Source organism: Cupressus sempervirens, chromosome 10 (genome assembly GCF_028749045.1).
Source record: "Cupressus sempervirens isolate cs-2001-9-10 chromosome 10, ASM2874904v1, whole genome shotgun sequence".
NCBI classification, from domain to species: Eukaryota; Viridiplantae; Streptophyta; class Pinopsida; order Cupressales; family Cupressaceae; genus Cupressus; species Cupressus sempervirens.
Window position 1 is genome coordinate 954350334 of NC_143127.1, and position 144179 is coordinate 954494512.

Genomic DNA, 144179 nt, shown 5'->3' on the forward strand with positions numbered 1-144179 from the left:
GATCTCTGAGATGGAGAAGTTCTTTGACTATGAAAACACTCTTGATAATAGGAAGGTGAAAATCATAGTTACTAGGTTGAAAGGACACATCTCATTGTGGTCAGAGAATTTATAAACTAATAGACAAAGGAGAGGAAAGGGGAAGATCAAAACTTCTATGAAAATGGTAAACAAGGTAAAAAAAACAAATTCCTTCCTGTTGATTATCAAGTTAGCTTGTTGAGAAAGATGTAAAATTTGAGACAAAGAGACATGACTGTGAAGGAGTATACTGAGGAATTTTATAGATTGGACATCAAATTTGGACATGTGGATGATGATGTTGAGAAAATTGCAAGGTACATAAATGGATTGAGATCTGAAATTCAAGATGAAATAAGTTTTATGAAATTGTAACGTGTAGAGGAAGCATACCAATATGCCTTGAAAGATGAGGAGATCTTGACAAAGAAGCATGAGGTGGTAGATTCTAGAGAGGAAGAGGTAGATCTTATGGAGAAAGTGGTAGATCTAAAAATAATGCCCAAGATAAGGGTAAATCTGAATAAAAGAATGATGAAAAAGGAAAGAATGAGTGGAAAGGTGGTGATTATTACTAAGGAGGTACTAGTTCTTACCAAGGAAGAGGTAATTCTTATTCTAGAGGTAGATTTCATGGTAATTGTTTCAAATGTGGTAAAGAGGGACATAGATCTTTTGAATGTAGATCTTTTGAAAATGGGAAAGGTAACAAAAATGTTTTGATTCAAGGAGACACTAAGGGTTCACCAAGTGAGCCTATGGTTGGGGAAAATCTGATGGTGAGAAGAACCTTATGTAACAAGGGAAGTAATGACAAACCTGTCCTTAGGAGGAGTCTTTTCAAAACTAGATGTAAGATGGCTCGAAAATGTTGCAAGGTAATCATTAATAGTGGAAGTTCTACAAATTTGGCATCAAAAGAGTTGGTTACAAAGTTGCAGTTGCAGAGGTTGAAGCATCCTAAACCCTATCATGCTTCATGGATCAAGGATGAGCATAAGATATTGGTAAGTAAACAATGTATTGTGAAGTTCAAGATTGGACATTACTTTGATGAAGTTCTATGTGATATTATGACTATGGATTATTGTCATATTCTATTGGGTAGACCTTGACAATATGATAGATATGTTGTACATGATGAAATATTGAATTAATATACTCTTTGGGTAAGTGGGAAAAAATATATATTGTTTTCTTTGCTTGAAAGTCTAGATGAGGTTAATTGTACTACTATGAAAATTTGCATGGTCAATGGGAAACACTTTGAAAAAGAAATGAAAAGGAACCAAGTTTGTTTTGCTATAATTCCTAGAGGACTAAGTTTTGGTAATAATGACTGAATGACAATAGAAACTAGTAATGACGGAGTGACAGCAGAAGCTAGTAATGACTGAGTGACAGAAGAAACTAGTAGAGGTCAAATACAAGCAAAAATTAAAACTTTTTGAATGTTTATAAAGATATTGTTGCAGAGGATATGATTGGTTTACCTCTAGTAAGAAGTATAAGTCATTGTATGATCTGATTCTTGGAGCTAGTTTTCTAAATAAACCACCATATAGATTGACACCTACAAATAATGAAGAGCTTAACAGACAAGTGCATGAATTAGTGTAGAAAGGTTTGATTAGAGAAAGTTTGAGTCTATGTATTTTACCCATTGTATTAGCACCTAAAAAGAATGGAGAATGGAGAATGTATACTAATTCTAGAGCTATTAACAAGATCAAAATGAAATATAGGTTTCCTATGCCAAGGATGGATGACATAATGGATTGTTTGAATGGAACAAAGTATTTTACCAAGATTGATTTAAAGAGTGGCTATCATCATATGAGAATCAGAGAAGGTGATGAATGGAAGACTATTTTTAAGAAAAAAGATGGTTTCCATGAATGGTTGGTTATGCCTTTTGGTTTGACTAATGTACCTAGTACTTTCATGAGGTTGATGAATAAAGTTCTGAAAAGATTCTTGGGTAGGTTTTTTATTATTATTTGGATGAAATTTTGATATTCAGTAAGACTAAGGAATAACATCTTGAGCATGTTAGACAAGTATTGCAGAGATTGAAAGTAGAGAATTTGATGATTAATCTGAAGAAGTGTTCTTTTATGCAAGAGGAGATTGTGTATTTGGGATTTGTGATTTTAGCCGATGGTTTGATTATGGATCCTGAGAAGGTAAAAGCAATTTTAGAATGGCCTACACCTAAGAATGTGGCTAAGGTAAGATCATTTCATGGTTTGGATAGTTTTTATAGAAAGTCTATAAGGAATTTCAATTATGATTGTAATGCTATAACTGAGACAATGAGAGGAGATAAAAAGGAATTCAAATGGACACATGGAGCTAATAAGAGTTTTTAAACTTTGAAACAAAAGGTTGTTGAATTACCTATATTGGCTTTGCCTGATTTCAATAAGATATTTCAAGTTGAATGTCATGCAAGTGGTAGTGCAATAGGAGTTGTATTGAGTCAAGAAGGTAAACCTATTGCTTTGAAAATTTGAATGACAGTAAAAGAAAATATTATGTGCATGACCAAGATTTTTATGTTTTTGTTCAAGCTTTGAAGAATTGGAGCCATTATTTGATTCCTAAAGATTTTTTATTGTATATTGATCATAAAGCTTTACAGTACTTGGGAAGTCAACATAAATTGAATCAGAGACTTATGAAGTGGGTTGAGTACTTACAGAGTTTCACATTTTTTATCAAACACAAGAGTGGAGTTACTAATAGAGTTGTTGATGCATTGAGTAGAAGATGTTCTTTATTGACTAAGATGAAGGTTGAAGTTCTTGGTTTTGATGAAATGAAAGAGTTGTATGATACTAACCCTAATTTTTTTGAGGCATGGAGAGAGTGTAGAGCACCAAATCTAACAAATAACATATGTAAGTATGATGAGTGTTTTATTCAAGAAGGTATGTTGTTCAAAGAAATTTAGGCTTGTATCCATAGAAGTTCCATGAGAGTTAATTTGATTAAGGAAAAGCATAGTGGTGGATTGGCTAGACATTTTGGAATTGATAAGACATTGATTTTTCTGAAGGAGAAGTATTATTGGCCACAAATGTATAAGGATGTTCAGAAATTTGTAAGGAGTTGTGGAGTTTGTCAAGTTGAAAAGGGAGTAAGTTAGAATATTGGTTTGTATACACCTATTTCTATTCCTGAGAAACCTTGGAGTGATATCAGTATGGATTTTGTTCTTAGATTACCTAAAATAGTGAAGGGGTATGATTCTATATTTGTTGTTGTGGGTAGATTTTCTAAGATGGCTAATTTCATACCATGTAAGAAGAGATCAAATGTTGAGCATGTTGCTGAATTTTTCTTCAAAGAGATTGTGAGATCATGGATTACCAAGAAGCATTATTTCTGAAGAGATAGTAATTTTGTTGGTTATTTTTGGAAGACTTTGTGGAAGAAGATGGTTACTGAATTGAGGTTTAGTTTAACATTCCATCCATAAATAGATGGACAAATAGAGGTTGTGAATAGAAGCTTGGGTAATTTGTTGGGATGTTTAGTTGCAGATAAGTCAAGTAATTGGGAAATAGTATTGGCACAAGCTAAGTTTGCATATAATAATTTTGTGAATAGGAGTACAAGAAAAAAACCTTTTGAGATTGTTATAGGAATGCAACCTAGAGGAGTATCACAATTGAGGGATGTTGTTCGTAAAGAAAAGAGAAGTGTTGCAGGGGAAGAATTTGTTGATCTCATGGAATCTTTACATAAGGAAGTAAAATTGTGAATGGAATAAAGTAATTAGAAGTATAAAGAGAATGTTGATAAGTCTAAAAGATATCATGTTTTTGAAGTTGGTGATGAGGTGATGGTTCATTTGAAGAAAGGAAGATTTCCTATTGGAACATACAGTAAGCAGAAGATTAAGAAATTTGGACCTTGTAAGATCTTGAGGAAGTTTGATAGTGGTAATGCTTATGAAGTTGAGTTACCTAATGACATGGATATATCTCCTATATTCAATATTGTTGATTTGTATAAGTGTCATGAGTTAGATGATGAAGTTTTTGTATTAGATGATTATCCTAAGAAGTAGATTGAAGAAATTGAACAGGTATTGGATCAAAGAGTTGGTAAAATCAAAAGAGGAAAAGATTACTATGAGTATTTGGTGAAGTGGAAGAATAGACCAGTTGAAAATGCTACATAGATTTCTTAATATAAGTTGGATTTAGCTCAGGTTGTGACACTTGCATGATTCGGGAGAATCATTTCTTTCAACCCTAATTGTCTGATGTAGGAGCATCTTGGGTTTCCTTAAAATCTTGCACTTTTTGTTTATTCTACCAGTTGTTGTTGACTTCTAGTTATCCAGAGTATGTCAAGTTATCATGTGTGTGCCAAATGAGGTTATTTTTTGTTGATGCTCAGTTCCTTCTTTAGCTTATTTATCTGTGTTTTGGTTCTTAGTGGGAGCTATCTTTCATATTTAATTTGGTTTGTAAATTTAATGATAGGATCTTGTCTAAGGATGAGTTTTGACCATTTTGAGGTTAGCCTTTCTTTGATGTAGTGTTCTAGAATCTTATGTAAGTCATTTTGGCAAGTATAAATAGAGTACTTAGGCTTAGGTTAAAGAGACTTAAAGGGTTTTAAAGGTGGAATGCATATGTGTCTAGAAATACAAATTTAAAGTTGGATCATGGATCTGGAAGTTGTATTTTGTATCTAGTCATAACCTAGAAGGCCTTGTATGTTGATTACTTGAAGAATCAATAAAGTATTTTGTTCCCTCTCTCCTTGGTGTTGTTCTATGTTGTTTTCTTCCATTTTTTTTACTCTTATAAGGTGGTTTGGATAGTTGGGTGTGTCCTTGGCCATAGTTATTTTATTCCTCCCTCCATCAAAACCCTTGTAACTGGGACTACTACATGTGACTCTAAGTCCATTTCAAGTTTTTTTGTTCATTTAGTTTTAGTATAGTGTATGGAATGAATGTGATATTGTTGGGAATTGAATGAATGTAAAAGAACTTGGTTTTGTTTCCTTTGTTCAATAGATTGTATGTCTTACTTTCTTCAGCATAAGCATCTCTTTTGTTCTTTCTATTGTATGTCATAGTGTGTGTACTTAGTGTGGTTTGATGCATAAGGAAGATGGAAATTTGTGGATGGAGTAGCTAAGGGATAGACAATCTGGGTATTGTCAAAACATCAGCTAATTAAATAATTTGGGAATTGCCTATTTTGCCATCTCTTCCTTTATTCCTGATGTCATAGTTAGTTATGCATGTTTCCATTCATTGTATCTAAGTCATAATTGATTGCATGTTGTGAGTTAGTCCCCCTTTCAATTTCCTAGGTTGTTGAAGGTGTTGAAAAACTTAGTTTTTGCCTCTTCTACTCTCTGGTTAAGAGCATACCCCTAAAACTTGAAAAACAAAATTTATTACATATCTTGCATTCAAAAGGGAGTTGTACCTTTCAATTCATGGGTCTTTGATAGATAACTATACTGACCCAATTTGTTGTTAACTTCTTTGTCCTCCAAGGGTCGTTGGGTAGGTTAAGGGTCAAGGTATAAACCAAAAGATAAGGAGACAAACTATTAACCAACATATACCAATGTTTATCCCAAGATGAATGTGGATTTAGGTTCCAATTTTGTCGGCAATTATGAAATGGTTTATGTTTCACAGTAACATTTTAAGGTCAATATAAATAGATGATTTACATATCACACAAGTATATAATCAAAGGAGGAAGTTAGGAAAATTGGCTTGGATGATGTTTTAGGTTCATTGAATCTATAATTGAGGTGTGATAGCAAGGTTTTTGTGTAAGGGTTTTAGGTCTGGGGTAGTTTGATCCAGGCAGAGTTGAAGTGAAATTAGTGAATCTAGGGTATTAGATCTTTTTATTTTAATTTCATATAACTATAATCAAGCATAGTTTAATGTTATATTTGTCAACTCAAATCACAAAATTATAATTGTGAGTTATAGTGACTTCCTTAGGGTAGATGCCCAAGGCTGAAGTGAGTAGTGAACTCAAGGAATTGTGCTTGAGTGCAAGTGCATTCCACATAGTGGAATACTCTATACTTCTAAAAAGTTATTAATATTATTATAGATATTAGTCCTACTACATTTTTTACCATATTTTTCTTTCCATGGTGAAAATCAATGTGTTATGGTTTCTCTTATGGTTACATTATGCTCATGCATATTGATTCTTATGCAAGAGCATCTTGGGTGTAAGGGAAATCTTGCATCACCCAAAAACATTTATGTTTTTGTCTTTTCAATAAGGATTGTTTTACTACAGAGTTGATATTTTTGGAAACTTACTATTTTAGTAAGTTGGTCATACGAGCTCATAATGTTTTGATTTCATAGGTGGAGGTTCATTCTAGATATATCATCTCGTCAATTGATTTCCATTGCCACATCATATGTATTGGTCAAGTTATTGAAGATTTTTGGTATAAATTTTTTATATAAAAACTTTGAACTCAATTTTGAACACCTTAGAGGGTCTAAAACAAGGTCAAACTCCAAAAAAGAAATGTTTGTGCGGTCAGACACTATAGATTAGGAGTTTTCAATTTTGAAAAGAAGCTATAATAGACAATCGGGTCTAGGGTCAAAATTTTATAGCCTCCGAAAGTTGAGTACCTAAAAAATGTAATTTGTAATTATTTTGAGTCAACTCTAATGTAGTAAATATGATAATGTTAGGGTTGGTCAGTCTCAAGGATTAGGACTAAATGTCTTGAACCATTCTAGCTGGTGTAAAATTATCTATATAAGGAAGGCTCGTACGGTTGTCTAGGAAAGTTCTGGGTAATTTTTCATAGCACCATCTTACAAAATATTGTAAGGAAAACACTCATGTAGCTTCATGTGTTGCATTTCTAAAATTTGTAATTCCATACTTTTGGAGATAATAAGAAGCCTATTTTATGTTCTTGAAAATTTATGTTGTTTCCATATTTCTATTATGTGTTTATGGTTTCAAGGGGAGAACCCTTCATCAAGTGGTATTAGAGAAGGAGTTCCTGAGTGTGTAAACAAATCACTGACTATGAGGCAATCTGCACTAGGACTATGGCTTAGGATTTAAGTGATAAGCAACAAAATTCCTATATGAAGAGAATGTGGCCAAAGAGTTAGAGGTGTGACACCTGAGCTTAGAACCCTATAGAAACAAGTGTGAGCATTGTAAGATGGGATTCACAGAGGAATGAATCTTGTAGTAAGAGATGAAAGTGAGGATGAATTCAAAGAATGAAATATTGATTAGGAAGAAGAAGGAAAAGTTATGAACTAAGAGGAAGAAAATATTTTCAAAGCTATTTTCAATATTAGGAAAAGACCTAAGATTGATTTCATCGCATTTTCAATAAATCTTAACTCAGAGGAATTGATCAATTGGATCAATGAATTAGGAAAATATTTGAGTATGAAGATATTGAAGATCTTGATAGGGTCATATTTGTGAAGGCTAGATTGAAGGGTCGTGCAAAAATATGAAGGCAGAAGATGTCAAAAATTTAATAGGGTAAGTGAGATACTAAGAGGGGGGGTGACTCATGATTTATAAAACTTTTCACACTTCAAACAATAAACATATTTTTTATCTTCATATAAACTATCATTTGAACATTAACCCCATATGAATGTAATCATTCACATCAACATAAAATCAGATCTAGCATGAATGAAAAACTCATAAACACATAAAACATAAAACATTAACACAATGATTTGGTAACACAAAAACCTTCCAAGGTGAATGTAAAATCACAATGGGGATAAGTAGGGAGATGGCCAAGCTAAGCAAAATCAGCTCTACTTAAGCTTACAAACAGCCTTGCTTAGAGTTACAAATGCAAGCAACATACACAAACCATGTACATAAGGTGAGATTCCATAATTTTACTTGGGTTTTATTAATAAGCCACACATTTGAACATAAGGCTCAGCATTTGGTAGCCACACTAATGTAATAATTAAAAGAAGTCTTTCAAAATGCCTGCTTGTGAGGCCATCCAAGTTTCAACCATATACAATGAAATTAAAAAATTAGAATCCAATTTTGCATCTATCCTGCTTCTCAAAATATCTTAGCTTCTTCTTTACTCCTTGTCTCTATTCCTAACTCTAACCAAGCTTCTTATATAGCTAGCTAAGCCACAAGTTAGCTAGTGAAGCATTTAATTATATTATAGGTCCAGCCTAGAAAGAGTAAACCAAAACTAACTCTAAATGAAACATAAGATGATGCACACTCAAAGGTTCATCCACACATGTCTTAGGAGTTAGATACTAACTTCTCAACACATCGCATTAACATATGAAACCACACCAAATGAAACAACATGCCTCACTAGAAGGAAATACACCAAAATAGAGACTACAAAGAACGGTTCACAACTCAAGAAATACAAATGACCAAGGATTACGCTCTTAGGAGAAAGATCAAGGATAGGTCCCCATCAACATGTTAAGAGTACATAACACAACACCAATAATAGAAATGACTACTTCACAAACAATGGACTAGTACAGAAAATAAGATATATTTTTGGTTGATTTAAGATTTCTTAAAGACCCAATATGCTTCTGCATCAGACACCTAGAGTTAATAAAGAATAATGTCTACATCAGGCACTACTCATATTCTGACTTGAATCATAAATATCCAATTCAGCTTGTGTAATCCATGAACTATCTCCAACTGGTTTGTTTTTCCATTGAACTACATATTCCATGTAATCCTTTCCTCTAGTAGTCTTGTTATTCTGCTATTCATAATCTTTTCAATGCCTTCTTTATGCTTTATAGGACAATTCATCTTACTATTATTCTCATCTTATGATTCATAGTAGTCAAAGATATATGTAATGTTAAATACAGGCAATATATCCATATCCTTTGGTAATTTCACTTCATAGGCATTTCTACTGTCAAATTTCTTTAAAATCTTACAAAGTCCAAACTTCTTCATTTTCAGCTTACTATAAGTACCAACAAGAAATCTATTCTTGTTCAAATGAATCATAACCTCATCACCAATTTCAAAATATTTGTGTCTCTTCCTTTTATTAGCTCTCTATTTATACTTTTGATTATTGTCTTCCAAATTGCTTTTAACTTCCTCATGTAAAGGCTTGATGAAAACTGCAAAGTCCTCAGCTTTAGCACTCTTTCTTGGCTCAGTAGGTGATTCTCTCAACTTTGTGGCTCCCTTAGGATGAAATCTAGTAACAATCTCAAATGGTATTTTCTTAGTACTATTCAGAGAATTATTGTATGCAAACTCTACTTGTGCCAACACTAAATCCCAATTACTAGGCTTATCTCCAACCAAACGTCTTAGTAAGTTACCCAAACTTTTTTTCACTACTTCAATTTTTCCATCTATTTGGGGGTGAAATGTAGAACTAAACTTCAACTTTGTGCTCATCTTCTTCCAAATTGTTCTCCATAAATAACTGGTAAACTTAGTGTCTCTATCTGAAACAATAGTCTTAAGCAAACCATGTAATCTGACAACTTCCTTAAAAAATAACTCAACTACATGCAATGTATCATAGGTCTTCTTACAAGTTATGAAATTTGTCATCTTCAAAAAAATTTCCACCACAACCAAAATAGAATCATTACCCCTGTAAGTTTTAGGAAATCCTAGAATAAAATCCATGTACACATCTTCCCAAGGTCTATCAGGTATAGGTAAAGGCGAATACAATCACACATTATGACTAGTTCCTTTTTCTACTTGAAAAATTCTACAACTTCTAACCATTTGCTGCACATCCCTATAAATATGTGGCCAAAAGTATTTCTCAAAAATTGATTTAACAGTTTTATCAATTATGATATTGCTATCAGGATTTAACTGTGTTATTCTTGAGTCAAACTCATTGACCCATGTTTCATGAGTAGTGATTCAACATGAATCCATCTCTCATGAGAATAAATGGAACACTTACCACTCATTAGATCAAAATTCCATCAAAATATACAATCACAAACTTACCCAATAAACTTTTCAAAACATCATTCATTAGCCTCATGAAAGTAATAGATGCATTAGTCAGACCAAAGGGCATAACCAACCATTCATACAAACCTTCATTAGTCTTTAAAATAGTCTTCCATTCATCTCCTTCTTTGATTATCATCTGATGATATCCACTTTTCAAATAAATATTTGTAAAATATTTTGGTCTAGTGAAACTATCTATTATGTCATCCATCCTAGGAAAAGGAAATATGTATTTCACTATTATCTTATTTATAGCTCTAGAATCAATGCACAATCTCCATTCCCCATTCTTCTTAGGTACCAATACTATAGGTACAGCACATGGACTCAAACTTTCTCTAATCAATCCTTTCTCCAACAACTCCTACACTTGTCTATTCATCTCAATCTTCTCATTGGGTGTTAACCTATGAGGTGCTTTATTAGGAAAACTAGCTCTAGGTATCAAATCCATACAATGACTTATACTTCTCATAGTAGGAAAACCATCAAGTACATTATCAGAAATGGTGTCATGAAATTTTGTCAGCAAAGGTTCAATCTCAGGTGCATGTTCTAATTCATCTTATTTCTCAGTTTTCCTTGGAATCAAAGCATAGTAAACATTATGTTCTTTCATCTCTCTTGCAAACCTATTACCCTCAACTAAACATACTTTGATTTTAGTATAGTGATTTTCACTCAACTTCTCCACCAAAGACAACAATATTTGTATCTTTATATCCACCCAAATAGTATATTGATTCAATCTACCATCATGCAAAGCTTGTCTATCATACTGCCAATTTCTACCCAAAAGAATATGACAACAATCCATATGCATAATATCATGCAAGAATTCATCATGATAATTCCCAATTTTAAATTTGACAAGGCATTGTTCACTTACAAGTAATTTATGCTCCTTCTGGATCTAAGCAACATGGTATGGCTTAGGATGTCTCAACCTCTGCAACTACAATTTTTTAACCAGCACTTCAGATGCCAAATTATCATAACTCCCACTATCAATGAATACCTTGCAACATTTTTCAGCGATCTTACATCTAGTCTTGAATAAACTTCTTCTCAGAATGGGTTCTTCATTAGTTTCTTTATTCCATAAGACTCTTCTTACCATTAATTTTCCACCCTTATCAAGTTCATTATATGTTTCATCAACTTCTTCACAAGCCAAAGTGTTTAGGTTATTACCTCCATTTTTCTTTCCAAAGTTAGTAAATTCAAAAGCTCTATGAGCTTCTTCTCCACATTTAATTTAACAAGTACCCTTAAACCAAGATCTTTCTTCCCTTTTTCCATTATTGTTATTCCTAGTGTAACCAGTATAGTTTCCTCTAAAGTAGTTATCTCTTTTACCAGCAAGTTCATCCTTCGATCCTTTATCTTGCACCAAATTGTCAAATCTACAACTTTCTCCATAATTTCTACCTCTACTTCTTTGAAATCTACTACCTCTTCTTCTTTTTCTTTGATCATGTTTCTTTTTCAATATTTCTTCAGCCTTTAAATCAAATTGATATGCTTCCTCCACACTATCCATCTTAACATAGTTGATATCATCTTAAATTGATACTCTCGGGCCATTTAGGTATCTAGCCACCTTTTCCATTTCATCGTCTACATGTCTAGATCTGATATCTAGTTTGTAAAATTCCTCAGTATATTCCTTCACACTCATGTCTTTTTGCCTCAAATTTTGCATCTTCCTCGGCAAACTAACTTGGTAGTCTGTAGGGAGAAATTTCTTCTTCATCTTTCCAAGCATTTTCATCCATGTTTTCACCTTTTCCTTTCCTATCTTCTCTATATCAGCTTGTAAATGATCCTATCAAAGAGATGCATGACCTTTCAACTTTGCAACTATTATCTAAACCTTCTTTTATTATCAAGAGTACCTTCATACTCAAAATAATTTTCTATTTCAGAGATCCAATCTAATACCACATTAGTCTCTAGTTTTCCATCATAGCAAGCAACTTCAACAATGGGTCTAACATTTTCTCTAGACAAAACTCTCATGAGCCTTTCTTCATCTTGTTCAATTTTAGGTCTAGGATTAGGGTTAGGTACTACTTCTTCTTCATCACAGACATCTTCAAGATGTACTCCTCTTCTCTGGGTTGTCTCCATAGCTTCAATTCTAGTTGCAATCTACCTCAACATATCCATTATAGTATTGTCAACATTTCCTCTACCAAAAACCATCTTGACAATAGTTTTTGCAAGATCATAACCTTCTACAAGTTATAGTTCAGATCTCAGATCTTCCACCTTATAACCAAATCCAATAAGGTTCCCCACAATCCAATCCACAAGAATGAACTTGCTATAATACCACCAAATACAGGGAGATTGTCAAGTTAAGCAGAATCAGCTATACTTAAGCTTACAAATAGTTCTGCTCAGAGTTACACATGGAAGCAACACACTCAAACCATGTGCATAGGGTGAGATTCTAGACTTTTACTTAGGTGTAATTAATAAGCCACACATTTGAACATAAGGATCGGCATTTGGCAACCACACTGATGTAATAATTAAAAGAAGTCTTTTAATATGTCTGGCTATGAGGCCATCCAGGTTTTGACCATATATAATAAAATTAAAAAAATAGAATCCAAGTTTGCATCTAGACTTCTTCTCAAAATATCTTATCATTTTTCTTACTCCTTGTCTCTATTCCTAACTCTAACCAAGCTTCTTATATAGCCAGCTAAGCCACAAGTCAACTAGTCGAGCATTTAATTACATTATAGGTCTAACCTAGAAAGAGTAAACCAAAATCAATGTTGAATGAAACATAAGATGATGCTCCTTAACTTCACAATACATTACGTTAACATATGAAATCGCACCAAATGAAATAACACGCCTTGCTAGAAGGAAATATGCCAAAACAAAGATCGCAAAGAATAGTTCACAACTCAAGAAATACAAATGACCAAGGCTTGCACTCTTAGGAGAAGGATCAAGGATAGGTCCTCATTATCATGTCATAGACACATAATGTAGAACAAGATTTAGTGTGCAAAGAACATTAGCAATAAGAGAAACATTCACAAACTAAAACTATATTCACATATGAGATTAGACAAAGAAAACAAACAAGAGATGCAAACCTCAAAGGATGAAGCACTTCATTGCTTTCTTGATTTTGTAGATGTGTCCTTTGATGTGGATGTATGCTCAAGATGTTCAAAGTTGCTTCAATGGTGGAGATGGATAATAGCAAATTGGTAGCTTTGTGAGCTCTCAATTTGGCATTATAAGGTTAAGATTGATGACTTTGGTTCTCAAAATAGCATGGTAACTTTAGCTTAAAGATTGTTGATTGAAATGGCTTGGGATGGGATTCAATTTATAGGCTAAGGGCTTGAGGGATGGAGGGCTTAGATGGAAGGATGGGGAGATGGTTAAGGAGGGCTAAGATGCACTCAAAGGAGAGCACATGGATTGTGCTTGTTTAGCACCAATGGGAAGGTGACACTTGTCACAAGGAGGATGAGTGTGAGAGGGTAGGGTAGGGTAAAGGGTTGGTTAAAGGCATGATGAGTGGGATTGAGTATGTAAGAGAGATGTAAGAGGAATGAGTGTGGAAGAGGGAAGAGTGTGGAAGATGGATGTAAGAGTCATGAGTGGGCTTGTAAGAGTCTTTTATGGTTTGTAAGAGCACTCATGACTTGGTGGTTGGGATTTTTGAGGGGAGACTTTGGTTTGGATTAGAAAAGTCTTAAACTTGTTTAAGGAATGTGACAAAATTAGGGGATGGATTAGGCTTGGGTTTAGGATTAGATTAGAGATGTTAGAGATGTGCAAGTGGATGGCATTAATGAGGGTGGGTGAGTTAGTGGCTAAGCTAGGTTAGTATGGGTGGATGGGGTGGATTAGGCTAAATGGAGGATTAGAGATAGGTTAGGGGTTTTTGAATTTGAGGATTTCATTTATCAAATAGATTTATTTAATAAATGGAGATTTTTGGAATTAGATAGGAGAAAAGGATTTAATTGATAAATAATAGATTATTTGATTTATCAATTAGGACTATAGATGATTAATTAAATTAATCAACTAGGGATGGAAAAGGATTAATTAAATAAGAATTTAATTAATGATGCCTTTAGAAATGGCTAAATTAGATTACCAAAGTAGTGTAATCAAATTTACGTGTCTACACATAACACAACACCAATAGCAGCAATGGATACTTCATGAACAATAGACTAGTACAGAAAATAAGATATATTTTTGGTTGATGCAAGATTTCTCAAAGACCCAAGATGCTCTTACATCAGGCGATGACACACATAAAATATTCACTTCTACAAAAATAGATTTGTGCCTATTAAGGTAACAATGATTGATCACTTCTGATGATCTACCATGTTCGGTACATGATCATACCGAAGGATCATGTACCTTAATATATCTTTATTGATCTTCTTTATCTCTACACAAAATTGTTCATTTCATTGCTTGGTCTCTTCTAACTTTAACACTCTTATTCACCTCCAAAACATTGCATACAAACTAACTCTTCATCCATGCATACTCACACATGCAAACTAGGTGATAGACCCTCCTTAAAGAGTTGTTTGGGTGAACCTTCTAGATCTCAATCGACAATTTAGATTCATTTCTTTTTCCACTTAGTCCTTGCAATTTTTTGATCGGTGGAATGCCTCACATATGGATTAATAATCTTCTATTTCACATGTAATCGTCTCCTTGATTATCTCCTTGATATGTAAAACATGTTTCCATCTTGATAAAAATGGTTTACCTTAAATTTTGTGTGATTCAAAATAAATATATGAAACTATATTACTCGACACTTGCACCATACTAATGCTCAACATAAACTATTTCACCACGTTATCCCTCAGCCTTAACTATGCTTGGCATATACTAAATTTCTTAACCTCTATATCATTCAACTTCAATTATTATCCCTAAAAAACTCAGCAATTAAGGGGGTACTTGACGACCTCTAGCTTGCTATGCAGTAACTACTGCTTGACACATAACTTGAAATATATACAAGTCTTCAATACTTAGCTAGACCTATATAGGATGGCTTGATTGCAATGATGACTGAACAACCTTTCCTTGTGAATGACTAAGTTTTTGACACTAATAGACAACATGACCTAGGAATCAACAATCTCCCCCTTTAACATTAGTGGCAAAAAAATGTTTTCATGATCAATAACAGTGCATTACAAAATTGAACTAAAATTACTCCCTCTTAGAATATAATCCATGCCTTAACTCAATAAACTCTATACATGTTCTTACTCTACACTTGGTATATATACATATTAAAAACTTCAAATTTCTAAAACTTCCCTTGATCATCATCATTATCTATCCCCCTTGTTTTTGTCACTCATGGTTTCTGGGGTCTAGGGGTCAAACCAAACGTATCCAAAAATTGTTTGTGAATTTGAAAAATGTTACCTAATGTGTTATCTAATTTAGTTTGTATGAATTCAATGGGATGAATCTTGATCTCCAACTTTACTGCTAGATCCATCATGCTATCAACAAATGATAGATTTGGATCTACTTGGACTAACTCTTTTGCATTCTTCAAATGTATATGCATAACCTCAAGATGAGGTATTATCATGGCTTGTATAGAGATTAGTTTTTCTCTTATTCTGATGTACTCTATAGTCAACTCTATAAGCCTTTCAAGCTGAAAATTAAGCTTGGATAAGTGGATGATGCTCGAACTGGCATCTATAGTTAGTGCATTTTCACTATACTGTAAATCAACTTCTAACATATCCATCCTCTCTTTTGTGTCTTTTGTGTATGTGGAGTTATCACACAACTTCCTAAACATGATATGTACATTATTAGAAACTTGTTATAAATTAGTCACAAGTTTTGATAGCTCTACCTGTTTGATAACAATTTATATCTCCATTGCTCTCTTCTCAAATTTATTTTTTGATCATTGCATTAATCTTTCATTTGCATATGTATCTAGGTGATTTATTCTCTCTAAAATCTTAATCAATTTCTCAGCAATGGGAGCATTCTCATTTAAATTATCAATAGCAAAAGAATCAAGAAATATATCATTTATGTCATATAGCACCTATTTTTGTGCTTTCTTATAATGTTGTTCTCTTCTCATCTCGGCTTTTTTTTCCTTCCTAGCAAACAATTCACTTAGAATATTCATTTTCTTCTCTATCAAGTTGGATTTGTCCCAATTTGGTATTACAATATCCTCCTCAAGTGTAACTAACTTATCTTGGAATGTAATGTTGTGATGTGGACCCTAATCATACTTGAAGATTTATTTAGCACAATTTGCCCCCAGATTATTTCTATGAGGATTTGAGGGCAGCACCCCGAAGCCAAAAATGACCCTACTATTGTAAAAGGTATCGGTTGTTATTTTCCTATTGGACAACTTATTCTAGCCCTAATTTTGTAAGCGGAAAAAAGTTGTATAAAATGGCTTAGGGTTTGGGATTTCATAATGTATGATGACATTGTAGCTTCTTGTGGTGGTATTGAGTTGTAAGGGATGGAAAATTGTAATCATGGGATAATAATAATATTGAACTTGCTATTGGTGAATGTAGCCCTAGGATTGGGTGAACCACGTTAAATCTTTGTGTCTTTTGTTCTCTTCTATGTGATCTCTTATTTTCTGATATTGGTTATAATTTGCATGTAACTGTATATGAGCAATGTTAGTATGCTAATAGAAACCAAATTTAAATAAAGCTTCTACAAACTAAACAAAATTCATAAACTTCAAGATAGACTAAGATGAGCTCTCAATTGAGAATATGAGCCATTAATGGGATCTCTCAATGAGAAGCTCTCTTGTTGAGTAGCTTTGTCTAAATAGATAGGATGTATGCTCAAGCTTATGCTTCAAAAAGGACTTCAAATGGAGTTGGAATTTGGGTGTGAGTGTATGGTTTTGATATAAAATGGCTTCTCAAAATGGCATTATGACTTTACTTCATGGATTGTGTTATTTTGCAAAGGGGAAGGATCCAATTTATAGGCAAGAGGCTTGAGGGATTGAGGGCTAAGATGCAAGGATGGGAAAAAGCTTATGGAGGGCTCAGATTGCATGAGAGGAGAGCACATGGATTGTGCTTCCTTACAACCAATCAAGGAGTGACACATGTCACATGGTGAGAGGATGGAGGAAAGGGGAAGGATGAGTCAACAAAGGAGGCTCAAGGGATAAAATCTTCATAAAGACCCTCATAATGACTTGTAAGAGCTATAAAGGGCTTGTAAGAGTCATTTATGACCTAGTGGACTTCATAAAGTTTTATGGTTGAGATATTTTGAGGGTGATGAGAGCAATTTCGACTTGGACTTGATTAGGAAGGTTTTAAGCTTGCTTAGGCTTGTGCAAATGATTAGAGGATGGATTAGGATGGTTTAGGATTAGCTTAGGGATAGGCAAGTGGATGGCATTTAATGAGGGTGGGTGAAGGAGGAGATATTTGTTAACTTTGGCTTGGGTTAGGAAGTTTTAACTCATGTTTAGGGAATGTGACAAGGTTAGGAGGGGATTAGGATTAGTTTTAAAAACATCTTCTAGAAGAGTCTAGACTTTGGATGAGGATAAAGACTTTCTAGAATAGTCTAGAATTTCCTAGGATGAGGATGAAGACTTTCTAGAAGAGTCTAGAACTTCTTAGGGTGAGGATAAATTAGATTTTTAGGAAATAAATAAAGTTTTATTTATTTCAAGGGTTTGGGTTGAGGAGATATTTATTAAAACTTTTTTAATAAACATGAGGATTAATATTTAATCTTAATTAAATATTTTGAGTTGGGATTAGGGGTAGGAAATGATGGGATTGACCTTTAATCAAAATTAAAGAAGGATTAGAAGATTTTGGAAGAGGTTATTGGTCATAAGGAAATTGGCCAAGTTTTGGGCAAAAAATAAATTTTTTATTTATTTTGGGTTTTTTGGTCAATTTATTAATTAAATAATTAATAAATAAGGAAATAATGTTTAAATAAGATTTAAACATTTTTGGGAAGGATTCCTTAATTAAATATTTTTAATTAAGATAAAGGGATTTAATGGCATAAAATTAATTAATTAATTAATAAATGATGATGTCATCAGGACTTTTTCAGAAAATAAAAATACTTTATTTTCTAAAGGTTTTTAGGTGTCTACATTTTGCCCCTCTTTGATGTGATGCCACAAGTGGCATGGCATCAAAGATAAGAAAATAAGATGCCCAAGGCTAGAGCAAAAGAGGAGAGAAATGGACTGTGAGATGCCCCCTCAAGAAGGTAGCGGGGAGAGAAAGTGAGGCTCGATGGCTTCTTGAAAAGTACAAGAATCTCGGATGAGCAAGGAAACTCAGATTGGCAAAGAGAAGGGGCTGAATTAGCTCAAACTCTCACTATGGGAGAATGATAAAGGGAGAATTAGAGGCACAAGAGGAAGCAAGCTTAAGATCTTAGGGATGGTGGAGGATGAAGGAGCAGAGCGCTATAAAAAGGAATTCAGGATAGGGAGATGGATGAGGGGATTATAAAGCTGATGCAATAGGATTTCAAAGAGTCAGATTGGTGGAAGATGGGTTTCGGAGATCCCTAGGACTAGGACTGTGGATCTCGAAAGATGAGGCTTGGTGGATTGATTTGGATTGGTGGATCCCTAAGACTAGGATTGTGGATCCCTAAAGCTAAGAGTGATGAGTGATTCAAAGAGATACTGATGCATAAGCTAGGGTGGGAGAGACGGATGCTAGATATGGATGGGGGATAATGGAGATGAAGGAAAACCATTGAAGCTTTTTGAGCGGGGGGATACTTCAAAGAGAAGTACCACCATGTAGTTGAGCACTAGATTTGCTATAGGACTATTGGTTAATTGCCAAGGTTACCAAGAACATCAAGGCCTGTTCACCAACTGTCCAGAGGACTGACAAACTAACTCAAAACAAACACACAAGGATTGCCCTAGCATCACACATGAATCCTAGAGGAAGCAGCGTGGAAACGACACTAGAGAACCCACAAGCAGAAAAGAAAAAAAAAATGAAAGACTTGATCAAGACCTTACGCTCTAATTGCCCCATTCGCAGCATACCATGATATGGAAGATCGCGGCAACCTTGAGGAGGGAACAAGGAGATTGCTTGGAAAAGATACTTCAAGACCCAAAAGGGAAGATCCCAAATCAAAAGAAAGTGAAAATTCAAAATAGAGTTGTTTGCCAACGAGATGGGTAGGACAAGGTACTAACGGACCAAGATCAGACATGAGGAAAGCTATATCCTGCAAGGACCTATCGGAGAGCACCGAAGCTGGTGGATTTGGATGAGTGATGCGTCTGGCAAGCTGAACTAAGAAAGATAACACTTTGGTGACAGGAAATCAAGCTAAAGGATGCATTGGAATAGCGAACCAAGATGTGTGATGGGTGCAAGATGCTGATCAAGGATGAACTGACACGAACGCTGGATAGATACAATGGTACTAAGCTAAAGAGAATGTACAAGCTGACAGACCAAGATATTTACAAGTGAGCTAATCAAGATATGGTACAAACTAACGGACCAAGATAGTTACAAGCAGGCAAAAGCTCAGGATGATAGGATAGCGGGATGGTTCAATGTTGTGCAAGATGCGAAAGCTAAGGGTGGGGTGATAGAAAAAGATATGGATTTGGCAGGATGCATCCAATGATGATGAGAGATTTTGTGACCAAGGATAGCTAGAGGAGCAGGATGAGATGGCTGGATAGGATGGTAGATAGCTAGGATTATGATGGATATAAAGAGATGACATTGGGTTTGCATGAGGATAACCTAGAGCTGGATACCAATGACAAGGGAGGATGGACAAGACAAGATCTCCAAGGAATATAGTGCCCCCAATCAGAAGATAACATGCAAAAGGAGGTCTTATGAAGGATGTGATAGGATTGAAGCTAGGATGGAAAAAGCTGAAGGGGCTAGGGAGATGGATGATAGCTAGGATGATTGGCTAAAGTTGCAGGAGATTAGTGGACAGTGTGAGATGGAAGATGGAGGGTGGAGGATAGATGGATAGATTGGAAGATGGAGTTGGATGTCAAGAGATGACCAAAATCATGAGGGTGATAGGCTAAGCTGGGGATGGCAGGATTACGCATGACGCTTGTTTGCCAAGTTTTCATCATGGTACTTGTCCAAGGCGCTTGAATTGCCAAGTTTTCACCAGTGGATGCTTTATTTTTCTTTACTTTTTTTTTTTGAATTTTTGACTTTGGACTTAGCTGGAATGATTTTGGCTTTCTTCAACTATTTTGGCTTTTTTTTGGGATTTTTCACTAGCTGTTGGAATGTTCAATTTTTTTGCTAGTTGTTGGTACACCGGATGTGTGATTTATGCAATAGATTGGATTAGATGGGATTGATGGTAAGAGATGGAGGGATGAAAAGGTTGGAAAGGAGCATGAGATGGGGATGCTTGCAAGAGCAACATTGGCACATGTTGGGACGGGTGTGAAAAGAGAATATGGGGGATAGATGGTAGATGCGGGCGTGATGGAGGATTTGTGGAAGCGTGCTTGGGGATATAGGCACCCAAGATGGAGTTAGGAGATGGGGGACATGAGTCACTAGATGAGGGATTAGCAATGGTGGATGACATTATGCATTGGGTTTCAACTTTTTTCTTGGGGATCCACATGGTTTTGGATTTTCTTTTCATAGGCTTTTGCATTGTTTTGCATTCTTTGATTGGATTTTTCCTTTTTGGAGTATGTCTTTTAGAATAGACATATGATTTCCTAGGATGTGGATTTTTAGCTTTATGCATTTTGAAGTTGGCATTTACATTGTTGTGGTAAGCTTTGGGAAGATGGTTAGGAGAAGCTTTGTGAGATGGAGAGGATATGAAAGAGCATGTAGGGGGATGATGATGGATGATGTGCCCTGATATGTGCCTTTGTTGATCTTGCATAGAAATGGATGGAATAGGATTTTTATGATGGCTGATAGGAGGATGGAGGATGGTAGATTTTGGGACATAGGGACCCAAAATGGATTTAGCGGATGAAGGGGGGATATGGTAGGTTGTTTTGGGTTGCAAAGATGGTGGAGGGGGGATGACATAAGATTTCTTGAAGGAGTGATGGGAGGCTGGCATGGTGGGCTTGGATATAGGCTTGGTTTGGGGGTGTGGTGTACCAACACCTTTAGATGGTGAGCCTTTGGATACATATCCAAGACCATGAAATCCTAGATTTTTTTGTGCAATAATAGGCTCTTTGATTCCTTGCTCTTGTGGTCCTAAACCTTGACCTTGATAATGCCATTGATTGAGCATTTGAACAAGCTGAGGAAACTTTTTGCTTGCAGAAAATGGTAGAAGTGATTTATTAGGTGTATTGCAATGGAGAGATACTGTTCTTAATTCTTCTGTTGAGAGAGGGCCACCATGGATGAATGTAAGTGAACCAAGAGGGTAGATTATAGATGGTGGAATAGCTTGGATAGGTGGTAAGATGGAAGCATGGAGTGGGGGAGATGGAAGGATAGGATCTTGATGTAGCTGGTGGGATGACAAGATATCTTGTAGTGGAGGAGATATGGCTTGAGGTTTTGGAGATGGAGGAGATGGTGACTGCACTATGGATGGAAGACATGGTATGATAATATCTTCATTTATACTTTGGGGGATGTCAACATGCTTTTGGGCAGGATCTTGATAGGATTGGTTTGGAGTGGATGGTGCGATAGGAGGTGAAGGGATGGATTCTTCAAAGGCAGCGGATGGATAGATGGGAGATTCAGTAGTGGAGATGGGTGAGTAGAAGATGGATGCATAAGGGTCATTATGAGAGATTTGGGAAATGCTTGGAGGTGATGTGAATATGATTTGGAGGGATTTTATAGGTGGTGGGATTTTGATGCTTACGGGAAGTGGAAGGATTTTAAGCAATTTGATGGATGGTATGGGGATGATAGCTATGGGAGATGGAGGTGATATTATAGATGGGGAAGCTTCATCACTGACTACTTCACATGGTTGGATTAGATGACATGGCTTATCGACTGTTGGAGGAAACTTTTCTTGTATTTCCTCTAGGAGATTCCTTGGAGACTCGTGTGTCGAAGGTGGAGGTGGATTGACAGGAATAGCTAGTGTGATGGGGGTGGAAGATTGGAAGCTTGGTTGATGGGGTGATGGAGGGGAAGCTGGAATATCAGATGGCATGACTAGATAGTTTGGAATAACTCTTGGATTTTGGGGGATGCTTGGGGGAATGTTTCTAAGGCTTTCAATATACCCGTCATAGTCAACAAGATTTTCATCATCATTGGAATAGGAGGTGGCGGGAGCAAGGACAATGCGACCAAACACATCATGATAGGATTGGTACTTCATGCTTTGATGATGAGTTTGATGGGGATGGGGTCTTGCATATGGATGAACACGGAAGCTCATGGTTGGATTTGGATTAAGCACAGATTTTGGATTGGCTGATGAAAGATTTCCTAGAGAGAGTCAAAGTTGTATGACAGACCTAAGGAGGATTGGCTGGACATTTTTGGCTTTCCTGTGGATGGAAGACTTCAATGGCATGTTGTCAAAAGGTGAGATTTTTTCTTTCCTATGCGCTAGATTTGGTGGTGGCTGTGTCAACTTAAGGATAGACTAGTGATCCTATGGCATGACACGAGACTGACCACTTGTGGATCCCAACCTTTAGCTCAAGGTGATGAGGGATACAAGTGACAAAGCTGGATTACCCTAGACAATGCTCTGTCAAAGGGATAACCTTGGTGAGATTGGTTGATTGGTAGGATAGATTGAATAGCAAAATCTAACAAAGTGACAACAACTCTTTTAAAGGCTTGGGTGATTTTGGATTGGGTTGCTAGCTGGCTAGGGGGATGATTTGGATGGACTTTGGATTTGGGATTTTTCTAAGGCAAAGAACTAGATAGATTCGGTTGCATCGGGGGAGCTTGGATGATTTTCTGATAAGGTAGTGACTACGCTAAGTATGCCTTGAGTTGGGAGATTTTTGCTTTTTTGGGATTTCGACCAAAATTGGCAAACATTCATTCAAAAGCTATGAACAAACAAGTAGACAAAAGTTTTGAGCAAGCACGTCAAACACACCAACATCTTAAGAAGCTTTCTACAAGGATGAAATTTGGTTTAGCTAGGGAATCCTCGATATACGCAAGGTACGTGAGGCCCAAATCCGTAGATGAAACCAAAAAGATGTCACACAGCCAAGAGGAGCGGTAACCCACTTCTCCTCTTTCACTTCTCAAGGGTATAAAGTTCCTTGAGGCTTAGCCCGAGTGACAAAATTTTGATCCCAAGAGAGGTGTCTTTGGATTCACCTCCCGATCTTTATACTCCGTCGAAACGCTGGAGTTGAGGTCGTCCCAAGGGGTGATGAAATCCCCAAGCAGGCCTCCTAAAAAGTGTAAAACAAGACCACATACATGATCTTGGGCTTTAAAACACACGCGTTCATTCCAATTGATGATTTAAATTTTGTAAGCTATGATTGAAGACACTTGTGATTATGGCATACAATGTTCATTCCAATTTGACAATGTCATTAGCATAATGAAAGTCGAGAGATCGTCAACATAAGAAATGCGAGTGCCATTGAAAATGCGTCAAAACCATGCGATGTTCATTGATTGTTAGGCATTCAAGATTGAGTGTGAGTTTCTTTTAAGCCCAAAACAAAGATATGTGAAACTTGATTTGTCAAGCGTGCGCCCGGAGGCCCTCCACGTCAAGATTTGTCCAATTTTTATGCCCAAAAGAAGTGTGAGCGAGATTAATGCGCATTCAAGGAATTTTATAACTTAGAAAAACTAATAAAAAAACAAGTAAGTGAAATTTGATCTTTGTGGAGCACTTAACACCCTTTTAGGTGGACCCATCCCCATAGATGGTGCTGAGATTGCAACCAATGGCTAAATTGATGGGTGATTAAAGAGGGTGAGTCCAACTACCAACTCACTTAAAGCATCTTTATTTGGTTTTTATAATTTAGGAAATTTCTAGAATGTAGATTCTTTTTATGCCCCAAAAGATGATTATTTGATCTATGGCATTCAAGATTGGATTTGGTTTTTTAATCATGCATTCATAAAAATAAAAATAAAAACTTGATTTTAATCCATGGCACTCAAGAGTGATTTTAGCAATATGCATTCAAAGACAAGTGATTTAAACATTCAAGTTTTTTTCTTTGAGCATTCAAGATTGAGATTTTGTGTGTTGTTTTAAGAACTTTGAAGTGCTTTGTTTTAACCTTAGATCATTCAAGATTGTTTTGGACTCAAAAGTGAAAATGACTCTTTGGACTTTGGTTTTCATTCAAGATTTTGTGTTCTAGTTTGCATATTTTAAGCCCAAAAAATGATATTCCTAGATTGTTTTGATGCATGAAAAACTTAAGAAACATTCAAGATTTTACAACAAGACATTTGTTTGGAACAAATAACAAATCTTTTAGGACAATTTTTTGGCAACCATTTAGGACTCTTAGTTTTCATGAGATTGTTTAAAAGAACTTTAGTGTGCACTTAGTGTTGATTTTGAATCTTTTGAAATGGAAACTTGAAGTTCTTTTTAAATTTCCAAAAATGAAGTGTTCCTAAGTTTGCATGAATGCATCTAAAACCTTGATGTTGCAAGGATGCAAATGATTAGATTGGTTTAGTTTCACTTGTTAAAAGATTTTTTCTTTTTTGCAAATTTTTAATTTTTCAATGGATTTAAGTATGATTTGGGGGTTCATTTTAAGCACTAAAAAGAAGTGTGTATGATTTTGCTTCCTTAAAAAAAAAATGGCCAAGATCTCCCACAAGAAGAAGAAGAAGAAATAGATGGAATAAGAAGAATATAGACAAGAAGAGGAAGAAGAATTCCAAGTTCTTTGTCCACCTATACGCTTGAAAAATCTGCAAATACTATGAGATAGATTATGAGTTCCTTTGTCTTCTTCATGCTCATGTGGACCTACAAAACCAATTTATACAATCCTACCAATCACAAAAACAAGAAAAATTAGCCAAAATCAGCAAATGACATACAAAACTTGACTAAAAAAGCTAATGAAGATGACCCATGCGGGGTCCCACCAGGCGTGCCAAAATGTATATGAGCAATGTTAGTATGCTAATAGAAACCAAATTTAAATAAAGCTTCTACAAACTAAACAAAATTCATAAACTTCAAGATAGACTAAGATGAGCTCTCAATTGAGAATATGAGCCATTAATGGGCTCTCTCAATGAGAAGCTCTCTTGTTGAGTAGCTTTGTCTAAATAGATAGGATGTATGCTCAAGCTTATGCTTCAAAAAGGACTTCAAATGGAGTTGGAATTTGGGTGTGAGTGAATGGTTTTGATATAAAATGGCTTCTCAAAATGGCATTATGACTTTACTTCATGGATTGTGTTATTTTGCAAAGGGGAAGGATCCAATTTATAGGCAAGAGGCTTGAGGGATTGAGGGCTAAGATGCAAGGATGGGAAAAAGCTTATGGAGGGCTCAGATTGCATGAGAGGAGAGCACATGGATTGTGCTTCTTTACAACCAATCAAGGAGTGACACATGTCACATGGTGAGAGGATGGAGGAAAGGGGAAGGATGAGTCAACAAAGGAGGCTCAAGGGATAAAATCTTCATAAAGACCTCATAATGACTTGTAAGAGCCATAAAAGGGCTTGTAAGAGTCATTTATGACCTAGTGGACTTCATAAAGTTTTATGGTTGAGATATTTTGAGGGTGATGAGAGCAATTTCGACTTGGACTTGATTAGGAAGGTTTTAAGCTTGCTTAGGCTTGTGCAAATGATTAGAGGATGGATTAGGATGGTTTAGGATTAGCTTAGGGATAGGCAAGTGGATGGCATTTAATGAGGGTGGGTGAAGGAGGAGATATTTGTTAACTTTGGCTTGGGTTAGGAAGTTTTAACTCATGTTTAGGGAATGTGACAAGGTTAGGAGGGGATTAGGATTAGTTTTAAAAACATCTTCTAGAAGAGTCTAGACTTTGGATGAGGATAAAGACTTTCTAGAATAGTCTAGAATTTCCTAGGATGAGGATGAAGACTTTCTAGAAGAGTCTAGAACTTCTTAGGGTGAGGATAAATTAGATTTTTAGGAAATAAATAAAGTTTTATTTATTTCAAGGGTTTGGGTTGAGGAGATATTTATTAAAACTTTTTTAATAAACATGAGGATTAATATTTAATCTTAATTAAATATTTTGAGTTGGGATTAGGGGTAGGAAATGATGGGATTGACCTTTAATCAAAATTAAAGAAGGATTAGAAGATTTTGGAAGAGGTTATTGGTCATAAGGAAATTGGCCAAGTTTTGGGCAAAAAATAAATTTTTTATTTATTTTGGGTTTTTTGGTCAATTTATTAATTAAATAATTAATAAATAAGGAAATAATGTTTAAATAAGATTTAAACATTTTTGGGAGGGATTCCTTAATTAAATATTTTTAATTAAGATAAAGGGATTTAATGGCATAAAATTAATTAATTAATTAATTAAATAATTAATTAATAAATGATGATGTCATCAGGACTTTTTCAGAAAATAAAAATACTTTATTTTCTAAAGGTTTTTAGGTGTCTACAGTAACTGTTATTTTTGTTTGTGGTTAATCCTAACATGTAATTAGAGATTGGACTCTTTTCTTCTTGACCTTACTAAGAGTGTTGGAGCTCGGCATGGGTAACTACAAGCTTTGCATTTGTAGCTCCAGACTCGATCTTTGAGTCTCAACTCTAGTTTCTTCAGCCTTCCTAAAATCCTCACTCAATTTCTTCTATTTTATGGGTTTGAATTCAATTACAAAACTTTATTTTGCTACCTCCTTTATTCACTCAATTTGAGGTCCCGAGGCTTGTGGCCTTTCCTCACTAGTAGTAGATTTCTCTACTTGATCATTTTCACCTTCAACTTTATGCTCTCCTCCTACATTTCTTGTATCATTGCCCTCTCTATCTTTGTCTACCTTTGTAGTCTCTTTTGTACTAACTGGCCCACTCTATTGCTTGGAAACACTACTCTAAACATCACCCTAGTTGTCAACTTGACTTGGTATAGCAACAAGGGTAGTTACAAGTTCAACCAACTGTGTGACTACCCATGTCTCAGTCTTAGGATAATATTTTATCTGCACTAATATAGGATTTGAGTCCAACAACTATGTGGGGACTGGAAACTCTACAGTCTCAGTCTTAACTTGGCTTGATATTTGTTGTGCTGGCTTGGCCATTACCTTAATAGGATTGGTGTCTGATTCATCATTAATTATTACACTCTCTGTCCTACTCTCACTCAACTATACTAGGTCATTGAAAGTATCACCTAGGTTTTCTTGTTCATCAACGTCTTTTGTAATGTCAAGTTCTACTTGATCAGCCTCTTTCTCTTCATCTTCCTTATCATCTTCATCATTAGGCATTGAGTCATTTATCTTCTTCCACATAACCTTGTTTCCTTCCACAACATTTTCAATACCAAATAAGTTCTCCTCTTTGGTACAAATTTGTCGGTATACTCCCTCAAAGCTAAACTAATCTGTATTATGATTCAAGCATTATTTGAGCCAATGTGGCCTCCTTTATCTATCTTTTAGTGCTTATATCATGCTTCCACTTGCTATCAATCTTATTATACAATTCTTCATACTCCTCAAAGCTAAACTAATATGTATTGTGAATTGAAGCATTATTTGAGCCAATATGGCCTCCCTTATCTATCTTTTAGTGGTTATATCATGCTTCCACTTGCTATCAATCTTATTATACAATTCTTCAAGAATTAGCTTTCCTAATTCTATAGGTGTGTATTTGAAATTTATCATCATATCTATCACAACCTCTTCTACTTTCACTTTGTCTTCTCTACTCAATGATTCAAACTTAATGAAACGAAATCCTGATAAAGCTACAATGTTTCTAAGGTTATCACATACCTCATCAATGTTCTGAGGTTTCTTGTGTAATAAAACTTTAAAATGATTCAAAACATCAAACTCGGTCCTTTTTTCTTCTTCTTTATCATCATCTTTCTTTACCAAGATCCTTCTTCTTGCTTGCTTGATTTGTTTTCTCAGCTCTACCTCTTCAAATGTTGCCTTTCTCTTTTTTGGACTTGGCACTAGTGAAGGCTTGGTTATTTTCACTACTCCTTTCTTCAATGGCTCGGCAGCAACAATCTCTTTACCTTTACTTGTCTTGGGCATGGCAATGACTAATTCCTTACCTTTTCCTTCTTGTTCTTCATCATCGTCACCTTCATCTTCATCTTCACTACTAACGTCTTCACCTTTTCCTTTTGTTATCTATAGTGGAGCTTCACCAAATCTACCTTCCAAACTTTTTATCATCTTCTTTCTTTTCCTATCCATCTTAGGAACCTTAGTCTGCATCATCATCTTAATTTTAGTTGTCTCATAGGTACCAAAAGGTTCATCATTTTTGTCTATCTCCTTAGCCAATAATGCAATTATGAAAATTGAAACTTCACCAATGTTTACCTTATAATGAAGAGGTCTTAACCATGCAACTTGAGGAATTACAGCTTGAGCATGTGTATAGTTAGTATCCACTAAGATGCATATGTCATCATAGTATTAATCAATGACCGAGTTAGGGATTTTGAACCTATTCTTCATCTTTTGCTTAAAATTTTCAAAATACTGATCCATAATTGTCTCAAAATTATCACCTATCTGACTAAAAAATCATTGGTCTTCTCGGTAACTAGCTTCTTGTGATGTGAATATCAGGATTTAACTGTGTGATTTTGAGTCAAACTCAATGACCCATGTTTCATGAGTAGTGATTCAACATGAATCCATCTCTCATGAGAATAAATGGAACACTTAGCACTCATTGGATCTAGGTGATGCTCACAGGGGTGAAGCACCGGGACTTCCCGGGAGGTCACCCATCCCAGTACTACTCCAGCCTGAGCGCGCTTAACTACAGAGTTTCCTCCACAGTTAAACCCAAAGCTTGCAACCCCATTTGCAAGCTTTGGGTTTAACTGTGGAGGAAACTCTGTAGTTAAGCGCGCTCAGGCTGGAGTAGTACTGGGATGGGTGACCTCCCGGGAAGTCCCGGTGCTTCACCCCTGTGAGCATCACCTAGATCCAATGAGTGCTAAGTGTTCCATTTATTCTCATGAGAGATGGATTCATGTTGAATCACTACTCATGAAACATGGGTCATTGAGTTTGACTCAAAATCACACAGTTAAATCCTGATATTCACATCACAATTTGACTAGCTGTGGAAATCATCTCCTACTTATCAACTAGCTTCTTCTTATCCCATACCACATCTCCTATTATAGGGAATAAATTTTGTACATAAAAAATATACAACAATGAGAGAATTGAACTTACATGAGCTATTCTTTTCCTTCCATATTTCTCCTAAGTTCTCTGCCAACTGAATCATTTATAGCTTGGCCAAATCATAACTATGATCTTTCTTAACTAGTTTATAACATATGTATATAGCAACACATGGCACATTGTTAAGTCAGCTCAACTAATAGAACTTATATGTAATGACCCTAACAACAAACTCAATCCCTAGGTCTTCAATGGTGTTTATTAACATGCCTCTGTCGTTCCATTTCACTTTATTATTATTCTCAATCACATCTCTATCTTGATAGTGAACGATCTTTACCCTATCCAGAACAAGGTAACCTTTGAAATGATGAATGATGGTCTTTGTGATCTTGACTGGTTCATTCTCTAACTAGAGTTTCATGTTATGAATGCAACTTAACAAATTATTGATCCATTCTACCTTAAAAACCTTTATGAAATTTAGGTAAAGGGTTGACCATTTCTTGACTACTACTTTGTGTTCATCTTGCAACCTATCATTATCGCATAGTTTATCATATGCACTCTTAACTCAAAGTCTCCAATCTCTCTAATTTTACACATGTAACACGATCTGACATTGTGAACCATAATCACCCTTGGTGGAATCTTCCATTTGACGTATAATCAACTCCTTGATTACCTCCTCTATCTATAAATCATGCTTCCATCTTGATAAAAATGGTTTACCTTAAAGTTTGTGCAATTCCAAACAAATATGTAAAATTGTGCTACTTGGCACTTGCACCATACTAATGCTCGGAATAAACTATTTCACCATGTTGTCCCTGAGCCTTAACTATCCTTGGCATCTACTAAATTGCATAGCCTCTATATCACTCAGCTTCAACTAGTGTCCCTAAAAAACTTGGCAATCATTGGGGTACTTGATAACCTCTGGCTTGCTCAGCAATAACTGCAACTCTACACATAACTTGAAATATATACAAGCCTTCAATACTTAGCTCAACCTATATAGGATGGCTCGGTCACAGTGATGACCAAACAACCCTACCTTGTGAATGACTAAGTGTTTGACACTAATAGACAACATGACTTAGGGATCAATAGGAGATTCAATTGGAGTGAAATAGAAGAGGAGAAGAGAAAATCATAGGATGGGATCAAATGGTGGATAAATTGAAGCAAAAATTATTTCTAATTAATTATGAGCTTGATTTGTTGAAGAAAATGTAAGGGTTAAAGCAAGAATGAAGATTTGTTGAGGTTGAGTATTCAAGAGGAGTTGAGTCTAGTCAGAATGAATACTATTGAAAAGGCATACTAGTTTTCCCTAAGAGTAGAGGAAAAATTGAACAAGTTTGAGAGTGGAAAAAGCGAAAGAGGTCGTGGTGAATGATCCAACAAATAGTCTTATGGAAACCAAAATAAAGATCAAAAAAAGAAGGATGAGGCTAGTAGAAGGTGGAATCAGAGAGGAAATAATTTCAATTGTTTTCATGATCAGAATAATAGAGATCAGAGGAGAAGATGAAAAGGTCAAGCACCAGGAAGAGGAGTTTATCATGGAACATATTTTCACTACAAAGAAGGTCATAGGGCTTATGAATGTCCTCAATTCCAAGGATTGGCAGATAAAAGTGTTGAAGTGCAAGCAAGAGTTGCATATGTGGATGAAGATGTCAAATTTTCACATCCTAAAGATGTTGAAAGAAGAGAATTCCTAGTTAACAAAAGAGTCATGATGAGTGGTGGGAATGAATCCAAGCAAAGGAGGGTCTTGTTTTACAACAAGTACAAGTTTGGGGAAAAATGTTGTAATGTGCTTATTGATAGTAAAATCACTGACAATTTAGTGTCGAAGGAGATGGTCACAAAGTTAAAGCTCAAGGGGTAGAAACGCCCATGCCCATACCAAATTTCCTAGTTGCAAGATGACCACAAGGTCATTGTCAATGAGTAGTACCTAGTGATGTTCAAGATTGGGAGCTGCCATGATGAGGTACTATTTGATTTCATATCCATAGATTCATGTCATGTGTTGCTAGATAAGCCATGGCACTTTGACAGGCATGTTGTGCATGATAGTCGTGTCAATACATATTCCCTAACAAAGGATGGAGTGATACATAAGCTAAAGTCATTGAAGGACATAGAAGGAAAGGTATGTAGTAATGCCAAAATAAATTTTGTTCATGGAATAAAGTTCCTAGAGGGTATGAGGCATGAACATGTGTGGTTTTCTATCATTCCAAAAGATGGTAAAGAAGAAGTAGAAGATGTACCTATAGAAGTTGTAGATTTGTTGGATGAATTTTAGGATATTGTCTCTGATAATATGTCTAATGGATTACCATTAGTAAGGAAGATCAATCATTAGATAGACTTGATTCTAGGGGCCAATTTGCTAAATAAGGTAGCACACAGAATGACATCAGTAGAAAGTGAAATGTTGAATAGACAAGTACAAGAGTTGTTGCAAAAGAGGTTGATTCAAGAGAGTCTGAGGCCATGTATTGTATAAGCGGTATTAGCACCAAAGAAGAATAGAGAATGGATGATGTGTACAAATTCTATGGTTGTTAACAAGATCACAATAAAGTATGGATTTTCCTTGCCAAGGATGGATGATATTATGTATTGTTTAAGCAAAGCTGTGTATTTTACAAAGATAGATATGAAAAGTTGATATCACCATATTTGAATCAGTGAAGGAGATGAATAGAAAGCTACCTTCAAGAAAACTAAGGATTGTATGAGCAGTTAGTCATTCCTTTTGGGCTAACCAATGCACCAAGTACTTTCATGCAACTCATGAATGAGATACTGAAAATAATTCTGAGTAAGTTTGTCATTGTTTACCCAGATGATAGTTTGATCTTTAGGAAGATATTAGAGGAGCATATTATGCATATTCATACGGTGTTTGAGAAGTTGAGGGAAGAGAAATTGTTTATTAATTTGAAGAAACGCAATTTTCTAAAGGAGTTAGCGTATATGGGATTTGTAGTTTTAGCAGAAGATCTAAAAATGGACCCAAAGAAGGTGAAGGCTATCCTTAAATGGCCTACTCCAAGGAGTGCTACTTGTACACTCAATTTGTGACACAATCTAAACCCTTCTATCCAAGTGATTCCATGAGTTTAGAATGCTTCGATTCTAGCTTAGAGCTCCCTATCCACGGAGTGCAAGAGAGTATGTTTCAAGCATAAGAAGGCTCTCAACTGAGCCTTAGAGATACTCTTCTTGCTAGTAAACCATGCAATAGGAGGCTCTTTGAGACAAGAGCAAGAAAGAAAATGTCTAAAAAGAGTGCCTCAAGAATGAAATGTAAATGTGGATTAAACTAGTATGAATATGCAAAATGTAGCTATGTTAAGAATGAGAGTGTTACAAACCAGCCTATTTATGCTATGTCAGATAGATTATTGCAAAATAGAAAATAAACTAACATGAAACATAATTCTAAGCTAAAATTCTATGGTATGAGAGAATGTAGACAAGAAATAGAAGTTCTCCATGAAGCTCTTCAAAGATTCGAACGAGAAACCTACAGTATAATATTACTCAAGAGTGTGGATCCTTTGACAAGGGGAGAGCTCTTTCTTTTAAAGTCATATGGACAGTAGAGATCAAGGTCAAGATGATGGAAGATCAAGGGTGGAGTCTAAAAATAGGAGTGATCCATGTGCACACACAAGTCAACCAATAAAATAGAAGTTGACTTCCCATATAAGACAAAAGTCACAAAGCCTTTTCTTTTAATTTGTAAAATAGAAAAAGGACTTTATGTGTGCACTTTAAGTGGGTTAGAAGAATGGGGGATTTTATTTAATTAAAAGGGGACATGTTCTTTTAATCAAATAATGGACTTAGGATAGCATAGTCAAACTATAGGTTATAATCAAATTAATTGATTATTAACAATTTGGCCTAGATAAATGATTAATTAAATTAGCCAAAAATGTTGAGAAGGGGGCTAATAGTCTAGATGACCTTTTTTAGGTGATTATATTTGCCCCTCTTTGACTAATAATTGATCGATCTAGGAACACATTATATCAAACAAAATAGAAGCCAAGTAGGTAGCAATAGATAGAGATATTTGATTCCGAAGAACAAAATGCAGAAAGAGAGCAATACTAAATGTACAGCCTGATAGGGATAGTACTGAACACTCGAATAGAGATGATGTCAAAATTAGAGAAGAATTCTAACACTTGGCAAAGTAGATAAATTGAGAGAAAATGAAAAGATCAAACATATGCTCTTGAGAAATAGATAGTTGTAGCAAGCAATGATAGAGTATTTCTGTCCCCTCAGGATTGAAATCGAAATGAGGTAAGGGAGATGCAAAAATCAGCTAGATATGAGTAAAGCAAAATATATCAGAGTCTAAGATGATAGATAGATAATTAGAACCAAAAAGTAACCATAAGAAACTGATAGAATGCCCTAGTTTGACCAGAGTTGACCATGAAGGATAAGGCATTGAAATTAGGTCAAATCGAGTAGAAAGGTGATTTAGACATGAAAATGTGAATTAAAGGAGATATGAAGTGTAGAAATGATGAATACATGAAGAAATTAAGATGCCCCAGCAATGATTTGAAGATTAGACCTCAAAAGGTCAGCGAACTACATAAAAGAAGGTATTATTTTAAAATGTAATTTTGACTATCAAGATGAACTCAGATTTTAATTTTGATCCTAAAAATGGATCTAGGATGTCAAAATTGGCCAAGGTGCAATTTTTGTGGAATTTTGAGTTTGAAAAATGGGTCAAAATTAGATCAGAAGGCTATAGAAGGGGTCTAAGTGTCATTTTCAAATTATTTTATCTAGTGTCATTTTCAAATCATTTTATCTTTTGTGATTTTTGAGAGCTTGTGAGTAATCGAGAGAGCATCATGGCTTTGGTGAACATTCTGACTCACCAACATTAATTTGAGCGCAGCCAATTACACAACTAGGCAGCCGACTATGAGGCGTTGGTAAGTTTTCAACTTTTTGCCACTTTTTTGAGCATTTATGAGATTTTTTCACACATTTTAGGAGTTATATATGGAATATCGTGCAATATTTTAAAAAGTATCGCATGGGTACTTTAAAAAATATTGCGCAATACTTCGAATGAAAATAAGTATCACACAACTTGTCTATAGTATATCATATGAACCATACCCAAATGTCGCACGAACCAGTGTGAAATTTTTCCCATGAAAATTGTATCGCATGGGTATAGTAAAGAATGTTGTATGGCATTTGATAGGCATATTGTGTCACCTACATATAGGAAAAAGTGTCGTACGGTCTTTTTTTGGTTTTTTTTTTGTTGGAATTTGCATGTTTGTTGATGTTTATTGATGTTTTCCTATTAATGTGTTCATGGATCTCTCTCATTTATGATGTTTAGCCCTCATGTGTATGATATAGACTTATGTTTTTGAAACATGTAATACTTGGATAGATCAAATGTGATTTTTAGTTTAACCCCTTGTGATGATAGGATAGCAAAGCGACGAAGCAAAAGATCAAGAAAATGAAAAGACATGATCAAGAAGAAAGAAATAAAAAGCTATGAAAGCGGTTAGCCGATATGTCCACAAAATGATGAAGAGAGAGCTCTCCCTATATGAAAAATGCAAGAATGAACTTGTAATGCAAAATAATATGCAAAATGGTTTACCAGCAAGAAAAGCATAACATTTAGACTCTTATTTCATCATTGAGCGTTTATTAGGGACATCATGAGATCATACAACCATCACTAGTGTAACTATGAGGATATGAATATGATCAATATCAGATAGGAATTTGAAAATCCAATCTAAGCATCAAAGACACGTAACTCATGATCGCTACACAATTAGATTCCCTAAGTTTAATATAGCAAGATTACACCTGTACCAAGGCATAAGCATCGGGATAACCCTCGAGTGTGGTCTTGTGAAAACAATCAAGGATGATACATTTGTGAGTCAAAGTGTCAAATAGGACAAGTATGAATGCTTTTAAACATTGTAGATGAACAAAGTATACCCACAAGCAGAAAGCAAGAAGAAAAAAATGCCCCATGCCCCCAGTCTTCTAGTCCATGACATCCTCGAAAGAATATTAGGGAGGGAACACATGGCAAAGAAATCATCATAGACAACACACAAAAGTAGATAATGTTCATCATAGCTTAGTCATTTAAATGTTTTAGTGCATGTGTGTAAGTCACCTAGCCATTTCTTCAAGACTTGATTCTAATAGTGAGAAATTTTGCAACATCGAAAACTGTAGGTAAACTATCTGAAAAGTGTTGAGAAACACTTGATGTCAAGGGGGGTAGTGTTGAGAAACATTGTTTTGTGAGTTGCCAAGGAAACTATAATGCACAAGGAGACCTCAATAGGCTAAGCAATTGTGCCCCCGAGACAAGGACAAGGAACAATGCCAAGCTAGGAAAAGCAAGATAGAATAGTAAAGCGGGTGGGAAATGAACGTGCAGCAAGATTGATAGACATAGGTGCAAGGAACCTTTCTGTTGTTTTTGGCAAGACATCAAAGTATTCAAGTATAAGCTTTGACTAAGATGCTCATTTTTTTCAAAATATTTTATATTCTTTAGGAATTTTTCAGCATCATATATGGTTTTTACGACTTTTTTAGGACTTTTAGAAATCACTAATTCTCTAGCAAGATTACATTTTTTGTCCCAGTGTCTAGCGAGGTGTAGGATATGATGGAGCAGAAAGTTGGTGGATAAGAAAAGATGGATAGGCAAGGAATATGAAGCAAGTGAAAGCAATCCTCAAGGACAGACTCCTCAAGAGTACCCAAGCTAGGGAAAGATAGCCATAAGAAGCGGGTTTTTTGATAAGCAGTGGAAGTAATGAGCAAGATAGCGTATAGAATAAGTAGTTGAAGCCAATAAGTGAGATAACATATAGGATAAGCAGTAGAGGCCAATAAGAAATATAGCATGAAAATGTGTAGTTCAAATGAGTAGGCATGCCAAGAGACCTCAAAAGCATATTTTCCTTTATTGTGATCAAGACAAAGGGGTCAACTAGATAGTATAACGATGAGATAACAATAGGGATAAAGTTAGATATGAATGATATGAGTGAATGAGAAGGATGAGGTGAGAGTGATAGATAAGATAGCCAATGTGCTTGGATAGCTGAACAATGTCAAGATCAAATAGGAAGAGGGAATGGATGGATTATGAAATAATTACACGACGCTTGTTTGTCAGGTTTTCATCATGGTACTTATCCAAGGTGCCACAAGAAGTAGTTTTCACCATAGGATGAATTTTATTTCTCTTTACTTTTTTCTACCAAGGTGCCACAAGAAGTGGTTTTCACCAAGGCATATTTTCTTTCTTTTTTCTTTTGTTTCTTTTTTGAATTTTTGAATTTTTGAATTTTTGAATTTGTTTAGAAAGTTCTTAATTTTTTTCAAGTTAGATAGTGCTCTTATAGGAAGGATAAGTCATGATAAGCAAAGACCATAGAAATGTATGCTCAAAGATGTTGATAGGGTAATGGAAGGGAGATTGTAGGAAGAAGAGAGGTAGATGGAGGACAAGGTTGTAGATTTTGAATAGATAGACGAAGGATGGATAATAGGAAAGTTTAGGCTTCAAAAGATTGTAAAGGGTAGGTGTGAAAGTGGGAAAGGTCATCATAGACACACACATCAAAGGGTAGTGGAATGATTGAGAAGTTATGGATGAAATAGCTTGAGGTTGAGATGTATGAAGTAGTAGAGTAATTTTGGAGGAAGATAGAATTGAAGGCTTCAAAAGATCATTATGAATATGTTTAGAAGAAGATGAAGTGGAAGCTTTTGGAAGCTTGAATGTCAAGTTTGAAGTAATTTCAATGTTCAATTCCTTTTAAGAAAGACTTGGGAATCCATATAGATTTAGAGTCTTCATTGGATGTTTTAGAGCGCATTTCTTTAGTAATGGATTTAAGAACCCCTAATTTCTTTGGTTTAGCTCTTTGAGTAGTGGACCTTTGTGGTCTCTTTTGCACATTTTCTTTCTTAGTATTCACATGTCAATTAGAGGAGACAGTGAACTTTTGAAGATGGATTCATGCATTTGTGTTTAAGTTAACCATCCAAATTGCTTCCAAAAGACTTGGGACTTATGGATGAATAAGGCCAATATGAATAGTTTAGATGGAAGGGTGAATGTGAAGAGTTCAAGTATGTGTGTCTTCATTGACCTTGAGGTGTAAGAGGAGAGGTGGGAAATGGTAAGATAGGAGAAATGGGCAATGAGCTAGAAATGGGAAATGGAGATGAAGGAACATAACATCCTAATATGGAAGGAAGTTCTGAAGGCATTAGCTTAGATGGATAAGGAACAAGGATAGATTCAGGAGATGCAAAAGGATAGTGAGTAGGGATATCGGCATCTTTAGAGTGAGAAATATGACCAAGGCCATCAATAGACTCATGAGTAGCTTTAATAGGAGCAATGTCTTTGATACGATCATTTGAAGCTTGAGCACAATTTTGAAGTGGATATGGAGAAGTAGAACATGAGGGGACGCTTTGATCTTGACAAGTAGCTTTGGATAGCATAGGAAAAGAACTTTTCTCATAATTTTCAGTAAGCTCAAGGGAAATGGTGGAGGTGGTGTCTTCATCATATTTAGGAGGTGGATAAGATATAGGATATGGAGAGGAAAAATCTTGAAAGAGATGAAAGGGTGCTTGATCTTGATCTTTCTTGGCATTTATAGCTTTTTATTTTTTAGAGTCCTCTTGACATGGAGACACTTCTAAGGACAAGGAATAAAATATGAATTGCATGATAGGACCTTGAAGAGGTAATGAAGGACTAGTTGGAGTAGGAATAGTAGGCATAGAATTTGTATGAAGGTTGAAGATTTTAGTTGTAGTAGCCTAAAAAAGGTTTGCAGCCAAGTGAAGGTTAGCTTGAGTTTCTTTTAGAGGTAGCCCTTGAGGATATGAATAGTCAATGTAGAAAGCATTAGGCTCTTTTTTTTATGGAAACGTGTTGGAAAGCTTTGAAGTGTTGGGAGATGCATTAGTGTTGGAAGAAATAGGGGTGTCAAGGACACCATCGCTAGACATAGGTTCATCAACATGATCTTGCTCAAGAGAAGTATCCTCATCACATGATTCATTAGAGGTATCAACAATCCCATCATCAATAAGATCTTGGATTTTATGTTTCAACTCTATGTAATCTGAAGTACTATGCTCATTATTTTGATGATAAGCACAATAGATATCCAAGAATGGGTTTCCATATGAGCTAGAATCAGGTAACGTGATGAACTTGGTACCAAGAAGTGTTTGCAAAATGACATCATAAGAATCTCCAAAAGGAGTAATAGTTCTCTTAAAAGTATGTCTAGAGTCCTTTTTTTGTTTCTCAAGAAAATAACAAGCTTTCATATCTTCATCATATTGGTCAAAGATAGGCTTGTCATGAAATTTTGGCGTATGCTCTAAGGATGTATCATTTTCTAGCTCTCTAAAAAGGCCTTTAGATCTACTAGGCAAAGACAATTGATGCCTTGAAGTAAAGCATGTAGACCTAGAAGAAGAGGATGACCTTAAAGAGGGTGACTTTTGTACATATAGAGAACTAGAAAGAGAATCATCTGATGATGTTGTTTGTTCCTTGACCATTTTCTCAAATCTAGCATATTTTTTTATCATGTCCTTAGTGAGACCAGTGTAAGAAAGGTTAGGGGTCTCTTCAATTTTATTTTATTGAGTGCATAGGGTTTGTAATTCCCTAAAGAGCTCAAGAAACTCGAGATTATCTAGAATTGATTGAAATTTGATAGCACAAGATTTAGATCCCATAGTTGTAGATGAAAAAGCATGACAAAGACTAGAAGATAACTTGATGTTCAAATTATAAGAGGTAGAGTGTTCACTTGTCAAATAGAGGGTAGCAATGAGAAAATAATTTTCCAAACAACGTGTCCAAGAAACGTACTACATGAATGACTCAAGTCAATTGCTAGGCAAGAAGCCCAAATAGCCAAATAGATAGAGCAAGCAAGAACAAGTGAACAAACTTCCCAACACAAGAATGTAGTCAAGAAATCAAGGCGACCATTTCAACAAAAAAATAACTAGCAAGGGGACATAGACCATGAAGATAGAAAGACCAAGAGAACTAAGACCAAAGAGCCACTTTAAGCATGTTCAAAAACTAGAGATGTGGAAAATCAAAGTCAAATGATGAATCTCCCCTTAGTAAGAAACACAAGCAAATTTTTGCACTTAATATTTTGACTTGGTTGACAAAGTTTGACAATAGTTGATAGCATAACAAGTTTGATGTTAAAAAGCAATTTCTTTCCAAGCAAGATAGTGACACATGGAGTAGTCTTCAAACAATCAAGCAAGGGACAAAGCAACCTTGCATGATACAAGCATATGTGAGGTCTCAAAAGAAATCCCTAGAACTATCGTGATGTGTATGTTCAAAATATTTTCAAAGGTCTAGCACATTCGAAGATGCATCAAGAACATTCTACCTAAAGGACACAGTTCATTACTCAACAACTTGGCCCACGCTAAGTGCTCCTTCACCTACACCAAGTGGTTTCCCACAAGAGATATTGGCTTTGTCATAGAAATTCCATAACCATAACCAAGGGAACACAGATAGTGAGTGTAAAATCTTGGGGTGATCCAGGTAATCCACTAGGATTGACCCTTGCACCAAGAAGTTGAGTGGAAAAATAAGGTAGCTACTAACCTAGGATGTTTAGAAAAGATTTCCACTCATAGCACTCCTCTTGCTCCTGATACAGGAAACCTCACCTTGCGATAAGTAATCGATCTCGTGACCACAAGAGTACCTTAAGCATTCCTCCCTAGTCATCTCCTCATGGTTGCAATCCCACAAGCAATCACACTAGGTAAGACAAGTGCTACATCTACCGAGGTTTTGTGTCCTCGATAGCCTTTAGATTATAGTGGGTCAGAATAGTCAGGTTTTCTTGTCCTCACTTGTGTCGTTCCTCTTGATTGCTCAAGAGTAGGCCCGCTAAAGGATTATAACTACCAGATATTGGATCCACCTTTAAAAGTACAGATTTATGATTCACCGCGCAGGTGAAGAGCATACTCTCCTATCTTGATCATTTTCGCCAAACACGTCAAGAAGTTCCAATTACCCCTTACTTTTAAAGTCCAAAGGTGAGTCAAGATTTATAATTCACCACAAAGGTGAAGAGCATACTCTCCTCTCACTAAAGAATCTCAATCACAAGTTTAATGTGCCTAGGAAATGAAAGCAACTAGTAGAATGTCACACATGGAATAAAAGAAATACAAGCAAGTTTGGCTTTTATGCTTTGGGCAGCCCTTGCAAACAAGTGTTAATAGCCTTTGTGCATTTGAAGCTTCGACATGTGTTCTTTTTAGCAATGAAATAAAAAATTTCTTACAAAACAACCAAGGTTAGGGCATAATAACCAAGTAAGAACTGCAACACAAAGTGGTTAGTTTCCTCAAAGATCCAAGTTGTCTTCCAACCAAGTGTGTGCAAAGAAAGCGCAAGCTAATCACAAAATTATCTCTTTATTACTCTTTGTTTTTTACCTAGTCAACAAAATTGGACTTGTTTGCTATTATTTAAGCTCCAAAAATAGAAATGAAAAGAACACACCTATGCTAAAAATCAAACAGCTTTCTAAAAATGCAAGAAATTCATAAATGTCTCTTAATTTGTGGCCTAGAGACCCATTTTTCCAAAATGGACTAGTTCTTGCAAATTGAGTTACTAAGCTCTCATATGACCTCAAAATTCAAAACACAAAGACTAGAAATGACTTTTTATGAAAAATAATAAAAAAATCATAACGCACAAATCAAGTCAAAATGATCTAAAATTTGGACTAAGACATCTCAAACACATTGTCAACCTGCAAAAAAAAAATTAAACCAAACTCCAAGCAGTTCAAGGGATATGATCAGATCTTCAAAAACCTAGGGTTTTGGCCTTCAAACCAATCTGCGCAAGGGTTAGCCTTAAAACCAAAGTGAGAACTCTACAAAACCACTTGATTAGATCCAATATGCTACTGTAAAAAACCAGAAATGAGAAATGAAAGCAAATGGAGCTAGAAACGTGATTCAAGCCCTATGTTGGACGCCAAAAACGTACACTCAATTTGTGTCACACTCTAAACCCTTCTATCCAACCGATTCCATGAGTTTGAAATGCTTGGATTCTGACTTAGAGCTCCCTATCCATAGAGTGCAAGAGAGTATGTTTCAAGCATAAGAAGGCTCTCAGCTAAGCCTTAGAGATACTCTTCTTGCTAGTAAACCATGCAACGGGAGGTTCTTTGAGACAAGAGCAAGAATGCAAGTGTCTACAAAGAATGCCTCAAGAATGCAATGCAAATGTGGATTAAACTAGTATGAATATGCAAAATGCACCTATGTTAATAAGAATGAGAGTGTTACAAACCAGTCTATTTATGCTATGTCAGATAGATTATTGCAAAATAGAAGCTAAATTAACATGCAACATGATTCTAAGCTAAAATGCTATGGTATGAGAGAATGTAGAAAAGAAATAGAAATTCTCCACAAAGCTCTTTAAAGATTCGAATGAGAAACCTGCAACATAACAATACTCAAGAGTGTGGATCCTTTGACAAGGGGAGAGCTCTTTCTTTTAAATTTGTACAAACAATAGAGATCAAGGTCAAGATGATGGAAGATCAAGGGTGGAGTTTGAAAATAGGAGTGATCCATGACCACACACAAGCTAACCAATAAAATAGAAGTTGACTTCTCATATAAGACAAAAGTCACAAAGCCTTTTCTTTTAATTTGTAAAATAGAAAAAGGACTTTATGTGTACATTTTAAGTGGGTTAGAAGAATGGGGACTTTTATTTAATTAAAAGGGGCCATGTTCTTTTAATCAAATAATGGACTTAGGATAGCACAGTCAAACTATAGGTTATAATCAAATTAATTGATTATTAACAATTTGGAATAGGTAAATGATTAATTAAATTAGTCAAAAATGTTGAGAAGGGGGCTAATAGTCTAGACGACCATTTGTAGGTGATTACACTACTGAGGTAAGATATTTTCATGGATTGGCTAGCTTTTATAGAAATTTTTTCAAGAGTTTTAGCATAAAACAATGTGAGGGGATAGGAAAGAGTTTAAGTGGACTATAGGAGGAGATAAAATATTTGAATTGTTAAAACAAAAAGTACAACTTGTTTTAGCACTTTAGATTTTAATAAGATGTTTCAAGTAGATGGTAATCCTAGTGGTACTACAATAGGATTTGTTTAGAGTCAAGAAGGTAGGTTTGTTGCTTATTAAAGTGAGAAGTTAAATGATGCCAAGAGGATATATTATGTTTATGATCAAGAATATTATGCTATAGTTCAGGCATTGAAGAAGTAGAGACATTATCTTCTTCCTAAGGAGTTTGTTTTGTATATTGGTCATCAAACTTTGCAATGATTGAATAGTCAAGGAAAGTTGAATTAGAAGCATTTGTAATAGGTTGAACTTTTGCAGGTACATCTTTTTTTCAAACATAGGAGCGGGAAGTCTAACAGGGTTGCAAATGCTCTTAGTAGGAGATGGATTTTGCTGACAGAGTTGTACATTGAGGTTGTTGGGTTCAAGGAACTCAAGAATTTGTACCCAAATGATCCTAATTTTGGTGAAGCATAGAAAGCTTGTATAGAACTTGTTACTCTAGATAGAACCAAGTGGTTGGATTTCATCATCCATGCAGGCGTGCTTTCGATGGACCATTTTCAAACTTTTAAAGTCAACCTCATAAAGAGTTTCCCCAAATGTTTATGGTTTTTCCCTAACCATATTTCTATGAAGTTTCAATGTTCTATGGTATTTAAGCAAAGGTTCCATGGATTTAGGTTTTGACTGTTAGAAAATTCAGTTTCGCTGAAAACACATGTTTTGTGAAGATTTGTTGTCTATGAAGATTGCATAAAGGCTGAGAAACATAACAAATGAAATTCCAGAATGCAGATCTAAAATTGGAAGGAAAGCATGTGAAGAGATAAATAGAAGAACAAAACTATGCCAAGAAAAGAGAGAAATATTTACTAAAATGGAGAAGTCATTTTCATATTTTCCATTGGATAAGAAAATGTTTCATTTTCCACCAAAGGGAAAAGCATAGCAGAAAACTCATTTTTCGCTACATCTTTCGCAGTCATTTTCATATTTTCCATTGGAAAAGCAAATGTTTCATTTTTCACCAAAGGGAAAAGCATAGCGGAAAACTCATTTTTTGCTACGTCTTTCACAATCATTTTCAAATTTTCCATTGGAGAAGCAAATGTTCCATTTTTCACCAAAGGGAAAAACATAGCGAAAAATGAGTTTTTCACTATGCCTTTCGCAATCAAAGTTCAATTTTCCACATGAGGAGAGAAAAGGCAAATCTCAAAATCCAAAATGAAGATATATGGGGTCTAGTATCAAGATCACTTCAGAAAAGTAATTTATGAATCAATCTACATCAAAATTGTGCCCACTACATGGAAGCAGAAAATTGAAGATTGGGTGCGCTTTCCGCACTCAAGAATGGAATTTCCACCAAGTATCAAATCAACAATAGAGAGATGGAAAAGAGCTCTTGATTGATTAAACAAAGAATGATAATCTCATAATGATTTATCTCTTAAATATTTGGACATCAACATGACATTAAATATGAAGTGGAAAATTCATTGTATGCTGCGCCTTTCGTAGTCAGGTTGGAGTTTTCCACAAAAGGGAGAAGACAAAAATCATATTTCTGTCAAGAATGAATTTGAGTGTTGTGTAACCAGTGACACAATAACAAAGAAGAAGTATTACTTTTAATTATATTCGAAGTGTAGTTGTTACTAGAATGTGCAAATTTCACCTACAACAAAGAAGCAGAAAACTAAGAACTTGGTACGCTTTTGGACCTCCATTCGGGATTTTTCGGCACAAGCATTCCAGAGAATCACTCCCAAAATTCATCAGAGAATCAACATGGAAGATAACATATTGGTAAATTGAAGACATCTAGGTTACAAAGCATGTGAAAAAAGAGTGGTTGGAAACTTTATTTTATCAATTCTGATTTTGTAATAGTCATATAAACTAGCATTTAGTAGTTCATATCTTTTGACTCGGCGATTATTTTTTCGATCGCTTCAGTTAGAATGCAGAAAATTAGGTTTGGAAAAGCATATCCAAAAATGAGCTCGATCCAACGGTGGAAGAAAAAGATATGCCCCCCGAAACATGACCCATTTTTACTAGCAGCAGTATTTATTTTTTTATCTACCCAACAAAGGAAAGATTTTGATTTAACATATTTAAATGTCAATTATTAAAATATAATTTAAATATGTTAAGATATATCATTATTAACTTTAAAGTTAATAATAATATTAGTTTTCAAAAGGAAAAAGATGAGAAGTCAAAGAGACAAGAATCAGTTACAAACCTGAAAAGTCACTAGAAGAAACCAAACAGTTGTTGGAGAATGTATTTATTGTAAAACCTTCTCATTTGCAAAGGGTTCTTTTCTGTGAAAGACAGAGAGCTAGAGTAGGGGGAAGGAACTTAGTTTAGTTTTCTGCATTTTCATTATGCATGTTAAGAGTTCGAGTTTTTGTAATAGGTTTAACATAAGCTGTAAGCAAATAAAATATGAGCATTCTTATTTGTGATGTTTGAGGCAGCAAGGGTTGTATTCTGAATCAGAGCATTTAGTTATTTCTCCTTTGATTATAATCAATCAGAGTATTGTTGTATTCGGTTTTGGCCATCCTCTTGCATCTTGTGTTAAATAATGAATGGGTTGTAAATCAGAGTATTTGCAAACATTCTTATTACAAGAATTGGGATTACTTAACTTTCTCTTTTATTTCATTTTTTATTGCATTTACTCAAGTAGCATTCTCATTACATTACCAATTGCAAGGAGTCATAGGAAGTGTGAATTCCTGGGGTTGGCTAGGTTTAGAATTGAATTCACTGCCTGAGTTAGTTTTGTCTAGAGTTGGCTTGGTTTTCCTCTTTCGTTCTCAGGTTAAGAACGTACCCAGTTAGTTTAGGAATAAAACAAGATTCATTGAATATCATTGATAAGGGAGTTGTACCTTTTAATTCAAAGGAAATCTATCAACCTGATGATAGATTATCCAATTATTGGTATCAAATTGTTTCTCATAGATTGGGGCATTTAAGAGTTAAATTGAAAAGAATAATTTTTTTACCAACAATCCATAAGGGTATGTTATTTAGAGGAAGTTAGTTGTGTGTTCTAAGGAATTCTATAAGGGAAAATCTTGTCAAGAAGAAGCATAGTGAAGGATTGGCTAGACATTTTAGTTGAGATAAAACCATTGCTCTGGTTAGTGAGAATTATTACTAGCCACAGTCGCAACAAGATGTCAAGAAGTTTGTACAGAGTTACAGAGTATGTCAGATGGCAAAAGGAGAAAAGTACATAACAAGGTTATATCAGCAATTACATATACCAAAGAAGTCGTGGGAGGGTATCAGTATAGAATGACTCAATGAGGGCATAATTCAGTTTTTGTACTGGTTGATAATTTTCAAATATGGCAAATTGTATTCCCTACAAGAAGACTGATGATGATGTTCATGTGGCAAAATTGTTTTTAAGAGAAGTGGTGAGACTACATGGTCTACCAAAGAGCATAGCTTCAAATCAAGATGATAAGCTTGTTGGGTACTTTTGGCACATATTGTGGAAGAAGTTAAAGACAATTTGATGTTCCACTCCACATCATCCATAGACTGATGGAAAAACATAGGTGGTGAACGGGAGTTAGGGGAATTTACTGAGGTGTTTGGTTGGAGATAAACCGACAGGATGGGATTTGATTTTATCACAGGCAGAATTTGCATATAATAATTATGTCAACTAGAGCATTGGTAAGTAACAATTCCAAATTATGAGAGTAATCCTAGAAATGCTTATGAATTGAGGAAGTTGACAAAGGGGAGATTAGTAGTGTTGAAGTTGAGGATTTTGCAAGACACTTGAAGAACATCCATGAGGAGGTGAGGAAGTACATTATGAAGATGAATACACAATAGAAGCCTAAGGCATATGAAAAAAGGAACCATAAAGAATTTCAAGATGGGTATGAAATCATGGCTCATCTGAGGAAAGAGTGATTTTCAATAGGTATTTATAAAAAGTTGAAAATAAAGAAGTTTAGACCATGTAAGATATTGAAGAAACATAATTCAGGAAATGCCTATGAAGTAGAGTTGCCCAGTAAATTGAATATTTCACCAGTATTTAACATTTCAAATCTAACAAAGTATCATGAAAGAGGTGTTGAAGATGAGGTCATAGAAGTGTAGTGGAATATTCGGGCACCTACTTCAGATACAATGGAGATGGACAGTCATGTTAGCAGAAGCACGAGGAATAGGACATATGAAGAATATTTGATCAAATGGAAGGGGCGACGTGCAAAAGATTCATTATGGCTAACAAGGGAGGAGATTAACCATCTTGGTTTCCCTCTGAACAACTAAGACGTGATAGAGTCACTTCTCAAATTATCTTGGGATCCTAATGCAAGAGCATCCTAGGTATAAGGGCAATCTTGCATCACCCAAAAATATATCTATTTTTGTCTTTTCAATAATGATTGTTTCAATGCAAAGTTGTAATTTGTGGAAACTTACTATTTTTAGTAAGTTGGTCATCCAAGCTCAAAATATTTTGCTTTCATGGGTGGAGGTTCATTTTAGATATATCAGTCTATCAATTGAGTTTCATTGCCGCATCATTTGTATTAGTGAATTTATTGAAGATTTTTGATATAAATTTAGGGTATAAAAATTTTGAACTCAATTTTGAAGGTCTTAGAAGCTCTAAAATGGGGTCAAACCTTACTTAACAAATTCTTGTGTGATTTAACGTTGTAGATCATGGGCTAACATTTTTGAAAAGTGGTTATAATAGCCAATCACATCTACGGTTAAAAAGGTATGGCCTCTAGAAGTTAATAGGCTACTTGAAAATATAATTTGTAATTGTTTCGAGTCAACTCTAAAGGAATAAATTTGATAATTTTAGAATTGGTCGATCTCAAGGGTTAAGGCTAAATGTCTAAAACCTTCCCGAACAGTGGAAAATTGCCTATATAAGGAAAGCATGTAGGGTTGTCTAAGGCAATTCTAAGTGGTTGTTCGTAGCTCTGTCTTGCAAAGTATCGTAAAGAAAATGTTCATGTTACTTCCCATTTATTTCTGAAATATGTAATTCCATACTTCTAAGGATAATAAGCTCGTTTTTTGTTCTTGTAAATTTTTGTTGTTTCTCTATTTCTACTATGTATTTTTGGTATTAAGGGGAGCACCCTTGATCAGTTTCTTAGATCATGTTTATATGAACTGGTTGAAGATTTTTGAAATTGTTAGAACACTTATTGCCCCACACCCCTACCCCAAGTTTTAAGGTATTAAGAGACTTTTTTCAATGGCTAGAACACCATAGCAAAATAGTGTAGTACAAATAATGAATTGAATAATTTTAGAAATAAGGACTATGATGGAGGAAATATGTTTACCAGAAGTTTACTACAGGCGGGTAGTACACGTGTACACACCTAACAAAGTTTTGTACCAAAATAAGTATAACAAGACATCATATGAATAAAGGCCTGGGAGAGAGGTTATGGTTAAGTATTTCAAAATCTTTGGAAGCAAATGTTACACTAAAAAAGAAGATGAAGACAATCTTGGCAAATTTGACAACAAAGTTGATGAAGGTATATTTCAAGGATCCTTCCCAGTGTTGCAACAAGATAGTTGAAAGTGCTATATGTGAAGGTCGATGACGATTTCTAGAAGAAAACTAAGAAGCATTGCAAGTATGAATTACATAAAAATGATAAAGAAAAGGAAGACAATGAGGGAAAGAAAGAGCAGGCTCTAGCATCTAGAACTAAGACCGTACAAATAAATCAATCTGAAAATCAGAATTAAGACAGTACAAATAAATCAATCTGAAAATCAGATCATAGGTGATAAGAACATGGATGTTGTTACTATAAGTAGAACAACACAAGAGCAGGCTTTATTTTGATTATTTTCAAAGATTGAACCTAAATTTGTAGAAGCAGCATGTAATGATCAAATTTGGGTTATAAAGAAATGATGAAAAAACCCGATCAAATTGACAAGAATCAAACTTGTAAACTTATGTCAAAAACAACAGATAAGAATGTAAATGGTAAAAAATGGGTGTATCGAGACAAATTGGATGAGAACAGTATGATAATAAGGAAAAAGGCGATATGAGTATGCAAGGGTTACACTCAGATTGGAGGAATTGAATTTCAACAGATTTATACGCATTCCTCAAATGGAGATAATTTGGATATTTCTAGATTTTGCAGCATATGAAGATTTCAAATAATATCAGATGGATTTGAAGTGGGCATTCTTGACTGGAGAACTAAAAGGAGAGGTTTATATAGAGCAACTGGAAGGGATTTGGATCAGAGATGAAACCAAATGTAGTATTTAGATTGAGGCATTTTATGGCTTGAAGGAAGCACTCATAGCCTTGTATGGCAAATTGGATAGATATTTGATTGGACAAAAATTTTATTAAAGTTACATGGACAACCTATACTATAAAATTTACTCAGATCACAAATCCTGATCGTTGTTGTGTATGTTGATGATATTATCTTTAGGAGTAAGGTTGACTTGTGAAAGATATTTGCGGCGGAAACGCAGAAAGAATTTGAGAATCTTTATTTATGATGTGATAGGTTTCAAAATATGACTTTCTACACTTCTATCTGAAAGAAACTCCTTGAGATAAACACAATTTCCAAGTTATGCCAAATGCAATTCTAACATAGGCTGACACTTTTAGAAGTCCGTAACATTGTTTTAAAAACTATTAAAAACAGCTAGGCCTAGTTTCTGTCATGGACATATATCTCATCTCATCTCACTGATATATATCACCATCCATGATAACATGGTTAATTACATGCCTTGAATTGTTTATTTATGGTATGATAGGTTCAAAATGTCAGCCGCATAGCCCTTATTACGTTATAACTAGGATATTGGTCTCCTTAAAAGAATACAGCCAAAAAGATACAATTCCATAAACTGCAATATATCTTAACAGTTCCCAGTAACAATTCAATTTATGCAGACAGGCAATCTCTGTGATATAGCAAAACAATTGCCAACCCCAAAAAAACAATATGCCAGAAATACAATAGTATTCCCACTTGGGATTGAAAACTGAGATGCAATCATTAGACAATTCTTTCATGTCACAAGATTCACCTCTTAATATGTTAAGTTGCTCGATTCTTCTCAATTTCTCTATTGATTAAAAAAAATTCAAAATACTTATTTCCTCGGTTGTAGTTCAAATGAAACATTACTCTTATTTAACAAGATGACACAATTTATTCCATTAAATACAAATTGTCTTAAAACTCCGAAGCCTGCAATACCAGAGTTCCTCCCTTATTTTAAAACTTGATGTTCAGCATAAAAACATTGCAAGCACTACAATCATGGTGAACATTTCTCAAGTGTTCCATAGCTATTTAAGACAGTTGTTTTCCATGCTATAATCTGTAAAAACTGAGAATATGAACAGACATTCATCTGCACAGTAAAACCGAACAGATACCCATCTGCACAGTAAATTGATCATTGATCCAAAAAGTGAAGACCTATTTACATGGCCGTACAATTAAGTTGAATAACAACCCAGAATTTTGTAATCTTAAGACATAATGGTAAACCTGAAAAAACGTTCTAGAAATTCCAGAAGAGGAACCTGAAACTTGAATAATTTTTGTTCCAACAAGAGCTCACATTTTGATGCATGGTCTAAGGTTAACTAAATATTTTTCTTATAGATTTGAAATCTAAAATCAGTGTATATCATAACAAACAATTCTATTCCCTATGCTTTGCCATCACGCCATTCAATGGCTCTTGATAGCCCATGCTGTGTATTCTTTAACAAAACTAATAACATACACAGTAGCTCGACGCATATGAACTACAGTAAAATGTAAAGTCATTAAAAACCCAGTAAATTATTACACCAGATAAATGCAACAGTCGAAAACACCGTAGTCAGCAAAGATGACTCAATTTTGACAAACGTGCAACTGTAGAATGTTCTGTACCTTGTACAGGTCCAGCAAAGTTTTATAATATATGATCATGGTCAATCATTGAGCGTAATGCACAATTACATAAAAATGTTAACATTTAGTAGGACAAATCTCAAGAAATGTCCTACGAAAAGACTCAGAAGACTACCATATCTGAATTTACAATAGTTACATTATGATCAAAACAGCAATGCTGAATCAGCATTGCCATTGTCGGATTGTGAACTTAATACAAAACTTTGGTTATAAATCGAACAAAATACAAAACTAATTAGCATGTACACAGGCTATTTCCAATATGTGCATTGCAAATTACCAAGTAGGGTCAGACAGCCAAAAAGAGACATAAATGAGACTGTTAGCCTTTATTTAGGGCAAATATACTTTAACCAGATGTCCATGGACCAATACATGTCTCCTAGATTTCATCTGGTAGTTATCTTCAACACCATCTCCTGCAAGATTCCTCCAACTCTTTCTGGACAAGACTTCGAATATATGTTTTCTCCTCAGTAAAATCCTTGTCAAAGTGCCTTCCTGCAAATCAAAATGATATTCCAAAGTTCAAAATCCTTTAAATTTCCCAAGGCAAATGGCATCCATAAAAATAAAAAACATGACTTAATTGAAATTTACCCAATCGCTTGACTATGTCAGAGAGTGTTGCCTGCACATAAAACAATTCGATCAATATTCTTCAATGGGCATAAAAATGGTCTGCATACCCAGGCCATAGTTTTAATAGATTCAAAAGTTTGCTTTCTTCAAAACTTACGGTGTTAATATCCACTTCATTGAGAAGTTGCCTGATTATAAAACAGAGTTCTTCTTCAGTGGGATGAGGAACAATTGTGTTCATCCCAAACTTAGATTTTCCTTCTGCAGGAAACATGAGAGAGAGAGAGAGAGATTGGTCTCAAAGCTGGGAAAATGTATCACAGTTATGAAAAAACATGAACTCAGCAGTATAACTTTATCATATCAAACTCAACACGGATGCTTCAAATGGCTCATAATATGTGAGGATATTACCACCTTCCTTAGGAAGAAAAAAATTTATCTACCTGCCATTCTATCTGTCTGAGTCTTGTTTTCCTTCCTTCCATAGGTAACCTCATGTTTGTCAGACATATGCTGATCATTCCTGGAAGTGTCCTTCGCATCAAGAAAATTACCACCGGAGTTTTCCAACTTAGACTCAGAGAGTTTCCCACCACGCTTCCTCTTAGCAGTCATTTCAGCATCTTCCAACTTTCCCCGCACCTGACTACTCACACCTATGTCTTTCTTAGTGGTGCCTTTTGAATTCCTCTTCAAAGCTTTCCTAGGCGTGGCCTTATTCTGTGTTTCATCTTTATGTTTTATCAAACTCGCATCATTCTGTTTTCTCTTGGATTTCTTATCAGCAGATTTCAGGGAAATACTTGGATCTGTTCTATTTAGTTGTTTGCCTCGTTTATCATTTTCTCTCTTCACATTCTCATCTGCCTTTGCCTTGGATCCCTTTTTAGCAAACCTGTTCGATTTTTTTCTCTTCAATCCATGATCCTCATCATGTTTGTCTTTCAAACTCCCTTTTTTGGTGCTTAACCTCTCGAGCCCCTTGCCATATCCACCCTCATTGAGCTTACTTTCTTTACAAGCCTCATTGTCACCAGCATCAACTTCCTGTTTTGCATCATCCCCTTGAAATTAAAAATTGTCTCCAAAAGCATACTGTAAAATCATTAAATGCATGAATACACAAGCAAGAGATATTTCATCCATATAACTGAGTTAACAGCTGAGATACACTTCTTGCTCTTCCAAATTCAAATTATGTGCAGAACAATACTGAAATGCGCTTCATTAATCATGCTATCATAACTGAAAGAAATATGGTTAGACTATTGATTTGTCAGATTAATTGTTTCGACTCCATTTGTTATTGAAGATCTCATGTAGTCCTGCTGTATATTTCATTGGTGTGCAGCATGAAGCTACTCAGAGGGTTTGTGTTTGAAATTGCCTCCTATTGCCTTTGAGATCTTTCATTAGGGAAAGTGTTGATACTTGAATGATGTATTGAGTTTTTAAGGCTCCTGGGATAATTTGAGAAATTAGAAAATCGGTTCACTAAACTAAGGGGAGTGGACTTATATATTACATCGACTTTAATTGATTACTTATAGTTTTTAATATATATACATGAGTTTCCTGATGAGGGGGACAGGGGGAGGGATTTCACAGACGGGGGGACCAAGGGTCAAATTTTGGGGTCAGCAAGAAGAGGGCAGGGGTACGACAGCCAAACAATGCTCGAGGGGGTGGAGCTGATATACAAATTCAAGCGAAATGAAATTTTCAACGTAAAATCTGCAGTACAACATGTTTGCAAGTGCCCACTGAATGGCAAACTAATTTTCAGATGTTAAAGGTTGCATTTAGCATGTAATGTCATGTTTCATATAGCGAGCAACCTAAGGGCATCCCCCGTAGAGGTGGCAGAGGTGGTGGTTCTGTGAGGACATTTCCCCCACATCCCAAAGTCTCAGAAGTGTCACCCTACGAAGGACATGTGCCTTTTTTTGGGAGGACAGGTTGCCCTGGAATTAAATTTTTACAGGGTAGCCATAGTAGGAAAACTCCGTAAACTGTTTCTTAAGATTTCTAGCATGCCATTTAATTATCCATGGAACTTTTAATCTGAGCTTTAAATGCTCTAGGACTTTTGTCATGAACTTTGCCCAAGCTGGCATGTAGTTAATCCTTGTAACTACCTAATGTGGAGTTATTATTGGGAAACTAGTCTTGCAATGTGGATTTTTACGGAGCACAGATATGGCACTTTACTCAACATGTATTGATTAATCATTAATAGGGCTTAGAGTGATTTCATATATCATTAAGAGGATTTTGTCCATCCACGACAATGATTGAAGACAGACTGTTGTCTCTTTAATGAATAAAATTATGTTGAACCTTTTGAAAGTCTTGATCTAGGATGTTTGGTCCACATGTTTGGGCCCCCAGACCAGCCACTGTACAAACTGGTCCGTGTTTCTGGTCCGGTCAAGACAGGATCCAGTCCACAAGGGGCTGGTTCAAACCAGTCCGTGACCCGTTCGGACCCTGGCGGACCAGGTGGAAAATGTACAAACCCTGATTGAACCAGCAGCGAGCTTATCCCTCGGATGGTCAAAGTCATTGACCAAGCTGTCTTTTGTTACAAATTTAATTTATTTGACATCCACAATCCTAAAAAGTGGATTCTAAAGGCTTGTATTTGCTTCTAACTCTCATTTGTGGGGCACAAATAGGTTATTTTCTCTTGGGCTGGAGCAAATAGGTGGTTGAGCAAGAGTATGGTCGTGCAAGGAGTTAGAAGGTTGATTTGTGAATCTTCTTTAAGAGTTTGTTGTTGATGTTTAATAGCTTCTGTTAGATAACCGTATATATATAATTATATAAGAGATATAATTTATATATATTTATGTTCATTCTATTGAGATAAAAGTTTATTGTTATATAAGATTACATATATATATATGATTATCGAAATAGACATGTCCCTTCATGGGACATGTCTATTCATGACCTATACTCAATATAAAAATGACAGGATGTTGCATTTGAAAAACACATACCAAATACATGGCAGTGCTTAGCACATTTGCAGCGATCCCAGAAAATCAACATGGTATCAGAGCCAGGCTGCTGTAAATGTAAGAGAGAATAGAAAAGATGGAATGGAAAAGCACTTAGAAAGATAGAAAATGTCCAATGCTGCATAATCACCTTTGAATTGTAGAGGAAAGGCACGCTGCCAACATGCGTAGGTGGTTAAAAACAATGCATTGGAATTGAAGAGAATATTTGAACAATGAAAGCCTCTCCACAAAATAATATATTCTTCAAGAATTGAAAATTGTGGTTAGAAGGTGTCAAATGTTTGAAATGGAGCCATGGCAGAAATAAAAATGTACCAGGGTCCCATCTTAAAACTATTTAATGTGCCCGCTTTAAGGGCAAGAACCATGTTTAGCCCATATGCGTCAACCAGAGGAGGCCAGTTTGTTGTTGATTCACAGGGTATATGGGGGTCAGTATAAGGAGAAGTTGAGCACTGTTTTAACGCTGAGATTTCCACACTTGCTTGAAATTCTTTTTCTACAGTGGCCAATCACGCCAAAGATGGGAGATTGTCTCTTGAGAGATCTCATGTTTTCAACACTAAGGAGCCTATGATATGAGGCAACGACCAAGAAATGGGTGGGAGTAAATGCCATAATGCGCTGTTTTTAAACACAGATGGTGACTGGATGATAAATGTCATTTCATGGGTTGCATGACTTACCCTAAGGACGTGTGTCATCCCTCAAAGACTTCAATATAGCAACATGGGCTTCAAGATATTGATGAAGTAATCCCACACCAAAATCGGTAAAGCCCAAATAAATTAAGGGTGATAAAGAACTATAACGTGGGCCAGTTTGAGATTTGACCACAAGTCATTTTGGAGCTCGGCATGGGTAGCTGCAGAGGAGCTCACTGTAAGAAGCAGAAAACTGAAAAGTTGTTGCTTTAATATCTAAAATGCGATAAATTGTTGAATCTCTTGGGCATCACCAACTCTATTGTATTTGTATATTGAATCTCCAATCTTTATTACAATCAGTCCATGCAGGATTGTTGGTTTGTGGATGTTGTCCAGTGAACTGGGTAGTTAGACGGTTATGGGTACGGGCGCAGCTGTGTCTCTTCATTGGCACTATGTCAGATGTTATAAATATGGCATACGCTTATGTAATTGGCATCATGTTGGTACTGAATATTATTACTTTGTACGGAAGCATTTGATGAATGAATAATACTTTGTTAAGTTATATGTTTATTTCCTATTCACCTATGGGCTGAACATTTGGCGTTGTTGCCAGTTCAAATCCAAAGTGGCAGCGAATGGAAAGCCGAGGATAAATGGGAATACCTGTACCAGATAACTAGGAAACTAATGATGAGGACGAGACAAAACTCCTAGAAGGCGAGCACGAGGCAACCCAGAACTTCCACATCCTGTACCACGTAAGCCTCGAAACCTTCATACGAAGAGAAGCCATGGAAAACGAGGTTACATAGGATACTGTGTGGGATGCCATGCATGCAAGCCCAATAACGATTAGGTTCCTAGACCAACTCCCCTATTTGATTGCACAAGCATACTTGTCGCAGAAGAAACGCAAGGAAGAAGTGGAACAAGAGGAACGTCGTCAACAAACCTCCAAAATTTCTATGAGGGGAGAGACGCACAGCGTCGCAAAACTGAACCATGAGCTTTTGAGCCATGGTACCAAGAGCACTCAAAAATCTGTAACTGTCACGAGTCGACCACATGATGTATACAAATTGAATAAATAAAAGAGTTATGTTTCGAAGCCGAACGAAGGCAGCGACTAAAACAACTTGCCAAAGAACAGACTATAGGGCAGTCGGAAGAATCACCAAGTGTGGTAGAAGGCAACCGCGCAAGTGGTGCAGGAACTACCTAAGGTTGCCACAGTTCACCTAAACGACAGGTACGGAGCAACAAGGAGTTGCTCGAGGAAACACAACACAAATTAATTGTGCTCGAGGAGACAAGGGAACAGTTTCTACAATCATCCAATACACCATTACGAGAGGGAACTCGTGAAGTAAGAAAGGAGGCAAGGCCAACAAAGGACACCGAGGCACAAGGAAGTATCAGAGGGACACTGCACGGTGGTCAGAGTATCTTGCCAAGACCAATTCCTAACAGTTCCAAGACACAATCGAGTGGTACGCACACAACTACTCATCAAAGGACGAAAAACAAAATGTCTCCAAAACAAAAACTCCCGAAGTTCACAAGCGACAGGAAGGAAGAACCCATACGGCATTGTCATACATGTGAAACCATATGGACTGCCACCTCGGTCATAGACACAAAAGAGTGGTTGCAACAGTTTCCAACCACTCTACAGGGAGTGGTAGTGGATTGGTTTCCTGATATGGACAAGGTGAAGATCAACACGTGGGACAATCTCAAAAAAGAATTTCACGCAAAATTTCAACTGTTGGGGGATGACAATGAGGTCGTCGCCGAGATCTACAATTGCAAACAAGGGGAAAAGGAAACCATACAAGCCTACAATCGAAGGCTCAAGGATCTTCTTAGCAGGATGGGTACTCAACCCACAGAGGAATTAAAGAAACAGTGGTTGGTAGAAGGACTCCGCGAGGAACTGAGAAGGAAGATGAAGATAGTCCCGTCCACATCGTACACATACGCCTACAATCATGCCATGAACTTGGAAGGTGAGGGCAAGACGACAAAGAAAAAGAAAAAGAAGAGTAAATCCTCATCCTCCTCTGAGAGCGATGAGTCCTCTAAAGAGGAAAGCAGTGCCAACAGTGACGAAGAACCCAACAAGAAGGTACAGGCCCTCAAAGGACATGGAGCAGATGATGGAGTTCAAGTTCGTGAAGGGAACCACTAGCCGTACAAAGGAGGGAGAAATATGGTGTACCAATTATAAAGAGAAATGACACACAAGGGGAGCATGTCCTAAGAAGGCAATGTGCGATATTTGTCAGGTTTTGGGTCATTCTATGAAGGAGTGCCCCTATAACATGAGGACACGAAGCCAACACAAATATTCTTCACGCAGGAACAACCATCCACCTCTGGCACTAATAATGAGACACAAGGGAACAACAACATTGCCACATCCAACAGCTACAGAAACAACCGCCGAGGGGGACGGGGTGGAAATGACAACAAGAATCAAATGCAGTATGACTCCAACAGAAGGGCCATAGTCCAATGTCGTGCAAGTAGCCAATGGGGCCACTTTGCCAGAGATTGCCCAAAGGGTGACACTCATCAGAAATTGTGTCAATGGTGTGGTCTAGGAGACCACGACGACACCAACTACCCAAAACAAGTGAACCTCCTTAACATTGAGGAGAAGGTTCTCGTCCTCACCCGCAACCAGGCCAAGCAAGCAACATATCCAGATCCTCGCACGGAGAAGCAAAGACTGTGGGAGGCACAAGAAGGAATAAAAAGGGCAATGAAGGGTAGAAAAGATATCAATGGAACTACTTCTAGATGAACGGAGGTGGAGAACAACTTATTGAACCAAATGTTGCAAATGGAGGTGCTCATCAAACTTCAAGACCTCTTACAAACAATGCCACAATTAAGGACGGCATTTTTAAACACTTGTACAAACCCACCAACGGTACCAGAGACGAATGAATAGCCAACTTTACCAGGAGGGTCAGCCATAGACCCCATGTTGCTGACAGTGAATAAAGGCCATCACCTAGTGGTGGTCAAGATGCGAATCCTCAGAACCATCCTGCTGGACACCATTGTGGATGGTGGGTCTGGGGTGAACGTCCTTCCCGAGTTGACATGGAAGAAACTCAGCAAGCCTACCCTGTTGCCAACCACATTCAACCTGCTCGACACCGACCAACAGGGAATAAAGCTACTGGGGACCCTGGTGGCTCAACACAACCATCGAGACACAATCATTTGTGCTCGATCTCATTGTGATTCCCTTGAAGAAAAAGGGATACGACGCCATTCTTGGAAGAGGATGGCTGGGGGCAGCCAAGGTGAATTACAATTGGAAAAAGAACATTCTATGGAAAGCGGAGGGCGGAAGTTCGCCATTGACCTCCAAACACAGAAAGTAAGTGAAGAAATGGTGTCGTCATCAGAGTCTGAGTCAGACAGGGAACATAGGATGGATGAGGCAAGAGTGTGCATGGAATCGAACGACGAAGGCATTTTGGAATTGGAGGAATGTACAGGAGATGAGACTAGTTCAATGAATGGACTTTTCCATTGGCAAATGGAAGACTATGACTTCTTCCATTCTTGCATGCTTGGCATCAAGGAACCTAAAGGTGAGGAGGTATTCCCACCAGTGTTTGTGGAATACAAAGAAGGCAACCCAAAGATCAACGAGAGTCTCACCCATTGCTTTGAAGGGAAAGCCATTAAATACGAAGAGCCGTCAGTGGAGGCCACCAATCTTGGCAATATGGAAAACCCGAGTAACATACTTGTCGTAGACAATTGGAAACCCGTACTGAAGGCTGCAGAATTTAAAATCTTCATGGAGTATAAAGATGTATTTGCCTAGACTTATAAGGATTTAAAAGGGGTCCAACCAAAGATGTGCGTTCATCGCATACCTTTGGTGCTCGAAGCCATACCTGTGCGAAAGTGACCGTACAGAATGAATAAGAACTATGCGGCACGTGTAAGTGGGGAAATACAACAAATGTTGGAAGCCGACATAATATTCAAAGTCCAAACAAAGTGAGTGGGTGTCATTAATCGTGATCTATTAAGGACAAGAACCAAATCCGGATATGTGTGGACTTCTGGTGCCTGAATGCTATCACGATAAAAGATCCCTTCCCCATCCCGTTCACGGACACAATTCTCGAAGTTAAGTGGCAGGACACAAGATGTACTCCTTAATAGATGGACTCTATGGTTATAACCAGATCTCCATTGCTGAAGAAGATAAATTGAAAACTACATTTGTCAATAGGCAACTTTCAAATTTCAAAAATTTATTTCACACATCTTTGACAAAATGTCAATAGGCAACTTTTGAGCATTTTTGGATGATTGGTCCATCTTCAGTGGACAAGACAACCACTTGGCGACACTCTAGGCATGTATGGAAAGGTGTCGACAAGCATGGTTGGCACTAAACCCCAAAAAGTGTCAGTTCATGGATCCTCAAGGCAAATTACTTGGGCACATTATGTGCAAGATAGGATTGAAGACCGACTCGGACAAAGTGCGGGTGATTGTGGAAATGGAAGCCCCAACAGAGGTAACTGGAGTGAAATCTTTTCTTGAGCACATTGGATACTATAGGTGGTTCATAAAGAACTATGCCCAAATTGCTCTTCCCCTCGACAAGTTGACACGAAAGGGAGAACCATAAGTCTGGCGCTTCGAGCAGGAGACTTCCTTCAAAGAGTTGAAGAATAGATTATTGGGGGCGCCTATCTTGGCATATCCAAACTGGGACAAGGAATTCCATATCCATGTGGACGCTTCTAACTTCGCCATAGGTGCAACGTTGGCACAAACTGGCGACCATGGCCTTGATCACCCAGTATATTTCGCAAGTCAGCTACTTTCAAAAGTCGAGAAAAATTACAGCACCACTGAATGGAAGGCCCTCAGGATGGTGTATGATGTACAAAAGTTTTGACATTACCTCTTGGCTACACCATTCACCTTTTACGTGGATCACCAGGCACTGATGTACCTAGTGAACAAACTGATCATCCAAGGAAGGATTAGTAGATGGTTGTTACTCCTATAGGAGTACACCTTCACCATTATTGTGCGACCGAGAAAAGTCATGTCATTGCCAACCAGCTCTCCCGAATCAAGTCAGGAGAGCCGTCGAAAGGGGTCAATGATCATTTCTAAATATACACTTGTTCAGGATCACCATCCTTCCAGAATGGTATAAGTCTATTGGGGAATATCTATCCACGTCCCAATTTTCGAGGGAGATGCTGCCAGGTGAACGGCGGAAGCTATTGTTAAGGAGTCGGACCTTTCAACTAATAAATAGCCTCCTATATAAGATGGGCCAAGACCAAGTACTAAGGCGATGCGTAATGGAAGAGGAAGTGCAGTGTTTTGAGGGAGACACATGAAGGTCCGACAAGCGGCCACATGGGACCCAACACAACTACACGGAAGGTCCTGCTTGCCGGATAATGCTGGCCCACACTTTACAATGACGCACAGGAATGGGTGTTAAGCTATGATACATGCCAAAGAGCCGACAATCCACTTAAGCAGGACTTTGTGCCATTAAACCCTTCCCACGCTCAGGAATTGTTTTAAAGTTGGGGACTGGACTTCGTGGGTCCGTTGAAGGTGAGTAGCGCCCGACTTTGCCGATATGTGGTAGTGGCCACTGAATATTTAACAAAGTGGGTAGAGACACGAGCACTACCAAACAACTCTGCAATAAGCACTGCGAAGTTTTTATATGAGCAGATCATCACACGGTATGGCATACCCGTCCAGTTGACAAGCGACAAAGGAGGTCATTTTGTAAATCATGTGATTACATTACTGACAACTGAATTCAAGATTTTTCATTCATTGTTAAGTCCATATTATCCAAGAGCCAATGGCCAAGCAGAAGAGACAAATAAAATCCTCATGGCTATCATATATAAATCATGCGAAGTAGAACAGGCAAACTGGGAGGAAGAGTTGCCTTTGGCGCTATGGGCCTACCGCACAATGTTCAAAGTCACAACTAGACAGATGCCATTCCAATTAATATTTGGACAAGAGGCCATGGTCCCAAGCCTCTAAATTGCAATTGAAAATAGACTCGGAGATATGAAATGTCTACGAGAGCGCCTATATCGACTAAACAAATTGCATGAACAAAGATTAACAGCACAATGGGCAACGAAGGTGGCCCAAACTCGTCACAAGGCATGGCACGATAAATATTTGATAAGGATGAGGTTCCAACCAACTAGTGCTTCAATACAATGGCTGCAATGAGATAAAATTGGGGAAATTCAAGGTCAAATGGCTTGGACCATATAAAATCAGAGAAGTTGATGATAATGGTTCTATAAAATTATGGACCCTGGACAAGCGAGAAATTCCTAATGCCATTAATCGATCGAAGCTGAAGATCTATCATGAATGGGAAGAAGGTGAGGTAAGGGGTAATACTTGTTGAATGTTGTCGGTAAAATGTATAGTGTAGCCGACGGGTAGAATAGTATCCGAACGGGCACATGACGCTTGAGTCACCCCTTTGGAAAGGTATATGTACACGTCCGAGATGGACTTTGGAATCATCGTGACCATTGTAGTCATTGTATTCGAATTGTAATCATTGAGTGCATATATGAATAAAGTATCTGTTCTGCGTTGAATCGTGTTATACTACATATGTTAAGTTTCTTACCTTGTACGATAAACATTAGACTAAGTTGAATTAATAATATAATATTTTTAAAATCCGAAAAGTACCCTGTGGACACAAGTGTCTAGCGGACACGAGTGTTCCGCAAACACATTGCGCCCCACTAATATATCGTGTCCGGCGTAGAAAAGGCAAAGAGGGAGCATTCCATGGAGAAGAGAAAAGAAGGGGAGCATCTCACGGGGAAGAAAGGAAAAACAAGCACATCTCGTGGAGAGCAGAGGAAAAGAACTCCACCAGCAAAGACTAGCTGCGGGAAAGAAGAAAGAAATAAAAAAGAAAAGCAATTGCCATCTGCGGAAACATACCACAGATGGAAGAGAAAACAAGTACCGCAAGGGGTGTGAAGATAGATGTACTAAAGGGATTGAAGCAAGATGTGCCACGGAGAAGTAAAAGACCCCTAACCATTTTTGTTGCAATAAAGACAAAACAAGAGACCATTAATCAATTGGAGCATGCAGTCCACAAGGAAAATGAGAGTGGAAGGATCAATTGAAGGAGAATAGTGCCAAGATGAACAAGAATGCGAGAGTATTGGCCTCAGGAGTCCGGGTTGCAGGGCCAGGAGCATCAAGTAGCAAGAAGTAGGTGTGTCCTAAAGTGCAACCATCTACACAGAAGGCCGACATTTCTCATCTCATAGTACAATTTGAAGGGCTGAAAGGCAATGAGTGCCGCAAATGGTGGCAAAAAACGGTTGACACAAACCTCATCAAACAAATACTGATCTATGCGCAAGTACATTGGACGATTCAACTTCCAATGTTTTCCATACTACTATCTTAGTCGATATTAAGAGCTATGATTTATACATACAAGAGACACAGGAGAACAAGTTCATTTGCATACAAGAAGCATCATCTCACAGTCTCGTTCAAAGCTCGCTACTTCACTAGGGTTCTTGGCATTCCTGGCCAAGGAGACCACAAAGTGGTAACTACGAACAACAAACTTTCGCAAGAACGAAAGGAGCAGTGGGTGAAGTTGGTGGGACGTGACCTCACGCCAAAAGAGTTCGAGTCCATCATAAAGGGTACTAAGAGTCAAGGGCTGCGACGGGACTTCATTCGGAAAGGCCATTGGCAGTGTATCATGGACGTGATAAAGAGAAGGTTAACCGAGGCAAGTAGGGCTTCAAATATCGCCCTACCATAGATTACCTTCATGAATGGTATGGTATATGATTGGGCAACCGTCCTCACTAATAGAATGGAGGAATTCATGACACTACAGCATCGCACATTCTATATGCTGCACCATGTTGTCAAGTTTGAAGTCCCACCGAAAGGAAGATTGGGGGTAGGAGAACCCCCTGTATTCTACTGGAGGCATTTGGACACGAGTGGCACAATGGTCGGCCAGAAGAAGGTAATGAAGGGCTTAGATGCCTATGGTGACACTGATAGCGGACAGGAGGATACCACGGAGAGTGGTGGGACCGATTCAGAGGGAGATACTAATTCGACGGAGGTTAGGAACGATTAAGTAGATGCAAGGTCCCCACCTAAGACACTTTTCACTCCTCAATTGCCGCCTTCTGCACACTTGATAACCACCACCCTATACCGCTTATTCCTCCATTCGGCCAGAGGCATGCACCCGTTGTTATGACTCCACCCACGGCCATGGCAGAGAGAACAGATGCATCGACTCAGATGGAGGTTGTCAAGGAGCCATCCCTGAAGGAACTCTAGTCGTAGATGTCCCAGTGGATTCAGTTGCCCCAGATCTAGTAACCGAAGTTCCAACAGCAGGGCTCATAGAGATGCACCAAGCACCAAAGCACGAGCCTCAACTTTGACTAGACCTAATTGGCACATAGGTTGTCACTATAGCTTCATCCCTATTGACCAAACCCGTAAGTGTGGCCCAACCAGCACAGCTAGAGGACAGGGGTGTTGAAGTGATGGATCGAGTCAGTGCCTTATTAAGACAACAGTTCTGACCCACCCCTGCAGATGTCGACCCCTCCATCCAGTCCCTGAGGCAGGGAGAAGTATTGACAAGAGTATCTGCCATTCTAGAGCCACAGGAATCGAGAGTACCATAGTCTGAGGATGCGCCCAGAGATTAGGGGGCTACACATGAGGTGGACGTGGCTGTCACAAAAGGGGCAGAGAGGGAGACAGATGGATACGAAGCAGGATGTCAATACTAAGGACGAGCTGAATTATGGGTCGGATGAGGAGAGAACCATGGCATACATTAGGGCCATGGAGGATATGAGAAAGGTTGAATTATTGGACAGCATGCTTTGACCTATAGAAGGGAGTTGCAGTTAATCCGAACCTATATCCAGAAGCGTTGCCTTGAGTGTTTTCGCTCTTGCTTTGAGGCAAGAAGGTGGCCAGCTATAGAGATGCCACAAATGTTTGCTGATTGGGCTATAGAACCAAAGTTGCGACCATGCAACACTGCTATGGAGAAGCTTACACATGAGATAATAGCAGCGTATAAAGACGTCCACTATGCTCATCAGTGTGCAGAGGCAGATAGAGAAGCAGAGAAGGTTGCAATTGGGAGGTCCAGCGCAGTCGAGGCAAAGACTTGGGAGGAGCTAGCTACCCAATTGGCTAGCCACCAGGCAGCATGGGCAGCAGAGCTAGTAGCGCTCTTACAAGAGAAAGGGCTGAAAAAGGGCTACAAGAGGCTTAAACATAGGCTATGGAGGCAGCACTTCTACTGAAGGAGGCAATGGAGGTCAACATGAGGACACAAAAGGATTTGTGCATTCAAATAGATCAGGTCTACGAGCTGCGACGGTTGCTAGACACTCTAGGGACGCAACCTCCCCCTTAGTCTCTATTTTGATGTATTTTCTACATTATCTCCTATTTTGTAAATGGGTAAGTCATCAGGAGACGAATTTTCTTTTTTGGGGGGGATGATGTTGTTCGGCAAAATGGGTATTAGATGGTTATGGGTACGGGCACGGCTATGTCACTTCATTGGCATCATGTTGAATGTTATAAATATGGCATACGCTTGTGTAATTGGCATCATGTTGGTATTGAATATTATTACTTTGTACAAAAGCATTTGATGAATGAATAATACTTTACTTTGTTAAGTTATATGTTTATTTCCTTTTCACCTACAGGCTGAACAATGGATGGGGAGCCAATGTTGAGTGAATCTTGCTCGCAAAAGATGAAAAACAACAAAGAAATTGAAGGAAATAAATTATTTAAATCACCAAACAGAAGTCAATCACCGAACACGACAAAGGCTGCAATTTCGTTGGAGATTTTACTCGCTGGTGTCAATTAGGTGGTCTATGGACTTTCGTTGCTCCTGTCGAACCCCACTGATTTTTGTTCTCCCAAGAACTTATTAGGTTGGCCCTAGAATGGGTAAGTAAATAGAATCAATAGCTAAGCAGGCAAGTTTGAAAAAGAGGTAGGCGAATTGCCTCCCCTAATTCATCCTTCCTTGCTTTTTTTTTGGCCCCTACCTCGAGGGCCAATGCCATTCTCTAGGGTAGGGGCTTACCAGGTACATAGGTCCAGAAAGTCTGGAAAGGAGATATATCGAAACAAGATTTAGTGATAATAATAATGGATTGAAATGCGAAATTGGTGGCAAAATGGTTAACTTGTGCACAGCAGCACTCACATCTTCTTCTACCTACACATTTGGAGAGACACCCAATGAAAGTATAATTGGACAAACACCACATTCAGGCGATAGATTTGAAATCTAGGGTAGGAAAACGAAGCTCTCATTGATGCTGAAAGAAGGGACAATCATTATCCATAGTCAAAGGAGATTATCAAACACTGGGAACATTTGAATGATAATAATCACGTGCACATATATTGTGAATTGATACTAATTGGAAACGACAGTGAGTTCAACAATGGCCTCTCAACTATCATGTGCGATGTATAGTTTGGACTGAAAATTGCATGTCTTCATTTATTCGGTTGCAGGTTATATATGTTAACAAGTACTTGTCAAATTAGTCAGAGTTCCTATGCACACAGGGATGACAGAGAATTGGTTGTACATTATGATATTTTATTCATTCATCCTTCCCTTGCATTCAACAATGTAAATTTTCATCAGATTAACTACCCCTGGATTGCATAATAGGTAAAGGGGACAACATTACTTAACTGAATGTTACTGTTAATTAGAAAGGTGTGATTATATTTGAGAGGAGATATAATTTATTTATAAAGAGGATGACTTTGGCATTTGAGAAGTTACAACCATCATATGAAAAGTAAAAGTGACGAGGAGAATATATATTAAAAGATATCAGATATAAAATAACATGTGAAGATATGGAAATATAAAATATATGAGGATTTTTGTGAAGATATTCATATTTATTATTAAAAAATGGGGGGGAGGGTTTGTTGAAATAAAGTCAGTAGTTGAAGATATATGAGTAGAGGAAAAGAAGTCATCTAGAGGACATTATCCTTTGACTATATGAGATAAGTATTTATTTTCCTTGAGTATACAATTATCTGTTCATTATAGTCTCTCTATTACTTATATTTCTATACGAGCTATTTGTCTCTTTTCCTTCGAGAATGTTCTTGCAGAAAAAAAGAGGGAGATTGAGATTCAAAGAGAGACTGACAACTCATTAGAGGCAACCTTGGACAAAGAGAGGGAGCAGTAAATAAAAATAAAAATGCTTCAATCAAACTTTTGATGATCTTGGTTCAGAAGGAGTAGATTTTGTTGAGATGGATTCTCCACTAGTCAAAAACTATAACAACTAAAGCACTATGATTCATGGAATAAATTCTCATATATGTAGGCTGGAAGGCCTTATGCTATCAGGATTCCTATTGAACTAGGGAAGCATGACATGACTTGCTACCAAGAGGTTAGAAGGATGATAATAGATTCTGAGGGACTCTAACAATTCATCAAAGAGAACCTTACTAAGAGGTCAAAAAAGTTGATATCAAGCTAAGAGGGAGCTTTGGCACTTTATTAGTAACATTGACAAGAAGGTCAAAAGTATTCATGTTGACTTCATGTGAACTTTTGATGTAGGTGTATGAGCCTATCTCCTGTGTACATCATGAGGAAGTGACGACTTATGAATGATTATCACTTGTATTTGGAGAAGTTATTGAAAGGTGACAACCTTACAATAACTTGTATCGTGATATACATTTTGTGTAAATGTTGAAATAAATCATGAAAAGGCTTTATCTTATAAATCAACAACTAGGTGTTAGATGTCATTAATTTGAATATCTACAAATTGTTTGTATAGATATATTTTAGGTACTTGGTGAATTTCTTGCCTTGATATTTTGATAGGCCGTTACCACATTGAGGTATTGGTGAATATCATTTAGTTGATGTGATAGGCCAATACTCCAAGTACTTGGTGAATATCATTTGATTGATGTTCTAATAGGCCAATACTCATGTTATCTAATACGATATCAAAAGTGTATTTGGCGAATGTCATGTGTTAACATTTTGATAGGCCAATACCCATATGATATCATATTATGGAAGTCTTCTGATCAAAGACTTATTTGATATGCGACTTCCTAATATTATCAATAGTGTAATATATGTCTTGTGTTTATCCTCCCTAACTAAGAGGGAGTGTTGATGTTTGATAGCTTCTATCAAATAAACCTATATATATAATTATATAAGAGATATAACTTATAAATATTTATGTTCATTATATTGAGATAAAAGTTTATTGTCATACATACATACATATATACATATATATATATATATATATATATATATATGGCTATGATTAATATACATTATCTGATTATCGAATAGATATGTCCCGTGAAGGGACATGTCTATTCATGACCTATGCTCAATATAAATATGAGAGGATGTTGCATTTGAAAAACACATACCAAATACATGTCAGTGCTTAGTACAATTGCAGCAATCCCGAAAAATCAACATTTGTGCCTCATTCATATTAGAAGGTTATTCTTTATATCAATGAACATAAACCAGGAGAAGAGAAAGGGTATTCAAATTAGAAAGTTATTCTTTAAATCAATGAATAAAAACCAATTCATCTCACTATTAGTGAAATGTTGTGTTGAATGTTGTGTTGATATAGATTTATTCATTATTATTATGCATTGAATTTCTAATATAGGAAAAATTGTAATATATTTGTATAACACACTACAAACTTATAATGAAAACAATCATTAGCTAACAACGTTTAGTGAAAGTCCTTGTAACTCTTTGACAATGGATTCTTTTCAATCAATATATAGAAATTTATACATCTTATTCTTTTATTAGCATATTCTGTTACAATTTATTTTTTCATCCCAGTAATTTCTTACATTCACTTTATTTATTAAATTTTTATAATTTATTTTTCCATCCCTCGAATTCCTTACATTCATTTTATGTATTAAAAGCTACTTTTTTCTAGATATTCACTATATGTATTAAATATTTATAGATACTTTTTAAAAGCTACATTTTTCTAAAAGCTTTGTAAGTTTCATTCTTCCTCATAAGAATAAAATTCAACTTCTATATCATAAGAAACATTCTAACCACAAGAAGTTTTCAATTATAATTCAATTTGGATTTTTCAAATTCCCCAACCCTACACGAAAAACATAAATAAAATTCAATTGGGTGAATCAAGTTCACGAGACTCCCCTGAAATTATTTTGAATTATTTATTATTTATTTATAGAACGACAAGAAAAGTAATGATATAATCCAATCTTTTCGGTTGTGAAAAAATACAATAAGCTTCATACAAAAACAAATAACGCTTTCCTCTCCCTTCTTGGATGGACAAGTAGATTGTATGTGTGTGTGTGTATAACGATGGAGGAGGAGGAGGGTGCTATGTTGGAGCCACCTAATCATCCCCATAACACTCTCCAAACATCGACTTGGACGCACTCAGAATTGGCTGCCTTGGAATGTCTAGCTGAATTTCCATCCAACAGGTGCCACACCAATAAAACAAAATGATGCAATCATACAAATTAGCAAGAATGCGGGTCAAACTTAGCATTGCTTTTTTCTTCTTCGATATTAATTTTTTGCTTTCCTTTATCATTATTACCGAGGATGGTGTTAAACAAATCAAAGTGGAAGACCATAGTTCAAGCAATTGATTATTCATCATGGAAAGTTGCTAGCGACATGAAACATAGTCTACATGGGTGGCCAAAAACAGTTTTAACTCTCCGATCTAAGGCCTATAAGACATAGGAAGATAGATTTTATGGCATTGAATATATGTGTCAGTAGTAGTTCCATACTAGCTCAACCTGGGTTGGCACTCGACCTAATGACTAACGTTATCATTTCACCGGAATTTTTTTTACCGCCTTAAGTTGTGTGCACGCACCATGTTGAACAACTTTTCCAAATGACATCACGCTACCAACCAAAGTCTCCAGTATAATAGCCTTTAGGCTAAATATGTATAAAATTTCTTGCCATAGGAAAGGGAACTACAATGGCATTTACTTATTCCTTTGTAGCCAATACTGAACAAAGAATAGAACTTCATTCCGATTCTCCTTTGTGCAAGTATGTTGATATTGTAAGACCCCTTCTAAGAGGTGGTGCATTCTGTTGGAAGTGTCGGGATTGTGATATAGAAAGGAATAGTTCAAATTATCAAGTGGTTGATCATATGTGTGAAATCTCTAGAAGAGGAATCACAAAATGCCCTAGAAAAAAAAAGATGCACCTATACCAAATAAAACAATATTAAGATATGTTGTGGAGCATGAAGCAGCAGGAGAGAGAGAAGCAAGTAGACAAAACAAGCCATTGGTAGTAAAAGTAAACAAAATGCAAAGGGAATACAACCCCGCTCTACTCATGGTGGAAATGTATGGAGTATCTCATTAAGTTCACTGAGCCCATTATGAGCATGCTTTGGTACATTGACATGTATAGGCCTTGCCTTGGAGAGATCTATGATGGCATACACTCAATGCTTGACAAAGTCAAGCAAATTGTAAATGAAGAAAAGCAAGATCCTAAGGAGACCTTCAAATAATTGCAAACAATTATTGTAGAGCGGTGGAACAAAATGACCACTCCTCTACATTTGCTTGCCTATGCATTCATGCCCAAGTATTATAACACGCAATATACTGATCTAACAAGAAGGCCGTCACTATATTGAGGGGAAAAAAAGCTGATGGGTACAAGGCAGCATTTGAAAGACTCTTCCCTAATGATGATTGCGAGATTTGATCAAGGATGAGTTCACAGAGTTTGTGAACACGAGAAGTCTAAGTAATGATGTTCTTCGTTGCTGATTTAGGAAAGGATGCTCATAGTCAGTGGCACCTCAATGGTCAAAGATTCCAAATGTTGCAGCCCCTTGCAATCAAAGTTATATCAAAAGTTTTTGTTTTAAAAAAATTACTTTATCTTCATAAATTGCTAGTAATATTTATTCTATAAGATTAATAATTCTATTTTAATTATTGACTTTGTCTTGTCTTCATCGGTTATTAGTTCCTCTACATCAGAAAGAAATTGGAGCACATATTCTTTCATCCAACTAGTAAAGTGCAACAGGTTGCAATCAAATAGAGCGGAGAACTTGGTATATGTGCATTACAACTTGTTTTTCGTCTCACACAAGATTAAAGAAAACAAAGAAGGGGACAAAGAGGTGGATATAAATGCAGTGCTTGTGAACTCAGATGCTTCCACTTCTCAAGCTTAGGCTAAATGAATTTGAAGATTTTGACACCAATAATGGTATTGGTGCAGCTGATCCCATTGGCTTCGGCTCTATTTGTGAGTCAACCAATACCAATGAAGATGAAGAAGAAGAAGAAGAATATTAATAGATATTAAAACATTATGATTCGTTGAACTTGAAACAATGATACTTGAACTTGGTGTTATGATTCATTTATCACTTGACATTTTAATGTTTTGAATCTTTGATGTTGAACTTGAAGTAGATGAAACTATGATTGTATGATCATGATTCATGATGCTAAGATTACAAGTTTATGGTGTTTTTGTTGTCTAAACGTTTTTATGATAGTATGTGACATTCTAATCTTAACTCATGCTTCTAAGCTTCATATGTGTGTGTGTGTGTGTGTGTGTTTTGTACTGACAAACCCACAACCCTTTTCAAAACTTTGCCGTGCCGGGGAACCAGTCCTTTGAACCTGGACCTGAACTGATCCTAGATCTTGACTAAAAACTGTGTACAACACATCATAGCTGGAGCTTACAGTGTGCAGTCACCTTAAATCCAGCAGTTATAGGATGATATTGAGAAAGAATATTGACATCGGTGTTCAAATGCTCAAAGCTTTATTTTTTTTAATCTTTTCAATCTTGGCACTGTCCTGTAAACTCGGAATTAACTGGAATAGTGTGATCCAAGCAAGAAGGCAAAGGTAATTTGCTATGAAATGTTTAGCATTCACTAAAATCCCAACAGTACGGTTAAAAAGCGTGCAAGGAATCTCATGGAGCCATGTTTACCATAAACTACAATTTAGATGTTCCTTTCTATTATTCAGGAAGCTATTTCAGTATTTGAAGCCTGCCAGTGACTTTTCTATTCAAAAAGATATTAGTTTAACAATTGAAGCTTACTATGGCATTGCTCGTTCAAATAGCCTTTACAATAATATCTGTTTGAAGTCAACCAATTGACTGTCAAGCAAGATATCAACTAACTTCTTATCTCTTCCATTTTTGCAATATGTAACTGATTGACAACTGATAAATCACAAGTCGTCCATTCCCCCAGTAATGTCCCTGATTTATGGCTGGGCCGGCCAACATCAGTATTTTGAAATTTAAATAAATACATATAAGATTTTAAATAAACGAAATTAATAAATTATAAATGATCTCTTAGCTGTGTTTTCTGGGTAGATTGTGTTACAATTTTCCAACTACTATCTACTATAAATGATCTGTTGAAAGGGGCAACGTTGGTGAATGTCATTAAATAGTTTTCCAACTGTTTAGGCTGACCTGGCTATGAAAATGTGTGGGATGGTTTCCTTGTACTTGGGCTGACTTGAGAGGCAAGTGTATTTATAATTTTATACAGGTCACCTGGTTGAAAAAAGGAATCATACACTTTATTTGTCAAGTGCATTAAACGAATCTCTGACCTTTCAGACACAAACCAGGAGGTTTCAAATTGGTGGGACATAATCCCTACCAATCACTTGGCTCAGAATAATACTAATGTCTATGATTACTTCTGTCAATAAATCTGCTAGCATCATTATTCAGTGTGGTTCCAGGTTGATTCTCTGAGTTAGACACGTTGCAGGGACCATAACAATTGCTTATAAACCAGGAAGAACACCATGCACATAGCCAAGGGTTGAGGGCCTCATCTGATGCAGCGAAGATTAATTTATCCTTCAATACTGTTTTGAATGGACTAAGCATAAATCTGAACATTAGCAGATAATTCCATTTGCAATTTGTAATTGGTATTTTGCATTGATCATGCCTATGAATCAAAAAACAAGGTGTAATTCCATTTTGAATTCTGAAATGATATCACCTTGAGGTTGCTGTTGTTAAAATAAAATTCCTCCCAGATTTGCAAGAGTCCTGTGTTGGTATATTTCAGTTTGTAAGACATAATACTGTTCAGATTCGCAAAGGTACTGAGTTTGCATATTTCAGTGGTATCAGAGCCACCATTCTGCCAGCATCTGAGAAGCTTGTTGAAGCAGCTTCATGAAAATATAAAGCTATGGATCTACTATCATTTGATAAGATGTTATGTCAAACATATGAATCAAGGCTCAGCCATTCATCAAGACGATGTCACAGGGTTTGAATTCGTGTTCAGCAACAGCAAATTTGGAGGAAATTTGACAAGGCAAAGAATTTTGAGAAAGAAAATGTCCTTAAATTCACCTTGTATAAAAATAAAAAAATTGAAAATACAAATAATATATCCACACAATTTATTAAATAATTAAACATTGGTAAATATATCTGACTTCTACAAATTAATTTTACATATCAAATACATAGTATATATTATATTTATAAATTATATTAAAGAAAATCACAATAGAGGTTAAATTCACAATTTTATATATATTGTAATAAATTAAATAATATTATAGTTCGGTATGACATTATATTAATAGATTAAAAAATTGAAACTTTAGAAACAATAATTATTATATATTTAAATCCTAAGATTCATTTTACAGAATTCTTCAGTCATGGACAGCAAAGACAAAATGAAAAACCCAGGTTTAGACTCATGCTCAAAGACCTGTGCTTCAATAATACTTTGCTATCACCGCTACTCTGTCTGAAAGGGTGCAAGATTTATGTTTGCAGGAGGTCTATCAAAGGTTTTTTTTAGTGTTAAATATAATGTGAAGGCCTTGCACATTTATTTTACAGGGACATTAAGGTGTGTCTGAAATTCATCATAACACGTACAATTGGCAAGTACTGAACCCTTCAAATGTGGAAAAAAACCCTAAAAACTGTTCCTTTTTATTTATTTTATAGAGACTTTATGTCCTAATCTCTAAACAAACAACAGGTGAATTTCAGCAAAAAATTTACAGCACTTAGCAGTTCGCCAAATTTCAAACTCCGTGACTGAAATTTTGGTGAACCCTGTGACTATGTATCAAGATATGACCTTTAACGAATACTTTTTCAAACAAACAGACAAGGAAGAAGATATGAAGAGCAGTACTACAAGGAGAATTTGGATTGGATTTGATTGGATCAGGAAAGGTACAGGTTTGAACCCACCAAGGTCCAAAAGCTTTGATGAATATTTAGAAATGTCCGTTCAAATCAAATCTGTGTTTCCTTTCAATGATTTTTGTCAGCAAAAGTGTTATGCCATTGGGATTAGTTAAGATGTTAGTTAGTTAGCACCCGAAGGGTGTTCCATTATGACATGACTGTTCGGTGGCACCCCTTTCGAATCTATAAATGTAACTCTCCCTCAAGAGAGAAGTCAATCAGTATTATCGATTCGTGATCAATCTTGTATTGCCATATGATGTACTGAAGCATGGAAACATTAATCAAGTATATGCTGGGTTCTTGAATCATTGCATTTTTGTCTTATTCATGTTACTGTGATATGCATTAATCTAATTTACCCTGTATGGTAAACATTTGGCATCGTTGCCAACTCTGAATCTAAGAAGAGTGATGCAAACAATGGCATACAAACAATAGAATAAATGGGAATACCTATCCCAAAGTTTGTGAAAACTAACGACAAGGGAGTGACCGAGCTGTTTGAAGGGGAGCATGAACTGACGACAAATCTCCACATTTTGTTCCAGGCAAGTATTGAAACTTTCGTATGGAGAGAAGTCATACGTGAACATGTTCACGAGGACACCATTTGGGACGCGCTGAACATGAATCCCTTTGCAAAACAATCGTTGCATCAATTTCCTCGAGTGTCTGCACAAACGTTCTTGGTGCAGGGGAGGCACAGGAAGGAAACGAAGAGGGAGCAGTGCAGGCAACAAACTCTCAGAAACTTTTTGGAATGTAACCGTTGAAAATCTAAGGATCACAATGAAACCCAAAGGAGGTCTAACCCATGAGCCCTAGGCCGTGGGAATGTAAATGGAGTGTGAGTGAAAAAGAGCATTGAAACTCTGTAACAATCGCATAGATGACCCATGATGATGTACGAATAATATATATAAATAAAAGTGTTCTTGTTATTTATTATGTGTTTTTAAGAATTGATATCAATTGAATAAGAATAGAAATAGAAGAGAACAAAATGATGATGATGTCCACACCGCATAGCAGGCTTTGATCCTCGCACAACAAGTCGGGCAAAAGCAAAGGCTCAATTGATGGGTACCACAATGGGGTCACAGAGGGTGACCACGATGCCACGGGAGGTGCACTCATCAAAGAGCATAGTTCGCCTAACAGTCCATGACTAAGAAGTACAGAGGAGACGCAGCAAAGGTTGAATCTAATCAAGGAAACAAGGGAAGAGTTTCTAAATTTGCATAAACCACGAATGGAGAATCCGGCCAGAGGTGAGGGAGGAACCAGCACGGCTCAAGGTGCCAAAGGAGCACGAGCATGGGGCGACCACTTTGTCCCACACACTGTACGAATGAGTACAATTTGATAATTGAACTACCCTCTCTCCAAACCTCTTTTCAGAGCCTATCACACCTCAATGTAATGCACCGGCACAATCGACAACATAGCCAGTAGTACAACCAGTGGCACAACCAATAATCATGGCTTGGAACAAATAGAAGTTGCCCAAATTAATGGGCCAAGCAAAAGAGGATCTGGTATGACACTGTCATACATGTGAAACAATTTGGACTGCCAACGAGGTTACCGACGAGGACGAGTGGGTTAAACAATTCCTTGCCACATTAAGGGAGGGAGCCATTGACTGATACTTCGATGTGGATAAAACTGGTTTGACAATATGGGCAGCAATAAAGAAAGAGTTCCAAATGGAATTCAAGTTGCTAAGGGACAATAACAATATACTTGTCGAGATCTACAACACAAAACAAGCAAAGAATGAGTATGTTAGAGCCTACAAGTGATGATTAAAGGAATTAATTGGGAAAATGGAATCTACCCTTGTCGACAAACTGAAGAAGTGATGGTTCGTCAAAGGACTAAAGACTTCCCTCCGAAAGAAGATGAAGATCATACCCCTGACATTGTACGATGATACATATAACAGTGCAATGGACCTGAAAAGCGAATGCAGGACTTCCAAGAAAATTAAGTCCTTGGACGATGAGTCCTCAGAGGAAAGTAGTGAGGAGGAATCAAGTAAGAAAGTGCATGCCTTACAAAAAGCTCTCCAAAGGATGATGAAGGACCTTAAGGCAACAAAAGGAGGATCAAGTAAAACCAAGAAGGATGAGGTGTGGTGTACAGACTGCAAGGAAGCCAAGCATGCGTAAGGTTCTTGTCCAAAGAAATCCTTTTGCAACATCTGCCAGATTACAGGACATTCCACCAAGAATGCCCCTATAACCTGAGGACCAAGAACCAGCAAGTGTTGTTCACACAGGAGCAACCTTCCACATCTAGAGCCAATGGTCAACAAAATAATTATAATATTGCATCATCCGGAGGCTACAGAAATAGCTGACAGGGAGGCAGATAAAATATCAATAACAACCGCCCTTTAATCCAGTATGATGTGAAGGGAAGGCCAATGATACAGTGCTGAAATTGCAACCAATAGGGACACTTTGCCCAAGATTGCTAGGAGCAAACTCCACAGAAACTGTGTGGGTGGTGTGGACCGAGGGACCACAAGGAGGCCAACTACCTGAAGCTTGGTTGCAACCTCACTAATGTGGAAAGGAGAGATACGGAGGAAGAAATCTTGGCAATTACACAAGCACAGAGACAGAAGGCCACAGATCCTGACCCTCGTACGGAGAAACAAAGAGTACTTGAGGTGAAGGCCGAGATTGAGAAGGAATTACAAGCCCGAAGGAACCTAAAGAATACCTCTAGTTCTTCTACTCGAGCCATTGCAGAACAAAACATCCCGAGGAAGATGATGCAATTGGAAGTTCTAATGAAATTCAAGGACCTCCTAGAAACAAGGCCTCATCTCCGTACAACCCTCCTGAACACCCCAACAACCACAATAAGTACTCTGAAACAAATCGATATTTTCGACAATTTGGCAGCAGACCCAATGATACTTACCATCAACAACAGACGAAACCTGGCAGTAGTGGAGATGGGCATCTTGTGCACTATGTTGATGAACACAATTGTTGACAATGGGTTAGTGGTAAATGTCCTACCCGAAGAGACTTGGAAGAGTTTGGGCAAGCCAACGCTCTGGCCGCCAACCTTCAACTTATTGGGGGCTAACCAACATTGCATCAAACCCCTCGGAACGTTAATGGCACAACAAGTAACGATCAGGACACAGCCCTTCACAATGGACTTCGTAGTAATCCCTCTCAAGTGGAAGGGATATGATGCCATCCTCGAGAGAGGGTGGTTGGTGACGGCTAAGGCAAATCATAGTTGGAAGAAAAATACCTTGTCATTCAAGAAGGGGCGAAGAAAGTTCGTGATGGATCTCAAAATGCAAATGGTGGGAGAGGAAATGGCATCTTCCTTAGATTCAGAACCTGACGACAGAGGAGACATAGGGAAAAGGAGTATGGAGCCCAATGATGAAGGGGTATTAGAGTTGGAGGATGATACAGATTCTATGGATGGCCTAGACCATTGACAAATGAGTGATTACAAACTATTCCCTCCGTCGTGTAATGTGCTCAAGATTGAGGAAGCTCCGAATGAGTTCCCTCCGGGATACAAATACAAGGAAGCCAAGGCACAAGTTGAGGAGAGTCTTGCCCATCAATTCTGCAAGGATTAACCAATACGATACAAAGAGGCAAGACTAAAGGAGATAGATCTTGGAGACGAGCAGAGCCCAAAAATCATCCTGATGAGGGATGACTGGAATTTGATATTAAAGAGGCAGTATTCAAAAAGTTTAACGAGTAAAAAGATGTCTTCGCCTAGACTTACAAGGATTTAAAGGGTGTACCTCCGGAGTTATGTGTACATAGAATTCCTCTGGTTCTCGAAGCCCAACCTATTCGGAAAAGGTTGACAAGATGAACAAGAATTATGCTACAAGGGTAGAAACCAAAATTGAGTGGTTGTTGGAGGTGGGTATTATTTTTCAAGTAGAGATGAGTGAATGGGTTTCACCCGTTGTGATCTCCTTATAGAAGGAAGCAAACCAAATCCACATTTGTGTTGATTTCTGATGTCTTAATGCAGTAACTATTAAAAACATGTTCCCCATTCCGTTCACTGAAAGCATCCTAGAGGAAGTAGCAGGCCATGAGATTTATTTGTTTATGGATGGGTTTTCCAGAGATAACTAGATATCCATTGCAAAGGAAGACAATTGAAAACAACCTTCGTAGTGGAGGATGGTGTATATGTATACAATAGGATGCCCTTGGACCTCCGTAATGTACCAGCGACCTTCCAAAGCATCATCTTACACATCTTCAACAAGATGTCCACGAGAAACTTTTAAGCATTCCTGGACGACTGGTCCATATTTAGCAGGGAGGACAAGCATATTGCAGCCTTAGGAGAATGCATGGAACAGTGTTGACAAGCTCGTTTGGCACTTAACCCTAAGAAGTGTCAGTTTATGGTGCCACAAGGAAAGTTGCTCGAGCACATAGTATTCAAGGCAAGACTAAAAACAAATCCCAACAAAGAGCAGGTGATAGTAGAGATGGAGGCTCCTACGGATGTGACTGGCATCAAATCTTTCCTCAGCCACATAGAATACTACCGTCGATTCATAAAAAACTTCGCGCAAATTTCATTTCCATTGGACAGGCTCACAAGGAAGGGGGAGTCGTACATTTGAAAGAAGGAACAAGGGGAGGCCTTCGAGGAACTGAAATCCAGGTTGTTGGGTGCTTCTATTCTGGCGTTCCCTAACTAGGATAAAGAATTTCATGTGCACATGGGCAAATTATGCCATCGAGGCCACCTTGGCTCAGGAAAGAGCGCATGGACTGGACCACCCAATATATTTTGCAAGTAGATTGTTGTCAAATGCTGCGAGGAATTACAGCACCACAGAACGGGAGGTCCTTGGAATGGTTTACTCTGTCCAGAAATTTAGGCAATACTTATTGGCAACGCCATTCACTTTTTATGTGGACCACCAAGCCCTCATGTACTTGGTCAACCAACCCATTATTCAAGGAAGGGTAAGCCGATGGCTTCTCGTATTTTAAGAGTTCACATTCAAGATCATCATATAGCCAAGACATAGTCATGTGATTGTCGACCTACTATCACGTACTAAGTGTGGCAAGCCACCTATTGGAGTGAATGACAACTTCCTAGACGCACATCTATTTCATATTGATGTACTCCCTGAGTGGTATACAAGTATAGAGGAGTATTTGTCTACAGCCTAGTTTCCCCGAGACATCCTCCAAGGTAACGAAGGAAGTTGATCCTTAGGAGGATTTTCCAACTAATAAACGGACCGTTATATAAAATGGGTCCAAAACAAGTGCTCAGGCGATGAGTGATGGAAGAGGAAGTACCAAGTGTGCTCAGGGAAGCCCGCGAAGGACCAATAGGGGGGCATATGGGTCTTGATATGACAGCGAGGAAGGTACTATTAGCAAACTTATGGTGGCCAACGTTGTACAATGATGCGAGAGAATGGGTTGTTGGATGTGATACTTACCAACGAGCAAAAAAAACCTCTTAAGGACTTTATGTCGCTCAACCGTTCGCATGCCCAAGAGCTATTTGAAAGATAGGGATTGGACTTTGTCGGACGTCTAAAGGCTAGTTGTGACTATCAATGTTAGTATATTATGGTGGCCATGAAATACTTGACAAAATGGGTTGAAGCACGCACATTGTCAGATAACAAAGCACTAAACACTGCAAAATTCATTTACAAACAGATTATAAAAAGGTATGGCATTCCAATTCAATTAACAAGTGATAGAGGTGGTCATTTTGTCAATCATGTCATTAAGCTCCTAACCACTAGATTCAAATTTTCCATATGCTGTTGAGTCCATATTATCCTCAAGCGAACAGCTAGGCGGAGGCAACTAATAAAATTTTGGTGGGAGTTATCTATAAGTCAAGTGAAGTAGAAGGTGAAGACTAGGAGGAGAAATTACCCTCGATGTTGTGGGCCTAACGTACCTCCTACAAGGTGACCACGAGGCAGATGTCTTTCCAACTCATGTACGAACAAGAAGCAGTAGTACCTGCAAAACTCATGGTTCCTAACCTTAAGATAGCCATTGATGACAAACTCAACAACATGGAGAGTCTAAGGGAGAGACTTTGTGCCTTGAACAAGTTAGACGAGAAAAGGGCAATGGCACAGTGGGCGACGAACGTGGCACAACAGCAATGAAAGTGTTGGCATGATAAGCATCTTCGACGCATGAGGTTCCAACCCAGCCAACAAGTTTTGAAGTCTAATGGACGGAATGAAATCAAAATGGGCAAATTCAAAGTGAAGTAGCTCAAACCGTACAAAATTCGAGAAGTTGGAGCCAATGGATCCATCAAGCTCTGGACACTTGACAGCCCAGAAGCCCCTGGTGCTGTAAATGGCTCAAAACTAAATGTCTACCATGAGCGACGCAAGGACCTTTGGAGGCTGAATAATTAAGACTTAGGTAGGACCTACATTTAAAAAAATCGAAAAAATAATAATAATTTAAAGTTTTTCAAAGCACAAGTGAATAAACTAGGGTCACACTGCCACATATAAGTCTATTCTGAAGCAATGACAGAGTACCTGAAGCAATGACATAAGCACTTGAAGCTTCGGATAGCATCTAAACCAACGCAGAAGTACCCGAGGCACATATGTACAAGAAATATAACTATACGAACACGTGACTAAGATCACAGGACTTTTAACCCCAACCGTATGACACTTAATAGGGAAATCCATATATACATCACCACTACTGTACGGTCGTACGCCTTTGAGGAGAGATTGGAAGAGCAATTCGTAACTTCACCATATAGTAGTAGGCAGGTGAGGAGAAACAATAACACCATGCAACCGAAGGGAAAACTAATAAAAAGTTGTTACAAATAAAATATGACCGTGGCAAATGAAGTCATATAAGACCATTGTACGGCCCAAAGGGAACGTGAGGGCTCATGTGGTGGCCATACATACCGTACGACACAATGACAGGGCACAGTTGGAAGTTTAATTATAAACAAAACAAGGCCATACAAACATAGATAGAGGGATCTTGTGCACCGTAGAATCAAATACCAGCAATAAAATTGTACAACACATTGAAGCAACACTAACTCTCACACAATGCATGAACGGTATTATTGGGGAATTACCACAAACCCCACAATAGATTAGTATATAGACACCGTATGATTCACCTCGCATTATTGAGAAAGGTGTATTAAGTCATGTACAATCAAGGAGGCTCAATTAGCATACAACAATTTTGGGGCATGCATAGCAAGGGAAGCAATGCAACACAACCCATTACCATACGACATCCATCAAATAGACAACACCTATTCACAAACAAACCCATTCACCATAGGAAGAAAGAAGAAAGTGAGTCGATTGGGAATAGGTTGTAGGGAAGGAGACGGTTGATACATCCTTGGTACTCACGAGTCCAAGATTGGAAGTATCATACCATATAGACAAAGCATGGTGTTGTGATATAGAAGGGGCAATACACTATAGAAGATTAAAGCATTAAGGAGGGTTGATGCAGGGCTCCAGGGACATCCATAAGGCAATCGGAAGACAAAACTGAAACATGTACGAATCGTACAAACAAGGAGGACAATTCGTACATACAAGAAGCACAAGTATGTAGCCACAAACCTATCCACCATCTTTTCTCTTCTATGCAAATGACAAATCAAGAAACCATTATGGATAAATGGCCTTGGAGAGCAACACTGCAAACACAAGCCAATGGGTCAAATTCGAGCAACACCATGTCAAAGAATACGCAAGTCCTACCCTCAGGAGTAAAAGTTGCAAGTAAGGTAGACAAAGGGCAAAAGACGACACAACCAAAAGCACCCACGATTGCAACAACCTATTTCACACCTCAGAATGTACAGTTTGAAGGATTGAATGGGTTGGAGTGTCGCAAGTGGTGGCAAGAAACTCCAGACGATGATCTAGTGAAGGCCAGCATAAGGAAAGTGTGGGTAGAATAGGCAATTAAAATGCCAATCTTTTGCATTAAGGATTTCGAGGGTTTCTTGCGAATAATGATCGATACCTATGACAAGCACTAAAAAACAAGTACCTTTCCATATTTTAACCATGATACAGAGATCTCCTTTAAAGCGCAAGATTTCATGAGTTTTTGGCATACCCAATTAGGTGGAAGGAGGCAGGAAAATTGATCTAAAGGCGAAGAAACTAGCACAGGAGGCAAAGGAGCAAATGGTAACCCTAGTATGCAAAGACCTCTCTGACACAGAGAAACAAGGCATGACACAGACTTCCACAGGAAAAGGACTAAAAAGATCAGATATTAGGGAAGGACAATGGAGTTGCATTATAGACCTGGTAAAGAGCAGACTTACAGGATCAAGTCATGCTTCAGACATTTCATTCCCGCAAGTGGCATTGATGAACAGAATTATGATGGGAGGGGTTGCAGCATAAAACATTCTATATGCCACACTATGCTATTGGTCTGTTTTTGGAAGCCACAGCACAGTTGATTCGAGCTGATTGTGTAATGTCCCCTTATCTGCGCTAGGCCTTCGGGCACCTTGTTGGTCTATCTTTCCATCTGGATAGGCTAACGGCATTAATCTAGAGGATGTTAGTTAGTCACAAGAATTTATTTGGTTTCATTCGATGAAATATTAAAGTTAAGGAGCTTTTCTATAGTTGAGACACTTTATTTTATAAAGTGGATTTATAGAGCTACTTTATGACATAAAGTCATTTTATAATAAAAGTAACTTAAAGTGACTAAAAGACGAAAATGAGTCTTATCCCACATTGCCTAGTTGTTTGTGCTCACCCTCATATTGAGGTTATAAAAGCAATGGACTTTCTTGGGATTGTCACCATGGAATATATCAACATATTGAAAGAGGAATTTGGTTGCTTAAATGTGACTGGTTTTCTTAAGGACGAAAACCCTTAAGAAGAATTGGGAGACTAGACATAGCCCTAGTATCTCTTCTAAGATTGCCCAGGTCCAGGTACGAATTTGCAAAATAACACATTGATTCAGTCGAGCCTACTTTCAGAAGTAAACTGGTCAACAATGGAATTACTTGTCATTTTTGTACACTAGTTGGACAAGCCGTAGGGTCAGTCTCCATTTCGGTTGTGAATGTGGGAAGTGTGCGACATCAGTCACAACAGATGGTAACTTCATAATAGATCACAGAGACTAATCCAAGGGGGGATCGGATCACCATCGGCAAGGGTTAATAGTGGTGTTACAGACAACACCCATGCATAGTATAGCAAAGGTTGTGGAAGTAGTTAACATCAACACCAGTCGGAAGCCTTACGACCATCACCAGTAGCAATCGCAGAGGCATTGGAAGTCTCAAGCACAGGTTGCTAAAGTCATATCTGGGAAGGGCAGGCCCTGCGAATACTATAGTTACCTAACCGCTGTAAGCAAACGAGAATCCATTGATACGGATCCTACCCAAGCTAGGGTTGCGTGAGCAATCAGCTCCTTCACGGCAATACCAAGTTCCATTGTTTATTTTACATTGCACTTTGTTCGTGTAAAACCTTAAGAGTGGTGTTCAGACTTCAATTTGAATATATGGTTGAATGTGTTTGGAGTATCTAGTGAGTTTTGAATTCTTTTCCTGAGTATTTACATTGCTACATGTTGCAATTGCCATATCGTGAAAGAGTTAAAATGTTGGGTTAGAACTATTGTCACCATTTCCCACATTATAACGTATTTTGATTTAATGTATGTTGCTACATCTCGGGTCTGGATTACTACGGATAGGCTTGAGATTAAGTCAAGACCTTTAGCTCCAGGGGAATCTCCTATTATGCAATGGCGTCATATTTGACTTGTTCATATTGGAGTACCAATCAATGGCAACTCCTTGTAGGGTCATTGGGCACTGTTGGATCCACTCATCTTTATCGGTAAATTTGTTTGTCATTCAGAGAGTTTTGCAAGTTTGGCAATGTCTCACAAGATCCTCCTTCCCATCACCAGCGAACTTCAGAAGTTTCTATTTTTGAGACATGATCATGTTTCCTTCAACTATTTGTTGTGAACCGGTTTGATTGGAGCCTAATATACTGCCTACCCCTAGTTTACATTTTGTTATTATTGTCGAACTCTTTTAGGCCAGTTTTATACTTGATGATTAGTAGCATTATTTTTTAAGAATAGCAGATATTGTTTCATATTCAGTTGATTTTATGATGAAACTACTTCGTACTCTATACTTCATGTATGCATGATGATGATTATTACAATGATTTCAGTTATTGATGATGATTAGTTAGAGGGATTAACATATGTGTTTTCTTATGGATACTTACCCCACACTGCATGTGTATGGTGTGCGTGTATATTTTCTTTATGTATGGTGTTTCTGATGTGGTTAAGGGAGTCGTAGTCACCTGCTAGTCGAGATCTACACGATGCACCACTTCTTGTCATTGCCTGTTTAGCTTAGTATATATGTGATAGTATATGCGTAGATTTTATGCAGATTGTAGGTACCGGGTATTGACTTCCCTGAATTGCCAGGATGAGCATACCCTATCACATTATCTCAATGGTAGGAGAGGGGAGATAAATTCTTAAGTCCAAATCTTAACCTTTAAACCCATTTGTCATCGAAAATTAGAACAAGTATCTGAGTTGATTACCTTCCGAATGCGTCGTATGACGTAAATCCGTGATTATAACCCTTTATTTTGCTCTTGTATGTGGTTTTCTATTATGGGTTTTCGCATTTCGTCCTATAGGTCTTTGGTATTTTTCTATTAATTAAGTCTAATTAAAAGATTAAATTAATGATTTAATTTAATGAAAAATTATTATGATATTTTTTAATATTTAATTATATTTAATTAATTGAGAAATTTATTAAATAAAAAGAATTAAATTTAAAGATAAAATTATAAGTTAAATTTTAGAGCATAATAATATTTATTTAATTTAATAATAATATATTTAGGAGATCGTATTTAAATAAATGCTAAATATTATTATTATTTTATTTAATAAATATTTTATCAATTAATGCTTCGAAAATAAATTAAAGAATGGAAAAGATATTAATTTATTAAAGAGTTTTAAAATTGCATAAAGTATGCATGAGTTTAAGATATAATAAATTAATTTAAAAAGAGAAGTCAAGCAAATTTAAATAAAGATATTTTATATTGCAATAAACATGCACGAAAACATAAAAGAAAGATAATAAAGAGTTAAAGAGTTGTAAGCAAGGAGTCCTCTCGGGTGATCACACAATTAATGCACCGAATTGAGGAGAGAACTCCTTATCAACGATTGAGGGTTCATTTTCGAGGAACTGCAAATTTTGGAGAAGGAATTTTCAAAGAGAAGGTTTTGAGAGAAGAAATTTCTCTCACAAATCTTTTGGGTGTTTGTGATTTTAGCATCAGAACCAGGTAGATTCTTGCGTTTTGATTCACCCAATTAATTACATTATTTATTATTCTTGTCTTCTTCGTGATTGCTGAAATTTGTTTCCCAAATTTCATTGTATGAATTTGTTACAAGATTCAAGAAGAGTTGGCAGATTAACGAATTTCCGAATGATTGATTGATTAACAGAGGAACAAATGTGTTCCTTATAAAGAATTACAAGGACGTTGTTTCTTTTTAGAAACAACGTAGACTGAAGACGGAATTAGAAACAAAACTAGAGACAGGATAGGAAACATTCCTATCTGGACTGAACACAAAAGAGACAGGATAGGAAACATTCCTATCTAGACTAAAAGACGGACTACAGACAAGTAGTTGACTATTATAGAAAGTATAAGATATTATCTTAATACCCTCCCTTAATGGTCAACATACGGATGTCGGAACATTCTGTGATAACTGAGACCCTCCCTGGATCTACAAAATGCTGAAACCAAGAAGCTTTGCCAAAAGAGTGCTATGACTCAAAATAAGTTGGAAAAACAGTAAAACCCAGAATCTCACACAACCTTGCGTATTACAGACAACTTGAAATGATTTTTGAAGAGAAAATCAAAAAACCCAAAAAAACAGAAACAAATTCAAAAGGCGAAAAATGCAGCTTCGCCTTGATCAGGAAGCTCGACAACTTGTGTTGTTGGGCTGGGAAGCATTTTGCTTGGGCAACCAAATGTTTCCGGCACTCGAACTTCATATGCCCGAACTTGTGACAGTAATTACATTGCACATTTTGCTTCGTAGAGCCATCCAGGGATTGAGCAGAAGGTTGATGTTGGGAAGGCTGAGAAGACTGATGGTTGCTGATGTTTGGTTGAAAGGATTTTGCAGCAAATGCCTGCTCTGAGGAGGCTGGAGAAGCATTGCTGCCAAACTGTTGTTTCCAACGATCCTGCTGCAGAAGTTTGGTGCATAATTCTAGAAACTTCAGATCAACATTAGTTGACGTAATGTTGAGTGTTTCTATGAAGTGCTCATAGGACGATGGTAGACTTTTCAGAGTGATGACTACCATATCCTTTCTCCATTTTTCGACCAATAGCTTCGAGCTAATCGCGGATGTCCTTAATCTTTGTCAGATGCTCTTGTAAGGACATACATTCATCCATCATAATGGAGAACAACTGATTCTTTAGAAAGAATGCCCGACTTTTGTCAAATGTTTCATGCAGCTCCTTCAAATATTTCCAGATTTTTGCAGCTGACTTGCCGGAAGGAATTTGCGGTAGCTGATCATCGATAACAAAGAGCTTAATAAGCATAACAGCCTCTCAATTGCGATCATCAAACTTGTTCTATTCTACTTGGTTGGAGATCGGACAAGTCTTTGTGCCCAGAACAAGCTCATCCAAACGACGATATTCGAAGATTGTCAACATGCGTTGCTTCCAGTGATTATAATTGTGGCCATTGAATCGTAGACTGCCCTCCAACATCAGATTAGTCAAAGATGCCATTTGCACGAAGTTCGAGGCAATGCTGAGGCTGACCCAAAAAGAAAAAGACAAGTGCCCAGAAGAGTAGACAAAAAACCTAGAAGGAATCTGCAATCGCAATGTAAATTTGTCGGCTCGAAAATTGAGGCACGAAAAATGAGGTACCCAAAAAATTCTAACGAAGACCCAAATGAGGTCTCGAAAAACCCACCAAGAATTTGCAAACAAAAAAAAATTTCCGACCCCAAAAATTAGGGTTTCGAAAAAAAACAGCCCGGGCTGAAAAAAGCTTGAAAAAACTTCAAATTTCTTGATAAAAATGGCGGATTTTTTTTAAGGAGAGCGCAAATGATGAAGAATGCAGACAAAACAAACTAATCCTTGACCCTACAATCCGATTTTGCTGTCAAATGAGCTTGAAAATATATGGACGCGAGTTGCTTCAAACGCATGTGATTTGGATGCGATTTGCAGAAAAAAATTGCAAGCTTTCCCAAGGATACAAGCACGGATTTTACAGACCAGGAGGCTGTGAGCAAAGACGACTGTCGTGGTGTGCAAAACTCAAAAAAAAAAACTTTAGCTATTGCGGACACGACTTACAAACCAAACAAAAACTCTAGACCGCAAACAAAATAATATCAGACGTGATTTGCTAAGCACGACTTTACCAATCGTGAGCAAATAAAAACGGCTTTCGTTTTGCATGGACACGATTTTCAGATTCATAAACCCTAGCTGAAACTTAGATGGGCACAAATAAATTTCTCAAAAAAGTAGAAATCTTGAACATGCTATAGAGAAATCCCTAGAAATAATTTCAAAAAATTTAGCAGATAATTTCAAAAGAAGCTATAAATTTTTCGAAAAATTCCTTATCATGGCTCTGATACCATGTTACAAGATTCAAGAAGAGTTGGCAAATTAACGGATTTCCGGATGATTGATTGATTAACAGAGGAACAAATGTGTTCCTTATAAAGAATTACAAGGACATTGTTTCTAAAAGAAACGACGTAGACTGAAGACGGAATTAGAAACAAAACTAGAGACAAGATAGGAAACATTCCTATCTGGACTGAAGACAAAAGAGACAGGATAGGAAACATTCCTACCTAGACTAAAAGACGGACTACAGACAAGTAGTTGACTATTATAGAAAGTATAAGATATTATCTTAATAGAATCTTTCAATCTTCGTTTTGAATCTTCTGTTCTTTCATATCGAGTTTCTTATGTATACGTAAAGATTAAAATATCATAGAATCCTCATTCAACAGGTTTAAAAATTAGAATTTAAACCGGAAAGGGTTCTGAATTGAAAAGGAAATTTTAGATCAAAAATTTGACTAGTTGGTCGTATTTGCCCTATCAGTGAATTGTTAGAACTATTATAAAATATATATATATATATATATATATATATATATAAATTAAAATGGAGGGTTTTTGTTTTTTAAAATTTATGTAAAAAAATTTATAAAACACAATAAAATTAAAAATATATATATATAATTTATTGGGAAGGGGGTGGTAAATCCCCACCCCCCCTACCCGCCTACCATTAAAAAGGCAGCAACAAGCTGGACTACAGGCCGCAACAGTAGTCAGACCTGCCGCCGTAGGTCAAAGGCTAGCAGGCCTTTTAAATATAAACGCATGCGATTTGTTTTAAAATTAATATTTTTAAAAGTTATTTTATTAAAATTAATAATATTGCATTTTAAATTATTAATAATTATTAATTTTATTAATTTTATTAATTTATCGATAAATGACAAAAGCCTAGATTCATTATTGTTATTTGTTGTAATTATTTATTTTGTGTTAAGCAAATTCAAACCCAAGACCTCCCATATGAGAAGCTCACAAGTTACCGTTGTGTTGTAGGCTCTTGCCTATTAATTTTATTAATTTTATTAATATCTATAAATTTAATAAACAATTAATAAATGATTATATATTTTTTTTAGTTATTAATTAATTTAATTAAATATAATTTAATTAAGTTTAATTGATAATAGAGGTTATTTAATAGGGTTGTAAATTTATTTAATTATTATTAATAATTTTGATTTTAATGAAATTGTAAATTATTTTATTTAAAATCAATGAGTATTATTTTAATATTTTAAATAGATAATTACCCTTAAATCATTTGGAACAATGGACTTAAAATCGAATTAAAGTAATTGTGCATTTTAATTAATATAAGAATGGGGTAAATTGTAAGGGTTAAATTGTAAATCGTAGGTACTTGCAAACTTACATTAAAACAAATATTTAAACCTTACTGTTGACTCAACTATGTGCTTTCAAAATCAAACCAAACTATGAAACTACTATGTTATATGTAAGTTGTCTATGTTTTGGGTTTGGGTTGACTAGAGTGTTGACCAGTTCTAGGACATCTACCAGAGGCTTGGGAGTTTTGTGATTGTGGTATTATGTTGATTTGATCTTGATCTTTTAAAATCAACCATGGTAATGTGTTGGTATGCTCTAGGATGAGTTTAATTATATTGTCAGTTATTGCTTTTAGTGTCCTTGAGGGATAGCGAAATGAATGTTATGACATATTTGACTTAACCTTTTTGAGTCTTCGATCAGTATTTTTGGGATGCTTTCCAGTTGCTTGTAAAGAATTGTTGGGTTATTGTGATTTATCTTTTGATGTCTTCCAGTCACTTGTATAGGATTGAGGGAAATACTATGATTATTTGATTTGTGTTTTTATGAGCTTAGGGTAGGTTATCTATATGTAATGTCGAGAAGTGGCTTGCAATGGAGGTCAGGGCCCTAAGTGGCTGCCAAGGTAACCCATTGCAAGTTGTTTAATAAGTGAAAACACTACACTAAATGAGAGTAAAATGAACCTAATAAGGGTCTTTGTATGTTCTCGCCCATGCCTCGAGTGCTAGTACAGACTAGGATGGGAGTAGAGAGAACGCTTGGTTGCAACCATGCATCGTTAGTATGCCTTGTCAGTACCGGAGGATACTAGTGTTGAATAGTCACTAGGGGGCCGGGGTCAAGTTAGACTACCAGGGTAACTCTAGAGTTGATTCGTGCGACGACACTTGCCTGCTTGCATAGTAGGTTTTCTACGTGTCTGTGTTTGCCTCTAAGTCTAGATGTTGATTTATCTTTGAACCTTTGAGTCAAATTACTTTTAGTGTTTCCTGGACTTAGATATTACTTTTGATTTTTGGATTGATATCTCGTTTAGACTTGAGACTATCTCCTTAGCGCGATGGGAGTGGGCCTTTTTGGGTTACCACACGGTCAGGTGGTAGTGCTTTTTGCTCTTACCATTGAGATCCATCCGTTGATGCTGTGGCTAGAGTTCTTTGTCTACTTTTTCTTTCATTCTATCTTTGTGTATTATGATGGATGGTTATATCATTATGATGTATGGCTATATGTTTATGATGGATGATTTCACTTGTTGTATTGTATTTGTTTCATGGATCCGAAAGGGATGATGTAACCTATTTTTAAATGTATATTCTTTCAGCCTTTCATACACTGTGACATGTACAGTGGATGATTGAGCATTCCGAATTTTATTGCCAAGTGGCATTCGGAACAAATGTATATTAGTTAAATGGACTTGGACTTGTAAATTATTCTTTCATGTGGATGTGGTATTTATTAGACTTAGTATTATTTAAATTTAAATGAGACTCAACGTCTTGGGATCCTTAAGGAATGTGATATGTTATGTTTGCTTCTGTATGATTGTATGAAATTGCTTCCGCTACTTTATGTTTGATGTGTATGTTGTTCTTTAAAAAAAAAATGTTTGGCAAACTTAGTAAAACTTTAGGTTAATTCTTTTGGATCCCTTGGCAGGGCATTACACCTAACAGATTGTTTTGACTACTATTGCCTCCCGTTGGTTGTGTTCCCAAATCAGTTGGGTTGAATCTCAATGAGTTGCTTTGACCACCGTGCGGTGTCCTCCTAACACTCCTTGCCTCGATGTCCTCGACTTCCCACACTTCTTCTCCCCTTTCCCTTTGGGTTTCCCTTACCTCACTCCTGCCACAGATTTCCTATGTTTGTGGTGTGCGAGATAGGTTTATAAATTGTTATCGAGATTCCCCAATCAAATTTAGCCTTTGTCCTATCTCCTCAAGTAATTCTTCACTACTTCTTACACGATGTATTAGAGAACAATAACATTCCCCTTCGATTGTTGCACCTCCTATAACACCCTTGTGGTCACCTTTCGTGACACCTCTGTGGTCTTCTTCGAGAAACCCTTCAGCTAGTTATCCCTTGGCGAGTTGCCTCAACCTCCATCAGCATTCTACTTGTTGTACGAGGATTAGAGCTTCGTGTGTGGCTTCCAAGGCATCTAATTTTTCCTTTTTATTCCGATCTTTAGTCTATAAATTGGGCATCAATTCTCTAACAAAAGGTCATGTTTAAAAAGAAAACTTTTTATTAATTCATGTTTCTATACAATGTAGGTCAACGTGAACTTGTCATTACACATTTACAATGTCTTGTTTATTCTCCCTTCTAAAGGGTTTATAGTGCATGGGTTGCTCCTTCGTTGGGTTCCATCATGTTCTTTTTCCCGACAGTTCTTTTCCACAAAATTTCGCAAGATCTGTTGTTGGCATTGTTCTACTCAATTTCCTCTCTTCAGGTTGTCTGAGTGAGGGATGCTTGCACTAACAAACAAGGTAGGTGATGCACCATGTTCGCAGCGGAGCTTATGTTCAATGCATCCCACACAATATCTTTCGCAACTTCCTACCGTGCAGCCTCCCTTCGTACAAAAGTCTCATCGGACGCCCGAAACAAAATGTGGAAGTTTGTGGTTAGGGCATGTTCCCCTTTGAAGAGCTTTGTAACTCCTTTGTCGTTGGTGATGATATTCTTATCAACAGGAAATCCAATTTATTCATCATATTCCATTACCTTCGTCACTTCCCAAATTTGGTCGACAATGGCGCCAAATGTTTACCGTCACAGGTAAACTACTTTCGATACATGCTACAAAAGTAACAAAAAAGCATACCACAACACAATGTTTCAGGAAACCTGATTGCTCATTCCATTAATATCTTCTTCAAGTACATAATATGACAATGTATCCAAATGTAACACTTGACAAGAGATATCATATCAAGATATCTTTTCCCGTTCATGACAAGCATACATATAATGTCTGAAGGGTTGCTTGCGACTCAACTGTCACGACATAACGCCTTCGGAAACCAAAACTTCCTATCACACAATTAGTTATTCCTGAAACATAATTTACCCAACAACAGAGATTGATTTCTCCTTTGTTGTTGTCTGAACACAGCAAAGTGGACTCATTGGGTATTAGACTTGGATCAGCACTCACAATTCCAGAAAGTGACCTACAGGAAGGTGCAACACAGAAAGGAGTCAACAGTCATGTGCCATATTACTTCATCAATAACATACCCAGTATGACTCATAGATTTCTCCTTTTCTGTTGTCTGAACACGGCAAAGTGGACTCATATTGGATATTAGGCTTGGATCAGCACTCAGAGAGTGGCCTACAAGAAGGTGTGACACAAAAAGGGCATGTGCCATATTCCTTCATCGATAACATACCCGGTATGAATCATGAAATCCTAAGGAACATCAATGACAGATTCTTTAAATTTTGAATGGTCTATTCGTAAATCTGAATACAGTGTTGGATAGTTCCATTTGCAATCTGTAATTGGTATTTTGTATTGAGATATTAACTCATGCCTATGAATAATAAAACGACGTGTAATTCCGTTTTTAGCTCTGAAATGAAACAACCTTGAGGTTGCTGTTGTTAAAATGTAACTCATTCTGCCCAGATTTGCAAGAGTCCTATGCTAGTATATATCAGTTTGTGACATAATACTGCTCAGATTTGAGACAGTGCTGAGTTGCCATATTTTACCCCTTTCACAAGTACTTGTTAATTGCCTACTTAAAGCAGAAAACATCATTACACTTAAGACTACAAATAACAAGGAGTAAATCGTATCATACTCATAAACCTTGGTATTGGAACTGTGTTAGTTGTACTACTGCAAACAGGAGGATGAAGTTAAAGAACCACACATTTCAAAGAAGAGTAAGGCTAGGGATGCAGCAGACGTATTGGCACACAGAAAGCAGGAGTTTGAAGGTGGAATTAAAGATCTGATGGCAATGCAATGGTTTTATTCCATGCTGATAAAGAGGAACAAGTGTAAAGCAGGCAATATGCCAGATAATGGTTTTGAAAGAACTTTGTTATGTCTAAAGGAGCATCATTCTCACAAAAGACTCTAACCACTCTAGATGCCCCCAGAAGCCCTCTTAAGGCCTTACAAAAGCTTTTCAGTGGTCTTTGCAAAGAATTGCAATTAATCAAATCTTTAATTCAATGAGTTTTTGTTAAACAATGCAATGTGCATTTAAAAACATCAGTACTAAGGAGGGCTTATACCATTATGATGGTCAACTAAGTAGTAACAGATCCTTGCATGAGAAGCTAACGGGGATCAGTTACAATTCTTGCCTGTAGGCGTGTATCTGGCTTACCAAGTTAGATAATATCCTAGTTATTGTAGACAACCAGCTAATTGGGATCGGTTACAATTCTTGCCTGTAGGCTTGTATCTGGCTTGCCAAGTTAGATAATAGCAAATGACAATATCCTAATTATTGTAAACAATGACCTGAAGGTGATAACAACAAAGGAGTTAAAACTTTCATGAATAGCTTTTTGTTGTTTATTTGCTATTTTGCCTCTCAGTGCACCATACACCATTTGGCATAGTAGATAGCTGCTTCTGTTTTGTTGAATGAGACTTAGGTTCATACTTCACTATTGATGGAGGCTCTGGATGACTAATATGAAAGCATCTTCACAAAAGAACATGGTAGACATAAATGCAAAAATATAGAGAGAGTGATGCAACCATAAAAAACACTTGTAACAGCAATCAACGTGCTGAATGTATCAATGAAAATAAGAAAGTAAAATCTGCAAAACTCAATGTAAACATTTTGAATGGAATTCCAACACCACTTTCACATATTCAGTATTTACACGACTTGCAAAAGAATGTTCATATTCAGTATTTACATATAAATATATTGTTGATTTTTTTAAGTATAAACATATATACATACTTATAGAGGTGTATGCTAACTTGGATGAGAAAAAATTTCAAAACCAAATACACAAAATAGATAATGCACAAACCTTTTCTGTAACCTCCCCAAGTGTTTTTCCCAGAGCATTACTGTCTGCTCTCTTTCGCTTTCTGTGCTTTGAATTCTAAAATGTCGAATGAAGTCACGTCATATCAAAAGTAAAGCAAAACATGAAAAAGAAGTGCATCATGCATTGGCCTTCTTTAAACCACTGACATGTTTCAACATATTTTGGCCTACTTTTAACAATTGAAACCTTTCTGTCAACTAATATCATACCTGCTCTTTTTCTTCGGATAAAACATTTTGTGTCATACGAGGAGCCTCAAGGAATTCAAGCAGTTTTGCTACCAACTCATCCTAGCAAAAAAAATTCATTAATTAATTAAAAGAATGCAAAGTGTAAAATCAATTACTTCAGTGGACTATTAATTTTAAAAATAAGTAATTAAATAAAAGTCCTAATATTTATCCTGCATTATTTTCATTACCTTCTTAGCTGTACTTTTAGAAAGTTGCAGATCTAGAAAATCGCAGAGATTCGCCAAGTTTTCTTTATGAAGTTTTTCAAGTTTTTCCTTCACTTTCTCATTATTCTGGGACTCCATAACATGAGCAACAAAGTAGCAATACCATCCATCAATCATAAAGTTTGTGACATGAACCAAAGCTAACTGGAAGCATGAAACTACTCAAAAAACAAAGACATCAATACCAGCAGCTTAAATGGTAACCTGAACTAGAGGGCTGCAATAAAAGACTGTATAGTTAAATCAAGCATAATCATTATCATCCCCTTATACAAAAACAACTCTCCTTACACAAAGGATTCTTGGAAAATGGACTCTTCAACCAAGCATTAAGATGAGGTTTAGATTAATTAATTCTACCAATTCAAAGCTATTAAAAATCAGATTGTCAACAGTCAAAAATATTTTGCAAAAATTACCTTGTTTCCACCATGTTCAAAGCCAGAGAACTGCAAAATATTATTTCTGATATGAGCAGCCTGTATCAGAGAAAAAATTATCGTTGTCATGAGGAAAAGTATATGTAATTATTAAATCCCAAAAATAAACAAGAGGCTTAGAACACAAGATTAGCAACCTCCAAAGCAAAATAAGGACAGTAGCTCAAAAACACCATAAATAATAGCTAGTAATTCGAACACTGGTAAATACTGCACTATTTAGATGTGAAGAAATACGGAAATAAGTAATTAAAATTTTACTCCCATCTATTTCAAGGAGTTGTTAAAAGATGTTTTGCAAAAAGCCTGAGAAAAGATGACTTCAACTAACCTTAACTCGCTTTCCATAAATAACACTATGAAGTAATTTCAAGATTTGATCAGTTCTGCTCTTCTTTGATAGCTTATATGCCACTGCATAATACAGAATGTTTAAAAACAAGAACACCTGAGTTTCATACACTTCTATTGATAATCTTCTATAAATTATGTCAAAGGAGCAAAGAATTCAACACAATAAATTATGACAAAGCAGCAAAGAAAAACACAAAAACTAATCACATAAGAAAATGGAATTTTATTACAATATTGTTACCTCAATTAGGATAAGAAGTAGACTACGTAGCCTTAATATCATCGATTAGACCCATGCTTTGTAAATGTTATTAAAGCTATGGTCTGATTCCTTCAGGCCGACATATATAACATAAAGGTTGTGGTTATATAATTATATTGAATAATATAATTATTATATTATATATTGTTAAATTATTTTGATAATAATTATGTTATATAATATTATCATGTTCAAGGAAAAGTGGTGACCCTTGGTGAAGGGCCACCACCAATTAGTACAAAGGAGGAATAAATCTTCCTGACTTATAACTAATCTATATACAACCTGTAAACAATTGGAAAAATGGCATGCTTTACTAAATGAACAGTCCCCTGCTTCTTCTTTAGTTGACTAAACTTGTTATTGCTTTTCATGTGATAAAATTTTGATCATATAAATTAAACAATTGAAACTTTGCCAGCATTATTATTATTTTGGGCTCAGATGTGCTAACCACTCAAATTTGCTTTTAATTCCACTATATATCCCCAAATATCGTGTTGTAATGGCAGAATTATATATTGAATTTTTTTTTAAATAAGCACATTCAATCTGTCCAGTGTTTATCCTTGGTAAAAAAAACCCCGGTTTTCCAAATAGCTCATACTTTATAAATATTAATATCTTTTAGTTATGTTTACTTATTTGATTAAAAGCATGTGTGTAGTTGGTACTCCTTGGATTTTCTTCAACTTCTAATTCCTCCTTCAAAGTGACTCTGCATATATTTTGTTAAAATCAATCTCCATTTATCTTAATCAAAATCAATAAGATATGCTTGCAAAGCTGAGAAATTTTTCAGTTTTTCCTGCATTGGATGGATATAACTGCCTAATAAGCCAGAGCAGTGCCTGTGACCAAATTCATCTAATACATTTATAAATGCAGAAAAACCTCCAGCGCCATTTAAAAACTTCACATTTATTAGACTTTAACAAATTACTGGTTCCGTGAATCTTTATAATTCCACATTCTACCAAGCCAAAAAGTATCAACTGAATAATATCAGTGGTACATCTTCCATAGAAACCAGTTTGCTTGTCATCCCTTTTGAATTTTCAAGGCAAAATCTTATGAAAGTTGAATTTCTTGGACAAAGGTGCAGAGCACCCAATGTAGTTTTGGTATCTCATAGCGTCAATGAGTTGTAATGAAGTCAATTGGTCCAATTTGTAAGGCTAAGAGCCCAAAGGGTACTTTATAAACCTTGGATCTCATTAGACCAATAGGACCATGATAGGAAGTTGGGATAGGGTGTCATAGGTAGTTTTATCTAATAATGACATTAGAAAAAGTCCCTCTAATGATGACCTTAGAAAAGGTCTCCCAACATGTTTGAGTCAATAAATGGATGTTAGGATCAAAATTGCAAAAGTTGTCAAGACTTGCAAAAATGCAAAAATTGTTGTCAAGCAACTTTTTTTAAAAGTTGCTCAATATGTTGCAACTTCTTCCCAAATGGTCATAACCTTTCAAAAGTTGGTTGTGATCATTGGGAAGAGACTACATATGCATGTTGGACCCACCCATGGGGTCAGAAGTCGGAGATTATACGGAGTTTATGGTAAATAAATGAAACAGCACTGATTGTTGTCCAATTCCCTCTGTTTTCCTGAGTTGTACGGCCCTGTACAAATTGGCATATCAGATCAATTGGTATGGTAAGATAGGCTATTGAGTTACCTTTCATATGCACTTGGTCTGATCTCATTTGGTGGCAATTGAAGAAAGTTACATTAGTTTTTGCACTGGTTGGTCTGAAATCCTCAAATAACCAGAGTTTTACAAAGAGAGGAGAAACTTGCAATTTCACCAGTGGATTTTCACAGCCACTTGGGGGATGCAAGTTAGGAATACGTATTTTAAGATTCCAAAAGCTCTAGACAAGAAGTGTTGGTTTGCTATTTTTACCAGCAAGCCCTAGGCTAAATATCTCTATGTATTTAGCCTGTGAAGGTGTTGTGTAAGGAATCAAGCCAGAAGGGACGAGTTACCAGGTAGAAAGTGGATTGGAGGCATTTGGAGTCTGGTGATCCTCTCAGAAGTGTTAGATCAATTCTATGTACTCATCTGTTAGGTCTTGCTTTGTAAACCAAGCCTAATTAGGCCTATTACGTCTGTGTGCATTGTGAGGGTTAAGGGGTGCTGGACTAGAGTTGAAGTCTGATACATTACAATCTTGTCGAAGACCCAGAAGGGTATCCTAAACTGTGATCAGCCAGGTCACTTGGAAGTTTTAAGAGTTGTGCCTAATTTTCCTTTTAGGGTGACCTAATTGGGGCTAGTAGCCTAATTTGGGTTGGAGGTGTTATAGGTGTCTTGGAACCAAACACGTGATTGAATCTACATGTATTAGACCTAAGTAAATTATTCCAATCATTAGCTTCAAAGGTGGATTTCTATGTTTTGGCCTAGTTTAGGGAAATTGTCCCTAAAGCATAAAGTTGCATCAAACTTGATCTAAGCCCTAGAAGTTTGTAAGGTTGTGTAAGGTGTGTAAACCAACTGGGAGACTAGTTTATCCCTTAGAGAAGGTGTTGAAATAGGAGTAAAGAGTTACAAGTTTGTAGGCTAAAATAAGAAGAGGCCCATAAAGCACTCTTTGGGATGTGCTCTCTGCATCAGACGAGCACTGCAGAAGCACACCTCAATGTTGTTTCAATGTATCCATTTACCAAAACATAAAACAAAAATATTATGATGTCCATAGATGGCCAAAAGTAGGTCAACGTGACTAGATGATACAGCAGCTAATTTCACTAGAAAGCTCTACAAAGAGGGAATCTGGAAGCAAAAGGATCCTTTGTCTCTAATTCAATGCTATGAGATTAAAGATTCTGCACTTTAGAAAATCAGTCTAGAGATCTAACCCTTGTTGTTGTATAAATAAGCATAACTATAAAAATAAGCTGACATTTTCCAGGCCACCACCAGGTAAGACAATATTGATGTGTGTGAGTCCCCATGGTGAAGCTCAAAAGGGGAGTACTTTTCATTTACCTTAAATTAGTAGAAGATGCCAGTAGTTGGAAACCCTCAATTGATGGTCCTTCCTGCTTCTTTGGATCCATTTCAGCTAACCAAATTCAAATGTTAGGAATCCTAATAAATGCTCGTACTAAGAACTTCATCTTGTGTGTTCAAGCGCTTCAAGGTAATTTTTCATGTCACCACCCTATGCATTAAGTCATCGAATCTGATGCACACACAATGTCATGAAATGATTTTCTTTCTATTGACATCCCTTAGTCTATTGATATTTTTTCTTCAAATTTAAGTCGCATATTATCACTCACTAGTGAAACAAATAGTCACAAACAGCACGGCTCCTTTACTTTTTGCCCTCAGGACCAAATATAAAATTACACACAACCAAGTCATTATAACAGCGAATTTATGCATACACCCTCCATATCTATATTAGCACTCAGAACTCAAATGCTACCGAGACAAATATATGATAAAATTTCTAAGTTTCTCACTGAATTTTGTTCAAATACATGTATATATCATTCGATAGATTATAGTCTAAGTTTGTCAGAGACAAAAAAATTCAAGTAGATGAATATTCGTGCCAAGATACATATTCTCCAGATTACCATATTCCATAAGATGTGTAAAAGGCCATTAAGACCATCTCCAAATGTAACTTGAAAATAAAGTTTTGGCATATACAGGCATTTCTAACTTTACTTGATTACTAAGATGTCATGTTAATCAATAGCCTGATAATAAAACAATTGGTCAGTGGCCACAACAGTTACAGTATTACCATGAGTACATGCCTTTTCAAACATTTTGGGTATTTATTATTTAAGAAATCAAACACCTTTTTGGCATCATAGTATGAAGGAATGTTAAATAACAAATCTAAGCCAAACCTACAAAAGTTGCCTGGTGTTCAGCATAGACTTTATGTAATGAAGACTTGCTTCCCACCCTTTCGATGATAATATCTCACAGTCTCCATGATAATAGAATAAACTATAAAGAGAGTAAACAGGAGATCCACTTAAGCCTTGAAAACTGGAATGTTTAAGCCATGTTTTTGTTTCTGCTGTCCACAAAGACACAATTAACCAATCAACAGGCTAATCCATGCACAAATATGGAACTATTTTGAGTTGTGTACGACCAAATGACAGGCTCCTTTCTCACATAACTGAACATTTTGACTGACCTTGAAACTTAATCTCAATTCATAATAAGAACCCAATACTAAGAGAAAACAGTGAAGCTCCACAACTAACAATTAAGCATCCCACAAGCATATACTGTTAGCAATGCAGTCTCTATTGAAGCTTTGGCCTAACAGACCGCTTCCAGAAAGCTCAAGAACTATAATAGAGTGCATAGACTTCAAGTATACTCCAAAACAATTTGGCCTATGCTTTTTATAATAAAATGTTAACAAAACCTTCTGAAGTAGCACGGAAAGCCCTACTTTTCCACTACAAAAACACCAGTACATCCATATTTGTCAATATGTTATTGTCTTTCTGGATTCAGTCCGCTATGAGACCTGTCAGCATCTTCTCGATGAACAAATATGAGGCCAACTATCAGTTTCATGTATTCTGTCTCATTATGTATTAATATGATTTGTGCATTAAATGCTGACCACTATTAAGACCAAGAATGCTTGGAAGTGCATTTGATGAACTATACTTTTTGCAGAAATAAAATTTCTGAGCACCAAATGTCAGAAGAGCATGACGAGTCTTCTACCTATACTGCCTTCTAAGTTCATAAAGTAGGTTTGTTCTACCATCTTGATTCTTGCCAGAATCAAAGTAAGCTGTTTCTCAATATTTCCATTTATCGTCTCTTTTGCATAAGCATGATAATCAATGACGTGTTTTCTTGAGAAAAAAAAAAAAAGTTCCGACATCACCAAAACGTAGGAGTAATAAACATGCAACTGGGTTCACATTGTTGAACGAGTGATTGAATTTATAATCAGGGAAGGCTGCAGAGAATCCTCGCTGCATGTGAATAAATCTTCCCAGAATGTCTTACACCTCTACCCAAACAACTCTGACTAGAATACAAAGGCAAACCCTTAATGCGACCGTCTCACTGTAAATCTACAAGCACCAAACACCAGACCCCACCCTTTCACACACGGGACAGATATTTTTGGGGGCCAAAAAATAGGGAACAGACTTGAAATTAAAAAGGAACCAATTAGAAGTAAGCACCCAATAGTTATTGTGGCTATAATTAATCAAACATAACAGAGGCATGGGAACAGGAGATGACTGAGGTACACCCCAGTCAAACATGATATACCAAAATCACTCTTCGAAATCAGATGCCCACATACCCAATTCACACCCATGACAGAAAAACACATATACCCACAAAAAGGAAAAAAGCTTACAGTTTGGGATGTCCTTCAGAGCTGTACCTCTGCCACTGCCCTGCAATATGCAATAACCGAAGAGATGAATACCAGTCATGACAAGTTAAGTGGCTTTCGAAACTAATCAAACGAACAATTTCGCTACTCCACATAAACAAATGACACTTTTCAAAAACCAAGCCCAAAAGTGAAAAGCTGCTCACAAACCACAGAAAATGCCAAAACCCAATTGAGCTAAGCTAACGAGAAAAGAGCGCGTTACCTTCTCAACAATAAAATTTTTTGGCGCCCGTTCTGAAGAAACTAATATAAACCTCCGGACAGACTTCTTCTCCCTAACAGGCCTATCACTGCTTACAGGTGTAATAGGCTGAAATCTTGGAGTTGTATCATTTTTTTCCTTTTGCTTTACAACTTTCTCCACGCTAGTTTCATCAGTACTCGACTTGGGTTTCAGCCTTGGTCGGCCTCTTTTTCTCGTAGTAAGAACGGGAAAACTTTCAGTGGGTAACTGAGCTTCACTCCCCATTCTAGGAACATGCCCTCCACTTATCGGTACAGTTCCTCCATCTTCAGAGACAAGCCCTTCGTCCACTTCGCCATTAGCTCTCACAACTTCACTATGGTCAATACTCTCCTTCTCCTCCTGAACTAGAACATTTTCACCACCACCCACCAAGGCCATGACAATTTTACGGGCAAAAGCTGCAAAGGGATCTAAGAACATACAAACCCACAACTCTGCTCAAGAAATTGAAGCTTTTTTCACAATCATCTCTAGAGCTAATACACATGAAAAATTGCAAGGAAGTGGGAATTTTCTATCAAAGAAAAGATGCCCAAATGACAATGCTGAGTTATGAAGCACTAAAAAGTTGCATGCAAAACTATTTCCTGTTTTCACTCGTATCACTCGAATTCTACCGCCAATACTCTTCTACTCCGGCCCTCCATGCAGTTTTGCGTTTTGCCAGCCGCCGTTCGGATCTCAATTGCTAATTTAACTTGAATTGAATTAGAAAGTAGGATTTAAACGAATGTTTTATCGGCCTCTTCATTGAATGAATGAATGCGAGACGAGCATTTTAAGGGATCAAAGAACAATTGTACTAGATAATTTTTGAAAGTTTGTTTCATCTTATCCTCTTTAAATAAGCTATAGATGTTGTCCATCTTCAAGATGACATCATTGAGAGATCGAATGTTGTCGTATGTCACACATTCTAAGAGAAAATGCCATTCTGTTTCAACTTCTCCAAACTTGCAAATTGTGCAAATTTGTTGCTCCCAAGTCTCTTTGGGCCTCTTCCATCTTCACGTCTTGCACCTAAGGTGGTGAGATCCCGTTCTCAATTGTGCCACTAATAGCCTTGTCTTTTCTTTAATAGTAGCCCCAAGATACACTTTTTCGCCAAGTTCCCCGCTTGGATTAAATTCTTTAATATAATAGGCTTTTTTTCTACTCATATTATTGTTCCACATGGCATTGTGAAACTTCCCTTTGACAAACTTTCTTATCTCCACATTTGTTTTCGAGCAATCTTGTAACTTGATGTTCCACTTAGCCAACCATTTAGTGTTTTGCTTCATCCATATTTTCTTCCTTCAGTTAAGAGCCTCTCCTTTCACAGTTTTCGGCCAACGATGATCCTGCGTGTTTTCAATCTTCTTTAAGTAACTAAACATGTTGAGAAAATTATGGAGTCTGAGAACTCGAACAATAATAAGAAAATGGAAATGGACAATGATGAGAAAACGAATATGGGGGATTTTAGTTCTAACCTGGATGGTTACTCGGGGAGTAAAGGGGTGTCTACTGGTAAAGAAAATGTGGAGGGAAGTCAGGATAGAAATTTTGACTCGAATGTGGGGTCAGAAGCCCTCGGGGAGGATGATGATAAATAGAGTGATCACCCTTCTCATAATGCCAGCGAGGAGAAAATGGAGGAGGAGACGAGAAAGGAGAATAAAGATAAAGACCCTATTGGTAAGGATAATAGTTAGAGTAAAGGTGTAAATGAGGAAAAGACAGAGAATATGGACATTAATATTGATACCCAGATCAATATTGTGACTACCTCTGAGCCTAGGAATGTGGTTGATGGGAGGGATGACTCCCATGATGCTAAGCTCTCCTTCCTTCACACAACTGAGCTTAAAGCGGAGACTTTTCTTTAGGGTGATTTGTGGTTGTATAATGAATTAATGGTACTCAAGAAGAAAATGGGGATTATGCAAAGATATTTGGATGTTGAACGCACTAAGAGAACCCAGTTGGAAGTGCAAATTGGTAACATACCTAATAAGCTCAAAGAGTATGAACAGGAGCTTCGTCACCTTGTAAAGGAAAGTGGTCAAAAAATGGAACAGGTCACTTCCAATCTTTGTGCTACGACAACCAGTCTGGGTAAGAAGAGTAATGAAGAGATAATGTCTCTTGGTAATGCTGGAGTGGGAGGTCTTGGTGGGCCTAGTAAGAGAACCAGGTAGAGCACAAGAAAAAAGGTTGTTGAAGCTCTTGAGGCTCCTGTTCTTTCTCCAACTGACATCATCCAGAGTATTGCAGCAGTAGGGAAAGAGGTGGCGAACATTATCAAGGAGTTGTTGTAGGTGTTGGTTGTGGATTGGGTGTGTTGGTTGCTAGTTTGGGCAGTTTTTTCTGGTTTTTTCTTTTTGCTTTCCAGTATGTTTAAAACTCTAGGTTCTAGATCCTTGTAATACCTAGTCATTTTTGTATGGTTTAAATTTTTGGTTTCAAGTCCCTGTAAAACCTGGTTTGGATGTTTTTTAACTTTAGGTTTCAGGGCATTGTAAAACCTGGTGGTGCTTTAATGCTTATCTTTGGTTTTTTGTAAAGGGTTTCGGGTCCCTTCAAAACTTGCTTTTAGCATAATCTAAAACGGTGATCCTAATGATCCTTTGAAAACCCTCCTTGTTGTTATTAGGATTGGTGCACATATCCTTTTGTGAATTTATAGTAAGTGTCAAATATTATATTTATCCTTTACCGTAGTATTGTGCGCATTTTTATTAATATTAATATCAACTTTTGGGATCATATTTATATTCTTAAGCTCGCTTATCATTATCATTATAATAGATCATTTAGTATGATTTTAAATATTGATGTTGATAAACAATCTTATTTAGAAGCATAAATAGAATATTATGAAATGTGGAAATCTATTATTGTGTTGTTTCAAATATGAAAAATTGGGCAAGGATTTTCACGGTGTTATAAGGGAGATATATCTTAAGAAAAATTCCCATTAAATTTAGTCAACGTGGAATGTTATTAGAGGAATTAATGCACACAAAATAAAAAATTGGGATTAGGAGTGATATCTCAATCCTTATAGCATTTTTTTTAATATCATATATTTAGTTGTTTTTATGTAAAACTATTTTTTCTAATTTTTTTCTCTTTCATAAGTGACTACATTTTTTATTTTGTTGTGTCATTTTGTTGGCATGTCTTGTTAAAATCTAGAAAGAGAAATTTAACTTCAATATAAAATTCAATAATCAATTAACTCCAATTTTGTGCCACCTAATAGTTATTGTAAAACATATGAGTAGATTTCCTCTCTCAACAATGAAAATATGGGAGGAATAGAAGCTTATTCTTAATACTCTTGGAGAAAAATGATCTTTGTACTTGTTTTGTCTCATTTTTTTGTCAATTGACTCATCATTGTCTATGTGATAAGAACCTACCCATGCGGAACAAACTCGAAGATGTAAGTGTTAGATATAAATCAATTCAAACTAATCTAAACATGTTCGTAAAACTTGAAACTACACCTAACTTCCAACTCAACCTCAGATGAGCTTGAATACTTGCATCCAATACTTGTTGATTTGCTCTCAGAGAGGTTTGTGGGTGTGCTTTCCCAACACAAAACATTAATCTCCCTTTGATTTGATTGCAAATGAATGAAGATGGGTCTTATTATGCAAAAACTAATGAGTGAGGAAGAACTCAAGAACAAGAATGAAGAACTTGTCTTGAGTATTCATGATATGTAATTATTCAAACTACAAACTAAAATGAAGATGCAAGATATAAACTAGACTTATGGAATCACTTCTTAAGTGAGATTGGTGGGTGATTAAGGATGAAAGTAGATTTAGCAAGCGAGGTGATGGGTATAGACTAGGTTTTATAGGTGGGTTTAGGATCAATTTAAATTAGATTTAAATCAATCAAGTTTAGTATAATATTAGAATATACAAGAAATTTAATTTATTAAAAGGAGATTTATGGAGGGACTGTGTGTTAAATTAACTTAATGCATTAAGGAATGACATTTAAATTAAATTTAAATACACCTTGATAATTTAAAAAAAAGGTTCAATATGAAAAGTATAATTAATCAATTAAAATGAACTATATTTCTAGGGGAATATTAATTAAACTAAATTTAGTTAATATACATTGTGTCTCTCTTTGATGTGTCAAAATTGACATTGTGTCAGAGAAAATAAAAATAACATGCCCCAGAAGGAAACAAAGTCCTAAAAGTAACATTTAAGCATTGACAGCGAGAGTACATGCCCCCTCAAGAAAATAGCAAAAAAATGGGTGATTTTTTCGACAAAAATAAAAAACCAGATAGGAGAAAAAAGAGGGAATAAGGATATTTTGCATGACAATCTAGGAGATGGGAGAAAATAGGTTCAAGAAACCAAGACCAAGAAGAAAAATTGACCTAGGGAGACCTCTAAATAGGCCTTAAGGGCCTAAAGAAGAGTCAATTTAAGTAACTCCAACAGTGAAAAATAAAGCCAGTAAGAATGGTATGATGTGTGTGTGTGTGTGCGCATGTGCGTGTGCGTGTTTGTGTGTGTGCGTGCGTGTGCATGTGCGTGTGTGTGTGCATGTGTGCGTGCGTGTGCGTGCGTGTGTGCGCGCGTGTGCGTGTGCATGTGCGTGTGCATGCGCATGTGTGTGTGTGAGTGAGTGTGAGAGAGAGAGAGATTACATCTTGGGGAGTGCGTAAGGACATTTCAGAGATCAGTCGACATGGGACCATCAGTGAGTCTTATAGACCTTCCTTTGTACTTTCATTTGATATTTTTTATATTTTTCATTTGTGGCATTAGTACATAGGTTTGGGGGGTCCAAACATGTTGATTTAGAGCCATCAACTAGTCAATTAATGTTTATGGGGACAAATTTTGGGGGTTGGAGATGTCAATTAATGAATTGGTGTCTTCATAGATGAAAAGGAGGGGTTTGACTAATTGACCAAATACCAAATTTTGCAAATTCATGTCTCTACATATCATTGGCTTCATCAACCATCGTTTCTGAGGCCCAATCAACGTCTTCACTAAGTGAGCAAAAGACAAGGGGTGGTATTAAAAAACACATTCGAAATAGTTTAGGAGTTGACTAGGGGCCAGGTGGGACACAATGCCCAAACTCGAACTACAATAGGGATCAAATATCACTAAGATAGATTGATTGATAGGATTGTTGCCCCATTTTTTTTCACCATATTTTTCAAGCTTCCCCCTTAGTCACCCTGAGGAAGTTATTCTACCAAACCCATGCTCTAAAATTGACTAAGTCCACAGTTGGTTTTTGGTAGGAGTCACTTCTCATTGGGTGTCCCTTTTCCCTTTGGTTAGGTTTTTAGTAATCTCAGTGTGCTTGTGCTCCATCCGCTTTCCTTATGCAGAAAATCCTAAGTCACGTGCACTCGCGATTTCCCTTGTTTTAATAATGTTTTTTTTTTTCCTTAGAAGGAGTCTAGGATTCCCCCTGACGAGAAGAGGTTTGTCTAAGTCCACATTGTTATTTCGAGACAACATATTTTAGAGTTTCCCCTACTCCACTACTCCCTCGCCCAGAGGCAAAGCATTCTCGAGGAGATCTTGCACAAAGGAAAACCATTCTCGTGACTAAGTAAAAGTCCAAAGTTCGATGGAATTTTAGGCAGAGAAAAAAAAATTGTTCAGGGAGTACCTTTTCTTGAAGGTTTATGAAATAAGAGAAAAAGAAAGTTCAAGTGTTCAAGAAAGAAGTCAAAGAGCTTCTCTAGTGCTAGAGGTGAAGACGTCTCCTTTAGAAGCTCGAAGCCCAACAAAAGCTTCGTTTACCTTGGCCAAATTTTAATGTTGGGAAATTATAATGCTTGCTTCTCCCACTTAAGGCGACGGATTTTCAAAGGATCGAATTTTATGAAAGGATTGGTTGTATGAAAAAGTAGAGAATGACATTAATTTAAGCCAATTAAACCCCGCATTAATGGAAAATCTAACTGTTAAGCCTAAAAGCGTGCCCAAATTTAATGAAAAATTAGATTACAAAGATTTCTAGCCAACATTCAAAAGGAAAAGAGTTATAAAGTAAGTATTTCCCCTAGCATATTTCATTATTTGATTCTTAATGACCTTTTTTGAATTTCATAGCTAGTTATGTGGTTAAGTGCTATAAAATCGCCATGGCTACGAGATTCATGGGTTATAATAGCTTGAATGGTATCAATTGTACTCTAGAAAACTTGAGTGTTACCTTATTGAAGTTCTATGACCTAGGTGATTTGCATCAGAGATCAAGGTTGAACCCAATCCATCCAGTCACTCAAAGACTAAAAGAAAGCAACCTAGTAGAAGCAGCGAGATTTCTAGTGGCAGTACAGACGCCAAAGCTCATCATGAGTATATATCACACTGTAATCCCGACACCAAGCATATAAAAATGCCTAGAGATGAGGTGTTGGTCATCCTTGACCAGAATACATTGTATAGTAGTTTTCGACTGTTGGAGGGGAAGGTGTACAATGAAATGGATTTTTAGAACTCTACCTCTATGTTCAATGTAAAGAGGACTCTGCACTACGGAGACATGAAGACGAGTTGGTTCCAGACCCCTTAAAGCAAGAAAAGAAAAGTGCCAAAGACTCTATATGGTACTAATTTAAAGAGGGAGATCATTGACATCGTGGTTCTCCTGCACTAACTGAAGGGCAATGAAGATTCGTTCAATTTCATGGAGCATTATTTCTATCTAATGCAAGTCGTATGTGTAGAGGGCAAGTATGTAGATTGGGCCTAGATCATGTATAACAACCTCACCAATTGGCTCCAAAGTGCTAAGGCCCAAAAGGAGTTTTACATGTCTTGCTACTTAATCTACACCCTTGCAACCATTCAATTGTGGTCGGGATTATCGCATGTAGTAGAATTTGAAGAAGATACTCTAGTTCATGTTCTACCCATGCCTACAACTGCATAAGAGTTATGGAGATTTTATGAAGATTGATGGTGCATTCATAATAAGAGTCTATCACATGTTGCAAGGGTGCCTTGAGTTCCAATTTTCTTTAGATGTAATGACTGTGGTGCTTCAATTTAGAAGCTTCTTTATTTAGTATTCAACCTTCTCTTATATTAGGATTACAGGTTTTGATGGCTTCCCTTGGAAGTTGCCCAGATAACTACATAGTGCTTGTTGAAATGTGCATGCAAATCCTAGAGGTGAACAAGCTTTGTTTAACATTGAAGAAGGCGAGAATCCCATTTCCAGTTGTAGTAGGGGCCTACTCTTACACCTCTAAATCAAACACCAAGAATGCGGTGAAGAATATTGAGGAAATGTATAAGCCAATTTCTTGTGAGGTAACTAGGCTTAAGTTCAATCATTTGGATTATATTAAAGATAACTTGTAGTTGGGGTCGATATACAAACATTTTCCAGCTTTAGAAGACTACTGAGTGAATTGTGCTAATGAATTTGAAAGTAGATTAAAAAAAATCTTAAGGATGACCATTGATCAAGTTAAGTTGTATGGTGTAAATATTAATGTAGAAAGAATTGAAGATGATGGGCAAAATATGTGGTCTTCTACATATTTGAACCAAATTAAGAACACGCATGCCAACTTGGCTCCTCCCTTCAGCCCTACAATTGATGGTTTGGAGAAGATAATTAAAGGAGTTATTAAAAGAATAGATAAGTGGGTCAAATGGACCTGATCTCAAAGAAAGAGGATTGGTGGTTTATCATCGAGTTCTCAGCCAGTGCAATCTGTCATTGTGACCTTCTCAAGCATAGTTGTCGTCGTAACTACCACTACTTCAACGAGCCCTTCACAAGTGGTTAGAGGAGATGGTGGAGATCAACCTTTGAAGAAAAATGTTCTAATTGCCCCAACTTGTAGTGGTGGGCTAGCTCCAGTAATTGTCCCAAACCAAGAATCATAAAAAGGAGACAAGGGCGCAAAGAAGGGGAAGGAAGCAAAATCTGAAAGTGCGAAAGACTACGATTCCTCCACCTTGTAATAAGTTAGATGGATCTGATAGAGAAGATTAAGGAGTCGGACAAGACTAGGGAGCTCTGCCTCAAAAAACTCCTCAAGCGTCAAATACACAAGGTAATGTTCTAGCCACATCTTCTACTACTAAGACAATTTTGTTTCCTTTCTCTACTATGAAGACCAGTACCACCTCTAGTGGCAAGGAAGTTGTTTCATGCCACAACACTCCAATCTTCATTAAATGTGCTTTAATTTGAGTCCTAGTTGAAGAATACATTAGAATGGAAAAGGAAGAGAACAGAGGAGAGTGTGCTCCCAAAAGATTTGATTTCTCAAATTGTCAGGAAAGTTCTAGCCCTAAAGAAAATGAAGAAGATCCCTATGTTGGTAGCCCTAGGCAAGGATAGAAACACCTGGAACTATGTAATGGAGACCGCCTGAACTTAGAAGGAAGGGAACTTAGTTGATCTTAGACCGTTGGATTTTAGTGTCCAGCAGTATGACATCAGGTTGCCATAACATGATTCAAAGCATCTAATGTATAAGTTTTTGAAGAAAATTGATGAATAGATAGATAAGTTGAAGGTCTCTAGGGCTCAACTCAAGGCAACAAAAAGGGAATTATCATAATACACTAGGTAGTTGTGTGCATCACTCACTAGTAAAGTCGGAGAAACGTTTGATAGTGTGCCATTTGATCCATCTATCGAGGAGAGTATGACTCTACTAGCCAAGCTCCAAGAAGAAAGACATTTCAGGCAAATAGGTAGAGAAGGACATGAAAGCAAGGGATTGCCCTTAATTAACAAGTTGGGTGCCCTGTGCATAATAATTGAAAGGCAACGTAGATAGTACTTTGGTGTCCATGAGGAGTATAAGGATTATGCCTCTCTATTGTATGAGATCATAACTATGAAGAAGGAGTGTGCCATCAGTTCAAGTATCTTGAAAGATGGAAATGAGCCACCTTCTCACTAGATGATGTTTCTTGAATTCAAGAGAGAAAGTATGGTTAAAGCCAAGAAGCAATAGAAGAAAGTGTATGAAGTAGTCAAGAAGGTGGAAGACATCTACGCCTACCTCTGAGAGTTTCGTATAGAGTCCCACATCAACAAAGGTGGTGAGGTCGTGGATGCTAATCATATGAAAAATTCTTACTAGGGCTTCATTAATGAGTTGATCTATCCAAATAAGTTCCAATCCATAGATCTGAACACTCTAACTACCTTGGATGGAACATTAACAAAGGTATTAGAAAATTTGTAGAAGAGGGTCAACACTTTGGAAGCCTTAGCTACAAACCATGATTACTAGTTAGTCAAGTTAGATAATGTGTCACTTCCAAATCTGAAGGATCTAACGAAAGTCATTGGGTAAATGAAGTGTCATAAGATCAATCAAGAAACTACCAAGCCAAAGGATTATGGAATTCAAAATGCTCCAGCTCCCCCAAATTAATCATGACTTTGTAATGAATGACAAGCATCATTCCTCTTCTATTCTTAGCTCTTTCTTCTACCTTCCCAAATGCAATATTTTGGAATGGTAAAAAACTAGGGGCTTATATATGTAAAATTATGATAATCAATAAAGGATCAGCAAATTTTAGTGTAAATGGTCACCCTCTAGCTATGATTACTGAGTGAGAATCGAGAGTTTGCATTGAAATGGAGAATTTGTTTTTTGTTTGAGACAAGGAATTGTTGATCTTCAATGGTCATTGGGGTTGATAGTTGTTGTAATCTATGTATTGCTTTGGTTTCTTGCATTTTCTTCCCCCTTGTCATGCTACATTGTATTGTGTGTTTGGAATTTAGATGCGAAAGAACTAGGGAATCATGGATTTTAACAGTCATTGGGCTTATGGATTCGATTGGTGTGAGAACCACTTGGGTTTAATTGCATCTATGTTCCTTCATGTTTGCATTTAGAGGCATATTGCATGTCATTCAATAGATGATAGATGCATATAGGAGTAGAAGTAGATTCAGTTGATGTGATGAAAGGTGATTCTATTATTTTTACGGTCATGGGAATAGTAGGACTGTCAATCTTTAATCTTGCCTAGATTTTATATGCTTGCAAAAAATATGTAAATAACTTCTCATTCTCTCTAGTTAAGAGCATACCCTGCTGTTAAAAGTAGGAACCAAACAAAATTCATTATGCATCCACTAGGAGGGACTTGTACCTCTAAAATTGAGAGCAAAAATAAAGGAGGAGAAAAACCAAAAACGCTTCCCAATCTATTGGTGAAGCTTTGTTTTCCCACCCCTTGGGCATGAGAGAGAGTCATTTTCTGTTGTGAAAGAGAGGAGGACAAACTATCAACCAACAAGGGTTGACCTAGACATAGGAACAAGTAGCGCCCTTCACGTCAAGGAAGTCTTAATTGGACATGATGGAGTTATAGGAGCAACTGATGACTATTAAGTGGGGACATATGATGTTATGCAGACTATATAACATACATAAGTTGCCCATGATTAGATTTTATAATACACTCGCGAATGCCCTAAACAATTGGTGGCATTTGAATACATCCATATTTTACTTTATTACAAGTGATGTTAGAGATTTGGTTGAGCTTGTCAAAGATTGTTGATACATATTGACATTAGTGTTTTGTCATTGATGTCAACGTACTATTGTTGTTACACACAATGCATTATGTAGTTAAAGTCAGAGGATTTGTGATGGTTAGATGTGTTAGAAATAATAACGTCAAAATGAACTAAAATTAATGAATTATAAATTAATCCAAGAGAGTTTGTGATGAACATAATTACCATACTTTAAAGAGCTTTCCAAGATCAACACAAGAATAGAGGCACATATTTTGAAAGGGGAAAGCAAAGAAAACTCCTTGTGAATTATATGAATGAGGCAAATGCCTAAGAATGAAGAAAGAGAGAGAAGGAGACAATGGTGAGCCATAGGGCTCATTACATGAACTACATCGTGATTGTGTGTTGAGAATGAGAGAGAAGCATCTCTTATAAAGAGGTGAGAGGAGGAGTTATTTGTAACTCCCATGTGAATGATTGCCACATTCATAAGTGTGTGCATAACAAGTGTCATAATCCTCTTAAGGAGGAATAACTATTTTCCTTAATAAAGGAATTACAAAATAGACTTGTCCTCACATGTGGACTAGAGGACAAACAACATGAGGGATACCTTGGTTTATCCCATTTAATAAATACAACCAAGGAAAAGATTACCAATTCTAACACCACTCTTTAATCTTTACTTGGCGAAATTACATCAAAGGTTATTAAACCCAAATTTTACAATGATATGCTAAATAGCAGCAACTTGAACTTTGAGAATGTCTTCAATTATGTGAAAGGTCTCTTGTGAGTGTAGGTAGATCTTCATAGATCCAAGTGGATAGGTCATTAAAGTACACCAAATCTTGTATGTGCCTGGATGGATTACTTGAAAAACATAGACACAAGAAACAAGACAACTATCCACAAGAAGTATTTCATCTTATATGCAAATTAGAAATGCTTTTGAATAAGGATAATAAAATCTCATAGAGAAACAATGAGGAAAATAAAACATGTTACCACAAAACAATGGAGATAACCTATGAAGTATATGCTAAAAAATATTATCAAAAAGTTTGATCAGTATTCTCATGAAAGGTATATTATACTAATGTAATAATGACCACAGGCAAGGCCAACTAATGATACTTGCATCAACATTGCATCACTCATGTGGATATAGACAATCCACTTAATGAATCATCCCACTGCAAGTTAATGGGTGATCAATCCATAACATGCATGACTCATGATCTAAGCAATAAAGTATGCAGATCATTATCACATTAATATATAAAGTAAAAGGAAAGAAATGCTGATCAAATTAGTATTATCATGATTTCGTTAGGATACTCAAAGGAATGGATTATGAGGATTTAACAACATATTGCCTTCAAATTGGATCAAATCATTTGAATTTGGAGGGAAAAACTCCAATAATAACATCCTCTTTATTGAGGAACAACATGGAGGGGAAACTCCATAAATATCAACCTTTCAAAGTAGAGCATATAGAATCAAATGGAGGGAAACTCCATATAAATATCAATCTTTCAAAGTGGAACCAATAGAACCAAATGGAGGGAAACTCCATATAAAATAAGTGCACACCAATATAGGATGGAGGGATACTCCATGGGCTAGATAAGGAAACTATGTATCAGTTATACTGAGGGGACCTACATAGTTAACCTTGAAAAATTGGCTCCCTATGCAACTAAAAAAAAAAATCATATAAATCATGTAGATCAATGGTATAAAACCATAAAGTGCCAACATGGGCATAGAATGATGCTACAAAAGCATAAAAGTGCAACTAAGTGCATGTCAAAATATCACAATGAAGGCAAATGTGTAAGATAACTCATAATCCATTTAAGGTAAATGTAGGTATCCAAGGAATATCAATGGAAAAATAAACAAAGTATGGATATCAAGTATAAACTCCTTTGAGGGTAAACATGAGTACTTAATTCATTTTGTGAAGGTATATATCAATTTCTGAATCATAATAGTCACAAATAAAATGATATATTTATCTGGGCATATATGTGTGCACCCATATATACTTAAATAAATATATGATAAGTCACAATATTTACCTTTAAAAAGTGTTGATAGGATCTTTCTATAAAAATATATCAAATAGAATGAATATTTTGAATAAAGACAAAATGTCTTAAATAGAAATTTTTGATAAATTGAAATACCGAAATCTATCACAAACAGAGAAATGCATGATTATTAGGAATGACTACCAAAGCAAACATAGTACTCTTTTTTGTTAAAAAATAACATAACCGAAATTTCAGAATGATGAAAGCCGAAAAAGCATATTACATGAACAACTAAAAAAAATTGTTTTTTTGTGCATACATGAACATAGACGTTAAAGCAATGATAGAAGTTTAGCAGTTACAAAGGAATATAACTAGAATAGACAGTTGCAAGCAAGACAAAAAGGAATCCCCTAACATGCATTGGGCAATCAACAATGTAATCAAATAGAAAAGGAAAAAAACTTCTATAAATTGCAAATAAAGAGAATGAAGTTGAGAGAAGCATTTAGAGTCTTACTCAAAAACTCCAGTCGAGCTAGTTCTAGGTGAAGGTAAAGCATATGAAAGAAGAGTATGCAAAAGTATCTTTTTTGTCATGAAAAAACACTTATATTTCTTATGAATTTGAAATCTTTTGATTGGTATGTATCCACTTACATGGCGACCACGTCCATTGAGAACACTATTATGAAAATGAATAATCACGTTTAAGTTAGTTTTAATTGTATTCGAATTATTAAATGATGCCACAACATATGCTTCTAAGATTTCTATAATAATTTTCTATTATGAATACAGGCAATGAATCACAATAAGAGAAATAAATGCATCTTTATAAGTTACTAATATGATTATTTACAAATTCTATGAACAACACTTCATCTGTAATGATTATTGTGTATAAAGAAACCGTTGATTGAAGCCTAAATAAGACGTTAATACTTTGTCAATTTCATGAAATGGGCCTACTGATTGTAAAAGTAACGTGATTTTAAATTTAAAAAAGTCAAAAAAAAGTTAAATGGGAGGAAACTACGCAATGAAATTAAAAGAAAATGCAATGAAGGAAACTATGGGTAAAAAAAAATCCAAACCCTAGCGTGTGCTACGAAGAGGAGGAAGAGATGGACAGGGATCTGGACTTGCGTTTTGACCTGCATGGAAGAGGAGGACAGCTAGCAAGGAAGGAGGGACAACCAGCAAGGAGGGATGAGAGACAAAGGAAGAGCATGGCAAGAAAAAGATAGTATATTACTAGAACACAATGCTCAGTTAGATTTCCAGATCATTTGAAAATCAACGCACATTAATCAGCTCAATCTACGATAAAGCAGGTAATATCATTGCATAACCCTAACAATGTGAAGAAGATTTGAAGAATTAAAATCTACATACTATCGGTTGGAGCAGTAAGGTGAGGGCATGATGCAAGAGATGCAGGGAGTAACCTACAATAATGGCTAAACAATAAAATCTTACAAAAAACTTCTGTGCAAAAGCACTCAAAAAATTGAAGCAGCGTGGCCACTAAAACAAGAAGGAACCCCCATTACTGCCTCATTCAAATGGACAATCCTCGCAACTTGAACAACTGTGTTTGATAAAAAAACCTCAAAAAACTTCAATGGAAAACACAAGCCAGAAAGGCAACAAGAATAGCTGCCAAAGAAGGCAACGTTGCCATGGAAGTAGCGCCTTTGATCAGAAATGGATTGGGCCCCTCTGGGTTAGGTCATGGCGACCAAGCGAGAGTAAACAAAAAATTGAAGATCAAGGAAGCATAAAAAAAATTGTAGACCAAGAGAACTTAAACTTGATCCTAAAACAAGAACATGAAATAAAAAAATATGCAATGAAGGAAATTAATAGTATAAATAGTTGAAAAGAAAGAGAGATAAGTCAAGAGATTAAAGGAAAGATTCTAAAAAAAAGAGAACATATTAAAGAAATTTCTAAAAAGAACTAGAAAGCCAACAGATCAAATTAGAAATTGTCCATAATTTCTAAAAGAACTAGAATATTTGGATTAAATATTTTAAAAAGAGATAAATATTATATTTTAAAAAAAATGTAGGGACAATATTATATATAAAAAAAACAAAAAAAAACTGAATAGGTGTGACATAGAAATTGAATTTGAATAAGATTTCAAAATTCATAAGTTCTAAAAAAATAGGTATAAAATATTACAAAAGAAATAGATGAGAGGAAAAAAAATATAATATGAATAGAACTAAATCTAATTGACTATAATGTATAAATAAATTAATTATCATTATTTAAGTAATCCCTAAAAAAAAAAAAATAATAATTTTATTAATAGAGAAACCTAGGTAGAGATTATTAATACGATGTGCTTCCAATGAATGACAACCTTCATTACATAAAACTCAAAACAAGGATTAGTAGCTCTAATAACATGTTAGAAATAATAAATTCGAAATGAACTAAAATTAACAAATTATAAATTAATCCAAGAGAGCTTGTGATGAACATAATTACCATACTTTAAAGAGCTTTCCAAGATCAACACAAGAATGGAGGCACAAATTTTGAAGGGGAAAGCAAAGAAAACCCCTTGTGAATTATATAAATGAGGCAAATGCCTAAGAATGAAGAAAGAGATAGAAGGAGACAATGGTGAGCCATAGGGCTCATTACATGAACTACATTGTGATTGTGTGTTGAGAATGAGAGAGAAGCATCTCTTATAAAGAGATGAGAGGAGGAGTTATTTGTAACTCCCATGTGAATGATTGCCACATTCATAAGTGTGTGCATAACAAGTGTCATAATCCTCTTAAGGAGGAATAACTATTTTCCTTAATAAAGGAATTACAAAATAGACTTGTCCTCACATGTGGACTAGAGGACAAACAACATAAGGGATACCTTGGTTTATCCCATTTAATAAATACAACCAAGGAAAGATTACCAATTCTAACAAGATGTTATCCATAATATATATTACTGCTATTATTGTTGAAGTTTCTAGTATGTTTGTGGTTAACTATGGTCAACCTACAAAGGTTCAGATTATTATTTTGAGTGAGCTTTGATCTATTTGTTAGTTGTCAATGTTATAATGTTATGGTGTTTAGTGGTTGAATATTTGGTTTACATTGATTGGATTTTATTATTCCAAGGTTGTGAAGTTAGTGCGTGTACTTGGGTAAATCATCATGTTCTTAGCTGACAATTTTTTTTATCTTGAGCATTATAAGTTGTCTTTTAATATGATAGAGTTTGGTATTTTAGTGTTCTCATTCATCACTATTGAAGATATGTTTGGATTTTGTGTTGGAGATGTCACAAGGGTTTTGAATGGGTATTTTGCTCCTTATTGGTGTTCTTGGATTGTGTGATGACCTTTGGCCTAGTGCACATTGATTATAGTAGTTAGATTTGGAGTTCTGGTAGCGTGTTGGTGTTTCTCCATTCTCATCCTAAGTGACTTGATGTAATAATGTGTTGTGGTTCTAGGGGACACCCTGGTGATATTACCACATGTTCATGGTTGAATATTTGGCTCCAATACAAGCCTTGGTCAATTTGATTTGGATTGCATTGAAGACTGAGCTTAATGTTATATATATATATATATATATATATATATATATATATATATATATATATATATATATATATATATATATATATATATATATCTTATTATGACTAGGTCAGGAACTTGGTGGTAGTGCGTATAACTGTAAGATCATTTTGTAGTTGAGAGTGTGAGAGTGTGTGTGGTTCAAAGTGCGAGTAAGATAAAAAGATACTAGTATTTGTAAACTACATTTGAGGTAGAACTTGTACTTCACTTGAACTATATTTGCATTGGAAATGTTACTAGTCAGCTTAGTTATAATGGACAATATGCCCATACTTTATAGTTGATGATAAAACCAATGAACCCAATTGAGGGCCAAATGATTGCATTGTGAGTAGTGTGGAGCAATGTACTTTAGGCAACAAGCCTTGCAGATTGGGCAATAATCTTGTGGGTGCATGGACATCCTTCTGTGATTTATTTTTCTCTTAATTAGGCAATACTTTTAGCAGTGTACATTCATCTTGTGGTTAGAATCCTATTATGGTTTTCTCTAATCGATTTCCTCAAGAATAAATATGGTGTCATTATGTTATTTGTTATGGATCTTGCATTATTATCTATCTTTTAAATTTGTATTTTGGTTAAGTGTTTTGAAGTTATTATTTGGCATACACCTCTCTCTCATTTTCACTTGCTTGCTTTTGTGCCTAATAGATGGAGCCATGGATTCCAACATGATTGAACTCTTCCTATCTATGTCGTGTTAGAGGAGGAGGGCACAATGTACTGCTAGGGGTGCACAATATTAGGTCAACTCTACTATGAATTGCATATGTGATGCAATGTAGAACTAGATGAACCCTCAGTGGAGGTGATCTAGTTCCCAGTAATAACAAGATAGCGAAAACACAACATAATATAGAAGATCTGATACTAAAATCAAGTCTTTATTCATAAAATAATTGATTACATGCAATGTGTTGGGCTGTAAGGATTTCCCAGTTATGACCAAATACAAAGTAATAGTTCTACAAGATCCCTCAAGATCCAACCCAAACCCTAGCTAGTCCAGATTTATAACACAACAACAATTTGGTAGAAACACCAAGCAACATCTAACTTTGTGCTCAAAAACCACCAAGCAATCTTCTTGTTTTACAAGTTGCAACTACTAACTCTACTTACAAATTCACAACTCTATATTATAAACTTGAACCTTAGCTCCTTGACTGAATTCTCCCTACAACTCTACCTAAGCCCTCCTTAAATACTTGCACGACCACAAATCAAGCTATTGCAAATAGAATCATCTAGAACTTCAATAAACCCAATATGCCACAATTTGGCTTACAACAATCATTAAATACACCAAGGACAAATAACCAAGACACAAATAGGTCCACACACATCCCTAGGATTGATCTAGGTTACAATCATAAGCTACTATTGGAAATCTAATAGGGAAAGTGAGATACTGGGAGTGGGTGAGGTGAATTAGGATCTATAAAACTTCTTACACTTCAAACATGAAACATATTTGGTATCATCACATAAACCCTCACTTGAACATTTATCTCATATCAATATAACCATTCACATCAACATAATATCAGATATACCTTCTAATTGCATGAATGAAAATTCATAAACAAATAACACATGAACACATAGATTTGGTAACGCATAAACCATCCAAGGTGAAGGTAAAATTGTGATGGGGATGACACCCATAGAATATTCACTATGGCAGAAATAAAGTGTGCATGTTAAGGCTACAATGTCTAATCACTTCTGATGATCTACCCTATGAGGGGTTTGTCCTATTAAAGGCTAAAAGAACTATTAGGTTCTACCTTGGTTAATGGATTTTTACATCATAGCTGAGTGAGTACCATGTTAGGATATATACAAAATCCTATTAAAGCTACTCAGTTGAGATATTTAAACCTTGAAACACTTGTTAGAATGTTCAGTACATGGTCCTTCGATATGCACTTACAATGTTGATATAAGATCTCCTCTATGCAATGTATTATCACCTTATTGTGATTTATCTTCTTTATCTTTGGCTGAAACTATTCACTGCATAGCTCTGTCTCTTCTATCTTAACACTCTAATTCACCTCCAAAACTTTGCATGCAACCAAACTCTTTGTCCATGCACTCACACACATGGACTAGGTCATAGACCCTCCTTAAATAACTACTTGGGTGAACCTTCTATATCCAAATCAATGATCTAGATTCATTTATTTTGTCGCCTAGTCCTTGCAATATTCTAATTGGTGGATTGCCTTACATAGGGATTAATGATGTTCCATTTGATGTGTAATCACCTCCTCAATCCTCAAAACATGCCTTCATCTTGATAAAAATGATTAACATGGGATTTAGTTTCATTCCAACTAAATATATGAAATTGTGCTATTCAACACTTACACCATACTGATGTTTGACATAAATTGTTTCATCATGTCGGCCCTCAACCTTAACTGTGTTTGGCATGAACTGAATTACTTGGCCTCTATTTCACTCAATGTTAACTATTGTCCCTGATAAACTCAATAATCACTAGAGTATTCGACGACCATTAACTTGCTCGACAATAACTACTATTCAACACATGACTTGGAATATGTACAAGTCTTCGATATTTAGCTCAGCCTATATAGGATGAGTTGGTCGTAGTGATGATCGAATAACCTTGCCTTGTAAATGACTAAGTGTTTGACACTAATAGACAACATGACTCAAGGATAAAAAACTATGCACATTCAATGCACCAAATCAATTGATCAAAATCACAAGAACACCATTCGATAAACCACACAACTGAGCGTCAACAAAAATACTAAATAATCTAGGCATTTTCAAGCTAGGACACCTTCTAAGCTCCCCCAAGCATCATTGAACAAGCTAAGCATTATCAATCCAACATGCCTATTGAGCTCCCCAAGCATCACTGAGAAAGCCAAGCATTGTCAAGCCAGTACACCTACCAAGCACCACTAAGCAAGGATTGTGAAACATCAACCAAGAACGAGCCCAAGATTCACTGAGCTCCTTTGATTGTCAAGTTCCTTGGGCAAAACTATACCCCAAGGACAACCCATAATGACCAAACATCAACCCTTCTTTGATCAATTTCCCCAACTCCAAATTCAAAACCATTGCAACATGTTGGATTACAAACTACCCTAGGATGCTCCTACATCAGACACCTTAGGTGTGAAAAGAGGTTCTTAGAGGCTCAAAAAACATCTTGTGGGATTCAACACATAAATCCAAACTAGTTCTTTACACACATGTCCTCCAAGTCTTCAATTTGTACTCTCTTTCCTCTATTCCACTTCTACCAACTACTTCTAGCAACAATCAACTATTTTCTCTACTTCTTTACATCCTTTTGTGGTGTACCACATGTCTATTTTCCACACTGATCTCTAACTCTTTTAAAATCCTCCAACACAACTCACCAACCAAAACTCAAGTTCCTTTTGTTGAGTTCCTCATTCGATAAAGGAATTAGTGAAAACTTCTTGCAACCTCTCTCAACTATAAATACATTCTTGACACAATCATGCATAGTTGGGCTACAATCATACTACCAAGGTTTACTAAGTAATATTTGACAACTACTCATGTTTACAACATCACACAATACTTGATCCTTATATTTCCCAATTTAAAAATCAACAAGCCACTTCTCCCTCACTTCCAAAGCATGTTCATCTTGTAACCGGCCAATCCTATAAGGACAAGGATGTTTCACTCTCTTCAAACCAAGTTTTTGAACCATCTCCTCATCAACAAGATTATCAGTATTACCACTATCCAAATCACATTACATACTTTACCAATAAAATTATAATGAATCTTGAACAAATTACTCCTTTGACAAGGTTCCAATACCCTTTTACCAAATAGTACTCGACAAGCCAACAAATCCTCCCCTTCCTACTCAGGTTTATTGACCAAGTCCACATTCTCATTTACCACAATGATTCTCCCATCATTGACCTTTTGGGAACATTCAAAAGATCTATGACCCTCTTCTCCACAATAAAAACAAGTACCCTTAAAATCACCTCTACTTATCCTTCTCTTTTTCTCAATAGGTTTTGGCTCACCTCCTACACTTAGTTTATCCTTTACCAAGTGATCCTACTTCTCCTTCCCTTGAGAACTACCTTGATGTCTTCTTTTCAACTTATCTTCTTATTATCATGAATGTTGATGGTATTCCTTTAGGGGAGTATCCTAATAATTGGTGAACATGTGGCATAATTAACATGTTCCATTCATGACTATGTTTATCATTAATGTCAACATAGTAAGGTTTTGTGAAGACTGGCAGAGTAGTAGACAAAGATTGTGGTCATACGGATAGATTTTTGATGTTTAGGTAATGCATAGTTACATACATGTTCTACACTGTGTCCTGATGATGAGGTTAAGTGTGTGTAACATAATTTGAAGATGTACAAAAGATATACATGATTTAAAAAGAGCAGTGCAGAGAAATAGTACCTAATAAGTAGTTTTTGATGATTGGATTGTATCTCCTAATAGTGATAGAATTAGGATATGCAAAGTCACACATAAATAGGGGATAGTTTGATGATGATGTCAGCAAGTGCGCAAGTCCTAGAGTCACACATGTGAGAAGTTGTATAGATTGTGAGTTGACAATGTTTTAACAATTAATTATCTTAATGAGGTCCTATTATAAATAATTGGGAAAGCCTCAAAGCTGACTCAAGGAATTGTTTTGAGGACTTGGTATAAAGGAAAGTATTTTCCTTGGTTGTAAAGTGTGATTGTGAGGTGGAGCAAGTGTGAAGTGTGTGAAAAAGGAGCAAAGTGTTTGGTAAATGCAAGTAAGTGATTCAAGGGATTATTGGATGTGAAATTGGTGATCTGATATCAAGATCAAAAGGAGATGAAGTCTAGTTGACAGGACAGAGGAAGAGGAAGGAAGAAGTACAATACAATTTTATTGTCCTACAAGGAATAATAGAGAGATCATTTGGATAGTGGGTTCATTGGCTTGCCCCTAAAGTTGTTTGCACAGTGGGTCCATTTGCCTTCTATAACTCCTAATAGGATTGGAATCTCCTAACAAGGATTCAAAGTCTCCTAACATGGACTAATATGTACTAAAAAAATTCATAGACTCCTAATAGGGCCCATCCTCTAACAAAGAATATTTATATTAGTACATCATCTTGTGGGTACCATCCCTGTTGGGGTTTTCCCTCTGATTAAAGGTTTTCCTAGTTAACATATATGGTGTTATTGTGTATGAGTATCTTGTTATGTTTGCTGATTATATTGCTCATATGATTTAGGTTTAATAAAGTTGATAATTGTTATAATAGTTGCATAACTAATTCACCCCCCCACCCCCCCTCAGTTATATTAGTGGACTATATATTATAACAATTGGTATTAGAGAATCAGGTCCTTGAAGAGAAAGCTTAACAACTTTGGGAGATCAATGACAAGTCACTTCAGAAAATATAGTCCTAAGTTCAATGGGGTCAACTATGATTGCTGGAAGGAAAAGATGAAGACTCAGCTACTATGTATAGGTCCAAGATATTGGCTTTCAAGAAAGTATAACAAAGAAATTGTGGAAGAAGGCATGCTTGAAGAATGTAGTGAAGTAGAAAGATATCTATTCATGTGCAATATGAGATCTAGAGAAGCCTTACTAACAACTCTTCTTGAGAATGAATATAGTTAAGTAAAGTCACTAGAAACATCTCATAAGATTTGGAAAGCTTTAGAATATATTTTTTAAGGGGATACACATACAAAAAGGATAAGATTGCAAAATTGAATATGCTCATTTCAAGATGCTAAAATGATGGAAGATGAATATGTAAGAAGTTATGTTGGTAGGATATCTAAGATTGTTGTAGGAATGAAGTCATATGGTGGATCTAAGGAAGAAGATGAAATTGTATGGAAGATCTTGAAAATTTTGACACCGTCATTCAAGCAGGTAGCACAAATGATTGAGCTTTTGATACCTTGTACTGAGAAGTTCACCAAGGAAACTTTGCTTGGAAGATTGGATGTAATAGAAGCTAGTTTAAGGTAGTTTGGAGAACTGGCAAGAGTGGAGACAACTTTTAGTGCCTTAAGTGTTCGCCAATGCATATCTAGAAGTGCAATCACTCATGGAGATTTTGCTAGCAACAACATAACCAGATCTGAAGAAGACAAAAAGATTGAAGAAGGTATAGACCTACTTGTAAGAAGAGAACCAGATGGTGAGAGAATATTTATATGTTATATTTGTAATGAATTTGGTCATTATGCATATAAGTGTCCTAAAAGAGAGAAAAAGTATAAAGGAAATTTTAAATCTAGATGACCTAGAAATTGTTGGTATGCAAATGAAGATGAGGAAAAAGTTCAGAGTGAGAGTGATGATGAGCTAGGATTTGTAGCCATAAAAGAAGATGAACTTGATAAAGAAATTAGAGAAGAGAAGGCTCTAGTTTTCCAAGTTGAAAATAATTTTGATTGGATAATAGACAACGAATGTTCACATCACATGATTGGTGATATGAACAAGATTTTTAAATTCATAAATCATGATGGAGGTATTATTAGAGTTGGTAACAGTGTAGCTTGTCAGATTACAAGGATATTATCTATTACTCTTGATGGAAAACCTAACATTGATGATGTTTACTTTGTTGATGCGTTAAAGTATAACTTGTCGAGTGTTGGACAGTTGGTGGATAAAGGTTACCAGTTGCAATTCACATAAAAGACTTGTATTATCAAATATAAATATGGAAAGCTAATTAGAACATATACAAGATCTAGAGGTAATGTATTTCAGTTGAATCCTACTGAGATGACATGTTTGGTTACAAAATTGGATAACAATTGGTTATGGCATATAAGGTTTTGTCACATAAACTTTGATAATATAGTGAAGGTTAGTAGTACATTTGCAATTATAGATTTGCCTAAGATAATGAAGCCTACTAATGTTGTTTGCAAAGAAAGTATCATGGCTAAGTAGAAGAAGGTATTATTTCCCAACAAAAAGTTAACTACTACAAAGAAGTTGGAGATTTTCGTACAAATTTAAGTGACCCTACCAGGACAAGAGGATTCTATAGGTATTTTACGACTTTTGTTGATGATTTCACTAGAATGACATGGGTATCATTTCTTAAAGAGAAATTCAAAGCATTTGAGAAGTTCAAAACATTTAAGAATAGAGTTGAGAATGAATCTGGTGTTAAGATTAAATGTTTGAGATCAGATAGAGGAGGAGAGTTTACTTCTAGAGAATTTAACATGAGCAAAATGAGATAACAGAAAGGAGAAATATATCAATTTTAGAGGCAACAAGAGCAATGATGTTTGAGAATGATGTATCCAAGACATTTTGGAGAGAAGCAATCAATACAATAGTGTACACCATGAACAAAGTACAAATTAGAAAAGATGCGAATAAGACTCCTTATGAATTATGGTTTGGTCATACACCTTTAGTAAAGTATTTTAGATTTTTTGGAAGCAAGTGTTATATAAAAAGAGACGATGATATTGGTAATTTTGATCCAAGAAGTGATGAAGGTATGCTTCTTGGTTATTCATTAAAAAGCAAAGCTTATAGATGTTTTAACTAGAGAACCGAGACAATAGTTGAACGTGCAAATATAAAAGTTGATGAAAAGTTTGGAATCAAAGAAAGGATGATGGATTAAAATTCTAATGAACAAGAAGAAAATAATAAAATTCTTAGACAAAATGTGGAAGTTTTCTTTGAGACTAACAATGACCTACATAATAATGTATAAATTTTTGAGCAAAGAGGAGAACAAATATCTTAACCAAGAAATGAAATAAGAGTTGAGTTAAAAACTCCTACTTCTAACAAGAACCTAATAAAGAATCACCCTCTAGAGCAGATAATTGGAAGCAAAAACAAAGGAGTGATGACAAGAAATGGAGTAAGTGATTCTTAAGTTGAACCTAAGAGTGTAGATGAGGCATGCAAAGATGATCATTGGATTCAAGCAATGAAGGAAGAATTAGATTAGATTGCGAAGAATGACACGTGTGAATTAGTTTCTGTACCTAAAGACAAGAATGTTATAGGAACTAAATGGGTATTCAAAAACAAGATGAATGAATAAGGTGAAGTTGTAAGAAACAAAGTTAGATTGGTATGCAAAGGTTATTCACAATAAGAAGGAACAAATTATGAGGAAACATATGCCCCTATAGCTAGAATCGAAGCAATGAGAATGTTTTTAGCTTATGCAACAAATAAGAAGTTCAAAGTGTATCAAATGGATGTCAAATTAGCCTTCTTGAATGGAGAACTTGAAGAAGAGGTTTATATTGAGCAACCTGAAGGATTCCCTTTGACAGGAGACAAGGATATGGTATGTAGATTGAAGAAAGCTCTATATGGTCGAAAGAAAGCACCTAGAATCTAGTATGCAAGGTTGGACAAGTATTTGGTAGAGCTTGGATTTGCTAAAGGTAAGACAGATAGTAACTTGAAAGAAATTGACAATGGTCTGCTGATAATAGTGATATTTGTTTATGACATAATTTTTGGAGGTAATGATGAAGCAAGTGATAAGTTTGCTAAAGAAATAAAGAATGAGTTTGAGATGAGTATGATTGGTGAAATGAAGTTCTTTCTAGGTTTGCAGATTGTGCAAATTAGTAATGGCATTTTCATTTCACAAGATAAGTATTTAAAAGACTTGTTGAAAATATTTGATTTAGAAAATTGTAATCCTATTAGTACACCTATGATAATTGGTCATAAGTTATCTAGCAAGGATGAGACATTTATAGTTGAGCAAAAGAAGTACATATCCATGATTGGAGGTTTGCAATATCTGACTCACACTAGACCAGATACAACAAATGTAGTTAGGATTGTAGCTAGATTTCAAGTTGATCCCAAGGAGTATCATTATGCAATAGTAAAGAGGATATTAAAATATTTGAAGGGAACATCTGATTATGGGATATGGTATGACAGATCAAGTGATTTCACTTTATGTGCCCATACTGATGTGGATTGGGTAAGCAATATGGATGACAAAAAAAGCACTAGTGGTGAAGCATTTTTCTTAGGAGGAAGATTGGTTTCTTGTCTAAGTAAGAAACAAGATTGTATTTCATAGAGTACAACTAAAGTAGAGTATATTACAACAACAAATAATTGTAATTAGGTCATGTGGAGGAAGTAGATGTTGAAGGACGTTGAGATAGAATTTTTAGAACCTATTATCATACATTGTGATAACACAAGTACAATAAGTATGTCTAAGAATCTTGTATTGCATTTTAAGACTAAGCATATATCTATTTAGTGTCATGTTTTGAGAGAGAAGGTTGTAGAGAAAGAGATCATACTAGAGTATGTAAGTACTAAAGATCATATTGCAGATATCTTTACAAAGCCCTTGCCTAAAGATACATTTGAGTACTTGAGAGGCATGCTTGGGGTTATGCCCCTACATACTTCAGAGTAGATGATGTAGAGATTGCATTAATGTAGTGGTACAGAGCACTATTGTTTGATTAGATTGAATACTGATGCTTCTTGTACGGGGGAGTATCTATAATGAGTAGAGTCACTAGGGACTCTTGGTAATTAGTCTTGAACAATGTCTTTGGACACTTGAGCTGGTTGAAGACTTAGAGCAGATGATTGACATAATGAGGCCTTTGTCATTGATGCCAATGGGGGAGATGTGTACATGAAAAACATCTCTACTTTATTAGGGATATTTAGAAAGATTCATGTAAGGAGAAGGAATATCTGTATGGGGAGATACACAACATGAAGAGTTATTAATGCCTAAAGGGAAAGATAAGTATAATTTGATGTATGGGGGAGAAGCTGAGAGTTAGTTAGCATGTGAACAACTGATGCCAATCTTAAGAGTTGTAGAACAGAGTAGTGTTCTAGAGGATTTTAGATTTGATTGATGAAGAGGATTTAAAAAGATGAGAACAACAATAGAAGAAAAAGAGTGTTGTTTTGGTATTCTTGGAACCTAGTGTTAGGATAAACCACAAACATAAATAAAAATTACATGCAAATGTAAAAAATATCAAAAAATAATGAATTACATAGAAGAGAACATGAGACACCAAGATTTAATGTGGTTCACCCAATTCCTGGGCTACGTCCACCAAACAAAAAGTCCAATTATATTACGATCCAGTGATTACAATCTATAATCCTTTAGAGCTCAATTTCACCGCAAGAAGAAATTTTCACATCACACCTTATGAAAATCCCTAACCCCAAGCCCTTTTTATACAAGTATTTTTGTCGCTTTAGGGCTAAAATTAGTTACAACATGTCAGCCCACAAATGTCGATAAACTAGCCCCAAAAACTAACAATTTTTCTAGTTGGGGACTGATTAGGAATTATGGAGTATGTATAGTACTTTCCTGATCAGTCACCACAAACTAACAATCTCTCACTTGGGGACTAATTAGGCTCCACACTAGAAAATAATATTCCACCTGACTGATCTTGTAGCTATGTCACTACTCCACGAGGCACCCATTGGATCAAACCACCCTTGACTTTGTTGTTCTTTTATTCTATTTAGTCTAGAAGACCAACTGAAGCTGAAGAGGAGTTCAACTTCTCTCTTGACACTACCTTTGTAAACATATCTATTGGATTATTATCTGTATGTATCTTGTCCAACTTTAAATTTCCATAATCCAAAACTGACCGAATGAAATGGTACCATAACTGTATGTGTTTTGTCTTTTAATGTAGAGCATAATTCTTTACAAGATGAATGAAAATCTAACTATTTGTAAACAAATAATTATCCTTTTGAGGGTGTCCCAATTCTTCCAAGAAGAACTAAGGCCATATCATCTCCTTGGTTGCCCTTGCAGCAACAACATACTTTGCCTCTGTAGTGGATAAAGTGTTCACCTTCTGTAACCAAGAAACCTAGCTCATTGCTGCCCCACCAACAGTAAATACATAACCTATAGTACTCCACCTAGTGTCAATATCCCTTGCCAAATCTAAGTCAACATAGCCCTATAAATTAGTAGTAGAGCCCCCAAAATGTAAACACTTACTGGATGTTCCTCTCAACTATATGAGAATCTATTTAACTGCATTCTGATGCTCAAACTCTGAATGACTCATATACCTACTAACGACTCCTACTACATGTGCAATATCTAGCCTTGTACATGCCATAACATACATCAAGATTCGTACAATTGAAGCTTAAGGTACCTTGGATATCTTATCTTCCTCTTCTTATGTCTTTGGACACATCTCCTTAGTCAACTTCAAATGACCAGGTAAAGGTGTGCTGACATCTTTGACATTCTCCATAGATAAACGTTGCAAACACCTTCACAACATAATCAACCTAAGATAAAGTCAATTTTATGTTATTCCTATCTCTACAAATTTTCATACCAAGGATTCGGTTTGCTACCCCCAAATCCTTCATAGAAAATGAATGTGCTAATTGGGGTTTTAGCCCCTTGATGTGATCCATGTTAGACCCAACTACAAGCATATCATTAACATATAAACATAAAGGAATGTAGCTGTCATCATCCAACCTCTTAAAATAAACACAATTATCTAAATGAAACCTACTATATCCATGCTCATGCATAAAATAGTCAAATTTCAAATACCATTGTCGAGGTGCTTGCTTCAAGCCGTATAAACTTTTATGCAATTTGCACACTAAGTTATCCTTACCTTTGACCTCAAATCCCTATGGTTGTGCCATATATATCTCTTCATCCAAATCACCATGAAGGAAGGTTGTTTTAACATCAAGCTACTCCAAATACAAATCTTTAGTAGCCACAATACTTAAAACAATGTGAATAGAAGTCATTTTTACAATAGGAGAGAATATCTCATCAAAATCAATGCCCTTTTTCTGTGCAAATATTTTTACAACTAACCTGACTTTAAATCATTTCTTACCTCCATCATCTTCTTAAAACCTATAAGACCATTTATTCTATAATTCTTGTTTACCTACAAGTAACTTGCATAAATCCCAAGTCTTATTTTTAGTGAGGAGTCCATTTCATCTGCCATTTCAGACTCGCACTAAATCTTAGTATCCACCTGCACAACTTCACCATAACATTCAGGTTCACCAACATCTATTAGTAAAATAGAGTACAAGGAGGGAAAAAACTTTTTTGGAGGTATACTTAGCCTTGTTGATTGTCTAACATTCACTGGGGTGTGTGGTAGTTACAGATCACGAGGAATTGCTGGAACATCATATTTTGGAGTATCATCTAACATTACATAATCATCTTCTTTCTTCTCATGTTGCTACAACATATCTTTGTACAAAAATTTCTCATTGAATATGACATCCTTGCTTCTTACAATTTTACAATTTAAATCAAAATTCCAAAGTCTATAACCAAATTCATCAATGCCATATCCAACAAATATACATTTCTTTGACTTAGCTTCTAGCTTGGTTCTATTTTTTAGAATCTATATGTGAAAATGCTTCATAGGCGAAGGTTTTGAGAAAATAATAACTCACCTTCTTCCTAGTCCATGCTTCCTCTAGAATACCTTAACCCAAAGGAGTAGATGGACCTCCATTAATCAAATATACAATAATATTGACAACCTCTACCCACATGTTTAAGGTCAGCCCAACATGCAACCTCATGCTCCTTCCACACTCCATTATTGTCCTATTCATGCATTTAACCACTCCATTTTCCTGTGGAGTCCTTGGAATAGTTTTCTGTTTGTGAATACCATTAGTGGAGCAATAATCTTCAAATTCATGACTACGATACTCACCACCATTATCAAATCTGAGACATTTTAATTTCTTACTAGTCTCATTTTCAACCAAGCATTTATATTTCGTAGAAGTTTGAAATACATCAGATTTATGTCTAAGGAAATAAACCATAGTTTTCTAGTTGCATCATCAATAAATGTAACATAATAATGAGAGCGACCAAGGGAAGATACCTGAGCTGGTCCCCATACATCTGTATGTACAAGGGTAAAAGTACAAAGTTGTGTCACTTTTCAAGCTGACTTATCAAAACAATTGAATTTGAGTATTTCTATATAAGAATCAATTTTGTTCAAATATATGATCTGGATAAATTCATTTTAGCTAGGTTATATATAGTTTCACACTTTTCCAATTGGAAATGTCTATTAAATGCATGTTTTATACTAGTTTGTATCTAATTACTAAAGAAATAAGATTATTTCAGAAAAAAGTAGTGTTTCAATAACTCTTACTATTTTTTATGATATTTTTTTAATAACATGTAAATACTATTTTATAGAGCTTAAAGTTAAGAATATTCTCATATAGAATTTATTGTGTTTTAATTAGATATAGTATATTGTAATTAAAAAATTCCACAAGCATGTATTTTAACGCTCCAAAAGATGTCGATTTTGAGAAAGAAAAAAATATTAAATCATATAATTAAAAAAATAAATTATATGACATTCTAAAGGAGAGAGTCCTCTTCTAGAATGTACAATTTTCCTTCTAGTTAGAATAAATTTATTTTGAAAAATGTGGTGGGAGATTAAAACTATCAATTTCAAGTGATTTGAAACTTGAATCATTATAAAAGAGAAAATATAGGTATAAAGCTGATTTTTTTTTTGATTGTTCTAGTTATATATGTTATCTATAACATAGTCTAAGATCAAAGGGAAATAAGTTTATTTCCATATAGTTTTGTGGTGGGAACTAGACCCCTAATTTTTAACATTTTTCAATAGCTAAAAAGTTATCTATCAAAATTAGGAAAATATAACAATTATTATTTCAAATAATTATTAAAAATTATAATCTTAAACTCCATCCATATCTACACATTTCATTATTTTACTTCATTTTCAAATTCAAAATAATAATACTAGTTTTAGGTCATTGAAGGTGAACGGTTATGCTTTTGTTAGTCTTTTCCATTACAAAAGGGTGACACAAGTTTGTGTTTTTACCCACAAGCTCTAATCTCTCACTTTTCTTTTCCTTCCCACTCTTCACAAAACTCACTCTCTTTTATTTTCCTTACATACAACTTTCACAGAAATCTATATTAATACATTTAAGACATGGTAAGACTTTCTTTGAATGAAGTAATTTCATACCTTTCTCACTCGTGCTCAAGTCTGTTGTGCCATAGCATTGTATTGGAATCTACAACATTTGTTTGTTCTCTTTACTCAATTGCAGCAACTATTCCTGAACATTCATTTTTCTCTGAAAATATCAAAGTAGAAGGAACAATATGACTTATACAAATATACAAGCTGCCTACTCTCACACCTTTTTCTACTACAAGGGAACCTTTAGAAACCTTTCAATTTTTATCATTAAAAGTAACTATATAACCCTCATCATTGAGTTGCCCTACTGAAATTAAATTCCTACTTAGCCTTGGAACATGTCTTACCTCATGTAGTAGCCAATGGTTCCCATTTTGCAACTTAATCTTAACATTTCCCTTTCTAACAATTTGGCAGGATTCATTATCCCCAAATAAACAAGCCCAAAATCCCCTCAGACATAATCAATAAAATAACCTCTATGGGGCGTAGCATAAAACGAAGCCCCATAATCTAAAACCCAAGAATCATCAACACTTTCTAAAGAAAAAAGTAAAACATCCTCTTTGGATTTGTTACTTACCACATTTGCCTCCTTGTTCCTTTCTGGCTTATCTCCTTCATTTTTCTTTTGAGTCGAACAATCTTTCCTCTAATGCCCTAGTTTACTACAATACCAACAATCTCTCGGTCCTCTAGATTGAGACCTCTTTTTTTTGACTTTCCTCTTGATTTACCATGATTTCCATAATTATTTCCTCTCTCAATCATTTTGCCTCTTCTTTGTGTGTTCAAAGCACTTCCTGATGTAGATCCACCTGAGGTTTTTCTATGAGTTTCCTCACTCATAATAACACCAATCACATCATCATATTTTAGGGTATTAGATCCAAAAATAGAATTACTCACAACCATTACCAAGCCATTCCAAATTTCAAGCAAATAACACAAAATCAAGATAGCCCTAATTTTTGTATCAAATATTCACTGAAGATAACTGACTAGTAACAATATTAAACTCATTTAAATGATCTGCAATAGATCCACCTTCTGTCATCTTCATATTAAATAAATGCTTCATAAGAAACACCTTATTTGAAGTGAAGGGATTTTCATATAGTGTTGCTAGGGTTTCCATTAACTCTTCCATCATCTTCGCTTTTGTAATGTTAAATGTCATAAGTAGTGCTAGGCATAATCAAATGCTTCCAAGTGCCTTTTTGTCTAAGATCTCCCAATCCTCGTTTGTCATAGTTCCTTATTTCTTTGTTTTTCCTTCCAAAGGCTTTCATAAATCCTTCTGATAAAGATAATCCTCCATTTTCATTTTCCATAACTGAAAGTTTTGCCCATTAAACTTGTCAACCTTCAACTTACCCTCATCTTCCATTGCTCCCACTCAATCGTGAGACTTTCCTAAAGATGATAACCAAAAAAAAGCCTCACTCTGATACTACTTATTAGGATAAACCATAGACAGAAATAACAAATACATGCAAATATAAACAATCTCCTTCTCTTCTCTTGCATGCATCCTGATGATGGATCATAGAGTGTGATCCGAAACGTTGATGTAAAAATCTGTTCACACAATCAAATGCACAATATAAACAATGTCAGAAAAAAATGAATCTCATAGAAGAGAACACAATACACCGAGATTTAATGTGGTTCACCCAATTTTTGGGCTACGTCCACTAAATAGCAAGTCCAATATTATTACAATCCAATGATTACAACCTGATTATAATTTGTAATCCCTTAGAACTCAATATCATTGTAAGAAGAAAGTTTTGCATCACACCTTATGAAAATCCCTAATCCTAAGCCCTTTTATACAAGTATTTGGCCGCTTTAGGGTTAAAATTAGTTACAACACATCAGCCCAAAAATGTCGATAAAATAGTCCTAAAACCTAGCAATCTCCCACTTGGGGACTGATTAAGCTCCACACTAGATAACGCCTAGATGTTTTTCATTTATGTTGCCATCAATGCCAAAGGGGAAGATTGTTAGCATGAATGTTGATGGTATTCCTTTGGGGGAGTATCCTAAGCATTGGTGAGGACGTGGAACAATTGACATGTTACATTCATGACTATGTTTGTCATCGATGTCAATACAATATGGTTTCTGTGAAGACTGGCATAGTACCAGACAAAGATTATGGTCATACAAATAGATTTTTGATGTTCAGGTAATGCGCGGTTACAGACATGTTCTACATTGTGTCTTGATGATGAGTGGTGCAAGAGCACGTCTCCAAACACCTAAATCCACCTTGGAATCAAATGGAGGTAATGAATCTAAAGAATTCCTACAAATAAATTGGGATATATTGAGGCCAATCATGGAAATATCTAATAAACAATTTAATTTAAATATTAAAAGTCTTAGAAATCCTGGTAAAGGACTTAGGACCAAAACAATGTACAGGGGGCTAATAGTGCCAAATGAGATCTAAAGTTGTTTAGGGGAGTCAATTAGGTCCTAGAAGAAATAATAAATTAATTGGGATAGAAGTTAATAGGTTTTTAATATTAATATGCAATCAAATGTAAGTTGGAAATTCAAATATTTGAATCCCAACGGTTATGAGCATTTAGGAGGGAAAATGGTGTTTTAATGTTTTTAGACTTAACTAAGCTTTCCAACCAACCTAGATTGGTTGAGGAAGTTGATAGGAAGTTTATTTAATGCTTGGAAGAGAGAATGGTATGGACTTGAGATGAAATGTATAGATTTCTACTCAAGACGACAATAGAATTCAAAATTTCATAACTTTCCATTGCATGTTTTGATCTCTATTTCATTCCATTCATTTTGTTGATGCTTGGAAAATATATTAGGGTTGTATAATACATTTTTTTGATTCTTTGAAGTATTATTGTTTCTATTTCAATCAATTTGGATTGACTATAATCACTAAATCTCTGTTTTTCTTAGTAGTTTTGATAAATTATTCAATGTGAAAGCATCATTCCATGAATGTGATTGTTGTTTCTCATGTAATGATGCATATTTAACATGTAAAACATTTTATTAATATTATATTTTGCAGAACAATTGATTTGATATGGTGACCACCAAGAATAGTGAAGAAAACCTCATGAAAATGCATGGACTTTGATGCCATAAGTGTAGCAGTGGGAGATTGGACTTAAGGAGGGCATGTTTTTGTTTGAAATAGAAAAATTAAATGTAAAATAAATGGTGAATCCTAAAGGAGGGGTTTTGGAAGTGAGTTTTGGGTCATTTTCTAGAAGGCCCTAGTTTTTGGAGCCATTTGGTGAGGGATTTTGAGTTTGACCATATGGGAAGTTTTTGGGTGAAAAAAAATATCATAATCCTTTTTTGGGGTATAAATAGGGAGTGATGAAAGTTATAGTGTCTGGGGATAAGTATTTTTGGTAGTTCCTTTGTAAAGTGGCCCAATTAGGCTAAGTGGCATTACTGGAATTAGCAATTTTATACACAATTATTCCAAAAGAGTAATACTCCATTTTCACATATGTTGTGTAACTTCCAAATGGGTATCTGAATCCATAATTTAATTTTCAAGTGTTTTGTAAAGTCTGGTCCAAAAGTCCAAAAACAGGTAACATAGGGCTACTAGGCAGGATTACTTGCGGTTAGTAACTCATTTTGAGATATCTGATCAAGAGGTTTAAAGGGAACTTGTAACTAGTCAAGAAAAGTTTTTTAGGGTTTTTTGGGACCCTAGGAAGTCTTGTGGTTGGCCTTGTGTCATTTGGAAGTCATTTGACCTCTTGGAGCAAGTGGATTCCCTTGGGTACATGGTGAGACCTTGGAATTGTTTTACAAGGTGTAGAGTCTTTTTGTCCAATTTGTGGAGACATCAAGCCTTTGCATCAATTGGTATCAGAGCCTAGGAGCATCCTAGGTGAAGGTTTGAGGAGTTTCTTTTGAGATCTTTGCTTCAGAGATGTCAGAAGGAGAAGGAGAGGAGATCCCACAGAGGGTCACTAATGTTGAACTTGCTAAGTTGGTGAGATAGTAGATGGCAGACAATAGAATGTTAATAGTAGAAGTCAAGAGGTTGACAGACCTTGTGGACAAACAAGGAAATGAAGAAGACCATGAAGATGAGGAAAGATTTGTAGCAGTAAGAGAGGAACCTATTGATCCTAAGGATGCAAGATTGGAAAGAATCCTGAAAGCAGTAAAGCTTGGAGACTCAAAGGTAAAATTTGAACTTCCCATGTATGATGGAAGGATGGATGATGAAATTTTATTGGATTGGTTTAGTGCTCTTGAAAATTGCTTTGATTGTGATGATGTTAAAGATAGAATGAAAGTTAAGATTGCTAAGTATAGAATGAAAGAACATGCATTATTATGGTGGGATAACTTGTAGGCTAACAGGATGAAGAAGGGTTGGTATAAGATCTCATCATGGCCAAGAATAATGGAGAAGACAAAGGAAAAGTTCCTTCTTGAAGACTAAAAAGTTTAGTTATATAAGAGGATGCAAGGACTGAGACAAAAGGACATGGATGTCTCAAAGTATATAGAGCAATTCCACAAGCTTGACATCAAGGCATCTCATGATGAAGATGTGGAAGAGAAGGTGGCTAGATATCTTGGAGGATTGAAATACAATATCCAGAATGATATTAGCATGGCTACACCTAGAAGTTTGGAGGAGTGCTTCAAATTGGCTATGAAAGCTAAGGATAAGCTTAGGAGAAGGCAAGAGAGGCAAGGTAATCGAAAAGGACAAACAAGTAAGGGCAAGGGAGTGAATCCAAGCCAAGTGCAAAATGAGAAAGGAAAAGAGAAAATCTCAGATCAGAGAGGAGAACAAAAGGATGGTAGGGGAAATAATTTTCTTGGGAAGTGCTACGAGTGTGGTGAACAAGGGCATCCATTCTACAAATGTCTTGAAAGAGAGGCTAGGAAGAATGAAAGGAGAGTCAATATAGCTCAAGAAGAGGAAGATACCAAATACAAAGAAGAAAATGTTGTTCTAGAACCTTATACAGAGGGAGATTTTCTCATGGTGAGGAAAGGAGCATACATGCAACAACAAAAGAAATAAGAGGTATCAATTTTTAGAACCAATTGCCAAAGTTATGGTAAGATTTGCAAGATGATAGTTGATTCTAGTTCTTTTGATAATTTTGTGTCTTATAAGATGTTGAATAAACTAAATATGCACACATTTCCAATTGATAGACCATTTAGAGCATCATGGGTTAGTAATGATCAAAACATTGTCATAAAGGAACAAGCATATGTTGATTTCTCTATTGGGATATATAATGATAGGGTCTTGTGTGATGTAGTCCCTATGACTTGTTGTCATGTCATTTTGAGAAGACCATGGCAAGCCTCAAGGTAGACCATTCATTATGGATTGGAAAATGTTTATATTGTGCACAAGGATGGAAAGACTTATACTCTCACACCCTTACCCAACCACGATGCTGATGAAAGTAGGAACATAATTGTGTTTGGTTCTAAGACTTATGTTTATTTGTAGAGGAAAGACATGTAGGGATTTGTAGCATTAGATTGTAAGACAAGGACCACCTTGCTGGTCATGAAATCATAAATTTGTGACAGTCACAATGCATTGACTGTTAAACAAGAAACAAAGAAGAATAAAGGAGTTATGGTGGGGACTATGTGGTGTCCTATGGCATCACTGAGGAAGGGTGATAGTTCCATTACCATTGAGAACAATAGCAGGGGTCTAATTGATCCTGAGATAAAGATGAAGGGGCAATTTGTGCAGCCAAAAGTTGACTGTCCTCAATCAGCAAAAAATAAAGTTGCCTTGGGTGGTGACAAGAATAGGGATTTTTCTTTTGTTTCTAATGCATTTAATGCAGATACTACTCATATGAAGGGTGCTAGGTTGCAAAAATCCATCTAGGAGAATGGGTGGCAAAAAGACATCTTTCCTTCACTCTTGGGACAAGAGTCATTTTGGAGGTGGGGTGTATGGTGCAGGAGCACCTCTCTAAACACCTAAGTCCATCTTGGAATCAAATGGAGGTAGTGGATCTAAAGAATTCCTACAAGTAAATTGGGATATATTGAGGCCAATAATGGAAAATATCTAATAAACAATTTAATTTAAATATTAGAAGTCCTAGAAGTCCTGGCAAAGGACTTAGGACCAAAACAATGTAAGGGTGGCCGATAGTGCCAAATGGGATCTAATGTTGTTTAGGGGAGTCAATTAGGTTCTAGAAGAAATAATAGATTTCTTGGGATAGAAGTTAATAGGTTTTTAATATTAATATGCAATCAAATGTAAGTTGGAAATTCGAATATTTGAATCCCAACGGTTATGAGCATTTAGGAGGGACAATGGTGTTTTAATGTTTTTAGACTTAACTAATCCTTCCAAACAACCTAGATTGGTTGAGGAAGTTGATAGGAAGTTTATTTAATTCTTGGAAGAGAGAATGATACGGACTTGAGATGAAATGTATAGATTTCTACTCAAGATGACAATAGAATTCAAAATTTCGTAACTTTCCATTGCATGTTTTGATCTCTATTTCATTCCATTAATTTTTTTGATGCTTGGAAGATATATTAGGGTTGTATAAGAATTTTTTTTGATGTTTTGAAGTATTATTGTTTCTATTTCAATCAATTTGGATTGACTATAATCATTAAATCTCTATTTTTCTTAGTAGTTTTGATAAATTATTCAATGTGAAAGCATCATTCCATGAATGTGATTGTTGTTTCTCATGTAATGATGCATATTTAACATTTAAAACATTGTATTAACATTGTATTTATGTAGAAGAGATGATTTGATATGTTGATCACCAAGAATAGTGAAGAAAACCTTATGAAAATGCATGGAATTTGATGCCATAAGTGTAGCAGAGGGAGATTGGACTTAAGGAGGGCATATTTTTGTTTAAAAAAGAAAAATTAAATGTCAAATAAGTGTTGAATTCTGAAGGAGGGGTTCTAGAAGTGAGTTTTGGATCGTTTTCTAGAAGGCCCTAGTTTTTGGAGCCATTTGGTGAGGGATTTAAAGTTTGACCATATGGGAAGTTGCTGGGAAAAAAAAAAAAACATAATCCTTTGTTTTGGGGTATAAATAGGGAGTGATGAAAGTTATAGTGTCTGTGGATAAGTATTTTTGGTAGTTCCTTTTTAAAGTGGCCCAATTAGGCCAAGTGGCAATACTGGAATCAACAATTTTATGCATAGTTGGTCCAAAAGAGTAATACTCCATTTTCACATATGTTGTGTAAATTTCAAATGGGTATTTGAATCCATAATTTAATTTTCATGTGTTTTTTAAAGTCTGGTCCAAAAGTCTAAAGATTAGGAAACATAGGGCCACTAGGCAGGATTGCTCGGGGTTAGTAACTCATTTTGAGATATCTGATCAAGAGGCTTAAAGGGAACTTGTAACCAGTCTAGAAAATTTGTTTAGGGTTTTTTGGGACCCTAGGAAGTCTTGTGGTTGGCCTTGTGTCATTTGGAAGTCATTTGACCTCTTGGAGCAAGTGGATTCCTTTGGGTACATGGTGAGACCTTGGAATTGTTTTACAAGGTGTAGAGTCTTGTTGTCCAATTTGTGGAGTCATCAAGACTTTGCATCAATGAGGTTAAGTGCACATAACATAAGTCAAAGACGTACAAAATATATACATGCTTTATAGAGAACAATATAGAGATAGAGTACCTAATAAGCAATTTTTGATGATTCGATTATATCTCCTAATAAAGATAGAATCAAGATATGTGAAGTCACATAGAGACAAAGGACAGTCTAATGATGATGGGAGCAAGTGCACAAGTCCTCGAGTCAAATGTGTGAGAAGTTGTATAGATTGTAAGCCGACAGTGTTGTAATAATTAATTATCTTAATGGGGTCCTACTATAATTAGTTAGGAAAGCCTCAAGGTTGACTCAAGGAATTTTTTTGAGGACTTGGTATAAAGGAAAGTATTTTCCTTGGTTATAAAGTGTGATTGTGAGGTGGATAAAGTGTGAAGTGTGTGAACAAGGAGGAGAGTATTTGGTAAATGTGAGTAAGCGATCAAAGTGATTATTGGATGCAGAATTGGTGATTTGATATCAAGGTCAGAAGGAGCTAAAGTCTGGTTGATAGGATAGAGGAAGAGGAAGGAAGAAGTACAATACAATTCTATTATTCTACAAGGAATAATAAAAAGATCATTTAGATAGTGGGTTCATTGGTCTTGCTCCTAATGTTGGTTGGACAGTGGGTCCATCTACCTTCTACAACTCCTAACAGGGTTGGAATCTCCTATCAGGGACTCATATGTACTGAATGTTTTCATAGACTCCTAATAGGGCCAATCCTCTAACATGGAATATTTATATTAGTACATCATCTTGTGGGTACCATCTCCACTGGGGTTTCCCCTCTGATCAAGGGTTTCCCTAGTTAACATATATGGTGTTATTGTGTATCAACATCTTGTTATGGTTGCTGATTATATTGCTCATATGGTAAAGGTTTAATCAGGTTTATAATTGTTATAATAGTTGGATAACTAATAACTAATTCACCCCCCACCCCCTCGTCTTAGTTATATTGGTGGACTATATATTCTAATACTTCTGCCTTCAGAGCATACTAATAAGCATCCTTAATTGAATCAATCTTCAACATACCAACCTTATCTTGAATATTGAATCTCAAACCATTAATATGTCAAACCACCTTCTCTTTTGAAATTTCTTTATGTCCAACATTCATTGTCAACTTGTAGAACTCCTTGGTATAATGCTTCACAGAGATATCCTTCTATTTCAGATTTTGAAATCACTTAAACAACTAGAGTTCATAATCAAGAGGAATTAACTTAGATTTCAACTTAGTCACCATCAATATCCAATGAGTGATTTTCATTTTACCTTCTCCTTCTCTATCTCTTTGTAATTCTTTCCACCAAGGAGCATCATGTCCTTTCAACTTAATTTGTGCCAACCTCACTCTAAGTGGATGACCAATATCCTCTAACTCAAACCAGTCTTCCATCTCACCAAACCAATCAATTTGGCCTTCAGGATTGAAAGTACTTAAGAAATTAGAAACATCCATCTTATGTTTCAACTTCAATTGAGTGTTAGATCTATCCAACCGCACAAGTCTCTCCATGCTATCAACTTTGTCTTCACCACTAGATCCAGTAGCTTCAAAGTGAAGTCAACAACTTTCTCATAACCATCTTTAGTGTCTACATTCCTCAGTACACCAACTATATCTCTCAGGATCTCATTCTTCATCAACTCCATCTTAGATATGAAATTTATTTTAATCTTCTATGAAATCTTAGTCTCCATAACATCATAAAGATCATCAATCACCCTAGGGTCCAATTTTCTCGGAGGCATCTTCCAAGATCTTTGCAAACTCAAAATAAATCCATAAGATCAACTGGATCAAACCTTAGCTCTGATACTACTTGATGTAGTGTAGAACTGGATGAATCTTCAGTGGAGGTGATCTAGTTCCTAGTAATAACAATGCAACAAAAATACAACACAATATATAAGATTTGATGCCAAACTTAAGTCTTTGTTCATAAAACAACTGATTACATATAATGTGTTAGGTTGTAAGGCCTTCCCTATTACAACCAAATACAAAGAAAGTAATAGTTTTGCAAGATCCCTCAAGATCCAACCCAAACCCTGGCTAGTCCATATCTATAACACAACAATAATTTGGTAGAAATACCAAGCAAGATCTAAACTTATGCTTGCAAGCCATCAAAACATCCCCTTGTTTCATAAACCATAGCTGCTAACTCTATTCACAAATTCACAACTCTAGATTCTAAACTCGAATCTCTAATCTTCAGCTCCTTAACTAAATTCTCCCTACAACTCTACCCAAGCCCTCCTTAAATACTTGCATGACCAAAAGTTGGCATGTTGCAAATAGAATCATCTAGAACCCCAATAAACCCAATATGTCACAAATTGGCTAAAAAAAATCATTAAATACACCTAGGACAAATAACCAAGACTCAAATAGATCCACACACATCACTATGATCGATCCACATCATGATCATGCGCTACACACATTAAATGCACAAAGTCAGCCAATCAAACTCACAAGAATACCATTCGGCAAACCACGTGACCGATTACTAGCAAAACTACTAAGCAATCTAAGAATTGTCGAGCTATTAGACTTGTTGATCTCCCCCAAGTATTTCCAACTAAGCCAAGCATTGCCAAGTCAACATGCTTTTCGATCTTCCCAAGCATCACCAAGAAAGCCAAGCATTACCGAGCCAGTATGCCTGCCGAGCATCAGCAATTGATGACCGAGAAACATCAACTGAGCATGAGCCCAAGCTTCACCAAGCTCCTTTGATTGTTGATTTTCTTGGGTAACACTATAACCCAAGGACAACCCATAATGACTGGGCATCAACCCTTCTTCAGTTAAGTTCCCCAACTCTAAAGTCAAAACCACTACAACATGCAGGATTACAAACTACTCCAGAATGCTCTTGCATCAATATGTACACCTATTGAACAAGGAGAAGCTTGGAGAATGGTGTCACACTACTATTTGTTTGGGTGTGTGAGCACATAGTTATCACATGACCCATCTGCCGATAAAAAAATTGGAAGTTATATGAGCCATGTGCTAACAGATATCAACTTCCTATCACATACAAGACTACCATCTCAATAGGGTGCTAGAGGATACTTCTATATGACATACAAACATTTGATTAGATGTCATACAATAGATGTGAGGCCTAATACTACTAGAATGAGCATCTTCTATGGGAGGATGGTGTGTTGGATGCTCATTACTCAGGGTATGTTTAAACACATTGTTATTTGATCGGGAGATTATATTACCATATTGCTCATTATATGTCATCAGAGGTTAGGGGACAGTTTGGAGTTATTCAGGATGCAGTGCATGATGGCTTTCCATGCACATTAATTACTAGGGAGGTGGGATCACTATAGAGGATGGGGTTATACCTCAGGGAAGGCCAAAAATTATGGAGGGGGTGGATTGAGTATCTTAGATTAATGGACAAGATTCAATTGTAGACAAAGGGATTACTCTAGTGTACAAAGTGGTGGGTTTCACATAGACCAGTGCACCTTATAGTGTGTGTACAAAATTTTTCACACTTCTATAGATAATTATACTTGAGAGAATGATTACATATAGATCTAGCACATGTACAAGAAAATAAGCAGTTAAGATCAAACAATGACATTGAGGTCATTTACTATATTGAGGCACATATCATTAAGAAGTTGAATGTCTTGTAAGCATACAACTCAATATTCTTATTTAGTTAACAGATTCTTCATGGAGATTCTAAGTACTAGTACATTTGGGGGTAATTTTTGACCAAAATCTTCGATAGCAGGCCAATTTGGCTTGTCATTTTTTTCTAAAAAAAATATGATCTCGATAATGTCAAAATTTTGACGATTAAGTTTAGCATCAAAATTTGACATTGTCAGGGATATAAACAAAAGAAAAGAAAAGCAAAACTTCATTTATTTACATGGAAAAGTGCGGGTGGGAGGGAGGCTTCACAAAGATTTTTACAACGCTATTGAAGGAAGGGTTTTCAAAAAATAATATGCAAGGCTTATCTTGTTTTAAACCAAGTTATTTTTTCCTTTGTCTAGTACTCTTCTATTTTCTTAAGTGCATTCATCACATTATCTAGGAGGAAATTAGTATTTCATGATTCGTTCTATTTGCAAGCCCAAATTGAAGGTTCTATCCTTCATATCTCATTTACCTGGCTATAAGATGTGCCCAACTTCTCAAAAAATGAATTTTTCCACAGACTAAAAATCCCATCAAGAGGTCTATCGAGTGAAATCACATGATAAGGAACCAAATTTCCATTATTTCTCCACATCTTAGGTGTCTTTATAAACTGGCTATTAGAGGAACTTGATTCATTCACATAGCAAAAATCTCTATAGTCTGGCCGTTAGAGATACCCTTGAATGAGATCAAATCTCTTTGGCATGTAAATATTATTAGAATACATTAAAAGCCCTATAGTGATCGATTATGGTTTTGAGACGAATAATAAAACTAATGATGGTTCACTAGACTCTAGGGATTGGTTATAAACTTGCATGATATTTACATGAATGGCAAAATCTAATAAGCCTGCAGTTGGCAAAATCTAATAGACCATGAAATTTAAAGGAGACCATGAAATTTGTTAGACCTAAGACTAGAAAAGACATTAATTTCCTTAAGCAAATTGACCTTGAGGCTTGAAATGTACACTTACCTTAAAACTTGAAAATAGATTCAACAAATGGAATGAGACACTACTATACCCTTAATGTGGATTAAAATGCTTTTCCAAGGCTTTTGAACAGAGCATCCTGAGCAATGAGCATACATAGAAAACTCATTGAAAGGATTCATGAATTTCATTAAGGCAAACATAAGTAATATTTTTCCACATAGGGCCATTTGGGCTAAAGAATAACAATCCAAACATATTTGATTAAAAAAATGATGAAATCATATATATTGCCCATGATAAATTAGGAAGAGTAAAGCCTTTCTTGCATAAATTGTCAGTAGTCAATACCTTATTTTGAAAGAAAAATTAGTAAAATATATTTATTTTAGGAATTAGAGAGTTAATCCAAGCTTTAGACCAAAATGAACTCTCAAAGTCTTTAAAATTCATAGATAAAATAGAAGAAACAAAGAACCTTCCATCAAAATTGTGATTGCAAAACATTTTATCATTAAGACTTGGTCTAGTAAAATAGGAATTTGGACTTTAGTTAATAGGAGGAAGAGCATGATTCACATCCTTAAGTATAATTCATTCATTGTTTCTCTAGTAGTTTCTAAGTTCAATCACTAGTAAATTCTTGCAATTTTCTGCATGTTGGAAGAAGACAAGATATTCAAAAATAGGATTATACATAATCCAATGGCCATCCCCAAACTTGATCCTCCTTCGATTACCGAGATTCCATCTTTTTCCTTGCTTAACATGTTCTTATCTTTATGGATAATATTCCAAATTTGGTAACCATTAATCCAAACATTTAAATAGAGGTAATCCTCAAGGTTAGGAGCTACAAAGACATACTTTTTCTTAATTAGAGAGT

The 144179-nt window shown here is 36.1% G+C and overlaps 1 pseudogene across 1 annotated transcript; it reads right to left on the reverse strand.

Moving 5' to 3' along the window:
* Positions 1-50645: 50645 nt before the first annotated feature.
* Positions 50646-101460, reverse strand: LOC149537138 (uncharacterized; annotated as a pseudogene). Its single transcript, XR_016358007.1, has 11 exons — positions 100721-101460; positions 100477-100516; positions 94809-94891; positions 94457-94516; positions 93999-94103; positions 93787-93867; positions 93557-93631; positions 51715-52318; positions 51426-51529; positions 51287-51317; positions 50646-51187 (listed from the first exon to the last, which is right to left on the reverse strand). The product of XR_016358007.1 is annotated as an uncharacterized LOC149537138 (transcript).
* Positions 101461-144179: the final 42719 nt, after the last annotated feature.